General features: G+C 43.0%; 1 protein-coding gene across 1 annotated transcript; it reads left to right on the plus strand.

The window, feature by feature from the left end:
- Positions 1-14,464: 14,464 nt before the first annotated feature.
- zfpm1 (zinc finger protein, FOG family member 1) lies at positions 14,465-99,560 on the plus strand. The gene is made up of 9 exons (XM_014124275.3): positions 14,465-14,916; positions 53,465-53,602; positions 58,466-58,603; positions 77,557-77,690; positions 88,755-88,857; positions 89,124-89,348; positions 90,822-91,052; positions 92,235-92,477; positions 93,548-99,560. The coding sequence occupies exons 1-9, from the start codon at positions 14,877-14,879 to the stop codon at positions 95,926-95,928; spliced, it is 3,633 nt and encodes a 1,210-aa protein (XP_013979750.3). The 5' UTR covers positions 14,465-14,876; the 3' UTR covers positions 95,929-99,560.
- Positions 99,561-144,179: the final 44,619 nt, after the last annotated feature.

The following is a 144,179-nucleotide window of genomic DNA, read 5'->3' on the forward strand; positions in this document are numbered from 1 at the left end:
GTCTGATGAAACAAAAATAGAACTAAGGCCATAATAACCATCGTTATGCTTGGAGGAAAAAGGGGGAGGCTTGCAAGCCAAAGAATACCATCCCAACCATGAAGCACGGGGGTGGCAGCATCATGTTGTGGGGGTGCTTTACTGCAGGAGGGACTGGTGTACTTCACAAAATAGATGGCATCATGAGGGAGGAAAATTATGTGGATATATTGAAGCAACATCTCAAGACATCAGTCAGGAAGTTAAAGCTTGGTCGCAAATGAGTCTTCCAAATGGACAATGACCCCAATCATACTTCCAAAGTTGTGGCAAAATGGCCTAAGGACAACAAAGTCAAGGTACTGGAGTGGCTGTCACAAAGCCCTGACCTCAATCCTATAGACAATTTGTGGGCAGAACTGAAAAAGCGTGTGCGAGCAAGGAGGCCTACAAACCTGACTCAGTTACACCAGCTCTGTCAGGAGGAATGGGCCAAAATTCACCCAACTTATTGTGGGGAGATTGTGGAAGGCTACCCAAAACGTTTGACCCAAGTTAAACAATTTAAAGGCAATGCTACCAAATACTAATTGAGTGCATGTAAACTTCTGACCCACTGGGAATGTGATGAAATAAATAAAAGCTGAAATCAATCATTCTCTCTACTATTATTCTGACATTTCACATTCTTAAAATAAAGTGGTGATCCTAACTGACCTAAGACAGGGAGTTATTACTAGGATTGAATGTCAGGAATTGTGATAAACAGTTTAAATGTATTTGGCTAAGGTGTATGTAAACTTCTGACTTCAACTGTATATGCTGACTCGGTGAGCGAGTTTATAAGGAAGTGTATAGGAGATGTTGTACCCACTGTGACTATTAAAACTTGACCTAACTTTCCCTGACTATTAAAACTTTACAAAACTGAAAGGACATACAACCGGATTTAATCATGGCAAGTTGTCTGTAAACATGACCGAATACAAACAGTGTAGTTATTCCCTCCGTAAGGCAATCAAACAAGCAAAGCGTCAGTATAGAGACAAAGTGGAGTCATATTTCAATGGCTCAAACACGAGCCGTATGTGGCAGGGTCTACAGACAATCACGGATTACAAAAAGAATACCAGCCCCATTGCGGACATCGACGTCTTGGTCCCAGAGAAATTAAACAACTTCTTTGCGCGCTTTGAGAACAATACAGTGCCACCGACACGGCCCGCTACCAAAGACTGTGGGCTCTCCTTCTCCGTGGCCGACGTGAGTAAAACATTTAAACGTGTTAACCCTCGCAAGGCTGCCTGCCCAGGCGGCATCCCTAGCTGCGTCCTCAGAGCATGCGTAGACCAGCTGGCTGGTGTGTTTACGGACATATTCAATCAATCCCTATCCCAGTCTGCTGTCCCCACATGCTTCAAGATGGCCACCATTGTTTCTTTTCCCAACAAAGCTAAGGTAACTGAACTAAATGACTATCGCCCTGTAGCACTCACTTCTGTCATCATGAAGTGCTTTGAGAGACTAGTCAAGGATTACATCTACCTGTTACCCTTGTCATGACGTTGGCCTGTTGGGGGAGTTTTATGACCCCCATAAATAACTTTCCCCTTTTTCCTCTCTACTCAACCAATGTGACTATTGAAAATCCCTTTGTTAACATGGAGAGTCTGGTAACATCAAAAGGTGGGAAACAACCATATTTCGGTAATCCAACCAGTTGAAAATATGTGCTGGTACTTAATGAATATGATGTCAGATCAGTTGGCGTCTGAGACATTATTACTGATAGGACGGCAAACTATATCTTGGAAAGTATACACATTCTAGATATCAGATTCACATGGAATTGTTGAGCAATTTAAATGTTTAAATATGAAACTATTTGTGAAAAGATTAAATGTAATTTTAGCTTCGAAATTAGAGAATTGGTTTTCATGAGTGAACTATGCTCAACTCAGTGGCCCCGCCCATGTGAACAGACACTGGTTGTAAACTATGAAACACGGCCTCTCTCCCAACCCTATTTAAGCCACTTTACGAAAATGTAACTTCCTGTTCCGAGGACGTGAGGACGACGGTCCTACTTTAAAAAGGCTCAGATAATAACCTAACGAAATTAGCATCGTGTTCAATGTGAAGGTGACTATCGACATGCCGAAAGGATGAATTTCGATTATACCAGCCAGAATATAGCATGAGCATATATCATGGCAACTTTCTATGAACTTTGAACTCTTATTCACTAAAGAAGTGATACCCTCTCTGCCCGCTAAACGTGGGCTAGGAGAGAATGGACAGAGTATCCATTCGACCACGCTCCAGTTCACCATTAGACATTCTTCAGAGGACCAGAGATCCATGCTGGAAAACACCGCCTTCTATGACCAATCTACCGAAGCGCAGCTCAGAGAATATATTTATTGCATTTTCCTTTTTCAAATGGGCTGTTAATTAGAATGCATAAGATACTGTATTTACGATAGCATAGCTGCCTACAGCCCGATAGAGACAAAACCTTTTCTCCTCAGTCTTCCCGCTGTTTCACTCAAACCAAACCTCCTTTCTTTGTGTAACCAGCCATCATATCTGTTCCGTCCGCTAGGGACGTTTTCCTTTATGACATAAATTGTAATCAATGTATGATCCATTCTGTGATTTTAGGTATTTAGTAAATAAATAATTAAACCAAATGTTGTATTGCTGATTCAACTTGTTAGCCAGGGTTCGTGAAGATTTTACAACTTTCAGATGAGACTAAATAAGGTGACGATTAAATATTGACTGCTATTGAGGAAAAAGATTACCAGGTCTTTAAGAGTTTATTTGGAAGATAACAGCTCTATAAACATTATTTCGTGGTGCCCGACTTTATAGTTAATTACATTTACCTGATTAGCTTAATCAGGTAATATTAATTACAGAGAAATGATTTTATAGAATAGCATGTCATATCACTTAATCCGGCATAGCCAAAGACACGACACCCTAGACCCACTCCAATTTGCTTACCTCCCCAATAGGTCCACAGACAATGCAATAGCCATCACACTGCCCTATCCCATCTGGACAAGAGGAATACCTACGTAAGAATGCTGTTCATTGACTACAGCTCAGCATTGAACTCCACAGTACCCTTCAAACTCATCATTAAGCTTGAGACCCTAGGTCTCGACCACAGCCTGTGCAACTGGGTCCTGGACTTCCTGACGGGCCGCCCTCTGGTGGTGAAGGTAGGAAACAACATCTCTACACCGCTGATCCTCAACACTGGGGCCCCACAAGGGTGCATTCTCAGCCATCTCCTGTACTCCCACGACTGTGTGGCCATGCACGCCTCCAACTCAATCATCAAGATTGCAGACGACACTACAGTGGTAGGCTTGATTATCAACAACGACGAGATAGCCTACAGGGAGGAGGTGAGGGCCCTCGGATTGTGGCGTCAGGAAAATAACCTCTCACTCAATGTCAGCAAAACAAAAGAGATGATCTTGGACTTCAGGAAACAGCAGAGGGAGCAACCCCTATCCACATCGACGGCACAGCAGTGGAGATGGTGGAAAGTTTTCATTTCCTCACATATCACCGACAAACTGAAATGGTCCACGCACAGACGGTGTGGTGAAGAAGGTGCAACAGCGCCTCTTCAACCTCAGGAGGCTGAAAAAAATGTGGCTTGTCAACGAAAACCCTCTAACTTTTACAGGTGTACAATTGAGAGCATCCTGTCAGGCTGTATCACCGCCTGGTACGGCAACTGCACCGCCCACAATTGCAGGGCTCTCCAGAGGGTGGTGTGGTCTGCACAACGCATAATCGGGGGCAAACTACCTGCCCTCTAGGACACCTACAATACCAGATGTCACAGGAAGGCAAAAAGATCATCAAGGACAATAACCACCCGAGCCACTACCTGTTCACCCCGCTTCCATCTAGAAGGCGAGGTCAGTACAAGTGTAATGGAGTTGGGACAGAGAGATAGAAGCTGTTTTTCAATCTCAAGGCCATCAGATTGTTAAACAGCCACCACTAGCACAGAGAGGCAGCTGCCTACCTAAAGACTTGATATCATTGGCAACTTTAATAAATGGATAACGAATCACTTTAAGAAATTTTACATATCTCGCATTACTCATCTCATATGTACGTATATACTGTATCCTTCACTATTTATTCTTTATCTGTTGCATCTTAGCTGCTCTTTCACTGCGCATCCATATATTTTATACTTATATATTCTCATCCCATTCCTTACTAGATTGTGTGTATTAGGTTTTATTGTGGAATTGTTAGATATTAGGTTGTGGATTTGTTAGATATTACCTATTAGATACTGCTGCACTGTCGGTGTCACGGTCGTCGTATGAATGAGACCAAGGCGCAGTGTGTGTATCGTTCCACATCTTTATTTATCTGTGAAACTATGCAAGACATACAATAAACTAAAAACAACAAACCGTGACGAAGCGGTGCAACATTAACTAACTCAAAATAATCTCCCACAAACACTAGTGGGAAAAACAACAACTTAAATATGATCCCCAATTAGAGACAACGATGACCAGCTGCCTCTAATTGGAATCATACAAAAACACCAACCTAGAAAAAAGAACCTAGAACACAACATAGAAAATGTAAACTAGACAAAAAACCCAACATAGAAAAAATGTCACATCCTGACCAGTAAAGGGGTTATTTGTTCTTATTAGTTTGGTCAGGACGTGGCAGGGGGTATTTGTTTTATGTGGTTCAGGGTGTGTTTGAGTATGTGTTCATGTAGAGGGGTATTTTTTGGTTAGTTCTATGTTGTTAGTTCTATGTCTGTGCTAGGGTATTGTATTTCTATGTTTAGGTATGGGGATTGGGGCCTTCAATTGGAGGCAGCTGTCTATCGTTACCTCTGATTGAAGGTCCTATATTTAGGAGTGTGTTTGTTTTGGGTATTGTGGGAGATTGTTTCTTGTTTTGGTGTATGCCTGACGAGACTGTCTAGTTTGTTTGTTTTTTGTATATGTTGTTTGTGTTTTTCCTTCTTCACAAATAAAAAGAAGATGAGTATACATTTTCCCGCTGCGTTTTGGTCTACACCCTATGACACCCGTGACAAAAAACCTATAACACAACATAGAAAATTTAAACTAGACAAAAACCCAACATAGAAAAAAGAAACTAGAACCAAACATAGAAATAAACTAGACAAAACCCCCCAGTCACGCCCTGGCCTACTCTACCATAGAAAAATACGAGCTCTCTATGGTCAGGACGTGACAGTCGGATCTAGAAGCATACACATTTCTCTAGACTTGCAACAACATCTACTAACCATGAGTATGTGACCAATAACATTTTATTTTATTTTATTTGATACAGGGGGTACTGGTATAGCGTCAATGCGCAGGGCCATAGGTTAGTCAAGGTAATTTAGGTAATATGTACCGAACCAGTAATAGTTTGGACACACCTACTCATTTCAGTTGTTTGTTTTTTTTTTACTATTTTCTACATGGTAGAATAATAGTTAAGACATCAAAACTATGAAATAACACATATAGAAGAATCATGTTGTAACCAAAAAAAAGTGTTATAGTTTTGATGTCTTCAATAATATTCTACAATGTAGAAAATAGTAAAAATAAAGAAAAACCCTTGAATGAGTAGGTGTGTCGAAACCTTTGACTGGTACTGTATATATTTATAAAAAATATATAAAAAATTGGAAAAGGCCCTCCATGAGCTAGATGTAGATTAACCGTGTTCAGCCACAACTGTGTCTGAGCCATTTAGGGATTGCAGCCAGTTACCCACCTAGCTCTGCCCTCTTCAAGCTTTCCATGCCCATAGTCACAATCGCTGTCACTACTCTGCTGTCATTCACAGGGACCTGGCACCCCCTGCTAAAGATGATGAACACCTCTTTAAGGGGAATAAAGGCAAATGTAGAAAAAATGCGATGTTCCTAAACCCCTGTGACTCATTGTTGAACTGTCTGTGAAAGTGTACCTCTCTCTCACTCTTGGTTCTTTCAAGTCAACTGGGAACTCAGGGAAAAAATTAGGTCAAATCATGATATCAGTGATCTTCAGGTTGGAAAGTTAGAGCATATACACATTTTATGTGATAAATGTGTCACGGGTTCACAATTGAACTTTTTCTGAGATCTCTGCCAAACAGCGAAGAAAGGAGCCGACCTAATCCCGCCTCCCACTTTTAACTTGCAACCCCATTGAAAATAATTTTATTTGCCATTCAACATTGTCAATCTTCCCTCACTGACTGTGTAGGCTCATTGCATGGTTTGATCAGATCATTATGGCAACATATATCTACTAAAATGAGAGGGAAAAGTGAGTGTACAACATAACATCCATTTCATAGGATAACACATATGGGCTAAAAGGCAATTTTATGTAACAAATTTTTCATTAGATTGTAACTTTTCTACTGTAGTCAGCTGACGGCAAGCATATCCTTGTAAATGAATTGCTGTTGTAGATATAATAGATAGATCCATGTATCGGTAACCAGGCTATCAAAATGTATACAATGGGTGGGTCTAATCCTGAGTGCTTACTGGCCTCATTCCAGCCGGTGTCTATTTCACAAGTTACCACCGGCTGAATCTAAGATGTTAAAAAGCCTATTTACCTTGTTCCATCTGACTGGCAATCCACTGTCTCATCAGCCCAGCCAGGCAATTTATACATTTGATTTCCACTATAAAAAACATCTAGACATTATCTCAACAGCGGAGATTTGTAATAAACCTTGCTGTCTGTCTTTCCGACATTTCCAACATTGTTTCAATATTCAAATTCGATCTCCAGCTATAATGTATTGGGAGTCGGGATGAGACAAACAGGCAGGCAGCTTTTCTCATCAAGTCAAAATCATGAATCAGCATAATTGTTATGGATATACAAAGCAATATCAATAGAAACAGATCAAATGAAACAAAGTGCAGCTAGTTTGCAGTCTTTCCAGCTTCAGTTTGAAGTGATTGTGCTAACTCTGTTGTTGGCTATAAAATGGGAAAGTATTCTTATAACGTGTGTTTGTATCAAATACCCTACTCATTGAAATTTGTGTATTGATTATATATAGCATGATGAATGCTGATCATTTCAATCAACAGCTGCAGTGTTGCTGATTGGATTACCCCATACCATAGAATAGGTGTCACGCCCTGACCATAGAGAGCCCTTGGTTCTCTATGGTGTTGTAGGTCAGGTGACTAGGGGGTGTTCTAGTCAATTATTTCTATGTTTAGGTTTTAGTATGGTTCCCAACTAGAGGCAGCTGATTATCGTTGTCTCTAATTGGGGATCATACTTAAGGTCTCCCTGTACCCACCTGCATTTGTGGGATATTGTTTGTGTTTGTGCTTGTTGCACCACGTAAGTCACGGTTCATTGCTTGTTTATTGTTTTGTTTTCACTTAATAAAAGGATGTGGAACTCAAATCACGCTGCGCCTTGGTCCGTCCATTATCACGAGCATGACAATAGGCTATGTGAAAGGTTATGAAGGCAGACACATGGAATTATTTGATTTGGATGGCTCATGGATGGTTGGCCTGACAGAAAAGTAGGCAGATGTTTTCTTATCTAAAATGTGGGTGAATCTTTGCTTCAGTATAGGCTACATTTCTCGAGCTCGTTATTGTGTTTCACGCACGGGACTCGAGCCTGGATGGACTCATGCTTGGTAAAAACTTTAAAGCATATTGCACACTATATTCCAAAATCCTAACAAAATACACCAGCGACATCATTTAGGAGATAAAGGTTGTGAGCACAGTGTTTCTGATCAGATTGACAATTATCTTCTAATATATTTGTGTGGCAATATGGTGCTATCTTTAGAGCACAGCATTTTCAGCTTGGTTTCCAGAGCGAAAGAGAAATGAAATAGGCTACTATCGGTAAAAACCAAAATAAGATTTATTTATTTTATTTTATTTTTATTTCACCTTTATTTAACCAGGTAGGCAAGTTGAGAACAAGTTCTCATTTACAATTGCGACCTGGCCAAGATAAAGCAAAGCAGTTCGACAACATACAAAAACACAGAGTTACACATGGAGTAAAACAACATACAATCAATGATGCAGTAGAAGAAAAAAAAATAAAAAAATAAAAAATAAAAGATTATATACAATGTGAGCAAATGATGTGAGATAAGGGAGGTAAAGGCAAAAAAATGCCATGGTGGCAAAGTAAATAAAGTATAGCAAGAAAAACACTGGAATGGTAGATTTGTAGTTTGAAGAAAGTTCAGAGATAAAATATAAATAATATGGTGCAAAGGAGCAAAATAAATAAAATAAATAAATACAGTAGGGGAAGAGGTAGTAGTTTGGGCTAAATTATAGATTATGTACAGGTGCAGTGATCTGTGAGCTGCTCTGACAGCTGGTGCTTAAAGCTAGTGAGGGAGATAAGTGTTTCCAGTTTCAGAGATTTTTGTAGTTCGTTCCAGTCATTGGCAGCAGAGAACTGGAAGGAGAGACGACCAAAGGAGGAGTTGGCTTTAGGGGTGACCAGAGAGATATACCTGCTGGAGCGCGTGCTACAGGTGGGTGCTGCTATGGTGACCAGTGAGCGGAGATAAGGGGGGACTTTACCTAGCAGGGTCTTGTAGATGACCTGGAGCCAATGTGTTTGGCGACGATTATGAAGCGAAGGCCAGCCAACGAGAGCGTACAGGTCGCAGTGGTGGGTAGTATATGGGGCTTTGGTGACAAAACGGATGGCACTGTGATAGACTGCATCCAGCTTGTTGAGTAGGGTATTGGAAGCTATTTTGTAAATGACATCGCCGAAGTCGAGGATTGGTAGGATGGTCAGTTTTACGAGGGTATGTTTGGCAGCATGAGTGAAGGATGCTTTGTTGCGAAATAGGAAGCCAATTCGAGATTTCACTTTGGATAGGAGATGATTGATGTGAGTCTGGAAGGAGAGTTTACAGTCTAACCAGACACCTAGGTATTTGTAGTTGTCCACAAATTCTAAGTTAGAACCGTCCAGAGAAGTGATGCTGGACAGGCGGGCAGGTGCAGGCAGCGATCGGTTGAAGAGCATGCATTTAGTTTTACTTGTGTTTAGGAGCAGTTGGAGACCACGGAAGGAGAGTTGAATGGCATTGAAGCTCGTCTGGAGGGTTGTTAACACAGTGTCCAAAGAAGGGCCAGAAGTGTACAGAATGGTGTCGTCTGCGTAGAGGTGGATCAGAGATTCACCAGCAGCAAGAGCGACATCATTTATGTATACAGAGAAAAGAGTTGGCCCAATAATTGAACCCTGTGGTACCCCCATAGAGACTGCCAGAGGTCCAGACAGTAGGCCCTCCGATTTGACACACTGAACTCTGTCAGAGAAGTAGTTGGTGAACCAGGCGACGCAATCGTTTGAGAAACCAAGGCTACTGAGTCTGCCGATGAGGATGTGGTGATTAACAGAGTCAAAAGCTTTGGCCAGGTCAATGAATACGGCAGCACAATATTGTTTCTTATCGATGGCGGTTACGATGTCGTTTAGGACCTTGAGCGTGGCTGAGGTGCACCCATGACCAGCTCTGAAACCAGATTGCATAGCGGAGAGGGTGCGGTGGGAATCGAAATGGTCGGTAATCTGTTTGTTAACTTGGCTTTCGAAGACCTTAGAAAGGCAGGGTAAGATGGGTCTGTAGCAATTTGGGTCAAGAGTGTCACCTCCTTTGAAGAGGGGGATGACAGCAGCTGCTTTCCAATCTATGGGAATCTCAGACGACACGAAAGAGAGGTTGAACAGGCTAGTAATAGGGGTTGCAATAATTTCGGCAGATAATTTTAGAAAGAAAGGGTCCAGATTGTCAAGCCCAGCTGATTTGTAGGGGTCCAGATTTTGCAGCTCTTTCAGAACATCAGCTGAATGGATTTGGGAGAAGGAGAAATGGGGGAGGCTTGGGCGAGTAGCTGTGGGGGGTGCAGTGCTGTTGAATGCAGTAGGGGTAGTTAGGTGGAAAGCATGGCCAGCCGTAGAAAAATGCTTGTTGAAATTCTCAATTATAGTGGGCTTATCGGTGGTGACAGAGTTTCCTATCCTCAGTGCAGTGGGCAGTTGGGAGGAGGTGTTCTTATTCTCCATGGACTTTACAATGTCCCAGAACTTTTTAGAGTTGGAGTTGCACGAAGCGAATTTCTGTTTGAAAAAGCTAGCCTTGGCGTTTCTAACTGCCTGTGTGTATTGGTTTCTAACTTCCCTAAAAAGTTGCATATCGCGGGGGCAGTTCGATGCTAATGCAGAACGCCACAGGATATTTTTGTGTTGGTTAAGGGCAGTCAGGTCTGGGGAGAACCAAGGGCTATATCTGTTCCTGGTTCAAAATTTCTTGAAAGGGGCATGCTTATTTAAGATGGAGAGGAAGGCATTTAAAAAAAATAACCAGGCATCCTCTACTGACGGGATGAGGTCAATATCCTTCCAGGATACCAGGGCCAGGTCGATTAGAAAGGCTTGCTCGTTGAAATGTTTCAGGGAGCGTTTGACAGTGATGAGTGGAGGTCGTTTGACCGCTGACCCATTACGGGTGCAGGCAATGAGGCAGTGATCGCTGAGATCTTGGTTGAAAACAGCAGAGGTGTATTTAGAGGGCACGTTGGTTAGGATGATATCTATGAGGGTGCCAGTGTTTGCGGCATACCATGGTCATACCATGTAACCCAATTGGTTGGACGCTACAGACAAAAGTTTGCACATCAGCGTTACCAATTTCACATGAGTCCACCATCAAACGGAGAAGACCATTGTGTTCGTGAGAGTCCCCCCTTTCCATAAAGTAGTCATATCGTTTTTAGGCCACACCGTTCGGACGGTACAGACGTTTTCGTGAGAACGGTTTTCTTTCGAGATGCCTCCTGGTGCAGATGTGGAAGGCTGACGTAGGCGAATGTGGTGGATTGAGATGCGGCCCATGCAAAAAAAAGTTCTCTAGTTTAATTTGACGGATTTTGATGGGGATTTTTTATTTGTTAGATTTACGCATGGGTGCGTCAATAGACTCTTTAAAGTGTTTAATCCTTATAAGTATTAAACACATACTATCATTAGCAAAGCTGATGCCACGCCCACCTGTGTATTTCTATTATACTCACACACACTCATACACACACACAAAATAGGAGTAACGTTATTACACAGTAATTACCATATGATATGACAAGATAATATTGTTTCAATAACAGCATTACTACACAAGTAGAAGAGCAACGTAATGTGAAATATTACCGACCGGTCTTGCCAGTATCATAAGGAATCAACAGATTCTCATGACTGTGTTAAATCCAAAAGGTAATGTTTGATCTTATGTGTTCTGTATCTGTGAAAAAAATTGTAAGATCTTTAAAGATTAGCATGATTAGTGAGTATCAGAGTATGTGATGTAACACTAGTCTCAATTTCTGTACATCATCAAGACAAACTCATATGTTGATACAACATAACAGCTATCATGCTGTTAGACACCAGCCTTTTTCTACTTGACAAGATTTTCACATTGTCACTAGATGGCAGCAGTGAATATGGCTTAAAAACTTGTCTCGTAAGCTATTGTTTTGGTTGTTGATTTGTACCCTCAATTGATGCCTTCTGGAGATGTATTTTGTTACATATTCCTGAATGGTTTGTAAAATGTAAAACTGTACAAAAACAGATAAACAGATAAAATCCATACAAACTGCTTTTTTAAGTATTGAGAATACTTATTGCACACTTGAGACTTTATGTTGCTAACAATCTATCACTTGGTTTTACTTTGGTAGCATAAGCAGCGATGGGACTACTAAAGCCACACTCCTTAATTTGTGCATACCCTCAAAGAGTATGCAACAAAAATGTAAACAATGGAGAAAATGCATCCCATGACCTTTTCACATACAAATAGTACTTGATACGTCTGTAGTTCTCAGTGAATGACTTTTCAGGATAGAGCAACATACATTATTTGTAGCTACATTTTCCAATGACAACAACAAATGATCAATGGAGTTCTAGGTCCTTTGTTTGTGGTTACTGATAAGGTAAGACGTGTCAAAATCAAAGGATATAATTCATTATTTGAAATTATACAGTGGCTTTATTCAGATATTTCCATGTAAAAAACATTTTTTTTTTTCCTCTAAGAATTACATGAAAACTACAGCATGCTTGGCACCCATCAGTTACCTAAAGACTAATCAATTAATTTGTCTTGAATTGCTTAAGTTTGTAGTAAAAATGCAGTGTTGCACATCACCTATGACATTGCATTTACATTGCACCAAAGAGGGTCACATAAATACAAATCAAATCAAATGTTATTGGTCACATACACATGGTTAGCAGATGTTAATGCGAGTGTAGCGAAATGCTTGTGCTTCTAGTTCCGACAGTGCAGTAATATCTAGCAAGTAATCTAACAATTCCACAACAACTACCTAATACACACAAATCTTGAGGGGTGAAATAAATATGTACATATAAATATATGGATGAGTGATGAACGAGCGGCATAGGCAAGACGCAATAGATGGTATAAAATACAGTATATACATATGAGATGAGTAATGTAAGATATGTAAACATTATTAAAGTGTCATTATTTAAAGTGACGAGTGGTCCATTCATTAAAGTGGCCAATGATTCGAGTCTGTATGTAGGCAGCAGCCTCTCTGTGTTAGTGAAGGCTGTTTAACAGTCTGATGGCCTTGAGATAGATGTTTTTCAGTCTCTCTGTCCCAGCTTTGATGCACCTGTACTGACCTCGCCTTCTGGATGGTAATGGGGTGAACAGGCAGTGGCTCGGGTGGTTGTTGTCCTTGATGATCTTTTTGGCCTTCCTGTGAAATCGGGTGCTGTAGGTGTCCTGGAGGGCAGGTAGTTTTCCCCCAGTTATGCGTTGTGCAGACCGCACCACCCTCTGGTGAGCCTTGCAGTTGAGGGCGGTGCAGTTGCCATACCAGGCGGTGATACAGCCCGACAGGATGCTCTCAATTGTGCATCTGTAAAAGTTTGTGAGTGTTTCAGGTGACAAGCTAAAATTCCTCAGCCTCCTGAGGTTGAAGAGGTGTGTACATTCGTGATGTGTACGCAGAGGAACTTAAAACGTTCCACCTTCTCCACTACTGTCCCGTCGATGTGGATAGGGGGGTGCTCCCTCTGCTGTTTCCTGAAGTCCACGATCATCTCCTTTGTTTTGCTGACATTGAGTGAGATGTTGTTTTCCTGACCACACTCCGAGTGCCCTCACCTCCTCCCTGTAGGCTATCTTGTCGTTGTTGGTAATCAAGCCCACTACTGATGTGTCACCTGCAAACTTGATGATTGAGTTGGAGGCATGCATGGCCACGCAGTCATGGATGAACAGGGAGTACAGGAGGGGGCTGAGCACACACCCTTGTGGGGCCCCAGTGTTGAGGATCAGCGACGTGGAGATGTTGTTTCCTATCTCCACCACCTGGAGGTGGCCCGATCAGAAAGTCCAGGACCCAATTGCACAGGGTGGGGTTGAGACCCAGGGCCTCAAGCTTAACGATGAGCTTGGAGGGTACTATGGTGTAGAATGCTGAGCTGTAGTCAATGAACAGCATTCTTACATAGGTATTCCTCTTGTCCAGATGGGATAGGGCAGTGTGCAGTGTGATGGCGATTGCATCGTCTGTGTACATGTTGGGGTGGTATGCAAACTGAAGTAGATCTAGGGTGGCAGGTAAGGTGGAGGTGATATGATCCTTGACTCGTCTCTCAAAGCACTTTATGATGACAGAAGTGAGCGTTACGGGGTGATAGTCATTTAGTTCAGTTATCTTTGCCTTCTTGGGTACAGGAACAATGGTGGCCATCTTGAAGCACGTGGGGACAGCAGACTGGGATAGGTAGCGATTGAATATGCTCGTAAACACACCAGCCAGCTGGTCTGCGCATGCTCTGAGTACGTGGTTAGGGACGCCGTCTAGGCCAGCAGCCTTGCGAGGGTTAACACGTTCAGATGTCTTACTCAGGTCGGCCACGGAGAAGGAGAGGGGGGGCCGCAGTCCTTGGTAGCGGGCCGTGTCGGTGGCACTGTATTATCCTAAAATACTTTCCAATGTCTTCATTTCTCATCAACTTCAATTTTATCATAACTGTCTGTCGTCTTGTAGGCAAATTACAAGGGATGGACTATTAGGCTTATAGTTTGTACATTATAAAGATACAGATTTGCAGTGAATTATAGGCTACTATTACCAGATTATGCAATTATAAATGCCATAATCTTTTCCGTTTTTGATAAACCTTCCAGATAAACCTAGACAAGTTAAGATAAACAGTCAAAATAAACGTAATAAATGGATAAAATCAAAGTAGGTATACAATCAAGGATCTGGGGGCCTACTATTGACATAAAAAAATATACGCCCATCATCGAGACGCTATAACTACGTCAGACGCAGGTGGCGTTAGAGGGGCGTGTCATGTCTCCATATCAGCTGTACTGTTTAGTGTCATGCTCGCGCTCCATTGATACTGGCTGCTAGTTCTAGAGCGTGGAGCGGACTAGGGAAAAACATAAAGGAAAAACGAAAACAATCAAGCGGCAACATTTAATACAATAATGATAGCGACACAACTGCAGGCACTGGCATCCCTTCGGTGACAGTCAAGACATCACAAGGAAGAGGAGGAAGAGCTAGGAGAAGACCGCACATCTGGGAAGACTTAAAAGATTTAAAAGTAGCTGAAGCTTACTTGACCACAGGTAGTTATCGCGCGTCAAAGAATATCAAAGTGCAGGTCATGCGGATATCTCCGGGTGGAGATCGAGCTGTGTTTCATTGCTAGTAGAGTTCTTCTTGGGAAGAAGATCACTTCTTTTCAGCTGAACAAGAACAGGGGAAAGCCATGTCCCGAAGAAAGCAGAGCAAACCCCGGCAGATCAAACGTAAGAACAAATAAGTTCACATTTATCTTTAAAGCGGCAATCAGCTGTTAAAACAATAACAAAGCGAGATCCCCGCTACTGTTTCGCTAAAAAACTGAGGGATTGGGCTGGGTAAATGTAACCACTCTCAAAGAGCTATGGATGCAAGGAGGGATCATTATAGTTGTAACCATGTTTTGAGTCTATATAGCATTTGTTTACAAGTACTTTGTTTACAAACATTGGAATAGCCCAAAACAAGCTTATATTTTGGGTTCTGATGGGGTACAGGAGTTGAACTAATCTCATGAGGCATGTATAAGTTATATTCTTAAAGAATCAATGGGTAAATATTAATTTATAACTCAACAAAATGTATGTATCTACTGCAGATTTCCCCTTTAAGTGTCATTGTGCAGTTGGGAGTGTGAAATATATACTTTGACAGGTTTGTGAAATTCAGCAGTGACCAACATAATATTTCCAGCATTTCCCTCAAACCTAATTAAAAAATGTTATTATGTAACAATATATTTTTTAAGAATGTTGTGAAAATGTGCATTGTTTCTTCATTTTGTGTAGGGTAGCCAACATTTTTAATGATAGCCTAGGTTACTGACACAAACCAATTTAAAATATAGTCAGCTAGCATAATATTGAGCACGTAGGCTAGCCTTCTATTATAAATGTTAAATAGGCCCTACTATAGCATATATATTCAAAATTAATTTCAAAATAATGTCATGTTTTATTTTAAATGTGATAAAGCACATCTCACTCAGTGGCAAGCAACATCTGCAGGCTCTCCAGCTCAACTCTCCACAGTGAGAGTGTGCAATAAATGATTAAATGTGTGAAACATCATAGAGTGAAAGCTATTATTCTTTTAGATCTAGGCTAGGTTACATTTGAAAAATGCTTAATGCGGTCTATCGCAGTAGATTTAAACATTTTGTTACCTAATTAGTTAGGGCCATTTAGCCTAACTTGCAGTTTATCTTTACTTTATTTACAGTTGCTGTAGGCTTAATAAAAAGTTGAATTTGCTCTTTTAAAAACGTTTTGTCCATTGGCAACTGAACTGAAACAGTGGCTTCCTGTTTAATTCTGTTGTGGAAACGTCACTGTTCTCTGAAAAAGGTGATGTGAACGCAGATATACAGCGATCCGATCTCAGCCGAGATAAAGATTAAAATGTGATCTTTTTTTATTTGTTTTCTGTCTGAGGCTGCACTGAGGCTGACGTTGCATTTTCCCCCGGCTTTACTGTTCTTTTTCCAGAGATGGGGCGTCAGATAGCGCGCCTAGCTGATCTTGCCTGCTGATAGTGGGTTACAATAGGATATTTTTTCATCTATCCTTTTAACTCCATAATGCATAGGCTTCCATTTAAAATTGTTTTTATTTTGGTCTGGTGCTTGGTCTCCTTGCTTGACAAGTTCTTCCTGTTTACAAAATGTGTGAAGGTTTGCATGATTATGCAGTTAATGAAAATATAAATAATATTTACTCTCTCTCTCACACACACCCTCACTTACTGACTACTGCTGAGAAGTTGTTTTGCTCTGGTGCCAGGCGCTGTTTCAGTTCTTCATCCAGAAGAGATGCCTTCGTCTGATAAACACAGTAGCAATATCTTGGAGGTTGAGTTTAAAAGGGCTGCTCAAAAATAAAGCAGAAAGCAACTCTTGAAAAGGATAGAGAAATCACATAAGGTAACAGTAGTATACATTAAGCACTGTGTGTAAAGTGCACATAACAAAGCTTCTAGTAAAAGGCACACCATTGGGCGTTCATGCCAATGGCCCAAATCTACTCCAAATAGGATCTGCAACATGCCATCATCAAAGCAGCCACTGGAAAAGGCTACATGAGAGTGAGAGGTTTTAAAGTCTTTGACTATAAGTCAAATCCTTTCATGTTATGTTGTTGATGTTCTGTAGGCTAGCTAGTTGTAATTTAAATAATACAAAAAAACTATTTGTTATTTCCTTTTCATAGTGGTCTATCAATAGTGGTCTATCAACTGATCACACATCAGTCTAGCGTGGAATGTGGATATAGTCCAGACCCTGGAAAGGATGTATGCGTCTCAGGGTTGTCATAGCCTTTGTCTTTATCAGTTCTTACACCATCATGCTTCCCCGGCCTCTTGACGGTGCACAGAGAAACAAGTCTCATGATTCTCTTGTGCCTTGGCAGACATTTTAATGGAGGAGGAGTGGTGATAAAGACTTGGGGTTGGATTACGTCCACAATATTGTTCCATAAGCATCACAAGCTTGCTTCTTCGTACCAGCCTGTATTTTATGTTATGGTTATAGCACACTTGCTGGAATGATGGTGGCAGCATTTGGAATGATGGTCCAACAACAAATGTTGTGTCCAGCATTACAGAAGCTGAAAGCCTAAATTCAGGGTAGATATTTGTCTGCTTCTTTTGTGCGTCATTTTCCCAACGGTGAAGATCTCTCAAACTGATTATCCATCCCTCCTTGATGGAAAGATATGCATGCAGCCCACTGCATCCGGATCCCAGGGCTTTTATTTTGGCGGTTGAGATGGGAGACAGGATAAGCAGGGCGGCGATCGCTCTCCGATATTATGAGCATGAGACAGATGGAGGCGATTGGGATGGAGCTTGCATTATAATTACATTCGGCTGCTGCATTCTCATCTTTGTCGTGTTTGTGTTGTTGTTTGGGACTAGCTGGGTGTATCTCTAGATACTTTAAAAAGTGGGAGAAGAGGATAAGACCAGAAACAGGGATGGCAGGTCTGATAAGGCAACAACAAAAAGAGCCAGGAATACAGACATGGTAGATGGATGTATTGTAGGTTTAAAGCAGGCAGCTTCCCCTCTGAGATGTGCAGGGCTGATAAGGCCGCCTGCTGATCACTGGTAGATAAGCTCAGGCAGATCCACAGATACAGCTGTAGCTCTCTCTGCAGCTCTGCCCTCATGACTTCATGGGTAAAGCTCAGAGGTCACCGTGAATAATGCATGGCCTCTTATAGAAACCATGATGTCATGTCTATAGGTTCAGCCACCTCTGAATTACCCAATGACCTTATCTCTTCAGACCATGGAAGTTTATTTATGCATCAACTTTTTAATTGAGATTTTATATTTGTAACATTTGTATGGATGATTGTAACCCTTTTCTATATTATCTGACATATACTTTTATCTTTATGGGTCACATGACAGTTTCATAGTTATACAATTGAAACATTGATCCAATCTTCCCAAGCCAGTACCAAAAAAAACCCCACCGTGTTAGACAAACACACACACTCATAAACCCATATGCCCATATATACACACAGCGCCTTGGTGGCTTTCTCTTGTGTGTTTTTCCGTATTTGTTCTGCTTTTAGCTCGATGTGAACTTTTGATAAGCCCTGGGGGCCGATCTCCGGTGCAGATAGAGATTGCCAAGTATGATTAAAGTTGTTATCAGCACAGAGCAGGCAGGAGCTAAGACTCCACTGCAATAGCAAAGCGACACGTAGGAGCAGCAAGGCCTGGACCCTGGCAATCAGTTCCACCGTTAATGTGATTAATGTTGTTGTATGATTAGATGATAGGTGTGAATGCATTTCTCTCCCTCCTCTCTTTTTCAACCTCGTCTTTTTCCCCGCCCCATTTTTTTCCCCTAGCAAGCATTGTAGTTGACTAATTTAATTAAAACTAATACCACATATTACTCAGTGTAGATTCCATGTAAGATACCATTTGAGATGCAGGGAAATTTGTGTTCATTGATGATTATCTTGAATGTGCTTTTTTTGGCTAAAAATGAAGAGCATAACTTGATACTGCTAAAAGGGGGGAAAAAAGGAGAGAAAAGTACAGCATCAGCATAATGCTAAAAGTGGTTGATTTTTCTACCTATTAGAGGATGACAGATTAAGTTGGAATTGAGAGGGTTTTAAATAGTCTGTTTGCTCATTTTGTTGGTGGAGTGTTGTGTGTATCAGTTTCTTTTGCTCTTACGTTATGGTCTATAGAGCTGATGACTGTGAACAGTGTTAATGGAATCGGTGAGTGGCCTGTTAGTGGAGGGAAGTTGGCAGGGTTACAGAGGAAATGTTGCCTGTTTGGTGTGTGGATGAGTTATTACACCTTCCTGCTATTTACTCTGGGGACAGTGTAGCGTGAATTGTGACGCTCTGCTCTTTGGCCCCCCTGGAGCCATTGTAAACGGTTTCACCTCTGACCTCTGAGGCAAGAACCGCCTCTAAAGAGAGAATACTTACATGAAGGCCCAGTGCAGTCAAAAACTAGATTTTTCTGTGTTTTTTATAATATATATAAAAAACACAGCAAAATCTATTTATATATATTACATACAGTACCAGTCAAAAGTTTGGACACACCTACTCATTCAAGGGTTTTTCTTTATTTTTACTATTTTCTACATTGTAAAATAATAGTAAAGACATCAAACCTATGAAATAACACATATGCAATGATGTAGTAACCAAAAAAGTGTTAAATGAATCAAAATATATTTTAGATTCTTCAAGGTACCCACCCTTTGCCTTGATGACAGCTTTGCACACTCTTGGCATTCTTTCAACCAGCTTCATGAGGTAGTCATCTGGAATACATTTTAATTAACAGGTGCGTGCTTTCTTGAAAAGTTAATTTGGGGAATTTCTTTCCTCCTTAATGCGATTGAGCCAATCAATTGTGTTCTGACAAGGTAGAGGTGGTATACAGAAGATAGCCTTATCTGGTAAAAGACCAAGTCCATATTATGGCTAGAACAGCTCAAAAAAGCAAAGAGAAATGACAGTCCTTCATTACTTTAAGACATGAAGATCAGTCAATCAGGAAAACTCATCCCAAACCATCTCAATTGGGTTGAGCTCGGCCAGGTCATCTGATGCAGCACTCCATCACTCTCCTTCTTGGTCAAATTGCCCTTACACAGCCTGGAGGTGTGTTGTGTCATTGTCCTGTTGAAAAACAAATGATACTCCCGCTAAGCGCAAACCAAATGGGATGGCGTATCGCTGCAGAATGCTGTGGTTGTGATTAGGGATGCACGATATATCGGTGAACATATGGGAATCGGACGATTATTAGCTAAAAATGCCAACATCAGTATCGGCCTGATGTCTAGTTTAACGCCGATGTGCAAAACCGATGTCAAAGCTGACGTGCATACCTATATAACGTAGGTACATGACGTAATGACGCCACATAAAATTTTGCGCTACACGTGCAACACAGCATTCCTAACCTAGCCCACAATGTCTTCTGTGTGGATCGAGCAGTCAACAAGTCGAGCAGTCATTTTAAAGAGTAAGAACATTTCAGTGAGACAACTCAAAGGCTAAATCCATTAACGCCAAGATAATAGAATTCATTGCCCTTGACAAACAACTGTTCTCTGTCGTGGGTGATGTTGGCTTTCGCCGACTGGTTGAGCACCGGTACAGACTACCAAGTGAGCTATTTTTCAGATGTTGCCCTACCTGAGTTACTGCTATTAGCTTCACGACATACATACTATGGAACGCCGTTTGGGTCTTTGCGTTTCAATTAATATACAGTAGCACTGTCAAAGCTGTACAAAAAAGTCTGCAAACACCGGCCATGAACGATGTGTTTACAATACCATGTTGGTAATAAAGCATAATTTGTTCGACCGCAACTTCTGGGGTAGCTAGCTTTAGCTTCGTACCTAGCTAGCACCAATACAACCAGCCTGAAAACAGTAGAAACTGCAGTCATTTTCATTAATCTTAGCAATGATTTAGGAATCCTTATGAGTAAGTATTAGCTAGGTTGCCACTGGTTGTTCGCCTATTGAAATTAAACTTCAGTTCATGAAAATAAATAGCTAGCCAGCTACTTAACCCTGTTTCCCAAAGTTAACGTTATAAGCAGCCAGCTAGCGTCATCTGGCTAGTGAGGCTCGGCCAGACCGGGTTATGTGTTGTGAAGCTAGCCACAATAAGGATTAGGCACAGTAGTGGAATTTGCAGTTTGCCTTCAAAATAAAAGTATAAACATCGGTTATCGGTATCAGGTTTTTTTTGGCAAGGAAAATATCGGATATCGGGCAAAAATGTCATATCGGTGCATCACTAGTTGTGATGTCGAGATGTGTCTGTTACCAGGGGCGAAAATCTGATATCAACTTTGGAGGGGACAATTACATTACATTTTCTCGAGCAATTCCTGAGGGGGACACCAAAAGTAGTGCTGTAAAACACAGCCTACATTGTAACATGGTAAATGTATATTGAGGAACCAAAGAAATAAGGTGTTTGCCATACTCCTAACTACCGGTACCCAAAACTACACAACTAATCACAACAGCAATACTATTGCCTTTAACAAATCTTAGTTCAATCACCAGTTTAAGTTGAGAGTGGGGGTATCCATGGCATTTTCCAATTATGTTCCTATTTTACAAGTCCAAAAAATGGAGAACCTTTCATAATGTTGCCAAACAAAGACTCAACAAACTTACCTGAGACTCCCTGTCTCTGCCAGTTTGTCCCTGCATATCTGTCTCCAACTCTGCTGTCTGTGTGCCATCTGTTGCGTGGTCTGCCTAATGACATCATTGTGAAACATGACCATTAGAATTTCATTTCTTTCTTATGAACATTTTATCAACTAGTCTTTGAGATATTAGGCTACTAGGGTTCTTACTTTGCGTTTTGGTGTACTGAAAAATACTCTGATGTCCGTCTTTTTTATTTTTCTGCCATTTTTCTACCTGGCTGGCTGGCTGGCTGGCTGGCTACACACACACAGTGTGTAGGTTATTTACAGTAGGAGATGGGCTTCTATCATCTTATCTTCTATCATTCAATTTGGGCTTCGATCTAAAAGGTAGCTAGCAAATGTGAAACGGATTGCAGTGACAAGAGTTGACAGCTGTATGAGTTCACCATTTACACAACATATGCTGCAACCTTTTGTAATTTTAATAGTTTGTTTCATATTGGCTGGCTTCCAACAATAGCTGAATTTGCAAAGCTAGCGAGCACCAATTCCGTTTCAGTGGTGTTTGCTATAATCTTTGCTACCCGGGTTAAATAAAGGTGAAATAAAATAAATAAATAAAAGTTCCCTTGCGACAATTTAGCTTTTGCAACGAGACCATTAAATATATTTAAGACAATGGTAGAAGACAGTGTTATTCTGTTCAGTTTGGACTTCAGTTTATCGCTAACCTTATCACAGGGACTTTGAAGCACTAACTTACATCATCTGCATGCTGATCTTGGAATAAATTGACGATAGCAAAGATTCCATCTTTGACGACGCCACATAAATGGAATAGGTACTAGCTAGCTTAATAGTTAATATTTGCGCGCTAGCTCTGCATATTCAGCTAGTGTGTGTGTGAACCCTGCCAACATAAAACAAAACATTGCATTGGCACGATTGACTGGATGAACCTCACGTCAGTTACGTGCATTGAGTGCCTTTCAGACAGTAGACATGACCCCTCTGTTACCTTGCCAACTAAGGAACTGGCAGTGGATCAAACCATTGTGAGGCAAAGGGTGGGGAGGTCGCAATCTTTTGAAACTTAAAAACACGCTATTAAGTGTCTATAATCAGCACAATTGCTTTCATTGCGTATTATTAATATTATTTAAATTACATAGTTATGTTTACAGTGATATATTGGGGGGGACAAATCATATTTTTCCCAGGATGGGGGAGTCGTGTCCCCCCCGGGATTTCCGCCCCTGTCTGTTACATGAACTCTGTGAAGCATTTATTTGGGCTGCATTTTCTGAGGCTGGTAACACTAATGAACTTATCTTCTGCAGCAGAGTTAACTCTGTCTTCCTTTCCTGTGGCGGTCCTCATGAGAGCCAGTTTCGTCATAGCGCTTGATGGTTTTTGCAACTGCACTTTAAGAAACTTTGAAAGTTCTTGAAATGTTCCTGATTGACTGACCTTCATGTGTTAAAGTAATGATGGACTGTTGTTTCGGTTTGCTTATTTGAGCTGTTCTTGCCATAATATGGTCTTGGTCTTTTACCATTTATTTTTTGTTTACCACCCCTACCTTGTCACAACACAATCGATTGGCTCAAATGCATTAAGAAGGAAAGAAATTCCACAAATTTACTTTTTTATCTCACAAAGCTGGTTGAGAGAATGCCAAGAGTGTGCAAAGCTGTCGTTAATACAAAGGGTGGCTACTTTGAAGAATCTCAAACATATTTTGATTTGTTTAACACTTTTTTTTGGTTACTACATGATTCCGTATGTGTCAGTTTTGATGTCTTCAGTATTATCCTACAATGTAGTAAATGGTAAAAATAAAGATGTGTCCGAACGACTAACTGGTACTGTGTTATATGTGTGTGTGTGTGTGTGTGTGTGTGTTTAAAGTTTTGAACAATTACATTTCTTACAAATTTGAGAGACAACTTTACTCAGAGAGGAATGCTATTTATGTTACACTGCAGCTCTTCCAAGTCAAAGTAAGCTTCCGGTTTTATTAAATTATTGCCGCCGGTGCTCACCGGTGTAACTGCTAAACTTGTTGCTGTACATTACTGTGTGATTATACACATGGATTGTCGGCTTACTTACGCCCTTTAATTCTAGTAGCTATCTTGACTATGACATTGGCTAATAGGGTGTCAAAGATGTAGGCTGTGTAGTGGTTAATGTTAGCAGTTATGGTATGAAGGTTTGTCTTGGAGAGGTTATCAGGGGTGTATTAATTCCGCTGATTCTGTTGCAAAACTTTTTTTTAAACGGGATGGACCTACCTGAATTTGTCCTATAGAAACTGTAGTTGGTGTTCCTTTTTTGCAACTGTTTGGACTAATAACTACACCCGAGATCACCTTGATGCAGCAAGAGTGTGCAAGCCAGCAGCATACCACCCTGCATCCCACTGCTGGCTTGTTTCTGAAGCTAAGCATGGTTGGTCCTGGTCAGTCCCTGGATGGGAGGCCAGATGCTGCTGGAAGTGGTGTTGGAGGGCCAGTAGGAGGCACCCTTTCCTCTAGTCTAAAAAAATATATCCCAATGCTTCAGGGCAGTGATTGGGGACATTGCCCTTTGTAGGGTGGCATCTTTCAGGATATATTGAAGCAACATCTCAAGACATCAGTCAGGAAGTTAAAGCTTGGTCGCAAATGGGTCTTCCAAATTGACAATGACCCCAAGCATACATACAAAGTTGTGGAAAATGGCTTAAGGACAACAAAGTCAAGGTATTGGAGTGGCCGTCACAAAACCCTGACCTCATCCTATAGACAATTTGTGGGCAGAACTGAAAAAGCGTGTGTGAGCAAGGAGGCCTAGAAACCTGACTCAGTTACACCAGCCCTGTCAGGAGGAATGGGCCAAAATTCACCCAACTTATTGTGGGATGCTTGTCAACTTCTGACCCACTGTGAATGTGATAACATAAATAAATAATTCTCTACTATTATTCTGACATTTCACATTCTTAAAATAGTGGTGATCCTAACTGACCTAAGACGGGGAATTTTTACTAGGATTAAATGTCAGGAATTGTGAAAAACTGAGTTTTTAAATGTATTTGGCTTATGTGTATGTAAACTTCCGACTTCAACTGTATATGCTTTCTCGGGGAGCGAGTTTATAAGGAAGTGTATAGGATGATGTTTTACCCACTATGACTATTAAAACCTTCCCTAACCAGAAACCGTGGATTGATGACAGCATTCGTGAATTGTGAAAAACTGACTTTAAATGTATTTGGCTAATGTGTATGTAAACTTCCGACTTCAACTGTACGTACGGTCACGGTGGGGACTACGTCATCAATGCTCTTATTAATGAAGCCATTGACTGAAGTGGTAAACTCCAAAAATGCCATCGGATGAATACCAGAACATACAGTGTATTCGGGCCCCTTGACTTTTTTCACATTTTGTTACAGCCTTATTCTAAAATTGATAAAAAATATATCTCTCATCAATCTACACACAATTCCCCATAATGACAAAGCAAGAAGCAGGTTTTAGACCTTTTTGCTAATTTATAATTAATAAAATGAAATCACATTTACTTAAGTATTCAGACCATGTACTCAGTACTTTGTTGAAGCATCATTGGCAGTGGTTACAGACTCTAGTCTGCATGGGTATGACGCTACAAGCTTGGCACACTTGTATTTGGGGAGTTTCTCCCATTCTCTGCAGAACCTCTGAAGCTCTGTCAGGTTGGATGGGGAGCGTCGCTGCACAGCTATTTTCAGGCCTCCAGAGATGTTCGATTGGGTTCAAGTCCAGGCTCTGGCTGGGCCACTCAAGGATATTCAGAGACTTTTTCCAAAGACACTCCTGCGTTGTCTTGGCTGTGTGTTTAGGGTCATTTGTTCTGTTGGAAAGTGAACTTTCGCCCCAGTCTAAGGTCTGCTTAGCATCCACTTCATCGCACCACATCCGTATTGCGTGCATCACCCGTACGTCCTGTTGGAGTTTTTCTTGTAAGCAGGAATTAAGAGGATGGAGTTATGGTCAGATTTGCTAAATAGAGGTCGAGGGAGAGCTTTGTATGTGTCTCTGTGTGTAGAGGTGATCTAGAGTTTTTTGTTGTTGTTTTTTTGCCTCGTTGCACAGGAGACATGCTGGTAGAAATTAGGTTTCCCTGCATTAAAATCCTCAGCCATTAGGAGCGCCGCATCTGGGTGAGCATTTTCTTGTTTGCTTATGGCCTTTTACAGCTCGTTGAGTGTGGTGTTAGTGCCAGCATCGGTTTGTGGTGGTAAATAGACGGCTACAAAAAAAGTTGATGGAAACTCTCTTGGTAGATAGTGTGGTCTACACCAGGCCATTCTAACTCCGGTGAGCAGATCCTTGAGGCTTCCTTAATATTAGAGATTGTGCACCAATTGTTGTCGACAAAGTGACACACCCCCTCTCTCCTGAGCTTACCGGACGCAGCTGTTCTGTCCTGCCGATTTATAGAAAAAACAGCTAGATTTATATTGTATTTTCCATATCATTGTTCAGCCACAACTCAGTGAAACATAGTATATTGCAGTTCTTCAGATCACGTTGATAGGATAGTCTTGAACGGAGCTCATCCAGTTTATTTTCCAGTGCTTGCATGTTTGTCAATACAACGGAGGGTAATGGCAACTTATGCACTCGCCGTCGCAGTCTCGTTACATATCTCTCACGCCGACCCCTATAGCTCCGCCTAGTCCGAATGACAGGGATTTGGGCCTGGTCTGGGATGAGCATTATGTCCTTAGCCTTCAATTTGTTGAAGTAGAAGTCCTCATCCAAATCAAGGTCAGTAATTGCTGTTTTGATGTCCAGTAGCTCTTTTCGGTCATATGAAACGATGGCCAAAACATTATGTACAGCATTGGTTTTGGATCAGAGCACAAAAAAAACACACAATATAGCACAATTGGTCAGGAGGCCGTAAAACGGCGGCCATCCCCTCCGGCGCCACTATTTCCAATTATATCCATAATAGTCTCATGTAGGTAGCCTACCCGCACTGTATCTGTGAGCTGTTGGCTAGATTGCCAATGCCTAGGCCAGAGTGGGAACATTTGATGTATACCGCAACAGTTTTTGTGACAAAACCATCAGTAGGGTTGAAAATGCAATGGAAACCCATTTAACCTGTATTTTTCATTCTGTACATGGGAATTCAATGGCAAAATATATTTTTATGTGCACTACGTCATCACGCACAGCGTTTTATCTGCAAAAAGTCAGTTTGATGTAGACACATTTCTGGTGGGAAAAAGTCATAATGTTTTATGCAGATTTTAGAATATTCACATGAAAATCTGTTGCAAATTGGATGGAAACCTAGCTACTGTCTGTCACCTTGATTACACCAATTAGCAACCTCATGATGGGTATAAAGCAAATATGTGTATCATGTAGTAGCCTAAACCTATTTATGTTACATTGAGCTGAGTGAATTGAATATGAATGACAGTCATCCAATATGCTGTAATGGAAATAAAGCCATGCCCTAAACGGCACCGACCACCACTGATTACCACACTATGAGGTTGGAATAATACTGTGAAATTGTGAAAATTATGATAATGCGGTTTGAAAATACCAGCTGAAATGTTATTCTTTTTCATTGGGATGGAGTTTTGGCCTGCCTGGTGACATTACTAAGCGGTAAATTAGTTAATAGACCAATAAGAAAGAGTTCCAAACTTCTCTGCTAAAACATAGTGTCTTAATAGGGTGTTGGGCCACCATGAGCCAGGACAGCTTCAATGCATCTTGGCATAGATTCTACAAGGGTCTGGAACTCTATCGGAGGGATGCAACACCATTCTTCTAAGAGAAATTCCATCATTTGGTGTTTTGTTGAAGGTGGTGGGAAACGCTGTCTCAGACACCGCTCCCAAAAGTGTTCAATTGAGTTGAGATCTGGTGACTGAGACTGCTATGGAATATGGTTTATCATTTTCACGCTCATCAAAGCATTCAGTGACCACTCGTGCCCTGTGGATGGGGGCATTGCCATCCTAAGGAGGAATAGCCAAGGTAGCCAAAATAAAGGCCTGCACAGAATTTTTATACATGACCCTAATCATAATATCATGTAAATTGCTTAATTAACTCAGGAACCACACCTGTGTGGAAGCACCTGCTTTCAATATACTTTGTATCCCTCATTTAGTAAAGTGTTTCCATTATTTTGGCAGTTACCTGTACTTGCAGTAGCCTAATCTTTGTCAAACTATTTACTTTTGCAGTAACTGCTGCAATGTTTTGTCTTCGGTGTGCCTTCCTGTAGTACAGGTGGACTTTTACCTCCACAGCATTAAAGCAAAGAGCCCTTTCCTCAAGTACATAACAGCTTTGTCCCACCTTCCATTCTAAACACTGCTGGTGCTGCTGTCTGTTGTAAGGACTTTTTAATAATGTGTACCTAAACTGTAATTACACTGTACCTGCCAATGTAACAACCAAATGAATACATAGACCAACAATTCTTTAGTTTTGTGTCCGTTATCCAGTTGATGAGTGATATTTATGTAGGGTATGGTTTGATGCGATGATACTTTTTATTCAGGATATGATTGAATGAGTAAGGTTGTATGTTAGATCTTTACATTGATATATAGTCTTGATGCAGAGGTCTGGATAGAGATGGTGTTTCTGTGTGTCCTGGGTAGCCGTTGGCCACATGGCCATGCTCAGGCTGAGTCGGCAGGCAGGCAGGCCGCTGGCTTGGGGGGTAGTGTGTGACGCTGTTATGACAAGTTCCCCCTAGCGAAGACGATAAGAGAGGCCATTTACTCCTACTGTGTTCAGCGCTCTGTTCGGTTCCGGGGTATAAAAATGCTTGGGCAAACAATCCAGCCTGACCTGCTTTTTATAGCTGGCAGGCAGGTGGAGGGAGCGGAGTACACGGGAACACTGCGGTTCTGCCCCCAACCGTTACTGTGAAACAGGATGTACACAGAAGTGTCTTCTTGACCTGTAGAATATGATATATCTACAGTATGTCACATGGACTTATGACTCTGCACCCCCACTCAGATCACCCATAACGATCTATATTACACACACACACACACACACAGTGTGTGTGTATGAGGAGGAAAATAGACGATAAGAACTGCAGGGCTTCAGGGACAAAGGCCCAGAAAGAGGAGATGCTAGACTGCCCCAGGGACCCACCTTAACAGAGGTGGTCTAGACCAGTGGCTCCTCTCACTGTCTCCTCTCATACACTAGACTCTGGCCAGATAGGATGTATCCCATATGGCACCCTTTCCCTGTGTAGTGCTCTAGCGGTCAAAAGTAGTGCATTATGTAGGGAAATGGATGCTGTTTGGGACGCAGAGATACACTACACTCCCTGGCCAGTAACTCTCCCTGTCCAGTTGAACTGAGGCAGAAACCAGGGATCACTAACCCCTCTCTCTCTCATGTGTACAGTATGACTCATTCAGGCCAGCCCTGTTATTTGTGAGTGGTCTTAGTCTGGTTTGCTTTGCTCTTGTGTAAACCATGTGTGTTCTTCCTCTGTGGCTGATAAGTAACCTGTCAGTCAAAGACAGTTCTCTCGGCGGAGGGGAGGGATTTAGATAGTTGCGGGGCCATAGGTAGTATATCACACGTTATGAAATGAGGATGGTTAAGTGAGCTAAGATATGCTCTGGAGTACTCAGTAAAACCATAGGGGAATAGGGATCCAATCAGACCCATATATGGGTTAGGTGGTGTCTTTGTCCATCCCACTTACTACTAGCCCTCTCCAAGTCCAGTGTCTCTTCACCCCTTCACATTTAGTAGTCTGTCTGTTGTGAGGAGAGAGCTGATGTAGTCCAGACATCATGTTACTAACCACTCCCTTTGTTTTCTTCCAATGCCATGCCAAACTATAGCTTATATTTTCCCTGTCTTAGTATCTTATTGATACGTGCACGTAAAGAAATAGCTTATTGTGCTCAGACAAATGGATGACGGAATAACATGGCAGATTGAGTCAGACAGTATGACCACAGCTGAAACGCATTTGCTTTATATAGTGTGTAAATGAAGAAGTTGCCTTCTTGACAATCAATGAACAACAAGAGAGTAAAAATGGGGAAGAGGAAGAGCGGGGAGGGCAATCGGGTGGTTTAACGACTTCCGTTGGCAATCAGATTTCGAACATAATTTTCATCCTTTTAGTACGTGAACCCACCTACAGTGTCTGTTCGTAGCCAGTGCAACCTGTGTAGACTATATTGATAAACTAGGGGATTAGGAATGTGCACTTTATCTCATGGTTATGTTTCTACTTGTTTTTCCTGGTATTTACAAGGACATTTTGTAATGTCAATGGGTACTTTCTAAAATAATTTAAAGCAATTGAAAAAGGTGCCAAGTGCTTCTTTGTTTTATTGAAACCCAAATTAACAAACACAATTAATAGATTATTGTTGTGGAATTACCATGTAAAATACTAAGTAAATACCTGGTTGCTACTGTAAATTTATGATAATTATTATAATTCCTGTAGTTAGTGTGACCTTGGGCTCCCGAGTGGCGCAGCGGTCTAAGTCATTGCATCGCAGCGCTAGAGGTGTCACTACAGACCCTGGTTCGATTCCAGGCTGTATCACAACATGCCATGATTGGGAGTTTCATAGGGCGGCACAAAATTGGCCAAGTGTTGTCTGGGTTAGGGTTTGGCCGGGGGTAGGCCGTCATTGTAAATAATAATGTGTTCTTAAATGACTTGCCTAGTTAATTAAATAAAGGTTAAATAAAAATGATCTATCTGTTTTCCAAAACCCTTTATTCTCCTCATTGCTCTCTTTTTCTTCTCTATCTACCAGTCCCACTTTTTTTATTCACTCTATCTTTATCCTTCATTCTCTTGCAGCAGTCTCTCTCTCTCTCTCTCTTTCTCTCTCTCTAGTCAGACCTCTAGCCTCACTGAACCAGGTCTTGGCGGTATGATAATGTGGAAAGTTGAACTGGCCCCATTACAGCTTGGCTGATGGCAGTGCCGATAAGGCTGTTGATAATGGGTGCAGATAGGGCTGACACAGCGGTCCAATAGCCAGCGCTCTCTCCCCCATTATCATTCCTGCCCACCGATGGGCTCCCAGAGCGCTATCTGCTCTCCATTTCCACTCCTGCGACAGATAAGAATGGAAATACTGACTTCATAGCTGACTGATTAAAGTGTCTGCCTTTCTTGATAATACACAGATAAATTATGATTTTTTTCTCTTTCTCTTCCTCCCTATCACTCTCTCTCTTTCTCCCTCTATCCAGAAAGGATGGGGTGCGTCAGGGTGAAAAACTTCCCTTTTTAATTTCTCTTTCTTTGTAGGCCTTTTTGAGAGGGAGCAGGGTCGGAGGGAGAGGGGAGGGATAGGGATAGAGTGTATGATGGTAGTATAATTGGGAAAGTTTGAGGGTAGTGTAGTGTGGAGGTCTATTATACATCTAGGTTGCATATGTATACATAATAGGGTCGTGCTGTTTTGGTTGTCCGAGCCATCTATTAGCAGCGAGGCCAGAGGAAACGGTACAGAGCGTGGGCAGCAGCCATATCTACAGCCCAATGAACTCCCATCGGAGTTACAGGCTTTTCCAGGTTGAGTTTTTATCACTGATTGCACCAGTGAGATACCAGGGTGATCAGTGATGGATAGACTCCAGCATCCAAATCCTGTAACCCATTTGCTTTTTATCCACATTCCCTATCTTTCCTCTTATTTTTCTCTCCCCTTACTCTCTTTCCATCGTTACTCCTGTTGTCTCTCCTCCACTCACCCCTCTCTCCTCTCCTCTGCTCTCCTTCCCTCTCATTAATAGTGTTCCATTAGGAGTGAAATTCCTCCATGCCTCCTCATCCCATATTGTAATATGAAGTCACTCTTCCTGTCTACTGTCTCTTTGTTGTATGTGTCATAGTTTTGAGTCAGATGAGCTGTTCACGTAGCCCGTAGCACACATAGACACGAGCTAGACAAGAGCTGATTGCACATGGCAACAACTCACTGGCCTATCCCAGTAGTAAAATGTCCCACCCCTCTCTCTGTCACAGTGGAATCTGTCCCCACAAGCTTGGGCCCTGTTAGAGCCTCGGAACAGGAAGTGAGTGATTGTCCCCTTTAGAGGTGCAGAGGAACACCTCCCCAAAAGGCCCCCTCCTGACAGAGAGACAGACCTGTAGCCATTGGGAGAACAGCGGCCTATAACAACGTGCTGTTTGTTCGGGGCACAGTAACTGACCTTGATAGACGACAGATGTTTTTTTTCTGTGAGTGAGATAAATGATAAATCTGTCTGGAATATATTTTCACTCTTCTTTGAAACATGACTTTAGGATAGGTTGAGTCTGTGTCTGCTTCTCTCCCACTGCTTCAAATGAACTGTCTTTGACTTTTTCCCCATACTCCCCTGTGACCATTTCACCATAGCTAACCCTGCTGCTGAATTATACACATTAACAGGCCTGTTAAAATGTGTACATAAGGTCAATTTGATACCAAAACCTGACTTCATTTTTAAGGGTAATAGTCCTTTTTTTAGGCCATAAAGAATAGAGGGTGGAAGCGGGGGAAAAAAATATACTGCGATAAAAAGCCTAGATAAGGGAATGACTGTGTTGTGTAGGAGTTGATATCAATGTTATCTATCTCTCTTTTTCACTCTCCTAGCCCTTCTGTTGTTTTTTTACCCCTTATCTCGCTCCACCAAAATGCCAGGAACAAAAAAGGAGAAAGAAAGAAATTACCGCATGGATTATTCATGGGGAGGCTGATAAAATGTTGACGCAAAAATTAAGAATATATGTTTTTCTTCCTCTCAGTAATTTTGGTTTTTAAAATGTTTTAAAATAAAGGGTTAGTGTTGTGTGATAGCTTAGTTGGTGTGATCGTTTTTGTGTTAGGAGATTGGACCTTGTTTAACCCTTTTCCCCCGCTATGTATTTCTGCTCAGACCAAAGCCCCCGTCCTCATGATCCACACAGACACATAGAGCGCTGCTTGGCTTAGATAAGGCAGACCTCAATCTGACACTAATAGAGAGGCAGGAACACAGTGGACAGGCCTGTGTTGTCGTAGATGACAGCAGGTCTGGTTATTGTTAGGTTTCTGCTGAGGAGCTCTCCCCTCACAACGAAGAGGGGTAGGCCGTCCCTCTGACCCTGCTTTACATCCTAATCATTAATTGCACCTGTTCTAATACAATAGCTTTAAATCTCAGTACTGATTTTCTGGTATTTAATTCGTCTACTCTGGTTTCCCTTCTGGTCTCAAAATGGCCACCATGTAATGCTCCCCTCTGGTACTGATGCAAACCTGAAAATTTGAGTAAGATGCATCCAGAAGGGGATTAAATAAATATACTGCACAAAAATATAAACACAACATGTAAAGTGTTGGTTCCATGTTTCATGAGCTGCAAAAAAGTTCCCAGAAATCTTCGATAGGCACAAAAAGCTTATTTCTCTCAAATGTTGTGCACAAATTTGTTTACATCCCTGTTAGTGAGCATTTTTCCTTTGCCAAGATAATCCATCCACCTGACAGGTGTGGGACATCAAGAAGCTGATTAAACAGCATGATCATTACACAGGTGCACCTTGTGCTGGGGACAATAAGAGGCCTCTCTGAAATGTGCTGTTTTGTCACACAACACAATTTTGAGGAACCGTGCAATTGACATGCTGACTGCAGGAATGTCCACCAGAGCTGTTGCCAAAGAATTGAATGTTAATTTCTCTACCAACGTCGTTTTGGAGAATTTGGTAGTATGTCCAACCGGCCTCACAACCGCAGACCACGTGTAATGACGGCAGCCCGTGACCTCCACATCCAGCTTCTTCACCTGCGGCTCGTCTGAGACCAGCCTCCCGGACAGATGATGAAACTGTGGGTTTGCACAACCGACGAATTTCTGCGCAAAATGTCAGAAACTGTCCCAAGGAAACTCATCTGCTTGCTTGTCGTCCTCACCAGGGTCTTGACCTAACTGCAGTTTGGCGTCGTAACTGATTTCAGTGGGCAAATGCTCACCTTCGATGAGCACTGGCACGCTGGAGAAGTTTGCTCTTCACGGATTCCCAGTTTCAACTGTACGGGGTGGATGGCAGACAGCATGTCTTGTGTGGGCAAGCGATTTGCTGAAGTCAATGTTGAGAACAGAATCCCCCATGGTGACAGCGAGGTTATGGTATGGGCAGGCATAAGCTACGGACAACGAACACAATTGCATTTTATCGATGGCAATTTGAATGCACAGAGATACCATGACGAGATCCTGAGGCTCATTGTCTTACCATTCATCTGTTGTCATCACCTCATGTTTCAGCATGATAATGCACGGCCCCATGTCACAAGGATCTCTACACAACTCCTGGAAGCTGAAAATGTCCCAGTTCTTCCATGGGCTGCATACTGACTAGACATGCCATCAATTGAGCACGTTTGGGATGCTCTGGATCAACGTGTATGACGGTGTGTTCCAGTTCCCACCCTTATCCAGCCACTTCTCACAGCCATTGAAGAGGAGTGGGACAACATTCCACAGGCCACAATCAGCAGCCTGATCAACTCTATGCGAAGCAGATGTGTCGCGCTGCATGAGGCAAATGGTGGTCACACCAGATACTGACTGGTTTTCTGATCCACGCCTGTACTTTTTTTTTTTTTTTTTTTTTAAGGTATCTGTGACCGACCAATGCTTACCTGTCATGTGAAATCCATAGATTAGGGCCAAATGAATTTATTTCAATTGACTGATTTCCTTACATGAACTCTAACTCAGTATTATTGCACGTTGCATTTTAGATTTTTGTTCAGTGTAGATTAATTTGAAATGAATTTCAACAGATTACGAAATGGAAGAGCGCTGTCTCTATCTTGGTTTATCTCTCGCTGTTCTCTGGTTTGTTATAGATTGCTACAGTAGCGAGTCTTTGTGTGGTGTCCTTGTGCATCACACTTGACCCTGTTTTAAACCGTAGGTCACCTGGTTGGCCATCCCCTGCCCCCACGGCAGGGTCAGGTTTCCGCTGCTCTTTGTGCCTCTGGTCCCTGTGTGTGTGTGTCTGTGCATCAGTGTGAGTCCTGGGGTAGACGGGCTCTGTTTCAGGCCTAGTCGGGGAGGCAGGAGGTGGGGTGGAGGTGCCCTCTGTCCCTGGCTCCTGATGCATGCTAGAGATTAGCTGCAATGGACCAGGAGAACAAGGTAACAGTGGATGGATGGTTGTCGCCATCCCAGCAATGAGATCTAGCTAATGTCCTCTAGTCAACCATCCGCTCTCTACTTTCTCCTCATCCTTTCTCGTCTATTACCTCTTGTACCTATTCTTTCATGGAATGAGATATTTCTGGGTAAGATATACTTCCTTATTCCTTGCCTTTTTATTTCTTTCTGCATCATCAATACAAAGAACATCACACGGACGGACAGACACACACTTTCCCTTTCTCCAACTCATTTAATTTCTTTTCCCTTTCATCTTTGTGCTCTTGCCCCTCCTCCCCTCACCAGTGAGTCTTGTCAAATTATTAGTATTAGCAGCAGCAGTGTCCCCTGAAGTAAAACAATCAGCTGTAATCTATCAGTGTGTTATCAGGCCTATCTGAGAGCCGAGAAAGCCGGGGCCGTGTCCGTGGCGCCGAGCTCTGGAGCTGATAAAGTTTCAGAGTTCAGTGATGATGAATGTTAAGAAACTACGCCCTCGTTAGAGAGGATGTGGACTTGGCAGAGGGAGTAAGGGGCCTGGGCTGAAAAACAAAAAGCCTCGGCACCAGCCACGGGTCGTGGGTCAAGCCCTTGTTTTTACAGACACACTCTCTGTCCTGACCCTCTCCTCATTTACTCTGTTTTTTTTACACAGGGTTCACTTTCCCCTCCCTCACTCCCTCCTTAAATCTCTCCTTTGACCTTTGGGCCTATTGCCTAGTTTTCTTATTCGGTTGTATCTGTATCAAAGTTCTCATCTCATGAGTCTCAGACATGTTTTTACCCTCTATCCCCTGATCCCTTTGTCCTCTCCGTCCACCTGAGCTCATCAGCAGCTTCTATCTATCACCTGAGCCATCACGTCATGCATCAAAGTCCCCCGATTACGATGCAATTGATAAGGAGGCTGGAGACTCAAAAGTGCACAGTACAAATTTCCGATAAAGCATTAGTTCCTTTATAGATATTAGCTTCTGGGTATTCAAATGGTTCCTATTCTTTAACTTTGAATTCCAAGAGCTGTGATATTTGATAAGGATATGTGTGGAACCAGCACAATTGGTGTCCCCTCAGTCTTCTGACATATTGTTCTCTGATGGTTCGAAGACATCTTTTTACCTTCATCTGCCTGTAACAAGTGGCACAAAAAGAGAAATGGTTGGAGTTGTTAAGAGCATAAAAGAGGGAACCATTATGATTGTGACAAAGTTCATGAGCGTATAATAGCAGTTAATGCAACGCAAGGCGCAGGCTGCTTTGTTCGCCAAAGTGTTGAGCGTTTAATAGAATCTGATAGACACGAGTCCTCGGGCCCAGAGGACGAAGGGGGGACTATGTGCTCATCAAGGAACTCTGTGCTCATCAAGGGAGCCGGGTGCGCTCTAAAGGAATCATTTGTCAATAATTGGCCGTGTCAGTCTCGTTAGACGTTTGATAATGCTGCGGTTCTTTGGGGCCGGCCTGTGAATATCTCAAATGAAACCGCCAGGCAGCGTGTGGCAGCAGATCTGGGCTCTCGATAGCACCATTAAGTGCTTTAGAAGTATTTTTGCTGAATTCACACAAAGCAAAAATAGATAAATAAATAATGAAAAAGAAAGTGGAACATCAACTGTCAGGGAAGTGATACAGACTATAAGAAATCATTTGTGAGGGTCTCCTCAGCCATCACTGTGGTTAATTCGCTTACTCAAGCAATCGTGTGTGTGTGTGTGTGTGTGTGTGTGTGTGTGTGTGTGTGTGTGTGTGTGTGTGTGTGTGTGTGTGTGTGTGTGTGTGTGTGTGTGTGTGTGTGTGTGTGTGTGTCCAACAGCCCCTTGGCCTTGTAAGTGCTACTGTAAGTGCTTATCCCAGCACTGTGTTATCCGAAAAATGGTTTTGAAAATGGTGTGTGTAGACTGTTCAGTAGGTGTGTGTCTGATCCCCTCTGTGAGCACATCACTCAGCACTATGGGATTCATTATCTCTTCCACTGAAAGGCCTGGAATGTTTCTAGAGATATTGTGGAATGGTTTATCTCAGAAATATCTCAGAATGGCTGACGTTTATCTGATTGGCTAAATCCTTCATGGCACCACATTCCACTGACCCTCCTTCTCAATTTCCCAATAGCTGCAAAATGGAGACTACACGAAATGTGCATATTCTCAAACACTACTGTATGTCAAAGTACACTGTGGTGTGGACCAAGGTTACAGCACCAAGCTTACTGCTCTTGAGTTGTGCCTTACCTACGTTCTGAGTAATAAGGGCGCAATATAAAACCCCAGTAGAGATGCATGGAGATCTCCCCTTAGTTAGGGAAAGAGTCTCTCCTTGTATCAGTGCAGCGATCTAACCGATTAACACTGTCATGGCACAGGCTTGTTTGTCCTCATGCTGTACAAAGCCACTGTGACCTTTCAGTCAACTGGTCAGACTTTGCATGTATTTCTGCTATTTCCTTTTTATGCAAATGCAGACTGATCGGTTCCAGGGAGTTGGATTTTGGGCCTCACTGGTATTAATAAAGGGAGATTTTGGGGCCCAGGTGAAGATTATGGGAGTTTGGTCTGGTTAGTGATATTAGAGGATGGGACTGGTTAATAGTTCAAATGTAATGGGCTGGCTGTGGAGGGATCATTATATTACATCTTTGGGTTACTTTTAACCTTCAGTCCCGTTTAGATTAAATTCTTCTCGGCTATATGGCACGTGCAGGAAGGTTCATGTATGAGAAGACTCTCCATGACTATACTCTTGGTGCTGTATCCTGGTTAAAACAGTGTAATGGCAGTATGAATGTATACATTTTATAAGCAAGCTTCACCATCTGAATTTCCAGCAGCTTCTCTGAGTAAGGTATTTTCCCGCACTCTAAAACCACACTGTTTAAGTGAGTGTAATACTGGAATCCAGCATTTATTATTAATCTAAAGATAACACTTCCAGTGCTGAACCTCCAAGAGTGGTGGGCAATGGGCTAGGAGGAGGGGGAGGTAACGTTCATATTCCCTTTCCTCTGAGAGTGCCTCTCAAAAAGAAGACATCTATCGCTCTCATCCCCCTGCTTTTATTTCCCTTTCAGCTCATCTTAAATTTCCATTATTCACCACAAAAAGCCAAGCCTAGCCTATTCATATGGCTCTGTAACACTGATGGCCCTCCTACACACTCACACACACACTTCAACCAACACTGTTATTAATCATCCCTATCAGTTTCTCACATCTCCCTGCTATTTGCTGTTTAATCACTAAAATAATATAGGGGGTAGAGTGCCTGTTGCCATGGCGACCAAAATTGAAAAGGTCAGGGTGAGTTTATCTTATCAGTGATAGAGAATGGTTACTAATTACAGATAGGTACTACCAGCTTTCAGTCCACTGGGCCCTGCCTTAAAACACTATCAGCAATCCACACCGGCCTGATATTAAAATTATCTACAGTCATCCACACAGACACACCTCGCCCTGGCACTGCACACCACGGCAGACCAGACAAGACAGGACCAGACTTTATCAGAGCTAACTAATACTCCAAACTAATGAAACAACCCTGTTTTAATGAGAGCTCTGGTATGTACTCCGCTCAGCTAGTGACTGATGAATTGTGCCTTTTATCTAGGTTATTCCCTCAGCTAAGGGTGATGTATATCCTACTAAAATGTATAAGTATATTTATGACTAATTGCAACTATAGAGGAACCATAGTGCCGCCATAGTGCTCATAGTTAATGATGAGACCTAGCTTTCGTGAAAGATCACCAATCATATGGCTTTATTAGGAAGTGATTTATATAGACAACAGAACACTAATAATATTTTTTGTTACAGCTATAAACTAATAATAACCTGTCGTATTATTTTTAAATATGTAGGGCAATTCCACGTTAACGGAATTACGCTTTGACTTAAGCATTTCACAATGTATGCCAAACAAAAACATTGATTTCAAAGTTTAACACACAATACAACTCTATGCACAACAACTACTTTTAACAATTTCTGCTGAAAATTTAACCAAAACATTTTTTTGTTGAAGAACTGTCCAGATGCAAACTGTGGTAACGTCGTTTGCAACCTTGTTTTCCCAAAAAATATCTGTTCCGAATGAAGGTTGGAATATGTCTGCATAAAGAATGGAGTCAGCTATGGCACCTTGAGATTATAAACATCTCTTGGTTATTGAACTTCAGTAAATTAAGTGGATTTACACCCGCAAACGAAATTACGGTAACGGAATTACATCATGGGTCCCTGATCTGTACTACACAGAAATGCATAATTATGGATATATATCATTTTCCTCATGTTTCACAGGTTTTGGACATCACAGCGCAGCGCAGTAGAGCACAGTGCATGAACATCCGGTGTCGGTCGGTGCTCAGTGGGTGAGGATTCTGGTTAAAGTAAATGGAAAGAGAAGGGGCTCATGGGTAGGTGTCAGTAAGAGATTGACATTAACTGGAGAGCGGGAGAGAAAGGCAGAGAGGGATAGAGCGGGGATAGAGCGAGGGAGGGGTTGTCCAGATTGACTTTTTTGGTTGGTTTGACCACCAGATGACAGAAAGGGAAAGAGAACAGTTATGAGCTGAACATAATAGTATGTCAGTGGAAGGGAGGACAGTACAGGTTACCCAACTGTGGTTTGTGATTATTATGAGTTCTCAAGGTAGCCCATTCATTTGTAGTCATTTATTTTATTGGTAATGTCGTTACCAGTTACGAGTTTTAATCACTTAATAATTCATAAACTAAATTGATATCAGTGAAATCACTATAGCTAATTGGTAGGTCTACCATACTTGTTACTTAGAGGGAGAGATTACAAAATACATGAATTTTTGGTAACGGAATTACAAGGCAATATTTCTTAAACTTACAGAAGGTAATCAATTTCACCAAAATGAAATGTACGTTAACATTTATTGTGTTCTGATGTATTTCTGATACCTTTTAAGAATTTTTCTGGTAGATGTTTTTCGAAGACACTGTTTATCCAGAAATCAAAGCCATTACTTATGCCCAATTTTTAAGATGGAATATGGTTGAAAAATGTATCTAGGCCTTAATTTCCCCAAAATATAGGCTCTTAGCTTTCATTTGACACCCAATTTGATATGCTCACATGTTGGTGCTCATTTTATTTTATTTTTCAATAGAAATACCCAGCATTTAGCTTTATTGCATTTTGTACCAGTAATAACTATGTTTGTAATCAAGATGTTTTTGTTTTAATGAATGTGTGTGGGAACTGCAAGGTGTGAACCTAATTATACAGCTACGTTTTACAGCTAGTTATCCATTGTGGTTATTTTAGTAAATCATATACCATATATTCAAATGGTATGTGTTTATGTATATGCATTCAATTGTGTGTGTGTGTGTGTGTGTGTGTGTGGTGTGTGTGTGTGTGTGTGTGTGTGTTCACTTGTTTCTCTACACTCTTAGTTATCATCTTTGACATTTGGCTGTACTCCCCCGTATCTTCCCATCATCTGAGAAGAACACATTTTTCCCATCAGAAATCCCGTTGTGACTTTTTGCGTTCGAGGGGTGCTGATACTTCCTTTTGCAACCAGGGAAGATGCATAGATGTGAGTGCATCTTTTCTGGGCTGTGTTCCCTCTCCCCCTTCTGGATGTTATCAGAGCAGTGAGGGCTACAGTGATGCCCTGCCTCTTGAAAATACCCCCTTTCTTAGCTGCTGCCAGCCATGCAGTGGGTTATATTTAACAAGCTAACCCCATGCTATCTCCTCTACATCCCCTCTACATGCTCCACAGAGTTATCACACTCACACTCCCAGGATCTTTATTTTTATTTTTTTAAGCCATGTGACAGGAGGGATAGATAACATTTCAACTGCCATCCGCTCCTCTGCCCCTTTTTTTAACTTTCCGTGTCCCTTTTTTTCCGCTCTCTGCCCTTCTTTTTTTGGGCCTTTCAATTTATTTTTGTTGATCTCTAAATCTGAAATTTGTTGTTAGACCGATATAAACTGACATGGTCCTATGGGTCATATGATCATGCAATGCCTCGGTAAGTTACAGTTTGATGTAGTGATGTGGAAGACTAGTGTTATTGTACATCCTGTCTCTATGCAGCTCCTCTATTTCCAGGGTTTCTCTTCAGGGGTAGTAGCAGTAACCACTGTGTTGAGTGTTTTTATGTTCTTTTAGGATGTATAATTAAGTCATAACAATTACTGGAGAGCCATAAAAGAGAATTGTGGTTTAACAGGTTATGTGTAGATATTACACATCTTAGAAATACACAGTTGTGACTTCCACAGGGCAGCCGGTATACTGAGTGGGTTAAAGAGCAGGTGCGTACTCACTAAGCAATGCTCAGAGAACAGTAGGCTATGATACTGCCGTTCTTAGTAAGCAAATACATTGTGTAGTTAACACCATTTTAAAGGTACTCAAACACTGTAGATACAAGCCAGAACAATTTGGATATCAAAGCATAGATAGATCACAGTGATCCAATAGCTTGCGTAAAGCAGCGTTAAGTGGATAAAAGCAGCTAGGCCATGAGTCGAGGCCTCTAATCGTCTCCTATCAGGGCTATATCAGTCTAGTCTAAACCCTAACCCCCAACACGTTCACTGGGGGTCACTTTCGCTCCAGCTTCCCAGCAGCCTCTGCACTTTGAGCACTGTTTTGGTGATCCAAATCTGGGCAGTTTTTTTCTTCTTCTCTGGCTCGGGATGTGTTTAGTCTCTCGCGCTAGCAGAAACATCTGTGTAAGTGTTTGTCTGTTGGAGCAGTGGCAACGGTTGTAGGCCCCTCTGGTTGGAGAGTTAAGCTAAGGCATCAGGGTCAACACTCGGATAAGACGGCCAACCGAAGGCCGCGGCACTTCAGACAAAAAGAGAGGAGGAGATAGAACGAGGCTCAGGAGGAGGAGGTGCTTAGATCTTCTGCTGGTTTCTGTCAGAGCTTCGAGAGCGTTAGTGGAGGACAAATGGCAGTGGGTTGAGGCTTCTCTCCTCTTCTCCTCTCCTCTGCATACCATCATAATCATTCCCCCTCCCATCTTCATTCAGGGTTAAGATCAAGGAGGAGAGCGGTGGAGGGATTGCAATCATCCTCCTCTTATGAGATCTCTCACATATTCCCTCCCACATAAGTAATTACTAAGGGGATGATTCTAACTTGACTCACTCAGATGTCTTTCTTTGTTTGGACGTTCAGTTCCATTCTTGTAGTGGTGTTGCTCAGAAATTGGATGGCACAGAGAAAAACTGGCACCAAACTAAAAGTTCGGATATGAACTACTCAGACCTGTGTAGATTTACTTAAGCGTGCGTGTAATTGGCGTAAAAGGCCATGTTAGGATCCAAGCCAAGTTATGAGTTTGGCCCTAAGGTCTTACGGACAGTTGACACAAAATTACCTATATTCTATGAGAATGAGTGTGGAAATTCTCATCGGTGCTCAAGGACACTTCCTATATAGCATGTGAGAGTCTGATAAAGAATATGCAACAATATCACTGATATTTAGCCTTCCAGACTAGAGTGTAGAGAGATTGTTCTACCGTGGTTTCTGTTTTGGAAAATAACAGTCACACTTAAGATCTATTGACCTTGTGTGTGTGAGCGAGGGAGGCTATAGTGACCCCTTTACGACCCCCTAGTGACGCCTATAATAATGCCCATTTTGATTCTAATAGGTGCATCTCTTTTCAATTGGCTCAGCAAGCTATTCGCTTGGTTTCAACGTACAGACCCACAGCTGGACGCTATAGTCCCCAGAATCACTACCTATTTATGGCTCCTATTTTCAAACCTCTTGTACCTTATTTGTGTATGTTGGAAGTCCAGAGCATTAGATTTCTGTGAAATAGGGTATGTAATTATGATCAAAAGATGGAGGAAGATGTTATTGCAAAAGGTCCCTCTATCCAGTTTCCATACACACACACACACACACACACACACACACACACACACACACACACACACACACACACACACACACACACACACACACTAGTCAAAAATTTGAATTGGAGGGGTGTGTGTGTCTGAGTGCGTCAGTATACCCACTCAGTGGCCTTGCTGGTTGTTCAGGATAGATAGGGAGCAGTGCAATAAGTAGTTGATTTCCCCCCCCCCCCCTCTCCCCATGGATCTTGGGAACGGTGGGAAAGTGAAAATCTGCTGCTATTTTCAATCTTTTATCAGGGCGCTTATCGCCTGGCTCTTGTCTGCATGCCTGGCTTCAATAGTCCAGGGTCTCGGCTCAAGCCGCCTGGCAACTCAACTCCCCCTGGTTCTCCCCTCGTGCTCTGCTCTGGCTGTACTCTCTGCCCAAGAGCAAATATGACCATGGAGAGGGGATCGAGCAGGACAGTGTCCTTTTTTCTTATTTAGGGAAAATTGTTGTCAATGTTTTTCATGATGGTTGTTTTTGTGTCTGTGTGCGTCTTGTTTTTGGAGGTTATGTCTGTGTGTGAGTGAGAAATGTATTCATAATAACCCTCCTTCGTACAGGCAGCGTGACGCAAAACCTTCTCTTAAAATGAAATGACATTTTAAACACAAGAAAACAGGTGCACATACAGTACACAATTTTCCCTTTAGACAACACAACACACATTCTTACATACAGTACATCCTATAATGAGTGGATCATAGGACCTGCCCTCCTATATAACCTCTATGGGATAGTATCATGGCCTTGATAATAATGACCATCTTTCACCGGGAGAGTGTTTGATGAGGTGCCAAGTAGGAACTGTTGTGATGTGTGTCTAGGGAGGGAGGGGACATCATTCCACATACTGTATCCTAGAGAGGGAACATACACTGGTCATATAAGAACCTCATTATGATTATGAAGTGTCATATATAGGTGTCATATATAGATCTCCCCTTTTAAACCTGTTGCACATTACTGTTAGATGTTACTATTTTGCTAACTGTTAATGCTTTAACAGTTACTGTAATTACAAGTAGATGAACAAGGACAGTGAGGTTTACAGTCAAATAACTAAAATGGTTGAGAGGTCGCCAGGGCATAGCTAGGTCACACAGTTAGATGTTGCTGTGCTCTTGAATGTTCCATACCAGAAACCTGTTGAATTTTAAGCCGTGTGAAATGTATTGACATGCAAATTCAATGATAATAATCTGTATTCTGCACCCAAACAAAGGTGATGAAATCTTGTAAAATGTCCTTGCAATTACAGATATTGTTTTATACCTCACCATGTACCTTGGTGCACACAATGCTGTTTTGATGCCATTGATGTGGGGAATATACTGTATCTCAAGGTGTAAGGCGTGGTTGGTATAACGAGTGTCTTAAACAACCTCCTTTCCCACCCCGCTGCCCATGAAGTGTCACACAATCTGGACTCATCTGAAAATTCTGTGTTAGTAGGTACTGTAGCTAGTGGAGCTTGATGAAAAGTGAGAATGCCTTTTGTGAATGTAATGCTGTTAGTGTGTATGAGGCTCAAAGACGCTTGGACCCTATCAGGGCTAAAAACACCATGTTCCAACATGGAAAACAAGAGGACGATTTATTTTAGCCCAGCAGAAATGTCCTCTTGAGAGGTGGCGCTATCTGATAGATTGGTGTGAAGAGGTTTGTTGATCTCCCCTTGCAGGGGTAGTTTTTCTCTCATGGGGGCATGAAGTATACCCCTGTACTGGACAATCCATCACTGGCGATGCTGGGCAGTAGGTAACCTTGGTGCTATCTACCATCACACCTGCCCTCTCAGGGCCCACAGAGTGATATCCAGGCAGAAGGAAGCTGGTTTCCCTCCATGTTACTGACTCCTTCCTGTTTTCCTTCTCTAGTCCCGTTCTCTTTCTGTGGATTCATTCACCCCGTTGTCTCCCCTGGACCATTATCAGGGAGAGAGCTCCTGCTCATTAAGGAGTTAATTTTCTCCTTCCTATCTCTGATTTGTATAGTGAACCTAAAGCACTGTGAATTCTTTAAATGTATTTCATGTTATCAAAAGGAGAAAAAGGGGAAATGGGGGATATTTAATCGTTTAAGTAGTCTTCCTGGGGAACTATGCTTTTTTTTTCTCTCTTCCCAGCAATGTAAAGAAATCCTGCTGAAGCCGCCCAGCTCAGTAATTCAGTTTTTAAAGCAATGAAGAAAAAAAAAATAGAACGACTTGATGAAATTCCACTATCAGCTCCGAACCAATATGCAAAATATCTCGCTGGAAATCAAATAGCTATTATGTTTTCATTTCCACGTCGGCGTATTTGCTTAATGAAGAGGAGACAGATCAGACCAGCAGAGAGAGTCTGCAGGAGCCGATAACCGAGAACGGCTCCCAGCTATCCGCACAGAGTGACGCTCCCAGTCACAGTGTTTTTTTCTGAGAGCGAGGGAGGGGTGGTGGGGGGGTAGAGAGAGGGAGGGAGAGGAAGAAAGCGGGAGAGCAAGAATATAAAAGAGAGATGGCAGGGTGGAAAGGGAAGAAATGGGGGGGATGATTATATACTGTAGGATGGAGTGAGGGATGTAGTAAAGGGAAAAGAGATTTCATTTGGGGAGATGTAAAGGAAAGGGGGGGGGGGGTGTTTGTCAAAGCTTCTGTACCTCAGTGCTCTGTCCGGGGATTTAACTGTTTGATGTTTGACGTCCTGCTGTCACGTGGTCCACGTTTGGGATCAGGCGGGCCCTGTTTGAAGTGCTCCAATGCCCTGTGCACATGAATATCATTGCCACGCATTATCATCATATTATAATCACACTCATTATCATAAGTATTATAATCAGTCATTCATATGAATTCACTGATGGCGTTGACAGACATTTTATGCAGATATATTTTTCTATTTAGTTGCAGGCTATAGCTCTCATATCTTTTCTGACTGTGTTTAGTCTGGCTGTGGTTTGACAGACAGTTCAGCTCACAGGAATGCTACTTATTTATAAAGTGATGGAATGACATGAGATGCAGCCAATAAAATATGGAAGACTTATTTTCTCTTCCACAACCCCAACATTCTTCATACAACCTGTGTTTTATGGGAAGAAAAGTAAGTAGTGTACCAACCATACTCATTTCCCATTCATCCCCATATACAGGCATTATAGAGTGTGTGACTGCCCACTGGGCTGTGGATCCTCTCTATAGCCTCTATGTGGGTCTGGGTCTTCACTGAGGGCTGGTGAGACAGCTAGGGAGTGGTATGGTAATTCTAAACCCAGATAGAGGGGTGTGCCGGGCCCCAGCCTGTTTCAGAGCCTCCATCTCCCTGACTCTCTACACCTGTCTGTCTGCAGTCGGTCCAGAGTGAGTCCCTGCCACTCGTCTGCTGTCAGGGCAGTGAGAGCGCAGAGCAGTGTAGCCCAGAGGCCCTCGGGCTTATCTGCGACGTCAGGGATTGTGGTCACCTGTGGCGCACATCACCCTACTGCACTCTGGTCCTTCATCTGTCTGCAGAGTACTCAATCATCATCGCAGGAGATTTGGAGATCTTCAGAACGATCAATGTCACCAGGATTTCATATCAAATCAAATGTTTTTAGTCACATGCGCCGAATACAACAGGTGTAGACCTTACAGTGAAATGCTTACTTATGAGCCCTTAACCAACAATGCAGTTTAAAAAATAAATAATAAATAAAAAGTAACAAGTAATTAAAAAGCTGCAGTAAAATAACAATAGCGAGACTATACAGGGGGTTACTGGTATAGAGTCAATGTGCGGGGGCACTGGTTAGTCAGTAATTGAGGTAATATGTACATGTACACTACCGTTCAAAAGTTTGGGGTCACTTAGACATTTCCTTGTTTTTGAAAGAAAAGCACATTTATTTTGTCCATTAAAATAACATCAAATTTATCAGAAATACAGTGTAGACATTGTTAATGTTGTAAATTACTATTGTAGCTAGAAACGTCTGTTTTAAATAAAAAAACATGTTTTATGGAATATCTACATAGGCGTACAGAGGCCCATTATCAGCAAAACACCAGTCTCAACGTCAACAGTGAAGAGGCGACTTCGGGATGCTGGCCTTCTAGGCAGAAAAAGCCATATCTCAGACTGGCCAATAAAAAGAAAAGATTAAGATGGGCAAAAGAACACAGTCACTGGACAGAGGAACTCTGCCTAGAAGGCCAGCATCCCGGAGTCGCTTCTTCACTGTTAACGTTGAGACTGGTGTTTTGCGGGTACTATTTAATGAAGCTGCCAGTTGAGAACTTGTGAGGCATCTGTTTCTCAAACTAGACACTCTAATGTACTTGTCCTCTTGCTCAGTTGTGCACCGGGGCCTCCCACTCCTCTTTCTATTCTGGTTCGAGCCAGTTTGCGCTGTTCTGTGAAGGGAGTAGTACAGAGTGTTGTACCAGATCTTCACTTTCTTGATATTTATCGCATGGAATAGCCTTCATTTCTCAGAACAAGAATAGACTGATGAGTTTCAGAAGGAAGTTCTTTGTTTCTGGATATTTTGAGCCTGTAATCGAACCCACAAATGCTGATGCTCCAGATACTCAACTAGTCAAAAGAAGGCCAGTTTTATTGCTTCTTTAATCAGAACAACAGTTTTCAACTGTGCTATCATCATTGCAAAAGGGTTTTCTAATGATCAATTAGCCTTTTAAAATGATAAACTTGGATTAGCTAACACAAAGTGCCATTGGAACACATGAGTGATGGTTGCTGATAATGGGCCTCTGTACGCCTATGTAGATATTCCATTAAAAGTCAGACGTTTCCAGCTACAATAGTCATTTACAACATTAACAATTTCTACACTGTTTTTCTGATCAATTTAATGTTATTTTAGTGGCCCAAAAATTTGCTTTTCTTTCAAAAACAAGTACATTTCTATGTGACCCCAAACGTTTGAACAGTTGTGTAGGTAGAGTTATTAAAGTGACTTTGCATAGATGATAACAACAGAGAGTAGCAGCAGTGTAAAAGAAGGGTGGGTCGGGGCAATGCAAATAGTCTGGGTAGCCATTACATGTTCAGGAGTCTTACGGCTTGGGGGTAGAAGCTGTTTAGAAGCCTCTTGGACCTAGACTTGGCGCTCCGGTACTGCTTGCCGTGCGGTAGCAGAGAGAACAATCTATGACTAGGATGGCTGGAGTCTTTGACAATTTTTAGGGCCTTCCTCTGACACCGCCTGGTATAGAGGTCCTGGATGGCAGGAAGCTTGGCCCCAGTGATGTACTGGGCCGTACGCACTACCCTCTGTAGTGCCTTGTGGTCGGAGGCCGAGCAGTTGCCATACCAGGAAGTGATGCAACCAGTCAGGATACTCTCGATGGTGCAGCTGTAGAACCTTTTGAGGATCTGAGGACCCATGCCAAATCTTTTCAGTCTCCTGAGGGGGAATAGGTTTTGTCGTGCCCTCTTCATGACTGTCTTGGTGTGCTTGGACCATGTTAGTTTGTTGGTCATGTGGACAGCAAGGAACTTGAAACTCACAACTTGCTCCACTACAGCCCTGTCGATGAGAATGGGGGCGTGCTCGGTCCTTTTTTTCCTGTAGACCACAATCATCTCCTTTGTCTTGATCACGTTGAGGGAGGTTGTTGTCCTGGCACCACACGGCCAGGCCTCTGAACTCCTCCCTCTAGGCTGTTGTCGGTAATCAGGCCTACCACTGTTGTCATCGGCAAACGTAATGATTGTATTGTAGTCGTGCCTGACCGTGCAGTCATGAGTGAACAGGGAGTACAGGAGGGGACTGAGCATGCATCCCTGAGGGGCCCCTGTGTTGAGGATCAGCGTGGCGGATGTGTTGTTACCTACCCTTACCACCTGGGGGCGGCCCGTCAGGAAGTCCAGGTTCCAGTTGCAGAGGGAGGTGTTTAGTCCCAGGGTCCTTAGCTTAGTGATGAGCTTTGAGGGAACTATGGTGTTGAACGCTGAGCTGTAGTCAATGAATAGCATTCTCACATAGGTGTTCCTTTTGTCCAGGTGGGAAAGGGTAGTGTGGACTGCAATAGAGATTGCATCATCTGTGGATCTGTCAGGGCGGTATGCAAATTGGGGTTGATCTAGGGTTTCTGGGATAATGGTGTTGATGTGAGCCATGACCAGCATTTCAAAGTACTTCATGGTTATAGACATGAGTGCTACGGGTCGGTAGTCATTTAGGCAGGTTACCTTAGTGTTCTTGGGCACAGGCACTATGGTGGTCTGTTTAAAACATGCTGGTATTACAGACTCGGACAGGGAGAGGTTGAAAATGTCAATGAAGACACTTGCCAGTTGGTCAGCACATGCCCGCAGTACACGTCCTGGTAATCCGTCTGGCCCTGCGGCCTTGTGAATTTTGACCTGTTTAAGGTCTTACTCACACGGGCTGCGGAAAGCGTGATAACACAGTCTTCCGGAACAGCTGGTGCTCTCATGCATGTTTCAGTGTTATTGCCTCGAAGCTAGCATAGAAGTAGTTTAGCTCATCTGGTAGGCTTGTGTCAATGGGCAGCTTGTGGCTGTGCTTCCCTTTAGTCTGTAATGGTTTGCAAACCCTGCCACATCCGACTAGCGTCAGAGCCGGTGTAGTAAGATTCAATCTTAGTCCTGTATTGATGCTTTGCCTGTTTGATGGTTCATCGGAGAGCATAGCAGGATTTCTTTTAAGCTTCCGGGTTAGAGTCCTGCTCCCTGAAAGCTGCAGCTCTAGCATTTAGCTCAGTGAGGATGTTGTCTGTAATCCATGGCTTCTGGTTGGGGAATGTACGTTCGGTCACTGTGGGGATGACGTCATCGATGCACTTATTGATGAAGCCAATGACTGTGGTGTACTCCTCAATGCCATTGGAAGAATCCTGGAACATATTCCAGTCTGTGCTAGCAAAACAGTCCTGTAGCTTAGCATCTGCTTCATCTGACCACTTTTTTATTGACCGACTCACTGGTGCTTCCTGCTTTAATTTTTGCTTGTAAGCAGGAATCAGGATAGAATTATGGTCAGATTTGCCAAATGGGGGGCGAGGGAGAGTTTTGTATGTATCTCTGTGTTTGGAGTAAATGTGGTCCAGAGTTTTTTTTTTTTTTTTTTCTCCGGTTGCACATTTAATATGCTGATAGAAATTTGGTTAGACGGATTTAAGTTTCCCTGTATTAAAGTCCCCGGCCACTAGGAGCGCTGCCTCTGGCTGAGCGTTTTCCTGTTTGCTTATGGCGGAATACAGCTCATTGAGTGACAGCATTTGCCTATGGTGGTATGTAGACTGCTATGAAAAATACAGGTGAAAACTCTCTAGGTGTGTAGTGTGGTCTACAGCTTATCATGAGATACTCTACCTCAGGCGAGCAAAACCTTGAGACTTCCTTAGATATCGTGCACCAGCTGTTATTTACAAAAATACATAGTTCGCCACCCCTTGTCTTACCAGACGCCGCTGTTCTATCCCACCGATACAGCGTATAACCAGCCAGCTGTCGTCGTTCAGCCACGACTCCGTGAAGCATAAGATATTACAGTTTTTAATGTCCCGTTGGTAGTTTAGTCTTCCCTGTAGGTCATCGATTTCCAAAGATTGTACGTTTGCAAGCAGAACGGAAGGCAGTGGGGGTTTATTCGATCGCCTACGAATTCTCAGAAGGCAGCCTGACTCCGGACCCTTTTTCTCCGCCTTCTCTTCACGCAAATGACGGGGATCTTGACCTGTTCCCGGGAAAGCAGTATGCCATTCACGTCGGGCTTGTCAGACTCGTTAAAAGAGAAATTGTATTCTGCCAGTTCGTGGTGAGCAATCGCTGTTCTGATGTCCACAGGTTATTTCCGGCCATAAGAGACGGTAGCAGCAATATTATGTACAAAATAAGTTTAAAAAAAATTGTTACAAAGAAAAAAACACAATTGGTTAGGAACACGTAAAACATCAGCGTTCTTCTCCGGCACCATCTTGGTCCTTTAAATACGGTACAGGCGCTGTTACTTGGTATCACCGTCAATTTCTATACATTTTGCTAGATTTTTTACATTTACGGTGTAATCAATGAAGTCATTCATCATTACTTGCCTCGGATCAAAGGAAATCTATTTTTTATTTCACTTAGATATCAAATTAGAGAAATCAATCCGATCGCAATGACTACATTTTTTGCAAAGTATAACAAAAGCTGAATTCTGATAATTGAAGTGGGCTTTAAACCCTCTTGGGGGTTCAAGCTTGAAAGACCTGATAGAACTGAAGTTAAAATAATATTTACTCAACCCTTTGCCATTCCCTTTACTCTAATCAATAAGAGGCTCCTCTTCAGCATGTGACTCTATGTCAGGTAGCCTAGTTCCCACTTCAAGAGTACATACTAAGGGGGCTCTCTCACTCACTCTAAATATCCTCCTTTAAGGTTTTCTTCTTTCTCACAAGTGTCTGATTGTCTGATACAAGTAGCGCTTCTCTTCTTGTTCTGCTGTTTTGTAAGATGATTATTAGTGTAAGAGCTGGCGCGGCGACTGTTTAATCAGGCTTGTTGAGCATGCAGGTTTGATGTGTTGTCTCTGTGTTTAATCACCGCTGCTGAGCACACAGGTTTGATGTGTTGTCTCTGTGTTTAATCACCGCTGCTGAGCACACAGGTTTGATGTGGACGGCAAGTTAATAAAGCAGTATCTCCTCTGCCTTCATCAGCTCAACACTTTGTTCTGTGCTGTATTAGAGTGGCAGATGGAGTTTGCTGGCTGCTCTGAGTTCCCCCCCCCCACCCCTCCCCGCTCTCTCTTTCTTTTTCACTGTCTTTATGATGAAAATTCTGTGTCACAGATGCATGCAGGTTAGTGTGCGTGTGAGTGCACGCACATGAATGACTTGAGACTTATCTCAGAATTTGGCTAATGGTATCAGTTCAGGTTATATACTACATGTTTCAATACTTGATTGACAGTCCAGACATTTGCTCCTGAAATTATACTAGGCTACATCTCTCCATTGTGTGACATATTTCTGTGTTGTTTTCAGTTACTTAATATACCTAATATGATTGGTTAACAAATTCATTAATTTTTTATTTGTTAAGTCTAATTCTGAATTGTTTAACAGTCCATTTATTCTGTGAGTTTTAAACAATTTGTGGTTATAACTTTTGAGAAGTTCAGATGATGTAGGATGGTACAATGCTTATCAAGTAACCTGTACTGTCCTTTCTTCCAACTATCCTGAAGAGGGATAAATATTATATTTTTTTGTTGATAAATGAGGCAAAAGTTTAAACTTATTCCCCACAATGTGATGCGGCGATTGGTTCATTAAACCAGAACAGTAATGAGGAAAGAAATCATAATTCAAACTTACATCTTTAACAAGAAATATAATTGGAATTTTATACAGAGAAGTCCCTTTGTACAATTATTATTAAAGGAAAATTAATTGTATGAAAATGTCCTCACAGATACTGAAAATTTGATCTACCAAAGCTCAAGCCACATAATTCTAAAATATTGTGTTCGGGATCGATCTTTTTTCTTTCATCTTTTTTTTATTTAGTATTAAGGTCCAAATCTAACTGTTCAATTTATCTGAAACAGTGAACCATGCAGGCGTGGAAGTCAAAATTAGCCTAAAGATGTTTCATTTACAAAGACAGAAACACTTTGTCAGGCAGCGATTGTTTCCAAGCATTATCTCTGCCTCGTTTTAATTGCTTGGAAGTGAAATTAACAGAATTAGAAAAATTGCCTTTCTCTTTTTCTACAAGACTCTTTATTCACGGGTATTGTTGTGTGCTTTGTCTAGATTATAGGCCTTTTTGTTCTAGGAGTGTAAATATATACGCCCCCAGTCATGGCTTTAGCTTGGAACAATCCCACTTCGCTCATCACAACCTCATGGGAATTAATTGACAAACTATGGGGTAAAATCCCATTTTAATATCCAGTATTAATTTGACAAAAATGTACTTGTTAAAAATTGTGTTGTGCCCCAAGACTTAATTGCAATGCCTTTGTTTGCATTTGTTGTTTATTTTCTCCCATGGTAATCAGTAGAATAACCATTTACACCGATTTGACGGTTCCTAATCGTCTTTATGGAATAGGGCCGGAGATGAATTAATAATCTCTGTGCTCTCCTGGGAATAGGCTGTAACGTTATGTCTACAGAGAGTTGTGGCATCCAATCCGATTTGAAATACTGGTGGGCTTTCATAATTAGAGTGGTCTCATGTAGAACCTTTTCTGTGTGTGACAGTAGAGTGAAAGCATGTGAGGAGAGAGCTGTTCCCGACCTGCACCAATAGAATGAGACTATGAAGAGCAGCACAGTGATGATGGGGATTGGGTCTGATGAAAACAAGGAGAGGTTTTGTGTTCTCATCCTTGGTTTTACTTAGTCTGGATTATAATTATTAGAAGAATGCATATCAATTCATTTTATTATTTTAAAGCATTATTAGCATTATTATTAAAGCATGATATTATTATGCTTTAATTTAGGCTATCCTCACTGGTCTAAAAGAGCTCAGCAACATAATCGGCAGGTAGTCAGCAGGGATTATAGAAATACAATATCAGGTGTGAGTTAATTATCTTATGACATTAGTAAAACCGCTTTAGTGTACCAAATATAAAATGTATTAAAAATGTTGCATTCAGGGAATAGCACTTATTTTTTTCACACATTACTGAATCTGTTGTGCAGAATTTGATATCCTTAATTTTTTGGGGCACTCCTAATTCCATGAGATCAATTTTACAAGGGACATGAAATGAAAAATGTAATCACTTCAGAGCTTTCTGTTCAGTAATCTCTACTGAGGTTGTGACAGCACAATATTCTAGTTTCACTGTATTCAATTCAAATGGCTAAATATATAGTCATGAATTGGGGTATGGATTCCTTCACCTGATGTTATTGTGCTGTGGGTTAGTGGTTAATGCCTTCATATAAATGAGTAAAGATTTTCAATTCAATTAAATGTTCCCTCTTGTTTCTTCTGTAAGGTTCTATTGGTGACCTGGAGGGTGGTGAGGACAACACACCTGACGACGTCAGCCTATCGGACGATGAGGGCGGAGCCTCAGACTCAGCAGAATGTGACAGCACCAGTACACCACCATATACCCCCCTGTGCAATGAAGGTGAGCTCTCTCAGCCCGGGGCAGCACTGAGAAACATACAGCTATCCTCTTATAACCATGCAACACAACTCAGTGAATACCTGGTGGCATCTGAGCAGATCCACTGCTTCTCACAATGTCTTAGCTCATGGCTGGTACTGTAGCTTGCTGAGATGCTGTGAATGACCTGGCTCTCTGCCACTATTGCCAAACGGCTCATATGCCACTCAAATACTACTGCCAGCGGCAGTCCCCTGGATTTTCTCACTGAACCATTGCTTTTGATTCTGCCCCAGGGTATGACCACTTCTTGGCAAGTGCCCTGTTTCATTCTGTGGAACTATCTGTGGTGAGCTCATCATTTCAGTTGATTTATACAACAGTTGTCTTCTGTGATGGCACCAGGATCTTGGAGATATATTGATAGCATCGTCTCAGTCCTCAGTCTTCTGTCTCGGTCTCAGTCATATTTTTTGTAGTAATTATTTATCTATTCGGCTGTCTTCACTACTGTAGGTATGACTGCGGCTGTTATGTTGACACTCTTATGTAGTATTTGCATTGATGATTTGATTGATTCCCCCTACTCATTCTGATTTCTTTATTAGTTGTACGTTAAAATATACGTTATGTGGTTCCTGGGTAATAAGTTCTATACTCTCTCAAATCTACTGCCAGTGCTATGTAACCACTAATACCCATAAACTCATCATATCCCAATATCCCACTACTTGTTAATTCTTAACCAAAACTATACAGAATAGGGGCACACCATCAATGAATGTTGAAAAGATACTTTTACATGTACATACAGTACCAGCCAAAAGTTTGGACACCTACTCATTCAAGGGTTTTTCTTTCTTCTACTATTTTCTGCATTGTAGAATAATAGTGGAGACAAACTATGAAATAACACATATGGAATCATGTAATAACCAATGAAGTGTTAAACAAATCAAAATATATTTTAGATTCTTCAAAGTATCCACCCTTTGCTTTGATGACAGCTTTGCACACTCTCAAGCAGCTTCCCTTGAAATGCTTTTCCAACAGTCTTGAAGGAGTTCCCAGATATGCCTAGCACTTGTTGGCTACTTTTCCTTCACTCTGCGGTCCAACTCATCCAAAACCATCTCAATTGGCTTGAGGTCAGGTGATTGTGGAGGCCAGGTCATCTGATGCAGCACTCCATCACTCTCCTTCTTGGTCAAATAGCCCTTATACAGCCTGGAGGTGTGTTGGGTCGTTATCATTTGTTTTTCAACAGGACAGTCGCACTAAGCGCAAACCAGATGGGATCGCATATCGCACAGAATGCTGTAGCCATGCTGGTTAAGTGTGCCTTGAATTCAAAATAAATCACAGACATTGTCACCAGCAAAGCACCATCAAACCACCTCCGCCATACTTCACGGTGGGACCACACATGCGGAGATCATTTGTTCAACTTATTTGCCTTCTCACAAAGACACAGCGGTTGGAACCAAAAATCTAAAATCTGAACACATCAGACAGACCAAAGGACAGATTTCCACCAGTCTAATGTCCATTGCTCATGTTTCTTGGCCCAAGCCAGTCTCTTCTTATTATTGGTGTCCTTTAATAGTGGTTTCTTTGCAGCAATTTGACCATGAAGGCCTGATTTACACCGTCTCCTCTGAACAGTTGATGTTGAGATGTGTCTGTTACTTGAACTCTGTGAAGCATTTTTTTGGGCTGTAATTTCTGAGGTTGGTAACTTTTAATAAACTTGAATAAACTCTGCAGCAGAGGTATCTCTGGGTCTTCCTTTCCTGTGGCGGTCCTCATGAGAGCCAGTTTCATCATGGTTTTTGCAACTGCACTTGAAGAAACTTTCAAAGTTTTTGAAATGTTCCGAATTGACTGAGCTTCATGTCTTAAATGATGGACTGTTGTTTCTCTTTGCTTATTTGAGCTGTTCTTGCCATAATATGGACTTTGTCTTTTACCAAATAGGGCTATCTTCGAATCATATTCTTTTGAGTTATTACAGAGTTCTGTATTTCTTTTTTAAAAAGACAAATTCCTGCTCTTGTGAAATTTTAGGCTGGAGTGATAAGCGTCTGCTGGTTGGCTTGGTTTGATAAACCCATGGAAATTCTGTCAGGTGTTAATCGAGACTAGATTAAAGATTACCCAGGGTTGTTTGTTGGTTTCAGCTTGTGTGCTGCAGGTGAGGATGAGAGAATGAAGTGTGTGTGTGTGCGTGCGTGCGTGCGTGTGATGGAGAAGAATAGAACGTCGATTACATTTCAGAGACAAATAAAGCTTGTATTTTTGTGTTTTCTCTTGTGTCTTTGTCCCCCCCCCCCCCCCCAAACTGAATGGAGAAAAGCGACACGTCACCTTGTTGATTTAGCTCTCTCTCTGGTTCCTCGGTTGCCCGGTCCTGCCATTATCAGCTCTCTGTAAATCAGCCGTGTTTGACGGACCTGCTCTTTCAACCTGGGATCAATACCAGGTCTTTATCGGGCCAGCGCTGGCTAATAAAGGCAAGGTCCCTTATCCACCATCTGGGAGAGAGAGACACAGGCGATAAGCTCCTGATAACTTAGAGAGAAAAACACATTCTACCAGTAACAGGACCCGCTCTGTGTTCATCTTCTAGACAGAAAAACAAATATATTAATTTGCAATGAACAAAGAAGGCACCTTTGCACATGCACACACACATACGCTACTCATCTGCTCAATCCATCTGTCTCTGTCGTGGTATGACTGCTTCCTTTCAATGTTCCTTTATTCTCAGTGTTTGATGAGATCTATGGTCTACAGGTGATACAGGAACTCTTACTGAAACAAGGACCCTTGTCTGAGACCTTATTAGGATAATAAAAAATATGGTAGTGAGTAAGAGAGCCCACTGCTGGTCCAAATAACTCTTTCTCTTCACAGGGCGTTTGTGCTCAAGTAGCATCCCTATTTTTGTTTCTGTGGGAACCAGTGGAGTTCACCAGTGACTTAACATGAGTTAAGAGCAGAGGTCAACAATGCAGTAGGGGGGAGGACACACAGTGAGTTGGGGATGAGAAAGAGGGTTTAGAAGTTCTGGTTGTTGGGTGACTTTGCCCTGCAGGTGTGACAGGGGAAGCTCTGCTTATCAGATTGATAGAGGCTGTCTCGGTTTGGGGGGGGGGGGGGGGGGCAGAGAAGGAGGGGAGGAGGTAGAGAGGGGGGAGGAGGGGGCGGCAGAAAAGTCTCTGTCGTCGACTCCTGATACCTGCCTCCTCGGCTCAGATGATATGGGAGATAATATTGATAATATTAAACGCAATAACTGTGGTTCCAGCTCCACTCCCCCAGCTGAGCGCTGCATGATAAAATCAATATGCCATTCAATGTGATTTATAGCTGAAAATAATGGGACTGTTTAGGCAGGGAGGGAGGGTTAGTAGTGTCGGGCTGATGTGCTGGGACAGGCTGAGTGTGTGTGTGGGGTGGGATTGAGAGTTGGACGGGGTGGGTGGGTTTTAGGGAGGAGGGGGCGGGCAATGTTTTTTTTTTTTTTTGTTAACGATACAGATCTAATCTTCAACTGTTACATTAATAACAGCACCTCTCTGAGGGCGTCACGTGGGCAGACGTTTATGGCTGGGTATCGATCGAGAGCTATCGCTGTTTATCTGAGCAAGAATGCAATGGTAAACATGCCCTTTGTGCACAAGGCCGAGGTGTTATCGGGGTGGGTTGATGGGGAGGGATTTGGGGAAGGGGAGAAGGTGAGGGGGGCAGGGGCGGGAGAGTCCCTCTGATTAAGCTAATGGCTAATAATCAGCCCATTCTGCTAGGTAGGAACACAGTTGAGGTAAAGTGTATGATACCAAAGTCAAAAAGGAGGTTCAGAGTTCTCCCTACACAGTGAACACTGATCAGAGAGAGAGATTCAGTAATCACCTTCATCAAAGACAGACAGGGATATTGATGACAGTGATTAGTGTGTATACTCCGTCTGTGTCTTTGTTGGAGGTGGTTTGCCTTTATGCGACAGAGGCAGAGAGGGAGAGATCACTAGACATCGTCTCTAATGAGGTTTTCTGTCTGTGGTGTCGCTTGGAGAATCAAAGGGTCCATCTCCGTGCTGAGGTGTTGTGTTACACAGCTATGGAGGCTTTATTCTGAGGGCTTTGATCAACAGACAGGAACCGCCAATGATGAGGAAAGTATGTGTGGAGTAGACTCATTGTACACACACATACACACTCAAGTGTGACGAATTGCGAGCGCCCCACACACACCACACCACACACACACACACACACACACACACACACACACACACACACACACACACACACACACACACACACAGTACAGGTACACACACACACACCACAGGTACGCACACACACACCACAGGAACACACACACCACAGGTACACACACACCACAGATACACACACACACACACACACCACAGGTACAGGTACACACACACACCACAGGTGCGCTCATCCACCGCTGGCCTGCTGGCCCCCCTACCTCTGAGGAAGCACAGCTCCCGCTCAGCCCAGTCAAAACTGTTCGCTGCTCTGGCACCCCTATGGTGGAACAAGCTCCCTCACGACGCCAGGACAGCGGAGTCAATCACCACCTTCCGTAGACACCTGAAACCCCACCTCTTTAAGGAATACCTGGGATAGGATAAAGTAATCCTTCTAATCCCCCCCCCCCCCCCCCCCAAAAGATTTAGATGCACTATTGTAAAGTGGTTGTTCCACTGGATATCATAAGGTGAATGCACCAATTTGTAAGTCGCTCTGGATAAGAGCGTCTGCTAAATGACTTAAATGTAAATATATAATGTATAATGCACCAACCCTGATATAGATGTCTCATTGTTCTGATGCCCTCTTCTTTCAACAGAGCCAAGGACACATGAATCCCTTTGTGCACCTGATGATGATGATGATGATGATGATGATGAGGAGGAGGGGAAAGGTCCAACACACACTAAGGAGGAGATGGAAGAGGAGGAAGACTGTCTACATTGGAGGGGACCAGGTGAGTCAGTTTGTCTGTCTGTCCGATTAGTCAGAGACTGTGAATCCATGTCTTGTTTATTGTGTGGTGCGTGTGTAATGTGTTTGTTTTTGTGTCATAGCAGTCTTGACTGAGGGCTGTGTATTTGTTTTGTAAAGTAAGTGTGAGTGTGTTTAAGTTGCTGTCCTTTGTGTAGATGGTGTGACGTTCCCAGGCTGTTGTTTGGGAGAGGCGACCATTAATGTGACCAATGGGAATTTATTCAACTTGTAACAAAAACCCGTCTGAGAGCACAAACATGGCACAGAGGATTTAACAAGCGATTGCCATCATATTTTTTTCCCTCCCTCTTGTCATAGCTGTTTTATTTTTCTTCTGTTCAGTTAAATAATGTAAGGAGATTACTATAGGATCTATCTTTCATATTTATTTTCAAACTGTGTGCGTGAGTGTGTGTGTGCCCATCAGTGAGTATGTCAGTGTTTTTTTAATTATTTTAGTTGAGGATGTTTTCATTATCGTCATGTCCCAGCCTGTCCCTTTAACAGTAATTGGAGCGATATTAATTGCTGTGTGGTTGCTGGTTGATGGCAGCACAGTGATGTTAGTGTGATAGGCTTTTTTCCTCACAAACTAACTGCCGGGAGAGCAAGAGAGAGGGGGAACGAGCGAGAGATAGCCCTTCTATCAGTACTGGAGCAGGCGCTGTCTTTATCAGGAGCACGATTGGCAAAAGGGAAACTTTGACCGGTCTGAATTTTTCCCTTATCGTCAAGCCCCCCCCCCCCCCACAATCCCCCATCACCACTAACAACCCCCCAAACCCAGACATGCACTTCCCTCTTGTTTTTTCTTCTTCTGAATGTCAGGAATGGAGACATGGTGAACGTAGTCTTGTTCATACATTCGTTTAGTCTCCATCAGCGATTTCTCACAAGTCTCTGGGAGAAGAACATTTTCTCATATGGAAAAGGCTTTAATCTCATTCTTCTTTGTGTTAGCGTTCTGCTCATTTCTCACTGTCACTTAGTTTACCCCTGTTTTCGGATCAGACTGAAGATACAGAACTTTCTAGCAGCATATCTGTTTTTGTCTCTACCTCCTGGCTGGCCATCTGGCTGTCTGTCTGGGTACAGGGATTTGGGGTGGTTTACACTAGAGAGCAGGGTCTGGTCGGGTCCTCACCACAGACCTCTCCCTCTCCTTCTTACTCTCTCTTTCCCCCTCCCTCTCTCCGTCTCTCTCTGTCGCTCTCACAAGCTGTCCAACTTAACTATTTTCCTCCTCACAAATGCAGACTGTCATGCTCCTGTCTGCCAGAGATTGGTGCTTGCCCTCAATTTCTGTGCTTTCTAGATGTTCATGTCATGGCAGCCACGCTTCATGTGAGAAATTTGATATATTCTGTCTCCATGACTGATGTCTTCAGGCCCTCGCAGTCTTCTCGCTCTCTCTCTATGCCATAATGAGTCAATGATGAACACAATCATGAATATTTGTTGTTCATTTACAGTGTAGAAATATTTTTCATGTAATTTCCAATTCTGTCCAAAAATCCAATTTTTACAATATAATGGTAATGATCATTACGTTAGCAATTCTTTATAGAAAGGATTTAAATATTTTTTTAATCTATTTCATTCATGTAAATTATATTGCGTTGTGTCTGTGTCATTACCACTGCTCAGACATTACATTTCACACGAACAGAAGGAAGACTCATATTGTAATTGCTGAAAATAAGGATTTTAATTCTTCCCATGCCTATATTTGTCGACCACATTCGTTTCCTGTTATTAGAAAATAAAATGTGACACTTCCCATCAGAAAGCCATTATATTATCTTCCTGTTAAGTGTGATTAGTGTGTTATTTTCCCTGGTAGGACCATATGATAATTGGTTATCATATGGTTGTAGCCTACACTTTCATCCAACTGAGTGATATGACTATAGACGATAGTTATCAAGCAGTATAAAAAATAAAATGATCCTGTTTACTGTCAATAACTATCAATACATTGCCTTTGTGATATTAATTGATAGTGAAAACCATGAACATTAAACATGTGCTTTGATTATAAGCAATATTTAAAGAAGTTGGATGCTGTAGGAAAAGGCTTACTCTAGCTCAAATAATTATTTAACAAATGATATTCTTGCTATATTTTTCAGGCAACCTGGAAGAGGAGGTGTGTGTCTGGGGTTGTATGTCTCTGTAATGGAGTTGGTGTGTGTAATATAGAGTTTGATGAGGGTGTGGTGTTGTAGAATGGAAGGCGGTGGCTGGGACCAAGTGTCTGGCAGGGATAGTATGATACGGTAAAGCGGCTTTTTAATCTAGGATGTGTCCTGCTGCATGATATGCAAAATAAATTATGAAGAGAAAAAAATGTGTCTCTTGAATGACCTTGCTGGCTGGAGGGTTTGATATTTTCCTCTCTGCTTAAAATTCTTGATATGCAAATAGCCGTCATAGTAATCCCTCGTGGCTCACGGACTGTCGCTCCTGGCTCTCTCTCCTCCACATACAGAACAGAACAGACTGAGTGTCACTGAGCTGTGCAATCGGACCTGGAGAAACCCAGCAGACCTGCCTTGCTAGCATTTTCCTCTATCCTTATCCTCCTGAGTTATTCAAATGACCCGCAATAATAAATTATTATGGCAACGTAATAATAATAATTATTATTATTTACCAGTTGTGGTGGATTTTTTATAATATTTAATTATGAAGGACCATGGAGTGACATAGTAATATGCATATTATCAATGGCATATAAATTATGATAATTTATTTTGGGCAGCGGTGGTGGTGGGTGAGAGGCAGGGAGGGAGTGGTCCTGATATGAAGGTGTGTATAGTGGGTTAGGTTGTCTCTCTGTCAGCAGAGAATGACTGAATCTGCATGTCCCTCTATAGGAGAGCTCCGTAGAGGGAATTAGAGGGCGAGAAGGGAGCAGGGGGATGAGGGATGAGCAGAACTAAAGTGGAAAAGGCAGAGGTAGAACTGACATGGCTCCTTACAGGTATACCAAGATTAAAGTATTAAATACAAGTAGTTTTAATCATGACTATTAAAAATTATGATTATTATGAAGTCTGTTTCTAAATCTGCATATGATACATGGTTTTATGTGAATTTATAAAGCAAATTCATGTACCTAACAGCAAGGTTTTGAACATGCCTTATATTTAGCAGTTTTGGAGACCGTAATCTCCTGTGACATAATATTAAAGGCAGTAATGTTATCTGGAAAATGTTCTTTGTGTGCTTTGCTTTTTTATTATTTTGCAAGTTGCTTTATTTCTCTGTAAAGATATCCATCAAATTAGAAATTATTCAAGTTTAGTTGTGTGTATCAGGTTGCGATATAGCAGTTTTTACTTTTGAGGTTTTATTTCAGCTTATTCCTTGTGTCACGAAAGGCAGAAGGCAGTGGAGGTATCAAGTGCAGTAATAAGACATTTGCATAATGTTTTGTAGCTATTTTCTCTATTAGTATTAGAAATCAACAAAAATACCCATCACAAAATCTGTTATTTTTTTAGGACAATACTTTGTTACCGAAAGTATCAGTTTGTACTGACCTAGACGATGATTCTAAGGACAAGAACACTTGTTTGCTGTGACCACCAATTAGTGATTCTTTCATGGATGAAGTGTACTGATTGTTGTGGTACAGTTTGCATTTCTATGAATCTCTGCAAAGGTGTGGGTGTATATCTACAGCATGTCTTGGCGAAAGAAGAGACATTTTTCTATAATGGCAATGCTAAGGTAAAGCAGCTCATTTGTGATCCGGTTGGCAGCGACTGTGGTTGTGTGAAGACAGCCTGTTATCTGGGGGGGTGCGGTGTCCAGCGTTAAGGCTGGTTTACGGTTGGTCTATTGACATTTATGACATCAATTTTGAGGGATTGGGATTGAGGAGTAGGAGTGCGGGGATAGGATGAGTGAGTGTGTTTCGCCCTCTGGGGTGAGGCCGAGAATGTGTGTCTAAGGGAAATATTGGTCTCTTGATATGTTCTTATATTGAGCACACAGCAGACTGGTGTATAGAAAGCCAACCACTCATTACTAGACCTTTTACTCATGGCTTCTCCGTAACCTGTCTATTACCACAGATTATATTTATCATTCAGAAGCTATTTCTTACTCATTCCTGGAGGTTTGTTTGCCTTTTTGATACTCTATGCCCATTGGACATGTTGATTCGGGGCATTTCCATCGAAAAGGACCCATGAGCACCTACATGCAGTAGCGGTGCATGGGTAAAATCACTGAGCATGCCAAGCCAGTAAAAAAAAGCCACCTATGTTGTGATAATTGCGTTGTTTGCTCGATAACGCATTCGTTCATACCCCACTGTGATATACAATAAGGCCACGACAACAGAAAGACAACAGTCGCACAGTGGCAGAATAAATTCAACTACACATACGTTTGTTTCATTAAAAAAAAGGAAAGCAACATCTGTCCGGTGAAGTCCACAAAGCAAATGTTTCATACAAACAGTTATCACCTGCAGCATGGTCAAGCAAGTTAATGTTTTCGACAGTTTACTAAACAACTAGTGATTTAGAACCACAGAGTTACTGCACGTCAGCATAAAGACAACAAGAGCACTGCCTCTGCTATTCCAGCGCCATTTCAACTTAAACATTTCAACATCAAATCAACAAGGCTGTATATGCATAGTGTAATACACTGAAAACAAACTTAGATATACCAAAAACGATTTAGTCCAATCAATGTTGCTAAATATCATGTGGCTGTCCATGGTACTGATTTCTGTGTGTGTGTGTGTGTGTGTGTGTGCGCGCTTAAACAAAAATGTTGACTCACCCTACTTGTAGACTAGTTGAATGCCAATGGCATCCTCCTTTTTTTCATGTTGGCAAACCGGTCTATGGCTCTGTCATACAGTACACTTTTAGTTTTTTGTTGTCATAGGCTGCCTAGTTAACTTCTTGGGGCTATGTGGGACGCTAGCGTGCCACCCGTGGTGCACCCTATCAACAGCAGGTGCATTTCAAGAGCGGCAAATTTGAAACCAAATAAATGTCAAAATTCAAATTTTTCAAACATACAACTATCTTACACCCTTTGAAAGATAAACATCTCCTTAATCTAACCACGTTGTCCGATTTCAAAAAGGTTTTACGGCGAAAGCATAAAGTTAGATTATGTTAGGAGAGTACATTGACAATAGCTGTGTGTAATGTTTTGTCAATTCAAAGACAGGGTCACCAAAACCATAAAACCAGCTAAAATGATGCACTAACCTTTTACAATCTCCATCAGATGACACTCCTAGGACATTATGTTAGACAATGCATGCATTTTTAGTTCTATCAAGTTCATATTTATATCCAAAAACAGCGTTTTACTATGGCATTGATGTTGAGGAAATCGTTTCCCTCCAATAACCGGCAGTCAAGTCAGCACCACAAATTAAATAATTAAAATTAGAAAACATTGGTAAAATATTATATTGTCATTTAAAGAATTATAGATTTACATCTCTTGAACGCAATCAACTTGCCAGATTTAAAAATAACCTTACTGGGAAATCACACGTTTGCAATAATCTGAGCACTGCGCCCAGAAAAATATGCTTTGCTATACAGACAAACGGCCATGTTGGAGAGATCTAAAATCGAAAATACTATGTAAATAATCCATTACCTTTGATTCTCTTCATCAGATGTCACTTCCAGGAATCCCAGGTCCATAACGAATGTAGTTTTGTTCAAAAAAGCTCATCATTTATATCCAAAAAGCTCCGTGTTGTTAGCACATGATCTAAGCCAGCCGGACTTCTCATCATGAACGAGGGGAAAAAATATATTTACGTTCGTTCAAACATGTCAAACGTTGTATAGCATAAATCATTAGTGCCTTTTTTAACCAGAACATGAATAATATTCAAGGTGGACGAATGCATTCTCTTTTATAACGTATTGGAACGAGGGTACCCAACATGAACTCGCGCGCCAGAGTCTAATCGGCCATCACCGTTCCATGGCTCTTGTTCGGTCAGATCTCACAGTAAAAGACTCAAAACACTTTGTAAACGCTGGTGACATCTAGTGGAAGCAATAGGAAGTGCCAAAACATTAATCAACCCCTGTGTGTTTCAATGGCATAGGCTTAAAGGTCATTCAACACATCAGGTATCCACTTCCTGTCAGAAAATGTCTCAGGGTTTTGCCTGCCAAATGAGTTCTGTTATACTCACAGACACCATTCAAACAGTTTTAGAAACTTTAGGGTGTTTTCTATCCATATATAATAAGTATATGCATATTCTAGTTACTGGGTAGGATTAGTAACCAGATTAAATCGGGTAAGTTTTTTTATCCAGCCGTGAAAATACTGCCCCCTAGCCCCAACAGGTTAAAATGCTTGCTAGCCTGACTTTCTCGTATGGGCAACAATTAACCAGCTAAGCTAGCTAGTTATCTAGTTAATGTGAGCCTACTAAGCTACATCTAGGCTGCATATTGAACTTGTCTCAGGCCAGTGGCACAACATATTAATTTATGGTTAGATCAGAATCGCTGTCATAATCATTGGCCTGTACAGAGAATTACGTCAAAACCACAAGTCCAAATCCCCATCTCCATCCATGGCTTAGGAAAGGGCCGATTTAGAAGCTAGCTACTACAGGACAACAACACAAGCAGACCAGAAACAGATACGTGATTTGATTGGTCTGAAGCCAAATCCAAACTGGCCTCCCTTGGGGGGTGTTTTGCTGCACCGGAACATCCCACAGATGAGCTCAGCTCAATGCTGATTGGCAAAAAAAAATGTATCAAGGTAGGCCAAATTCTTGCTGGCATCAGTCAATCAATTAAATGCTACGTCGGCAACATGTTATACTCTTTTGGTCCAGAGAGAATCAGATACATGCACTAGACATGCGGAGACAGAGGGGTATTGTTTCCCTCGCTCGGATGATTTCTCCAGTGAGATTCAGCCACTTGCAAATTGACAGAAAATTATGAAAACACAGAGAGACGAAATATAAATTATTTTATTTATTGGTCAAATATTTGTTGAAGCCTGGCTTCCCTTGGCATCCATGAATACACGCCACTGCCTACATGTGAAGGTCATAGGAGAATATCAAATTGGGTGTCAAATGAAAGCTAAGAGCCTATATTTTTGGGAAATTAAGGCATAGATTCAATTTTCAACCATTTTCCAATTAAAAAATTTGCCATAAGTAAAGGCTTTGATTTCTGTATGAACAGATGGAAAAGGGGTCTTAGAAAACATCTGCCAGAAAAGGTATCAGAAATACATCAGAACATAATAATGTTGACGTAAAGACCCCTGCCAACTAATATCAATACGTATATTTCATTTTGGAGAAATTGTTTACCTTCTGTAAGTTTAAGAAATATTGCATTGTGCCTTGTAATTCTGTTACCAAAAACCCACATGTCTTTAAGATATTTTGAAATTTATCTCCCTCATGAGGAAGCAGGATAATGAAAGTTCACAAAAGTAACAGGTAGACCTACCAATTAGTTATAGTGATTTTACTAATATCATTTTTTAAAATGATTTATTAAGTGATTAAAACTTGTAATTCGTTGCCAACTGAATTGACATAATGTTATGTTCAGCTCATAACTGTTTTCTTTCTGTCGTCAGGTGGTCAAACCAAGAGTTATAGAACAGTCTGAGTGGACAACTCCTCTTTCTCTCTCACTCTCTCTCTCACTCTCTCTCTCACTCTCTCTCTCACTCACTCCAGTTAATGTGACCACTCCCAGCTCTTACTGACACCTACCCATTAGCCTCCTCTCTTTCCATTTACTGTAACCAGCATCCTCACACATTGAGCACCGGACGTCCATGGACATTGAAATGTATTTGAAATTTGGTCAGTCCACCTTGGCCTGACTGGACTGGACTGGACCAAATCTGAACCTATTGTAGATGTATGTTTCACAAGTTTGCATAGCACAGTAAAGTACTGAGTATAGTACAGTAAATAAAAGTAGTGTGCTGAACTCTACTGTACTGAACTCTACTCTACCCTACTCCGCTGTGCTATATTGTACTGCACTCTACTGTACTCTACTATGCTGCATTGGGATGTCCAAACTACTTGTGAAACATGAGGAGATTGACATTCATATCCATAATTATGCGTTTCTTGTGTAGTACATATCAGGGACCCATGTTGTAATTCCGTTGCTGTAATTCTGTTTAAATCAACTTCACTTACTTTAGTTCAATAACCAAAATATATATTTTGTAAACTCAAGGTGCCATGTCATAGCTGACACCCCGTTCTTTCTGCAGACATGTTTGAATCTTTTTTAGAGAAAGTGGTCGCATAAAAATCTAAGGGTGACTACACAGTTCTTCCACAAAAAAATGTTTTGTAAAATTTTCAGTAGAACAGGTCAAAAGTAGTTCATATGTATAGAGTTGTAAGGTTTTGTTTACCTTTGAAAGCAATGGTTTTTGTTTGGCATACATTTGAAAGTTGAAAAAAAAACGGTGTCAAAGCATCATTCTGTTACTGTGGAATTGCCCTATAGTAACTTTGATTGGTTAGTGGGCCTTCTAGAGGCCTGTGTTCAGTACATACAGTAGCGGTTCCACACCTGCTCTCGCTCTACTGTAACCTCAGGGTGGTGCGATGGGCTGTGGGACCGCTGTGGTTGAGAAGAAACTGCAACAGCAACCCAATGTGTGTCACATGAACAATTCTACTGTTTGTGTGTGGCTGACTGTCACTCTGCCATCATAAGCAAATCTGTTCCTGTGAATAAATATGGTAGCCATTACATGTCTGTTTCACTGTGGTAAAATAATAGGCTCACTATTTAATGATGGACCTGCTTGGTGTATTTATCTAGAATGAAGGAGCAACTGTAGTTCATCCTTAACTACCCCCTCTATCTCCGTTCCTCTTGAACCCCACCCCTGTTCTCTCACTCTCGCTCTCTCTCAACTGGCCCTGTCTCTGTGTCACTCTGCTCCCCTCGTGATGATTGATAGGCGAGGGGTATAATCTAAAGGAACATTTCTCAGTGCTGTCCAGGCCCTATCAGCCCAGCTGCTCCCATCGCCGATGTGTTAGCGCCTGCTGCCGGGACAGAGCCATGGTGATTACAACCCTATCAGATGCCTGGCTTCTCAGCAGTGCTAGCCCACATCCTGTCCTTCCTACCCTGCGTTTCAGTTCGTTCTTTCCCCCTCCTGTCCTCTATCTCTCCACTGCCAGACTCACACCAACTTCCCACTCCAGCTCACTGCTCCACTATACTGAATGTTTTTATATGGTTTAGATCTGATGTGTGTGATGAGATTTCATGCAGGGGAAAGAGCATTGTCACATGTACTGTACTGTGGTGAACTTGGAGAGGGTGATGCATTTTATGAAACGCATCATTGGCTTGGTGTGCCCAAATGGAAATATCTCTGGAATGATTGGATGTCAATACAGTAGTTACCTCCTCCAGCCTGATTCAATGAATTAACACCAGGAAATGGGAATTTCTGACACTTTTTCTGACACACTCCTCTAACAAAAGCTGCCGTTAATACTGTAGGAACAAAGTAGCCATTTTTGGAAGTGGAACAAGAGCAGACTCAATTGTCTCTCCTCCGTTAGCCCATTAATACTTCCCTTTTCTTACCCGTGATCAGTAATGTAGTGGTCAACAAATAGGTGGGTAACTCTGCTCACCGGTCGCAGTGACAAAAAGAACGCTTCCTATTGTTTTAATGCATTTTTCTGCAAAAGGTGGGTAAACGGCGTTTACTTGCATTTACCCTCCACTACACCACTGCCTGTGATTTCTGTCTAGATTTATTACAGGAAGCAGCATTATGTTTAAAAATTGTTTGCTCTTTTAAAGTACAGACACAAACCAGAGTGTAAGGAAAGGACTCGTATTTTATGGCATGTTGTTTCACATCCTTGTGCGCTATTATTATAGCGCCTTAGGCCTTCTAACTTCTAGCTAGTGAATCTGTGCATGGCCCTGACCGTTTACAGTAGCTTCATTCTAGAACACTCTACATCCTGATACAGCTATGATTGAAATGTCCTTCATGAAGCCAGAAGGAGTTGTTAAAGAAGACATGAATTAATGATTGAATTAATTATCGAAGTCACATACCGTACAATTAATTTTGTGGCTTTGCCCGAGTCTTTTTTTTTTCCCTCTCTATGCGGAGAGAATGTCAAGAAACATTTTCTAATTAATTTATGTGTGATTATCAGGGAGAGTTTCTGGAAGGTCTCTACTTTCAATTTCTAAAAGGGTAGCAGTGGAGGAAGGGGAGGCTGTAAGAGATTGAGGCAAAGAATGAATAGAGATTGAGCTCACGCGCACATATATACACACAAACGCACGCACACACACTCTGTCTCTCTCTCTGTGTGTGTGTGTGTGTGTGTGTGTGTGTGTGTGTGTGTGTGTGGGGGGGGGGGGGAGATCAGGGGTAGTATTGGTGTCTTGATCAGATCTAACCATTCTCCCCTGTCTGTGACCCTCCAGTCCTACTGCTGCTGCCCTTGACCCTAATAAAGCTGCTCTCTGTTTTACAGTGCCCTCTGTTGGTACAGCTTCCTGGAGACACAGGGAGTACATTGCACATAGCCACTATTAATGATGACATTCAGTGCTTGTCCTTTTTGTATGTTTCTTTTTTACATAACCTTGGACTCCCAGCTGGCTGTGTTTTTAGAGTGATAAAGTATACTTGAAGCATAAACTCAGACAAGGGTGTTACTAGTCATGTATCTCAATCACAGGCTCTTATTGCAGGTAAACACATTCAACCACTGGGCTTTGAACTCAAAATGAAGTTTTGCATGTGAATGTCAGCATTCTTCATTTCTGTCTGTATTCCCAGGAGTACATTTTGTCAACACTGTCTTGCCACCCTGGCTTACAGTAATGTTCCCCATTTTGTTTTAAGTTATTTTATCTTATTTCACATATTTGGAATTTGCATGTTTGGCATCTGCTCTTTCCTAGGGTATGTATTTTGCTGATAAAAGTTCAGCAGTGCAGTTAAAAGAAATTAGTTGGGTAAACAGTCGTAAATGTCAATGATAAAGTTCTGTTGAAGCTCATCTGATTAGCGTGGCGATGCAGGTGTCTTATCTTTGCTGTGCAACAGAGGGTAAAATGGAAATGATTGCGTCCTGAGCATGAGATGCATATCCCAAAAATGTGTATATTTTCAACTGAACCGCTACTGGACCCGAAGGGACTCTGGTTCTGCTTGGATGATCATGGAAATGTTTCTTGTTAGAGAGTGTAGGTGGAAAACCACGCCTTTTCTCTACCCAGACTGGAGGAGTGGGCTTTCTCTCTCTCGTCTCTCTCTCCTGTGTCTCCCGTCTCTTGTCTCTCTCTCTCTCCCCCCATCTCTCTCTCATCTCTCTCTCTCCCGTCTCTCTCTCTCTCTCTCCCCCCCCTCTCTCCCGTCTCTCTCTGTCTCTCTGTGTCTGTCTGTCTCATACACACAGGCAGGTATTGATACTATTAATTCTAGTGGTCTCTCCAAGCCTGCAACGTAGGCCTCCTGTGGCACTGCAGTGGATAGCAGCTGGCGAAAGTGCAATCACTGGAGAACAAACTGGATGAGCTCCGTTCGAGACTATCCTATCAACTGAAAAACTGTAATATATTATGTTTTTCAGAGTCGTGGCTGAACAAGGACATGGATATACATCGTCAAGACCGTCAAGATGTTATTAATGCAGGGAAACTAAAATCTGTTTTTTTTAAACATTTTTACCTGCGTGTCACCTGTGCAACTGGAGGTGGCAACTCTAGATCACCTTTATTTCACACACAGAAACACATACAATGCTCTTCCTCACCCTCCATTTGGCAAATCAGACCATAACTCTATCCTCCTGCTTCCTGCTTACAAGCAATAACTCAAACAGGAAGTACCAGTGACGCGCTCAATACGGAAATGATCCATTGAAGTGGATGCTAAACTACAGGACTAGCACAGATTGGAATATGTTCCGGGACACATCTGATTGAGGAGTTTACCACATCAGTCACTGGCTTCACTAAGTGCATCAATGACGTCGTCCCCACAATGACCGTATGTTTATACCCCAACCAGAAGTCATGGATTACAGGCAACATCTGCGCTGAGCTAAAGGCTAGTGCTGCCGCTTTCAAGGAGTGGGACACTAATCCGGACGCTTATAAGAAATCCCGCTTCGACCTTCGTGCTATCAAACAGGCAAAGCGTCAATACAGGACTTGCAAACTACCACGGATTACAAAGGGAAACCCAGCTGCGAGCTGCCCAGCGACACGAGCCTAACAGATGAGATAAATGCCTTCTATGCTCACTTCCAGATAAGAAACATAGAACCGTGCATGAGAGCAACAGCTGTTCCGGACACCTGTGTGATCTCGCTCTCCGTAGCCGATATGAGTAAGAGTTAACATTCACAAGGCCGCGGGGCTAGGACATGCGGCGTACTCAGAGCATGTGCTGACCAGCTGGCAAGTGTCTTCACTGACATTTTCACCCTATCCCTAACCCTTTATGGCTGCGCACAACTCCAACACCATCTTTAAGTTTGCTGATGGCCAGGCGGTGATAGGATTGATCACCGACAACGATGAGCCAGCCTGTAAGGAGGAGGTCAGTGACCTGGCTATGTGGTGTCAGGAAAACAGCCTCTCCCTCAACGTCGGCAAGACCAAGAAACTGTTTGTGGACTACAGGAAACGGAGCGGCGAGCATGTCCCCATCCACATCTATGAGGGCTGTATTGGAGCGGGTCGAGAACTTCAACTTCCTCTGTGTTCACATCACTAAGGAATTAACATGGTCCAGACACACCCACACAGTTATGAAGATGGCACAGCGCCTCTTCCCCCTCAGGAGGCTGAAATGATTTGGCATTCCTTTGTTCCTCAGTCTATTATCTATCGTGTTGCCTAGTCACTTTATACCTACCTATACAATTACCTCGTACCCCTGTACATCGACCCAGAACTGCTACTCCCTGTATATAGATAACCATGTTATTTTTTACTCCTTATTGTTATTTGTTATTCACTGTGTATTTATTCCTCATGTCACCATCTATTTTTATTTTATCTTTTAATTTTAATCTTTAACTCTGCATTGTTGGAAAAGAGCCCGTAAGTAAGCATTTCACTGTTAGTCTACACCTGTTGTTTGCAAAGCATGTGACAAATAACATTTGATTTGATTTACCGGGCAGAGCAGAGATGGAGTCCCCATGCTGAGTGAGTGGGGAAGAAAGCTCAGGGATTTGTCATTCAGCAGAGGTTAAACCTCACCTATTAGCGCGGGGTCGTAGTACGGCCCCGATTAAAGATTTCCTGTTGTACTGTGTCAAAAAAATCAATGGCTCCGCAGCGATGTGCTCATTTGATATCAACAATTGTTTTTTAAAATCAATTAGCCTTGATAGAGGAGACTATGGCGTTGGGGAATGGGGAGCACCTGTTACTTAGGGTTGTGTAACTGCTTTTTGTTAGTCATTGAGATCCAATCAGGTGAGTCCCTGTGAGCCTGCTCGACTCCCATTGGACGGTGCAGATGGTCATGCATTTTGTTTTGCATATGGGACAACCAACAGAACGCTAGGTTAGGTTGGCTGATGTAATGTTGGTCATTGTCGTTGAGTAATGCTGGTGATGTTGTCATTCATTGCTCAATAACTCAAAGTTCTTGTCCATTAGACCATGAATTGCTGTCCAAGAGTCCCATGAATTGTTGAGAATAACTACGTAAATGTACGCTATGTATTTGACCTGTACCAGGAAGTGCTACTGTATGTCTGTCTCAAAACATTGTTTGGGTAATCTAGTCTGAACTCCGGCCCCCCTACAGTACTATACCATAAACTACAGTCATAGGTAGTACGTTAACATGATATAATTTATAACCCATTTGGTGGTGTTGGGTTACTCATAGGGCCATGTAAAGGCAGAACATCAATGTTCACTGCGCTCATGACAATTTGACAGACTCGTCAAACTACTTTCAGGTGTCTGTTACCAAGTATGTTTTTTTTCTCAGCTTAGATGTGATGTTTCCTTTGTTCCTCTTGAAGGGTTCAGAGAGGAAGGGAATTTGCGTGAGTCTGTCTGTGGATACGTGCCACAACAGGTCACAAACGTACAAGGTCTCTATAAAATAAAACTGGTAATGTGATTGTTGGTTACATCCAGGTCAATGATGCATTTGAAATACTGTACATGTATATCACAAATTATTTTTGTTACTAATTTATGACCTCAATGTTGCATTATTCACCCTCCTGTCCTTCCTCTCCGTCCTACCCTACCTCTATCCCCATCTGTCTACTCATCGGGTAATTGCATTAGTCATTTCATTAATGATAGAGTGATTATTTGTTTTATTGTCTGCTGTTGTAAACGGACAGGGCGCCCCAGTGGCTGGTGAAGCAGCCGTATTGATGAGGCTTTGTGTGGACACTGCCAGACTGGAGCTATATTGATAAGGCTGGCCACTCGGTCTGCGTGGACTCTGTCGTAAAAGATCCCTATTGATAAGGCCTGTGTTTTTGTGGCCACTGGTCACGCAGCAGCGTAGATGATGTCTGTGGTCCAGGCCGGGGATATTGTTGAGGGCTGTGAGGGTATAGATATGGTGTAGAGGCGAGGAGAGGGGCCAGGGTATCAGGCGGAGTGGGCAAGTGGCAGGGCTTTGAACAGGGCTGTGTACCTCAGTATTGATAAGAGCCCCAGGTCATTATGAGGTTTTGTGGTGGGCGGTAGTGGTAATTAGCAGTGATTAGGATTGGAGGAGGCCCTGCGTAGAGTAGCGACATGCTAACCTGCAGAGATTACAGATGTGCAGTGATTAAAATGGGCCTCATGATCACTCCCTCCGCCTCAGTGGGAGGATGAAACTGATCTCTAATTTAAAGCCGCCGGTTGGATGGTGTGCCCGGGCGGCTGGCCGTGGGCACCTCAGAGCTGGACCCTGCCATCCAGGAGGTGACGCCGCCTTCCTGTGCTACAGATGATAGAGAGGGCGAAAACTGGGCAGCAGGATCAAATATTTGTACCTTCTAAATCAAATCAAATGTTATTTGTCACATGAGCCGAATACAGCAGGTGTAGACCTTAGAGTGAAATGCTTACTTACAAGCCCTTCACCAGCAATGCAGTTTTAAGAAAAATAAGTGTTAAGTATTTACTCAAACTGAAGTTAAAAAAAATACATAAACATCTTTTTTTTGAGAAATAACAAATAATTAAGAGCAACAATAAAATAACAGTAACGAGGTTCTATACAGGATGTACTGGTACAGAGTCAATGTGCGGGGGCACAGGTTAGTCGAGGTAATTAATATGTACATGTAGGAAGAGGTAAAGTGTCTATGCATAGATAATAAACAGAGAGTAGCAGCAGCGGAAAAATATGTGTGGGAGGGGGGAGTCAATGCAAATAGTCCAGGTAGCCATTTGATTAGCTGTTCAGGAGTCTAATGGCTTGGGGGTAGAAGCTGTTAAGAAGCCTTTTGGACCTAGACTTGGCCCTCCAGTACCGCTTGCCGTGCGGTAGCAGAGAGAACAGTCTATGACTAGGGTGGCTGGAGTCTTTGGCAAATTTTAGGGCCTTCTCCTAACACCGCCTGGTATAGAGTTCCTGGATAGCAGGAAGCTTGGCCCCAGTGATGTAGTGCCTTGCGGTCGGAGGCCGAGCAGTTGCCATACCAGGCGGTGATGCAACCAGTCTGGATGCTCTCGATGGTGCAGCTGTAGAACTTTTTGAATATCTGGCGACCCATGCCAAATCTCTTCAGTCTCCTGAGGGGGAATAGGCATTCTAAACACTGACTCTGTGTGCTCTCTTTGTATTTCCTCACAAAGGTAAAATCTCAGCAGACAATTTCACAATTAGGTTAATAGTGGTGCTCACGTTGATAAGGCGTCATGTGACCGAGGCCAGCCAGGGACAGGGCAGCAGACTGGACATTGATGGAGTGTTGAGATTAGGCGGTTACAGTGTGATCTGACCAGGGGTGATGGGTAATAGGCCAAGCCTGGACACTGGACTTCAGCCTCACTGATGTGGACAGAAGACTAACACGGACTAATAGCTAATAGAGACATGGGCATATTGCCTGTATAGTCTTCAACATTTCATGAGAATCAAATACATTTTAGCTTTAGAGATTTACAATGGAGTTTGTTTAATCATGAGTTTGTTAGCCCAGTGCAGTTTCATACAGTAGCTTACAGTGTGTTCACATATTGTGGTATGAGCTCCATTTATGACAACCAGAGTTAAACGGTGGTCACATTAACACAGTAACACACTCAAAAACACATTCACAAGCTTGATTCGTTCCCATCTCCTTCTCACTACTGCGTCTGAATCTTTTTCTTCCTTTCCTTCACTCTCTCTCCCTGCCACCCCCTCTTTCTCCATCCCTCTCTCTCCCACTCTAGGCTTGTGGGAAAGACATTTTATCAGCGTCTGTCTGTTGTTCTCTGGTGGGGATAGATACAGAGAAGATAGATGAGTGTTTTGACATGGAGAGTGTTAGACAAACACTCTTATCGCCTCGGCACTTTAGCCCGAGCCCCGAAAGTGAAGCTGAACCATGGGGGGGGGGGGGGGGGCACAGTGCAACAGAATCAACATGGAGGGAGAGGGACAGGCGGACGCTGTGTGTGGAGCACCACTGGTTGGTACACAGCAGGTTTCCAATGGGACTGCACTGTAGAGCACCATTTCTACGGGGGCTGTGTCATATGACGACTTACTGTATGTACTGGACTCAGTGAATTTCTACATGTCTTTCTCAATCATCCCTTTGTGAGAGATGTGTATTTTTGTTGAGATCCTACTTGGTTGATCCTCTGTGTTGTTGTAAGGGGTGTCAGTTTGTTAGTGAAGCGTTCTCCTCCTCAATGGCCTGTCTCCTCCTGTTCTAGTAGTCTAGTAACCCCCCCCCCCCGCACATTCCATATATCAACTTCCAGTAATTTATTGGGTGATTAACCCAATAGTGTGCGACTCTCTGTATTATGTATTTTTATAGTTTATATTCGTCGTTTGTCAGCATGTGCGCAGCTCATGTTTTTTTTATTGTACATAATGTCTCCGCCATAATTTCCTATGACTGAAAAACAGCTTCTGGACATCTTAACAGTGATCACTAACCTTGATTTGGAGGGAAATTTCTATTTCAACAAGTTGGCAGCTCTGGACATTCTGCTTACTCCGGACCAGGCCTTAAACACCCAGGTCTCGAAAGAGGAAGCGGCGGCAAAAGAGATGCAAGCAAGGGCGCATACTGACGCGACTACGTTGGTGAACCACCATTGCCCTCTGTTGTATTGGAGTGCACTCCCTGGAGAACAAACTGGATGAGCTCTGTACGAGCTCCGTTCGAGACTATCCTATCAACGGAACCTGAAAAACTTGAATGTTCTATTCTCAGAGTCGTGGCTGAACAAGGATATGGATAATATACATATCTGTTTTTTCTATACATTGTCAAGACCGACTCAAGTAAGACAAAGGTAGGGTGTGTCAGCTGGTGCGCAATCTGTAATGTTAATGAAGTCTCGAGTATTTGCTGAGTTAGAATACCTCGTGATAAGCTGCAGACCATACTATTTACTATTTTCATAGCTGTCTGTTTACCACCACAAACCAATGCTAGCAGTGATCATCGACGCGATGAGGCAGCTTATAGGGAGGAGGTGCAGTGTGGTGCCAGGACAACAACTTCTCCCTCAATGTCAGTAAGACAAAGGAGCTGATTGTGGACTCCAGGAAACGGAGGGGCGAGCATACTCCCATCCACGTCAAAGGAGAAATAGTGTAGCGGGTCGAGAGCTTCAAGTTCCTCATTGTCCACATAGCTAAGGAATTAACATGGTCCACACACACCCACACAGTTGTGAAGAGGGCACGACAGTGCCTCTTCCCCCTCAGGAGGCTGAATAGATTTGGCATGGGCCCTCAGATTCTCAGAGTTATACAGCTGCACCATTGAGAGCGTCTTGACTGGCTGCATAACCACTTGGTTCGGCAACCGCAAGGCCCCCGACCGTAAGTCGCTATAGAGGGTCCTGCTATCCAGGACCTCTATACCAGGCGGTGTCAGAGGAAGGCCCAAACAATTTTCAGACTCCAGCCACCCAAGCCATAGAATGTTCTTTCTCCTATTGCACGGCAAGCAGTACAAGTGCAGTAAGTCTAGAACCAACAAGACCCCGAAGAGCTTCTACCACCAAGCCATAATACCTCTAAACAAGACTGCTAAATAGCTAATCAAATGGCTACCTGGACTACCTGCATTGGCCTTTTTTTGCACTAACTCTCTTGCACTGACTCCATGCACACACACTGGACTCTACCCACACACTCACACATATTTACACGGACACCCCACGCATACACATGCATACTGACGACACACACTTTCACACTCATCACATACGCTGCTGCTACTGTTTTATCTATCCTGTTGCATAGTCTCTTTACCCCTACCTACAGTATATGTACATAGCTACCTCCATTACCCATCAACTCGGTACTGGTACTCCCTGTATATAGCCATGTTACTTTTACTCGTTATTGTTATTCACTGTGCATTTATTCCTCATTTCACTAATTACATTTTTGTTAGATGTTTTATATTTTTTAACTCTGCATTGTTGGAGAAGGACCTGTAAGTAAGCATTTCATTGTTAGTCTACACCGGTTGTTTACGAAAATCCTCGACTCCCATGTCTGTTCCTCAGTTATCTCCAGCGCTCTGGCCATTACATGACATAGATCATTGTAGTTGTGTTTTGTTTGAGACCGTATTTTTACCTGGATTTAGTTTGATTTTGTTTGGCTGTGTATCTTGTTTGCTTGTGGGACCTTAGTGACTTAATCTCTCTCTTCCCTTTCTCTTCTCTCCCTTTCTATCTATAGATGATCTGGAGCTGAGTGATGATGCTGCTTACCCCAAGGTCCTGGCCTGCAGAGACCTCACCACCGACACACTATGGGGGCCATACGCTGGGATCGTCCAAACAGAAGATGCAGGAGATGACCAGGAGTCAGAGGTGAAGGTTCAAAGTGCATGGATTGAGATATTAGAGGTCAAGTAGCGGGTTGGGTTCTGTCAATAGGACAGGATAATAAAAACAATTACTTATCACCCATTGATCTGTCAGTGGTGGGAAATGGAAATATCTTTGTGTGCATGTGCACACGCTCCTATTACCCCATGGCCAATCGCTATGTACATTTCCTTGGGAAATGTTAGAGACAGGATGTTCCTCTCGCTGGAGTTGTCTCTTATTCATCATGTGCTGAAAGTCCATCTAATCATGTGATTCTGAGCTGGAGTTTTCCTGGCACTGACCAGATACAGATACCAGAACATTGCACACTCTCATACACAAAAACACACACACACACATACACACACTTTCTCTGGACTGGATCAAATACTTTTTAAAGATTTGTAATCCATGCTCTATTTAAGCAATAAGGCTTGAGGGGGTGTGGTATATGGCCTTCGGAAAGTATTCAGACCCCTTGACTTTTTCCACATTTTGTTATGTTACAGTCTTATTCTAAAATTGGTTAAATTGGGTTTTTCCCTCATCAATCCACACACAATACCACATCCATGATGACAAAGAAAACACAGGCTTTAAGAAATTTTTGCTAATTTCTATTAAATTTCTTTGTTGTTGAAATAATACATTTACATAAGTATTCAGACCCTTTACTCAATACTTTGTTGAAGCACTTTTGGAAGCGATTACAGCATTGAGTCTTCTTGTGTATCACCATACAAGCTTGGCACATCTATATTTGGGGAGTTGCTCCCATTCTTCTTTGTAGATCCTCTCAAGCTCTGTCAGGTTGGATGGGGAGCATCGCTGCACAGCTATTTTCAGGTCTCTCTAGAGATGTTCGATCGGTTCAACTCCATGCTTAATACTGTCTCAGAGCTCTATGGACAATTCCTTCGACCTCATGGCTTGGTTTTTGCTCTGACATGCACTGTCAACTGTGGGACCTTATGTAGACAGGTGTATATTTTTCCAAATCATGTCCAATCAATTGAATTTACCACAGGTGGACTCCAATCAAGTTGTAGAAACATCTCAAGGATGTTCAATGGAAACAGGATGCACCTGAGCTCAATTTCGCATCTCATAGCAAAGGGTCTGAATACTTATAAGGTATTTTTTAAATATTTTTTTTAATACATTTTCAAACATTTCTAAAAACCTGTTTTCACTTCGTCATTATGGGATATTGTGTGTAGATTGCTGAGGGGAAAAAATCTGTAATACAATTTAGAGTAAGGCTGTAACGTTACAAAATGTGGAAAAAGTCAAAGGGTCTGAATACTTTCCGAAGGCACTATACCACGGCTAAGGGCTGTTCTTTGCACGACGCAACGCGAAGTGCCTGGATACAGCCATCAGCCATGGTATATTGGCCATATAACCCAAACCCCCGAGGTGCCTTATTGCTATTATAAACTGGTTACCAACGGAATTAGAACAGTAAAAAGTACTTTTTTGTCATACCTGTGGTATACGGTCTGATATACTTTACCACAGCTTTCAACCAATCAGCATTCAGCCAATCAGCATTCAGGGCTCAAACCACCCAGTTTATAATCCAAAATGTGTAGCGGCCCTTTGCGATGTTGTTATTACATGACGGTATATGCCGTATGTATTCCCCAAAGGGTTAATAAATATATGAAGACATTATACTTGAATGACCATGAATCTTTCTCTGAGAGACTGCTCCTCTACTTTTTGTCTCATGCTGATGCATCCATGAGCTTGACTGACTCACTGGTCCTGCAGCCTTTCCTCTCCCAGCTGCAGCCCAGCAAACCCAGACCAGCCCACCCCTCTCCTCTACCCTCTGCTCCCCAGACGTCCGCCTGTATTTTATCTCTGCGTGGCGCCATCCTCCTGGACAACAAATCCCAATGATTGATTTCTGGTTGATAGGCTCTCATTTCTAAGATTTAGTTTATTATCAGAATTTCTGAGTCCACACACCCATCACCCATCTTTCGTTTCCTCCCTTCCGCTGCTCATCTCCTTTTCTCACTCTTCCCTTTCTATCATGTTCAAGAAGACTACGTCTCAATGCAGTTTTTATTAGATTTTCGGAGTTGACCATCTCTTTTGAATTCTCACCTTCTCTCTAACCTCACCCTCTCCATCTCTCTCTCTCTGTCTCTCGCTCCCTCTCTCTCTCTATCTGCGGGCTGAAAGAGTGAAGACTGACCCTCAGTCAGGAGGAGATAGTGGGTTTAATCTCACATTCCTCCTGTGTCTCCCACTGTCACTCCGCATCCTCCTCCCACAGTTCCCCGCCCGCCAGGCCGCCAGCCCAGGGGACAGCAGGGGTCAGGGTTACCCTCAATAGAGTAGATCCACCACTACTCAGCCCTTCATCTCTATCTCTGCTTAGCCAAGATTGCTTTCTGCTGCGTTCTCTCCCACTATAAAGAGACCAATTATTATTAATAAACTACTGGTGCTTACAATGGATGTGCAATTTATTTGGCTTTGCGTGATTGTTGCCATCGTGTACTGTGTAAAGATTCAACATTGACAGCCTAAACAATTCCAAATGCCCAATTTACACAGCTAACTTTTGTTTATTTTGCTGTGATTGAGTTACACTTATTACCAACCTTTCTGCTTGATTGGCCTCAGTAGGGAATATTATGTGTAGGGGATTGGACAAAGGGTTACCTGATTCAGCTACAAGATTATGTTTTTGTAACAGAAAAGAGACATTCAGTGTTGATGTGTTGGTTTCATGGCAGTATGCCATTAGCTGTCCTGTTAGTGTGACCTCCTCCCTGTCCCTTTCCACCTCAGACCTGTCCCGCTGGTGGTGTCATGCAGCCTGCAGTGGCGTCTGGAGCCCTGGGGTTCTGCCCCTCATCACATCACATGGTGACTTGGCACCACCCGCCTGGCCTCGCTTGGCAGACCTGCAGATCCATGCCAAACCTGCCTGCTGTGCTCTGCCTTCTCTGAGCAAATGTGCTTCTTATTTGATCTTGCCAGATAAGCTATCAGTTTAATACGGGCCTACCCTGTAACACAACAAGACAAGCGTTCACTTTGAACACCCACACACACTGCACACTAGTGCACTCTCACACAACAAACAAAGATCCTAGCTAATATAAGACCTGTTCTTTTTTGATCTGATATACAGGTAACTGCCGAAATAAAGGAAACACCAACATAAAGTGTTTTACTAGGGCGTTAGGCCACCACAGGTCAGAACAGATTCAATGCACCTTTGCATAGAACCTACAAGTGTCTGGAACTCTATTGGAGGGATTGACACCATTCTTCTACGAGAAATGTGTGTGTTCGCTCGCGCATATGTTTGTTGCTTTGTGTGGGTGGGGATCATGAGCGACAGTCAGTTCTAAGGAAACGGGGTGGATAGTGAGTTGATATCCATGACAGGTCTCTCTTAAAGAGATCTCACTCATTAGATTATCAATGTCACTGGGCTGTGTGTGTGTGTGTCATATGGAAATCCTGTAATTTGCATCTCTTGAGAAAGAGGCATTAAAATCTATTTAAATAGATTCTGTCTGATATGGATGTTGGACTTTGGTACACAGCGTAATAATGTTTACTGATGAGCTGATCAGGTTTCCTTCGATTTCTGGGAGTTTGTCATTCAGTGAACATGTCCTCGTCTCATGGCAACTGAGGTGTGTATTTTCTGATTGGATCAGACACATCTGATATAGTTCCCCTCGTTTTGATTGTATCACAAATTGATCAAATGATGATGATTATATTTCTCAGTCAAGAGTCTTAAGATTAGTAGGTTACACCTGATATGTAGTGATGATTTGGTGGTAACAAACAAATTAGAATAATTTCATAATGACAATGCTTCAACAAATAAAAGAACATCATGCTTTACAGTTTCACCTTAGTTTGAGTGATACTCCTCCAAACCATCTTCTGCCGAGCACACACCACTGTAAAAGCAAATCAACTTCCGCATCACTTTTGTTCCCCTCTCTTCACCCTCCTGTCTTTCGCGGAAACAAAGCCTAGAGGCATGATCCTAGAAGGAGCGGAGTGTGGAGTTCAAAGCCTTATCACGTGCAAAACGTCTTTTCATCATGTTTTAGAAACAAGCGTTAGCGCTAATCCCCCAATAATCTCTCCAGGAGAACTCAAATGATAAGGCCCGCCACCCACGGCTTGCGAACACACTTTTGGGGAGTCTCTCCCCCTCACTGCTCTGTCGTTCCTTACGAAGGACGAGTGAAGGTGAGAACCTTCACTCTCTCTCATTCTCTATCTAGCAGTGTTTGTTTACCTCCTGGTAAATCTCTCCAGTTGATCTCAAATTATCAACAGAGACGGTCTTTGGCAGCCTTCTGCACCCTGCCCTCTCAAATTAGATCTTAATTTAAACAGTCGCTCCAGAAGACCCCAAATCTGTAATTTAGCACTTGTCACCCTCTTGATCGCTCCTGAATGTCTATGATAATAAAGTGCACTGAACTAGCTTAATCTTGATGGCAGATATGTTGAGAGCACGTCCATGTATACGTTCATTGGCAACAAGGACCTGAGTTTGTGCTACAGAGCTAGAGCTCACAGGACGACCAGAGGCCTGAATTCTTCCTCAGACACTTCCACTATGGCATCTCTCCCTCTTCCTGCCCCTGCCAGACACTGAGAAGGTGTTGAGTAGCGAAGGGAATGGACCAAAGAGGTGGACTATGGTAGGGGCAAGTAGAGAGGCAAAAGGGAGAAAAAGAGAAATTATAGGAAAGAGCAATGGCAAAAGCCAGCAAAAGGATGAAGGCAGTGCTAGAGAGGAAGGGAGATGGAATGGAAAGAGGTGGGAATGGAGAGATGGAGTTGATGGGGAGGGGGTGCTTATTCTCATCACTCAGTCCCTGTGACTGGGCTGGTATCTGCAGCTCGCTGTCATCTGCGCTGGCTTCTGCGGGGCGGAGAGTAAAGGAGAGAGGGAAAACCTATCTCCGAGGCTCATCTCCGGCAGTTCTGGAGCCCGCTTTCCAAGAGTGCCTCATTTTCAAATCTCTTATCTTGCCTGTTTTAAGTATCGCAGTTTTATATTTTTACATGTCATTTGCATGCAGCTCATCAAACCTGGATTATTTTTTCTTGGAGGCACACTACATGACCAAAAGTATGTGGACACCTGCTCGTCGAACATCTCATTTCAAAATCATGGGCATTAATATGGAGTTGGTCCCCCTTTGCTGCTATAACAGCCTCTACTCTTCTAGGAAGGCTTTCCACTAGATGTTGGAACATTGCTGCGTGGACTTGCTTCCATTCAGCCACGAGCATTAGTGAGGTCAGGTGCTGATGTTGGGCGATTAGGCCTGGCTCACAGTCAGCGTTCCAATTAATCCCAAAGGTGTTCGATGGGGTTGAGGTCAGGGCTCTGTGCAGGCCAGTCAAGTTCTTCCACACTGATCTCGACAAACCATTTCTGTCTGAACCTCGGTTTGTGCACGGATGCATTGTCATGCTGAAACAAGAAAAGGGCCTTTCCGAAACTGTTGCCAGAAAGTTGGAGGCACATAATCGTTTAGAATGTCATTTGTACAGTGCATTCTAAAAATATTCAGACCCTTTTACTTTTTCCACATTTTGTTACATTACAGCCTTATTCTAAAATGGATTCAATTGTTTTTTTCCACATCAATCTACACACAATACCCCATAATGAAAAAGTAAACAGTTTTTCTAAATGTTTGCACATTTATAAAAAATGTACTGAACTATAACATTTACATAAGTATTCAGACCCTTTACTCAGTACTTTGTTGAAGCACCTTTGGCATAGATTACAGCCTCAAGTCTTCTTGGGTATGACGCTACAAGCTTGGCACAGCTGTATTTGGGGAGTTTTTCACATTCCTCGCTGCAGATCCTCTCAAGCTCTTTTTCAGGTCTCTCCAGATATGTTTGATCGAGTTCAAGTCCGGGCTCTGGCTGGGCCACTCAAGGACATTCAGAGACTTGACCGAAGCCACTCCTGCGTTGTCTTGGCTGTGTGCTTAGAGTTGTTGACTTGTTGGAAGGTGAACCTTTGCCCCAGTCTGAGGTCCTGAGTGCTCTGGAGCAGGTTTTCATCAAGGATCTCTCTGTACTTTGCTCCGTTCATCTTTCCCTCAATCCTGACCGTCTCCCAGTCCCTGCCGTTGAAAAATATCCCCACAGCAGGATGCTGCCACCACCATGCTTCACCGTAGGGAGGGTGCCAGAGAATCATGTTTCTCATGGTCTGAGTGTCTTCAGGTGAATTTTGGCAAACTCCAAGCGGACTGTCATGTGCCTTTTACTGAGGAGTGGCTTCCATCTGGCCTGTTGTAGAAACATCTCAAGGATGATCAATGGAAACAGGATGTGCCTTAGCTCAATTTCAAATCTCATCACAAAGGGTCTGAATACTTATCTAAATGAGTTATTTCTGTTTATTTTCAATAAATGTGCAAAAACAAATTAAAAACCTGCTTTTGCTTTGTCGTTATGGGGTATTGTGTATATTCAGGATTTTTTTTTATTTAATCAAATTTAGAATAAGGCTGTAACGTAACAAAATGTGGAAAAAGTCAAGGGGTCTTAATACTTCCCGAATGCGCTGTATGCTGTAGCATTAAGATTTCCCTTCACTGGAACTAAGGGGCCTAGCCCGAACCATGAAAAACAGTCCCAGACCATTATTCATCCTCCACCAAACTTTGCAGTTGGCACTATGCATTCGGCAGGTAGCGTTCTCCTGACATCCCAGACAAACCCAGATTTGTCCTTTGGACTGCCATTTGGTGAAGAGTGATTCATCACTCCAGAGAACGCGTTTCCACTGATCCAGAGTCCAATGGCGGCGAGCTTTACACCACTCCAGCCAACGCTTGGCATTGCACATGGTGATCTTAGGCTTGTGTGTGGCTGCTCGGCCATGGAAACAGTTATTGTGTTGACGTTGCTTCCAGAGGAAGTTTGGAACTAGGTAGTGAGTGTTGCAACCGAAGACAGGCGATTTTTACGAGCTTCAGTACTCGGCAGTCCCGTTCTGTGAGCGTGTGTGGCCTACCACTTCACATCTGATCTTAGACGTTTCCACTTCACAATAACAGCACTTACAGTTGACCAGGACAGCTCTAGCAGGGCAGAAATTTGATGAACTGAGTTGTTGGAAAGGTGGCGTCCAATGATGGTGCCACGTTGAAAGTCACAGAGCTCTTCAGTAAGGCCATTCTACTGCCATGTTTGTCTATGGAGATTGCATGGCTGTGTACTTGATTGTATACACCTGTCAGCAACGGGGCTGAAGTAGCAAAATCCACTATTTTGAAGGAGTGTCTACATACTTTTGTATATATAGTGTATATGCAGATGTGTGGTTGTGCATGAGCAGACCAGTATAAGGGAATGTGATTCAGTGTGTTTGTACAGTAAGCACATGTGTTAGTGTATTAATGAGCGTGTTTATTTGTGTTAAAGAAATGTGTGTGTGTGTGTGTGTGTGTGTGTGTGTGTGTGTGTGTGTGTGTGTGTGTGTGTGTGTGTGTGTGTGTGTGTGTGTGTGTGTGTGTGTGTGTGTGTGTGTGTGTGTGTGTGTGTGTGAGAGAGAGAATGTGTGTGTGTGTGTGTGTGTGAGAGGCGGATGTTGAGTAGGTTTCTGATGTTTATCTTCCTTCCTTTTCTTCTCTGTATTTTTGGAGGATTCACACAGTGACCTCTTTGTTTGGGACAGTGAGTACCCCCTTCATTCCCCTTTTGGGAAAGAAACCATTTCCTGAAGGGGAGATAGAGGGGCAGACAGAGGGGTAGGAATGAGAGAGGGAGGTCGAGGAATGGGAAAGAGAGAGGGATGAGAGAGGCTGTGATTAGCCATACAGTACTGTAGAGTGGGAGGGATGGGAAGATTAAGCGAAGGGGAAGAGGTAAATGGTAGGAGGGGGTGAAAGAGAGAGCGAGAGGGATAACGAGTATGAGTAAAGACCAGGCCAGCCCCAATAGTCAGGAGGTCTATGGTGGAATTCAGTGGAAGTCAGCTGAACTGGCCAGGAAAGGAGAGACTATTCTACCTTCCTGTTCTTTTCTTCTCCGTCTGTCCAGCTGTGTCCGCTTCATAGAGTACATTCAAACACACTTGGATGATATCATTATCCAGGATGCACACATTGAAATAGAAGTTCATTATTGACCAATCATTCCATTGGGTTTCTCATGGTTCCACAGAGAACAGGATTCTATAATTGCTTTAATCACCAGGGAATATTCAGCAAATTATGGTAGCAATGATGTGTATGCAAATGAAAATCTATGTGGAGAGTTGACAGTGGTATGAAGGCTTAATCTTCTAATCTACTGGAGGATGGGGGAGGCGTTTTCTTATTTCCTCTGCTTTAATTGAACCGTATATTAAGCTGAATTGATCTGAGTCGAGGTTAGACTTGGAGTTAGTTCAGGGAAAGGTTTCTCCCTTCATTTCCAACCCCCAGACAAGAGCATCTGGGGAGAATTCTATATTCCTTTTTATACTCCGCAACTACAGTGCTACAGAATGAACGAATAGAGAAATGAAATCAGCCGAGCATCATTTGCATTCAAGTTTTATCGGTGTGAGAAGAGGGCGTTTTTGGGAGTGATAAGGAGAGGGCGTCGTGGGCTGCGGTGAGGTGCGTGCGACTGAGGCTGTGTGTGTGCGTGTTTGGGAGTTGAAGGTGGCTATGGTGAGCCTGTATGGTGTGGGGAGGGGGCTGGTGGTGGTTAATATCAGACCAAATAATTAGATTTGCTATCGTCACGGCGGCAGCAGTGCGGGGATCAGGCAGATTAAAGCCCGGCTGAGCTGATTAATATTCATGAGAGACGAGGGTCCGGAAGAGGGGGCTTAGACTGCACCTCAAAGACTCCCTCACTGAGGGACTTGAAGCGCTCTCAAAGTGCCTGGATCCTAGGGAGACCACCAGGGTGAACGCAGGCAGCGCTGAGCAACATTCTCTTCTCCTCTTAGTCTTTTAGTCCTCCTCTGGCTCCCCCTCCCTTGTTCTCTCCCTCCTCCTTAGAAAGTGTTTCAGTTAGGGATGTTGTACACTGCATTGTGGGATAGTTTACAGCACTAGTGGTGGAGTGTGCTTGTTAGCTGGTTGTGTGTGTGTGTGTGTGTTCAGTGGTAGGGACTTGCCATTTGATTATATGTTTAATTTGATACTGTGATTGTTGATTATGTCCTCCAGGCTAGGGAGATACTAGAGGCTTCTCTGCTCCTCTTAACTCAACCATCTTTGGCGGCCACAGCCTCTGTTGGCTTTGTTAATTACACATCCTATCAAACTGCAATCTTGCCCCATGTCTTTTTAGTTCATATTATCTCACTGTGTGTTGGTTCCAGCCATCATTCAAGCCCCAGTGCAGTCAGGGCCCGAAGCCAGATCAGAGCCAGCTAAACCACCATATCCACCTCATCTTCTCTCTGCTAGTCTCAGAGAGTCTCTCAGAGAGCATTTTGCATTTGTTCAAACTGTCCAAAACTCCCAACTGATTCTGTTGTAAGCTTTTATTTTTCTGTCCTATATACAGTGTGAAATGTTCCTGTGAAATTTCCTCAAGTTGGACCACACTGGCCTTTTCTTCAGTGAATACCAAAGCATTGTGATAGATTTATGATAAATTAGTCTGAAACAAATTAGCAGCACTTATAGCTCAGACGGCTCCAGCATTGGGTTACAAACTAAAACAAAAGAAGCCATATCTCTACATCAGCGCAAGTTCCCCATGAAATACAATACGCAGCGTCTTCAGGCTAGAACAGACCGATTCAGAAATAAATCCTTCCACTGTCCTCCCTTGCCTCCCAACTCACCCCATATACCCCCAGTCCTTGTACACACGTCAGTTTAAACTCATACCTCATATTCTCTCAAAAAGTTTCAGTCCATGTGGTGCCATGTTGGAATATGTGTACCAAGGTATCCTCTGTAGCAAGCAGACTGACTGACTGACTGACTGTGGTTCTCCTGAAGCGGCGTGTGTCAGGGCTGTTGCTGCTGAATGACTGCTGCCACCTAGTGGAGACAGTGTTCTAGAATCTATATGTCCTCAGGCCTCCATACAGGAGTAGGGCTGCTATAGGCATTGTGCAACTATACTATACGGTAGTTGTGGAGCTCAACCTAATGCTACTGTGTTTATGGTTTTACTACACACTCTCATGAATGTATCATTGAACCTCACAAAGAAGACAACATTTTACTGGGACTGCTATAAGATATTTGGTTACGAACACACTCTGCTTAACTGTGCCGTAACACACAGAGGTACGTAGATGAGTGTGTGTCTCATGCAGACACACGATAAGCCTGTGGGAGTGATTGTCAGGTGGAATGCTCTGTGAGCCTCCACTGAACAAAGACAAGATTGTGCTGAGGACGGCACAGGTGTGTGTTTCTCTCTGGTCTGCCCTACCCTGGCTTCAGCAGCACTCACACATGTGCTGACACTGACACACATTCTTCAACACACACAGCTAGATTATGACTCCCCTCCACTCACACACCTTTTGTCCCATCGTGTATTGAGAAAAGGAGCACTACAGGAGCACTACAACGTCATCGGATCTCCTTTCTTACCTTTTCTTCTCCTCTCTCCTGGGGTCTCTCTGTTCCTTCCCTCTCTTTCTCCATGCCCTGTCTATAGCTCTTTTCTGTGAGTCTTTGTTCAGCCCGTGCCCCCTTCCTCTCCCTCTATGCTTCTGATTGCCCATGTTACGGGCCTGCCCCTTACTGCTGGAAAAGATTAGTCCCTTTACTGTAGTGTATATTCGATGTGCTTTAATTATTGAACAGTTTATTCAGAGGACATTGTCAGGATTAATTCATTGTTAAACCTCACTTTTCAGTAGGTCTTTGTCTGTATAATGTTCTGTATCAAAATAGGTTTGTCAGAAAAGACTTGGAAAAGTGTGTGAGAATCAGAGGATACGTGATGATGGCTTAAGATAATTATTTGCCGTACCTCATTCTTTATTAAAACCGTGACACTGTGTTTCCAGAGCAAGTCTGACGGTCTCTGTTTGTTTATTTGTGTCTACAGATCTCCAAGTTGAGTCTGGTGTGTGAGGACACAGACTGCTGGCTCCGTAGAGTCCTGTTAACCTCTGATGCAACAGATACCAACTGTACCATCTACAGCCAAGGTTCTACAAACTGCCCAAACAATCAACACAGCACTCATGCAGATAATGCACCATTTGCATCGTTACATTTTTAGTTCTGGTTCTCTTATCCAAATTTACAATCAGAGATCTCTTATTAGAGTGAGACCAGAATGGAGATCTTTTGACCTACTATAGATTACTATACATTCCATAGATAATATACTGTACAATACCATCTGTGTTTCGGTACATGCCCCAGGTGTGACATGTGTTGTTGTGTGTATGACTCTATCTCTTCTCCCTAGGTGAGGAGCTGTATTGTAAGGTAACCCAGGACATCTCCACAGGGGACGGTCTGCTGGCTACGCTGTCTACACCCTCTATGGAGCAGCGGTCCCCCTCTAAGACCCAGGGTGTAGTGGTGAAGGAGGAGCCTACAGGTGTCTACCCAGCATCCCTCCACTCTGAGATACAGCTCCTCCCCCAGCAGGCTGGGATGGCAGCCATCTTGGCCACGGCAGTTGTCAACAGTGAGTTTCAGATTGCTCAGGATAATAATGTGTTCTTTTTATATGTGTGTCTTGTGTGTTTTCGTACATGTGTCTGTGTAAGCACCCAAGCCCCCAGTGTCCGGTCTGGAGCATGAAGTCACGAGCTCTGCTGGTCGGCTACTGCGTAGAAACCTAGTGGTGCCAAAAGGCCTGTTCTGCCCTAAAAAGTCTATGTCAATTACAATCGACAGAACGGCCAAACATTATTTGAAAGTTCGCTACAAATTGAGACATTTAATGAAATAGTGACCCATTCTGACTACTACATTTGTCCTGACACAGGACCACGTTCCCGACACAGACCAATCACGGGCCGGCATGCTACAAGGAGGCTCGCGCCCTCACACCATTGACATTAAGGTTGACTCTCTCAGGCAGGTTGACTCTCTCAGGCAGGATGAAAACAAGTACATTGTAACCTTTAATTAACTAGGCAAGTCAGTTAAGAACAAATTCTTATTTACATTGACCATGATCCTTTGCTAGTTACGGCCACTTTCATTATGATCCTTAGTTATTTTCTGGTGCTATTCAGCCCCATTCAGCAATATGGCGCCTCAAAATTCAAATACTTCATGCGCCATCGGGAGTTTTCCATAGGAATGTCAGCGCCAACACCATCTACTGGTTTTAATGTCTGCAGTGCTATTTAATCATTACATGCATAGCACAAAGCATTTGCAGTTACTGTACTGTGTATATACTGTCAATGTGAACAACAGATGCTGAGGGACTCAATGTTGGAACCTAGATAAATGCAAGTGCAACAGTTCACCATGCCATATTTTCTCATTCACCCAGTACACCACAAGGTGGCAGTGTAACTCCTCTATACTGCCTGGTCTCAGAGGTAGACTGCGTTGTAATTGCCTTCACGCTTTTTCATAAAGTCCCCTATTGGCAGTGTAGTCAGCAGCGGGAGCAGGAATGGACATGCTGTGATGAGTGCATGATTAATCACCACAAATCAAGCTAAAGGGTAAAACATGATCAGCCGTATCCCCGGTTCCTGCTGTAGAAGCTCTGTGCTGAGGACTGTGGGTAATTACGGACGTTATCAAAAATAGCCTGTTTAACATGAGCCCTGACACCAGATCAGTACGATTACCCCGCGCGGGCGGGCGGGCGCTCGCTCCCACAACCTCTGTGCTCTTGTTGCCTTGGAGACCCCGGAGCAATATCAAGTGTGTTTTCTCGCTCCGCAATTGAATCGATCATGTGACGCAGCTGAATGCGTGTGTGGTGATGTGTGTACACATCAATGAACATGATGTATACATGAAAGTGTTTATGTAACGTTTTAATGTGTAAGCAGATCACATGGAATCAGTTTATTTTTATTTTTATGATTGAACATGCACTGCACAAGTGCATTGTTTATGTACTACTCATTTGATAAGTGATTGGTTATTACAGGGATAGAGTTAACAGTTGTTTGTTTGCTTGGTCCAGAGGACATCTTTCCGTGTAAGGACTGTGGGATCTGGTACCGCAGTGAGAGGAACCTCCAGGCCCACCTCATGTACTACTGTGCCAGCCGGCAGAAGCAGCAGTCCTCCTGCTCCCCTCCCCAGGACAAGCCCAAGGACTCCTACCCCAATGAGCGTGTCTGCCCCTTCCCACAATGTAACAAGAGCTGCCCCAGCGCCAGCTCCCTGGAGATCCACATGCGGACGCACAGTGGTGAGAACTGTCACCTCTCTTACAAAACATTGCTTCAGCTCTCTCTCTCAAAGCAGATTCCATAAGTGTGAATATTTGTGTAAGTATTGCACTTTTAATAGCCAGTTATAACAGTAGGACCGTTTCTCTCTTTTTGTATTATTTGGGTAAGCAAGTCTACTGGTGGTCATTGTGTGTTAAAAGACCTACACTGAATGTTCAAAACATGCTCTTTCCATGGCATAGACTGATCAGGTGAATCCAGGTGAAAGCTATGATCCCATCAGACCGCTAAACAGGAATCACTAACTCAGAGAGGCTGCTGCCTACATTGACACCCAATCACAGGCCGCTTTAATAAATGGATCACTCGTCACTTTATACAATGCCACTCTAAATAATGCCACTTTAAGAATGTTTACATATCTTACATTATTCATATCACATGTATATACTGTATTTTCTACCATCTATTGCACCTTGTCTATGCCGCTCGGCCATCGCTCATCCATACACTTACATCTACATATTCTCATTCACCCCTTTAGATTTGTGTGTATTAGGTAGCTGTTGGGGAATTGTAAGATTACTTGTTAGACATTACTGCACTGTCGGAACTAGAAGCACAAGCATTTCGCTACACTCGCATTAACATCTGCTAACCATTTGTACGTGACAGAAAAATGTTATTTGATTTATTGATGTCACTTGTTAAATCCATTTCAGTCACTGTAGATGAAGGGGAGGAGACAAGTTAAAGAAGGATTTTTAAGCCTTGAGACAATTGAGACATGGATTGTGTATGTGTGGCATTCAGAGGGTGAATAGGCAAGACAAACTCTTTAAGCGCCTTTGAACAGGGTATGGTAGTAGGTGCCAGCCGCACAGGTTTGACTGTGCTGCTGGGTTTTTCACGCCTAACAGTTTCCCGTGTGTATCAAGAATGGTCCACCACCCAAAGGACATCCAGCCGACTTGACACAACTGTGGGAAGTATTGGAGTCAACACGGGCCAGCATCCCTGTGGAATGCTTTCGACACCTTGCAGAGCATGCCCTGACGAATTGAGGCTGTCCTGAGGGCAAAGGGGGGTTCAACTCCATATTAGGAAGGTGTTCCTAATGTTTTGTACACTCAGTGTATGTTAGCGTCAGACACTTTTGTTGATCTGTCTCTCTTGTGTTGTATCCTGTGTGTCTGTAGGTGAGCGTCCCTTTGTGTGTCTGATCTGCCTGTCGGCCTTCACCACTAAAGCCAACTGTGAGCGTCACCTGAAGGTGCACACGGACACGCAAAACGGAGTGTGTCACGGCTGTGGCTTCATCTCCACCACGAGGGACATCCTCTATAGCCACCTGGTTACCAGTCACATGGTTTGTCAGCCCGGCTCGCGCAGTGAAGTGTACTCCCCAGGTCCTGGCCTGCCCAAACTGCCTCTGTCCACAGGTAAATACATGAACAGACTGACATTTTTTGTTTACAATTGCAGTGAGAGGATAACATCACTGGTTCTACTTCAGAACAGCAACTATGCAGAGATACCATGTTTTCTATGGGTATATTAATATATGTTAACCCAGAACTGAAATATTGTGAAATTTGGTCTGATGCTTGATTAAGTTCTGGGGGAGACGTGTTAGAAATTGTGATCTTTTGATTTGTAAAGTCTCCACCCTCGCAAACTGAAACTAAAACGCTCAGCCAAAGCCCCCCCCCCCCCCCCCCCCCCCCTCCTTTCGTATTTAGCATCCATGTTGACATACAAAAGCAGTGTAAGACTCACCATGGATATGTGAGGCTGTTTTCAACACTATTTTGAATTAGCAGTGTCCATTTCATCCCTTCGTTTTAAGCCACTGCAACAGTTGTGCTTAAAAATGCTAACAGGGAAAAGAGACGTTTTTGCATACTTGCCATCTGGCTCCGGCAAAAATGTGATCTATCAAGCATGGCCAGGTTCTCGTAGTCTGCAATCGGAGGAATAACCTCGCAGCGTGTCCCCGCCCCAAGTTTAAGCACCGCTCTCACCCTGGTACACCCAAATAACCAGTGACGAGAAACTCAAGCCCCGGAACTACTGCTGCTGCTATTCGATGTTTCCCATTGTCTCGAGACAGATTCTACAGTACCCTTTATGTTTACATAGTGTAAGGGGGGCAGGTAGCCTTGCGGTTGGAGCGTTGGTCCAGCAACCGAAAGCTCGCTGGTTCCAAGAGCCGACAAGATGAAAAATCTGTCAATGTGCCATTGAGCAAGACACTTAACCATACTTTGCTCCAGGGGTGCTGTTCTACTATGGCTGAAACTGTAAAACAACACATTTCACTGCACTTATTCAGGGTATGTGACAATATAACGTGTGTTTTTTGGAGGGTCTGTCCATGAGAGATTATGGGTATATTGATGATGATGATTCGGTCCTATAGGCTATGAAGCATAACCACAGTGATCTAATGTTATGTTTAATAGTAAGAAACCAATTTCTAATAGCGTGTGTCTCTGTCTCTCTGTGGCAGGTCTAAGTCCAGGAGACTCTGGTGTTGTGTTGAAATGTCAGATATGTGGCCACATCACAGACTCACCCAGCCAGCTCCAGCAGCATGTTCGCACACACCTGGAGGTGAGGGTCCCGGCAGAGAGGAGCCCCTCACCCCGCCAGAGCACCCCCTCCTCAGCTGACCACCCTGAGCCCCCTGCCTGCGTACCCCACCCTGACTCCTCCAGCCCTGGGGCCAATGGGAGCTCAGCCACCCCGCGAGGCTGCAGCCCACCTGACCACCTCCCCACAGACATGAGGATCAAAGAGGAGCTGCGCTCGGACTCTGAGAATGAGGGGAAGGAGGAGGAGGACCGGGAGAGGAAGAGCCGTGGACACACAGGGGTAGGGTGCTCTCAGACCTCCACCTCCCCCAGGAGTCCCTTTGCTGTGGCCGTGAAGGCAGAGCCAACAAGCCCCACCCCTGGCTCCAGCCCTGCCCACTTGGGAGGAGCTGGCTCAGTGCTGCCTGGAGGAGCTGTGTTCCTGCCACAGTACATGTTCAGCCCAGAGGCAGCCATCCTGCCCCAGGCTTCAGAGATCCTGGCCAAGATGTCTGAGATGGTCCACAGCCGGCTGAAGCAGGGCCAGGGGTCCCCTGGGGCAGCACCAGCCTTCTATCCAGCAGGCACTACCGCCGCTGTCCACAAGGGGGCCACCTGCTTAGAGTGTGACATCACCTTCAACAACATCAACAACTTCTACGTTCACAAGAAGCTCTACTGCTCCAGCAGGCACCAGCAGGGAGACGCGGCTGGCCCAGTGAAGGAGGGGGCCTCGGGGGTCACCGTCCCCTCTGTCGGGCACGGTTCATCCCCTCAGGCTGCCACAGCCTCCCACAGTGACTCAGACCCTGTTCCAGGCAGCACCGGCACCGAGGGCAAGCTGGTGGAGGTGAAAAGTGAGAACCCTGGGGTGAAGGAGGCTGTGTCCTCCTCTTCCTCTGAGGGGGAAGGGGGTGGAGGAGGACGAGGCCTGGCCAGTGAGGGCAGCCAGAGCCCCAGCGGCTCAGCAGAGGACCAGGAAGAAGACCCCACCAGGACCTTCTGTCAGGCCTGCAACATTCACTTCAGTCGCCATGAGAACTACACGGTCCACAAGCGCTTCTATTGTGCCTCGCGCCACGATCCGTCCAACCAGCGATCAAGCGCTGGCAAAGCCACCTTCCTGCCTCAGCCCATTCGCACACGCAAGAGGAAGAAGATGTATGAGATCCACATGGCTCGGACTGAGGCCCTAGCCAACGCTGCTGCTATTGCCTTTCCCTCTGCTCCAGGGCTAGGCCTGGCTGTGAAGCAGGAGGCTGCTGCCTCAGTGGGGAAGGTCCTGGAGGCCCCTGTTCCAGCCATAGCCTTGGGCCTGTGTCCCGCCACTTCCAGTAGCACCAGCCCTGATGGAGACGGCCCAATCGACCTGAGTAAGAGGCCCCGTCTGAGGGACACCCCACGGGGCAGCAGCATCTCTGCTCTGCCCCTCACTGACTACCACAAGTGCACCGCCTGCAGCATCAGCTTCAACAGCATTGAAAACTACCTGGCCCACAAGACCTACTACTGCCCAGCCACCACCCTGCAGCCCCACACCCTGAAGACGCTCCACAGGCTGAAGAGACCAGCCTCCACTTCCCCCGAGGCCAATGGGCTCCCCACAGAGAAGGCTCCTCAGGGGGCCTCGCCCAGCCCTCACCCCTCAGCTTTGCCTGGCTCTGAGGCTACATCCCTTCACAGCGGCCCTGCAGCCAAATGCCCAGGCTCTCCTCCTGTGGTCTGCCCCTACTGCCCTCCCAATAGGGCGGTGACCTGTGACCTGGTGGAGCACTTCAGATCCATGCATGGCCTGGTCTTGAACCTGGAGGGCCAGCCAGCTGTCATCAGCCCCAGCCTGAGCCCCAGGGACGAGACCCCCGCCACCCCGCCCAAACTGGGCCTCCAGACCCGCAGGGACAGCATTAACATTCGGGTCAGAATGGACACTGTCTCCCCCTCCTCTCCCCTGGTGAACATTAGCCCCCTGGGTGCTGGGGGTGGCAGCTCCCCCAAAGCAGCCCCTCCTGCTGTGTCTCCCACAATGTCCCTCCCCCTGACTGTGTCCCCTGTGCCTGAGGTCCTGAGGGAGGTTGGTGTTATGAACCACCAGGCTGCTGTTGCTCTGCTTCCAGACAGGGCAGCCCTCACCCTGGGTCTCCCACTCCATGTTGCTGTCCCGGCACCTACCACACCCAAGACCCTCCTGGTCTCCCCTTTGCAAAACGGTAACATCCGCTTCTGCCGGCTGTGCAATATCAAGTTCAGCAGCCTGTCCACGTTCATAGCCCACAAAAAGTACTACTGTTCCTCCCACAGCGCTGAGCACGTCAAGTGAGCATGCCTGTCTCTGCACAGTGTCCCCTCACAGTGTCCCCTCAAAGCCCAGCCCCAGCTATTCACCTGTGTCAGTGCCACCATGGCATAGCACCACTTCTGGACTGTCTGAAGTAAATGTGACTGTTACTCGCCAGGCACTGGTTAGCTGCTCGGACGCTGACGCTCCCGGTATTGTTACTATGGTAACTTATTTCTTCTTATGGGTCAAAATTCGTATTACACTAAGAGCGGAGATACGCTACCTGCACACACAGTTGTGCCCACCTTCCCTTCCCCACCACCTCAATACCTGTCCCCTAGCCCTCTCCCTCCCCTCTCACCTCCAGGGTTCACAGGATGTTGATAATGGGACTTTTAGATCCAACATTTAATCTCCTGAGCAAGCTTAATTTAACTGTTTATATTACAGTTATCTTGATTTGATTGTGATTGTTTGAAGCATTTCTTGCTCATGACAACTTGCTTTTCCTGAGCCGTTGATGCTCATGACCTGTCAGTGAGTGACCTGTTGTCCCTCAGGGCCCTCTTATGGAGCTGACCATCTCCACCTTTTTATTTCTACCTACCTGTGCATAGTGTATAATGTTTTAAAATAATTATATGGTTTGTTTGAACACTGGCTCTTTTGTTAACTAGAAAGCATTTTAGCTGAATTACAGGAATGGGTGTCACAAGGTTATCAATTACAGATTAAATATTTGCAAATGGATAGATTCGTTTTTCCAAAACCACAATTGTATTTTCTCTTAATGCAAGGGGGAAAGCATGGGAAATATTTATCTCTGATTTCATGTCAACAGAAAACTACCTAGCGTCTGAAAATATTTGTATTTTTTATTTGTATTGTTTTCATATTGTTCGAAGGAACTGTTTCAATCTTGGTGTGTAAAGGTATTTTTGTAAGTGTAGATATATAATATCTTTCACAGTAATCACTGGGATGACACTGAATCTTATTTTCATTATTGTCAGCATTTTTCTTTACTGCTGGTGCTTTAAATTTGGGTAGAACGAAGATGACTGGACTTGAGTATCAGGATGAAGACACTTCACTTCCTGTTCCTATAATGCCCTTCACAACACCACCCATCTCCCCATTAAACCTGACCTTTAACCCACAAACCACCTACTGTATCACCATATTACATCCGCCAATCTGCAGCTGCTGATACACCACCATCTTGCTATGTGATGCTTGAATTAGACATGGGATCCGTTTAAATCGATGTTGATTAATTGACACCTGTTAGTGTGTGCTTGTTCTATTGTGTTTTTCCGGTAATGAAGTAAAAGAAGAAGAAAAAATGTGAGAAGGTGTAAGAGACAGGCAAGGACAGCAGATGTATTTCACAGATTGTAGAGACACACACGGTAGATACTGTAGCTCCTAAAACTGTCATGTTTAAAACACATACAGTTGAAGTCGGAAGTTCACATACACTTAGGTTGGAGTCATTAAAACTGTTTTTTCAACCACTCCACAAATTTCTTGTTAACAAACTATAGTTTTGGCAAGTCGGTTAGGACATCTAATTTGTGCATGACACTTGTAATTTTTCCAACAATTGTTTACAGACAGATTATTTCATGTATAATTCACTGTATCACAATCCCAGTGGGTCAGAAGTTTACATACACTAAGTTGACTGTGCCTTTAAACAGCTTGGAAAATTCCTGAAAATTATATAATGGCTTTAGAAGCTTCTGATAGGCTAATTGACATCATTTGAGTCAATTGGAGGTGTACCTGTGGATGTATTTCAAGGCCTACCTTCTAACTCAGTGCCTCTTTGATTGACATCATGGGAAAATCAAAAGAAGTCAGCCAAGACCTCAGAAAAACAATTGTAGACCTCCACAAGTCTGGTTCATCCTTGGGAGCAATTTCCAAATGCCTGAAGGTACCACGTTCATCTGTACAAACAATAGTACGCAAGTATAAACACCATGGGACCACGCAGCCGTCATACCGCTCAGGAAGGAGACGCGTTCTATCTCGTAGAGATGAACGTACTTTAGTGCAAATAAATGTGCAAATCAATCCCAGAACAACAGCAAAGGACCTTGTGAAGATGCTGGAGGAAACAGGTACAAAAGTATCTATATCCACAGTAAAACGAGTCCTATATCAACATAACCTGAAAGGCCGCTCAGCAAGGAAGAAGCCGCTGCAAAACCGCCATAAAAAAGCCAGACTACGGTTTGCAACTGCACATGGGGGCAAAGATTGTACATTTTGGAGAAATGTCCTCTGGTCTGATGAAACAAAAATGTTTGGAGGAAAAAGGGGGATGCTTGCAAGCCGAAGAACACCATCCCAACCGTGAAGCACGGGGGTGGCAGCATCATGTTGTGGGGGTGCTTTGCTGCAGGAGGGACTTCACAAAATAGATAGTTTTCCTTCCTCATGATGCCATGTAGATATATATTGAAGCAACATCTCAAGACATCAGTCAGGAAGTTAAAGCTTGGTCGCAAATGGGTCTTCCAAATGGACAATGACCCCAAGCATACTTCCAAAGTTGTGGCAAAAAAGACAACAAAGTCAAGGTATTGGAGTGGCCATCACAAAGCCCTGACCTCAATCCTATAGAACATTTGTGGGCAGAACTGAAAAAGCATGTGCGAGCAAGGAGGCCTACAAACCTGACTCAGTTACACCAGCTCTGTCAGGAGAAATGGGCCAGAATTCACCCAACTTATTGTGGGAAGCTTGTGGAAGGCTACCCAAAACGTTTGACCCAAGTTAAACAATTTAAAGGCAATGCTACCAAATACTAATTGAGTGCATGTAAACTTCTGACCCACTGGGAATGCGATGAAAGAAATAAAAGCTGAAATAAATAATTCTCTAGTATTATTCTGACATTTCACATTCTTAAAATAAAGTGGTGATCCTAACTGACCTACGACAGGGAGTTTAAATGTATTTGGCTAAGGTGTATGTAAACTTCCGACTTCAACTGTACATCCCTGGTTTACGGAGTGTTGTTGAATAGACCTGCGAAATGCAATCTTTCCTCAATCAGAACTGGCTATACTGGCACAGCCTTACCGTAGAGTTGAGTTAACTGGTCCTGTGCTCCACTATCCTTATCTCTCATGGTGATCTACATGGATTGGTTTGTTACTTGTGCTGTTCTCTTCTCTTCTCTGTGTTACACAGGCAGATGTTTCTCTGCTCTAAAAACTGGAAAACAAAATGGCAGTGAAAAGTTGAGGATTTTTGCTCCGTCGTGGTTTTGAACAGTGCTGTATCAGTCATATCTTACTCAATAATGTTTACAATTGCATTGCTTTCTCTTTTCTAAAAGAACCATTTTGAATTTCCCCTTTATATTGCACTGTGTTGTACAAATGTGCTGAATGTTTTAGTTTTAGAGGCTTTTTTGTAATGTATTTATGTTTTTACAGCACTTTTCCTCGTCCAAACTCATCCCTTGAAAGAGTTGCTGATCAATTTCAACCTTTTCACATTAATTGAAAACATTTTGTGAATGATTCCTAATGGAAAGTAATAATGAATGTCAGATCTTTTCTTTTTTTAATTTCAATCTCAAATTCCACTACACACTTGTCCAAACTATGCATGGGAAATAAACGTCCTGAGAGACATTAAAGAGTGTCAAACGTCTATCTTCTTTCACATTTGATTGACCTGGTCCACCCACACACTAGACCTGCTATTTTACCTCTTCTCCTAATTGTATCTCTCTTGGCTTTTATGATGCTTGCCTCAATAGATTTCAGGTCACACATCATTTCTCATTTCATATAACTTATTTCAGTGAATGTATGAGCCTCCATACGTAAGAGAACTGAAGGAGTCATCTCCACAGTGCCAACATGCTTTTTAAAAATATTTCCTGTTAAAGAAAAGCATTAACCCCAAAGTCTCAAGCCTATGCTGATTTAGTACTAACAGTACAGTCAGTCCTACACTTCTTATTTTATAACCAATATGATGGATGTTGTGGACATACTGAATTCTTTCATTTCAGTTACCTCATCATTTCCCATAATACAGCAAGTTTGAATTGTGTTGACCACTGCTTAGCATAGCTAATTAGGGAAAAAAATATATTAACATCCTGAGCGGCATCCATATAATTTTTCAGAGAGCCAGCTTGTCGATTCTTATGGTCAGGACTCGGGAGTACTAGTCAGTATTTTATAGCCAATCAACAAGCTCCAAAGCATCAAGATGGACTATTTTTTTCTAAACATAGTCAAATCAGATGTATAGATTATGCAATTCAATTGTTAGCAGCATGAATAAACCATTGTTATTAGATGAGTGGTACTCTTTGTATAAATTCAATGCTGTCTTAATGACTTTAAAGCCAAATTCTACATTCAGAGCCTGTGTTATCATGGAAACTCTTGTTTGACAGTTCCCAATAGCATGGAGTGAAGAAAAAAGTACTTATCACAGCACATCATATTGTTGACTGATTCAAAGCAATTGTATTGCTATCAAGCAGAGCATCAAGTGGTTCTATTTCTCTGAAATGGTCTATAACTATGGTCCCCAACTAGATTCAGCTTGTGGCTGATTTTGTTCTTGAGCGGATGGTCGGGGGCCGGAACATATACAGTAGTGCCAGTCAAAAGTTTGGACACAACTACTTATTACAGGGTTTTTCTTTATTTTTACTATTTTCTACATTGTAGAATAAGATTTTAGATTCTTCAAAGTAGCCACCCTTTGCCTTGATGACAGCTTTGCGCACTCTTGGCGTTCTCTCAACCAGCTTCACCTGGAATGCTTTTCCAACAGTCTTGAAGTAGTTCCCACATATGCTGAGCACTTGTTGGCTGCTTCTCCTTCACGTTGCAGTCCAACTCATCCCAAACCATCACAATTGGGTTGAGGTCGGGTGATTTTGGAGGCCAGGTCATCTAATGCAGCACTCCATCACTCTCCTTCTTGGTCAAATAGCCCTTACACAGCCTGGGTGTGTGTTGGGTCATTGTCCTGTTGAAAAACATGATAGTCCAACCAGATGCAAACCAGATGGGAATGCGTATCGCTGCAATGTAGTAGCCATGCTGGTTAAGTGTGCTTTGAATACTAAATAAATCACTGACAGTGTCACCAGCAAAGCACCATCACACCTCCTCCTCTATGCTTCACGGTGGGAACCACATGCAGAGATGATCCGTTCACCTACTCTGCGTCTCACAAAGACACGGTCATTGGAACCAAAAATCTCAAGTTTGGACTCATTAGACCAAAGGACAGATTTCCACCGGTCTATTGTCCATTGCTTGTATTTCTTGGCTCAAGCAAGTCTCTTCTTATTATTTGTGTCCTTTACTAGTGGTTTCTTTGCAGCAATTTGGCCATGAAGGCCTGATTTATACAGTTTCTTCTGAAAAGTTGATGTTGAGATGTGTCTGTTACTTGAACTCTTTGAAGCATTTATTTGGGCTGCAATCTGAGGTGCAGTTAACTCTAATGAACTTATCCTCTGCAGCAGAGGTAACTCTGGGTCTTACTTTCCTGTGGCGGTCCTCATGAGAGACAGTTTCATCATAGCGCTTGATGGTGTTGTGACTGCACTTGAAGAAGTTCTTGACATTTTCTGTATTGACTGACCTTCATGTCTTAAAGTAATGATGGACTGTCATTTTCTTTGCTTATTTGAGCTGTTTTTGCCATAATATGGATTTGGTCTTTTACCAAATAGGGCTATCTTCTGTATACCACCCCTACCTTGTCACAACACAATTGATTGGCTCAAAAGCATTAAGAAGGAAAGAAATTCCACAAATTAACTTTTAACAAGGCACACCTGTTAATTTGATTACTACATGATTCCATATGTGTTGTTTCACAGTTTTGATGTCTTATTCTACAATGTAGAAAATATTGTGTGTGTGTGTGTGTGTGTGTGTGTGTGTGTGTGTGTGTGTGTGTGTGTATACAGTGCCTTCGGAAAGTAATTCAGACCCCTTCACTTTTTCAAAATGTTGTTACGTTACAGCCTTATTCTAAAGTTGATAAAAAAACTATAATTTAATCCATCTACACACAATATCGGCCCTGGTCTATAATCAGGCTCTTAGACAAAGCAATGATGACAAAGAAAAACAGCTTTAGATTTTTTTGCAAAAAATATATCAGATTTACATAAGTATTCAGACCCTTTACTCTACTTTGTTGAAGCACCTTTGGCAGCGATTACAGCCTCGAGTCTTCTTGGGTATGACGCAACAAGCTTGGCACGCGTGTATTTGGGGAGTTTCTCCCATTTTTCTCTGCAGATCCTCTCGAGCTCTGTCAGGTTGGATGGGGAGCGTCGCTGCACAGCTACTTTCAGGTCTCTCCAGAGATGTTCGATTGTGTTCAAGTCCGGTCTCTGGCTGGGCCTCTCAAGGACATTGAGACTTGTCCCGAAGCCACTCCTGCGTTGTCTTGGCTGTGTGCTTAGGGTCGTTGTCCTGTTGGAAGGTGAACCTTCGCCCCATTCTTAGGTCCTGAGTGCTCTGGAGCAGGTTTTCATCAAGGATCTCTCTGTACTTTGCTCCGTTCATCTTTCCCTCTATCCTGACCAGTCTCCCAGTCCCTGCCGCTGAAAAACATCCCCACAGCATGATGCTTCACCACCATGCTTCACCGTAGGGATGGTGCCAGGTTTCCTCCAGACGTGACGCTTGGCATTCAGGCCAAAGAGTTCAATCTTGATTTCATAAAACCAGAGAATCTTGTTTCTCATGGTCTGAGAGTCCTTTAGGTGCCTTTTGGCAAACTCCAAGCGGACCGTCATGTGCGCTTGGAGTGGCTTCCATCTGGCCCCTGAACCATAAAGGCCTGATTGGTGGAGCACTGCGGAGATGGTTGTCCTTCTGGAAGGTTTTCCCATCTCCACATAGGAACTCTGGAGCTCTGTCAGAGTGACCATTGGGTCACCTCCCTGACCAAGTCACTTCTCTCCCGATTGCTGAGTTTGGCCGGGCGGCAGCTCTAGGAAGAGTCTTGGTTGTTCCAAACTTCTCCATTTAAGAATGATGGAGGCCACTATGTTCTTGGGGACCTTTAATGCTGTAGACATTTTTTGTTACCCTTCCCCAGATCTGTGCCTCGACGCAATCCTGTCTCGTAGCTCTACGGACAATTCCTTCAACCTCTTGACTTGGTTTTTGCTCTGACATGCACTGTCAAATGTGGGACCTTTATACAGACAGGTGTGTGCATTTCCAAATCATGTCCAATCAATTGAATTTACCACTGGTGGACTTCTATCAAGTTGTAGAAACATCTCAAGGATGATCAATGGAAACAGGATACACCTGAGCTCAATTTCAAGTCTCATAGCAACGGGTCTGAATACTTAAAGTACATAAGGTATTTCTGTTTTTTATAAATTAGCAAGCATTTCTAAAAACCTGTTTCTGCTTTGTCATTATAGGGTATTGTGTGTACATTGATGAGGAAATGTTTAAATGTAATCCATTTTAGAATAAAGCTGTAATGTAACAGAATGTGGGAAAAGTGAAGGGCTCTGAATACTTCCCGAATGCACTGTGTGTTATATATAAAAACGTTTTTGGGGTAGCCAAATAAAATCGGCCCTGGTCTATAATCAAGCACTTAGACTGAATGGTTACATTGTGCTCAATCCTTTGAAAGTTGTTAACACACTGTCATGACTATTGCCATGGTAATTTCTGCATTTGGACGACTTGTTCTATGTTTGTTTGCATGGTGATGATAGATGACATTGTTCATTATCAGGAACAAATGCTTTGTGTGTCTATACATGTGCATGTGCTTTTGTGAATACCTGTCCATTACTGTATGCGTGTTGTTGTTTGTGGAAGGTGATTGTGTGTGTGTCTGTGTTTTGGAACTCAATGGAGGACAATTGCCCTCTTCTCCTCCCCGTTGGCTTTTATCATCCTGGGTGAGTGGTTTGGTGATGGGGTTACTGACCTCTATTTCCCAGAACACCCCACAGTACACACCTCAATGCCCCTCAGCCAGTGTTTCAACCAGTGTTTACAGGTCACCTCCCCACAGCCCTGTTCTACATCCTCACCTCGCTGTCTGACTAGCTCCACATCAAGTTAGGACACATAAAAGAAAAACTGCTTGGTTGGGTCTGGTATGTGACTCACAAGTTCTATACTGCCCCCTTCTGGGGATAGATGACAGATATTAGACACCCATGGTGGAGGTTTCTGTCGATGGATAGTTCACCTCGTCTCTAGCCAGCTTTCTCTCTGTCGGTCCCCTCTCTCTGTCTATATGCGGTAGCAATTGAGCCTGGGGACAAAGTTATGTAGGCGTCAAAGTGGAGTCCAAGTGAAATTATTTGGTCAATATCTGCTTTTGCATGTTTGATAGACCCACAAGCTCAATCATGCTAAATCTGTTTTACATTTCATGACAGAATGTTGTGTTAATGTGGAGAAATGGTGTCATGACTCATGAGGAATGTACCTACTAGCTACCTCTGCTTTTGGCTCTTGCTGTAACTGAGGTTTCTCATCATTCAGCCTGTAGCTATAGTTCATCATTAAACACATAGAGAGATGGGCTGTATCTGGACTTTATCATTTCCCAAGGATGTTCCCACTGCGCTTTCAGTCCCAGGAAAGGATGGAGGGTGAATGAAAGCCCAGTGGAAAGACTGAGCTCTAGAGGAAAATTATGAACCTGTGTCTGATGGGAGGATTTGCACATTGACTCTATAAAGTCCTTTCTCTCATTGCTATGTTTGGCTCCTGTTATCTCCCATGTGACAAGCAGTGGACATAATGTTCTGTGTATATATCTCTAAAGTCAGGATGTAAAGAAAACCCTTTCTGAGGTCATGGCCATTGAACAACTCGTTATATAACTGAGCGTCTTGCAATCCAATCTGAGTGAAAGTATAAACACAGTGACCCTCTGGTGCCACCTCTGAACATCCCCAGTAATAACCAGACTAGATTACAGCATTTTCCTCGCTGCTGGAGGGGGCAGAGCAGACCCACTGGTAACAGACGTCAATTCAACGTTGTTCCACGTTGGTTCAATGTCATTTCATCAAAATTACATGGAAACAACGTTGTTTCAACCAGTGTGTGCCCAGTGGGGAGAGACTGAGAGACGGAGACATGAGAGCAGTGGAACGTTACATTAAAAGCCATGGAGAGATCATTTGGTTCACATATGGGGTCACTGAGAAGAAAACTCTAATTTAAAATCATGACTGCTGCTGTTAGGGTGAAGAGGTGGGGATGCAGAGGAGAGGAGGAGGCTGAAGGGGTTGAAACTTGCATTATTCAATATGCCTTCTCACTATGGGCCCGATCTCTATTTAGGAATGTATGCTATTGTGACACGCCTTTCCTATGCACTTCTCAAGATTTGGTATTCAGACATATCTTTTTCAATCGCGCAACGCACTCTGCAGGTATGGCTACCTTGCGCGCACTGAATAAATGTCATTCAACAGTTGAAAACCATTCTACCTGCTGGCCAATAGATTTTTTTCGTGGAGTTTTCATGCAATGGAGTTTAAAGTACATTTATCTTAAGCCTTCCCTTTAAATACGGTCTACTTATAATTTGTGTTGACAGACTCAACAGAACACATCAAGAGAATGGGTTCAGATTATATGAATCAATTAAAGAATGCTTCAGTATTTATTCATCTTCGTCTCTGTTTCAGCACCAACTGTTTGATTTACTATGCTCTTGTAAAGTATGTATGAATGATAAAAAAAACGGTTTGGACAGCCTTTATGCAGAAAATAGTGCTTTGATTCATCCTGAAAGTTGTCATATTCAAGTTCAATCGATAAAATATTAGAAGGTGGAAAAAAGATTACAATAGGGGTTGAACAATAATGCTATAAATCTACCCTAATTCTCACTAATCGTGGAACTGTATGACAACGTTCCAGTGGTCGTGAACCATGCGCCTTGCTCCAGGTTTAAGCTGCTACGCGTGGTCTGAGTTCCATAATGATTCAAATTGGGTATTTGTCCCAAAATATTGCACAAAATTTGCCTAATATGATCCAATAATGCTAGCTACCCTCAGGAACAACTTACATGAACGTGACAGAGGAAAGAAAGGTAAATGGAATGGAATGATGCAAAAATCAATGTATGTGGGTATTACTGACGGTGGCTCCTGATCATTGGCGTTCTATGCCTTTTAAGATGGAGGAGGACGATCATTTTTTTATGAGCATGGCCTTATTTCTATTACATCATATTGGATGACTGTCATTCATATTCCATTCACCCAGCTCAGTGTAACATCAATAGGTTTAGGCTACTACATGATAAAAAAATGTCCCCCATACCCATCATGAGGTTGCTACAACCTAGCCTGTGATTGAAAGTTTACAATGTAAACAGGTAATTGGTCGAGAGAAATTTGATTAATCAAGGTGACAGACATTGACACATTTAATATTGCCTTGCACAATCTTATCTGCATCGAGCTGATCTAGGGATTAATCAGTAGTCCCACAGTTGCAAAAAATTGTTTCTATTGGACAAATTCAGGTATGTTTATCCCCGTTTTGTTATTTTTTTCTTCTGTTTAAGAAACCTTTTCAATAGAATCGGCAGAATGCATACATCCCTAATCACAAACAAACACAGTTCACTTTCATAGCAGCCACAAACAAACAGCATGATCGCTTTGACCGCTGTATAATTCCTTCTCGCATCTACACACACTCCTCTCACCTTTTCCCTTCACTTCTGGACTTCAGTGCACAACACATTAGCTGTCTGTGATAAGGTGAAATAACCTTTCCAAGCCAAACCTTCATATCATAACCGTTAACCACTACACACAGCTTATATCGTTGTCACCATATTAGCTAATGTCAAGTCAACATATCTACCAGAACTAACGCATTAGTAAACTTAGCAGCACAGTGTACAGTTAGCAAGCAGTTTAGCAGACACACCCGCCGGCCTCGGTGGTAATAAATTAATAAAACCAAAAGCTTACCTTGACTTGGAAGAGTTCCAGTGTTGAATAGCCAGCTAGGTAACATAGTACCCCTCTATTTGAGCTGGGTGTTTGAGTAGGCTAAACTAGCTAGCTTCATTCCCGAGCTAAGTAAGTGAAAGTGGAAAAAATATGAAATATAGCTACCTCTCTCTCTCTCCTCTTTCATTTTTGAAGAAATGTATTTGTTCCAAACTGTTCAACTGATGTTTCTCTCTATTTGAGTCAACTACTCACCACATTTTATGCGCTGCAGTGCTAGCTAGCTGTAGCGTAGGTGGGCAAAATGTCAGTTCACGCTGCAAGAGTTCTGGTAGGTTGGAGGATGTCCTGCGGAAGTTGTCATAATTACTATGAGCCTCCTAGGTTTTGGATTGAAGTCAATGTACCCAGAGGAGGAGGGAAACTAGCTGTCCTCGGGCTACACAATGTTTCTACCCTAAAGAGTGCTATTGAGGCTACTGTAGACCTTTATTGCAAAACAGTGTGTTTTAATACATTTTTGTGTGACAATATATTTAGTATAGTTCTATCTAAAAATTATAACTTTTTTAATGTTTCGCAATTATTATTATTTATTTTTTTTCACTGAGGAGGATGGTCCTCCCCTTCCTCCTCTGAGGAGCCTCCACTACTCCTGATAGTTGTTAATATTTAATACTATACAAATTGTAAAATAAAACAGAAAAAAGCCTGGGCATATAATCAAAACATTTTAAAACGTATACATCAACTCGGCAGGTTTAGCCCGACAGAAGCCTATAGCTTGGGTCTCCAAATTTCGTTCATGCAAATTATGATGGCACACAATTGGCATTCTGAATAATGGCACAGCTATTTATATCCTATTTCACTGTGGAAAAGGGGCCACAATATATGTAATGTTGATATGATTTCAGTTTGCATCCATATGGTTGGTTTCACGTTCCTCTCCAGGGGTCAAAAGGAAAAATAATTTTAAACAATTGCTATGTGTATTTACAATCCCCTTCTCCAAACGGATTACTCATTTACCTAGCTCAATTGATCTTATCAATTTATAAAATTACAGTGCAATGTGAATGCTGCTGTGTATCAGGAAAAAATTAAGTAGATCCTTTTTCCATTTGAACGGGAAGGTTTGCTTGACCTTATACATGGTTTCCTCGCTGGTAAAGGTGGTGGAATTGTGAGAAAATTAAGTCAAGGTCATAATACGGCGTATCTGTAGACACACCTTCATTTTTTTCGAGCACCACCTCAAACGAATAGTGGGTGAATAGCATGCTATTCTCATGCCTAAGTTCAAGGTCAGAATATGCATAGAAAGAAAAGCGCAGTAAAAGGGAATTACAATTAATTTACACAAGCTTGCGTCAGAATCGGACCGATGTTATTTATAATGATGATGCTTTGCACTCCAGTAAGTGCTCCTCCTGTGTGGCTTAGCAAAGTTGATGGGTAGAGCCCTTTTTAGAACTGAAGTGAATAGTAACTATACTCAGAAAAAAAGAAACGTCCTCTCACTGTCAACTGCGTTTATTTTCAGCAAACTTAACATGTGTAAATATTTGTATGAACATAACAACATTCAACAACTGAGACATAAACTGAACAAGTTCCACAGACATGTAACTAACAGAAATTGATTGTGTCCCTGAACAAAGGGGGATGGGGTCAAAATCAAAAGTAACAGTCAGTATCTGGTGTGGCCACCAGCTGCATTAACCTCTCTAGGGTCGGCGGGACGAAATCGTCCCACCTACGTAACAGCCAGTGGAATCCTGTGGCGCGTTATTCAAATACCTTAGAAATGCTATTACTTCAATTTCTCAAACATATGACTATTTTACACCATTTTAAAGACAAGACTCTCGTTAATCTAACCACACTGTCCGATTTCAAAAAGGCTTTACAACGAAAGCAAAACATTCGATTATGTCAGCAGAGTACCCAGCCAGAAACAATCAGACACCCATTTTTCAAGCTAGCATATAATGTCACATAAACCCAGAAGACAGCTAAATGCAGCACTAACCTTTGATGATCTTCATCAGATGACAACCCTAGGACATTATGTTATACAATACATGCATGTTTTGTTCAATCAAGTTCATATTTATATCAAAAAACAGCTTTTTACATTAGCATGTGACATTCAGAACTAGCATACCCCCCGCAAACTTCCGGTGAATTTACAAAAAATTTACTAAATTACTCACGATAAACGTTCACAAAAAGCATAACAATTATTTTAAGAATTATAGATACAGAACTCCTCTATGCACTCGATATGTCCGATTTTAAAATAGCTTTTCGGTGAAAGCACATTTTGCAATATTCTCAGTAGATAGCCCGGCATCACAGGGCTAGCTATTTAGACACCCAGCAAGTTTAGCACTCACCAAAGTCCGATTTACTATAAGAAAAATTGTATTACCTTTGGTGTTCTTCGTCAGAATGCACTCCCAGGACTTCTACTTCAATAACAAATGTTGGTTTGGTTCAAAATAATCCATAGTTATATCCAAATAGCAGCGTTTTGTTCGTGCGTTCAAGACACTATCCGAATGGTAAAGAAGGGTGACGAGCACGACGCATTTCGTGACAAAAAAATTCTAAATATTCCATTACCGTACTTCGAAGCATGTCAACCGCTGTTTAAAATCAATTTTTATGCCATTTTTCTCATAAAAAAGCGATAATATTCCGACCGGGAATCTGCGTTTAATAAAAAGACTAAAGAAAATAAAGCATGGGGTCGACTCGTGCACGCGCCTAAGCCCATTGTCCTCTGATCGGCCACTTGCCAAAGGCGATAATGTGTTTCAGCCAGGGGCTGCCTCGATATCATTCAGCTTTTTCCCGGGTTCTGAGAGCCTATGGGAGCCGTAGGAAGTGTCACGTTACAGCAAAGATCCTCAGTCTTCAATAAACAGAGACAAGAAGCTCAAGGAATGGTCAGAGAGGGCACTTCCTGTAAGGAATCTTCTCAGGTTTTTGCCTGCCATATGAGTTCTGTTATACTCACAGACACCATTCAAACATTTTTAGAAACTTTAGGGTGTTTTCTATCCAAAGCCAATAATTATATGCATATTCTAGTTTCTGGGCAGTAGTAATAACCAGATTAAATCGGGTAAGTTTTTTATCCGGCCGTGTAAATACTGCCCCCTACCCCAACAGGTTAAGTACTGCAGTGCATCTCCTCCTCATGGACTGCACTGGATTTGCAAGTTCTTGCTGTGAGATGTTACCCCATTCTTCCACCAAGGCACCTGCAAGTTCCCAGACATTTCTGGGGGGAATGGCCCTAGCCCTCACCCTCCGATCCAACAGGTCCCAGACGTACTCAATGGGATTGAGATCCGGGCTCTTCGCTGGCCATGGCAGAACACTAACATTCCTGTCTTGCAGGAAATCACACACAGAATGAGCAGTATGGCTGGTGGCATTGTCATGCTGAAGGGTCATGTCAGGGTGAGCCTGCAGTAAGGGTACCACATGAGGGAGGAGGATGTCTTCCCTGTAACGCACAGCGTTGAGATTGCCTGCAATGACAACAAGCTCAGTCCGATGATTCTGTGACACACCGCCCCAGACCATGACGGACCCTCCACCTCCAAATCGATCCCACTCCAGACTACAGGCCTCGGTGTAACGCTCATTCCTTCGACGATAAACGTGAATCCGACCATCACCCGAGGTGAGACAAAACCGCGACTCGTCAGTGAAGAGCACTTTTTGCCAGTCCTGTCTGGTCCAGCAACGGTGGGTTTGTGCCCATAGGCGACGTTGTTGCCGGTGATATCTGGTGAGGACCTGCCTTACAACAGGCCTACAAGCCCTCAGTCCAGCCTCTCTCAGCCTATTGCGGACAGTCTGAGCACTGATAGAGGGATTGTGCATTCCTGGTGTAACTCGGGCAGTTGTTGCCATCCTGTACCTGTCCCCCTGGTGTGATGTTCAGATGTACTGATACTGTGCAGGTGTTGTTACACGTGGTCTGCCACTGCGAGGATGATCAGCTGTCCGTCCTGTCTCCCTATAGTGCTGTCTTAGGTGTCTCACAGTACTGACATCGCAATTTATGAGCAGGAACCCTGGGCATATTTATTTTGATGTTTTTCAGAGTCAGTAGAAAGGCCTCTTTAGTGTCCTAAGTTTTCATAACTGTGACCGTAATTGCCTACCGTCTGTAAGCTGTTCCTGTCTTAATGACTGTTCCACAGGTGCATGTTCATTAATTGTTTATGGTTCATTGAACGAGCATGGGAAACGGTGTTAAAACCCTTTACAATGAAGATCTGTGAAGTTATTTGGATTTTTACGAATTATATTTGAAAGACAGTGTCCTGAAAAAGGGATGTTTCTTTTTTTGCTGAGTTTAGGTTGATTCAGTAGATGGCCCTGAAACAGTAAGAGTGGGGTAACAGAATGAAATGCACTGAGAACACATTCACATATATCTGTAACCTTCACAGAACTCATCGCCCCCCTGTGTGAGTAACCCACTGTGACGCATTTATGGTTTGAATCATTTTCTCTGTCTCGACAGTGCTAGACATCTTCATTAGTCTCCAAGGACAAGAAGAAGAGACATTTCTATATATTGTAAAAACATTTTACTTTGTGCAGGTGAAGTTAGTCCATTTGCATGTGTGTACAGCTGTGATTCATAGTCTTCCTTGTTTGTGTCATAGTCGTTTTGGCCCTGAACAGAAAGTCATTAGAGCGTGAGTGAGAGAGAGATTCGAGAGATGAGGAGAGAGAGAAATCAGCACAAGAGAGAGAGAGAGTGATGAGGAGCGAGAGGGTTTTCTGCCAAATAAATGTGCTCTTCTACCTGTGTTCACTGACCTTTGACTTCCCCTCCAGGCAGCTGTGATTCATAGTCTTCCTTGTTTGTGTAGCCTTGTGCATCGTCATACTGTACTTTTGGCCCTGAACAGAAAGTCATTAGAGCTAGCGAATGAGAGAGAGATTTGAGCGATGAGGAGTGAGAGAAATCAGCAAGATCACAGGGCAGAGGAATAAAGAGTGTCTCCTGAAAAAATTATGAGCTCTTCTACCTGTGTTCACTGATCTTTGACCCCCCTTCCAGGCAGACAGAGAGGAAGGGCATGTCTGGACATGCTATGGCCCTCTTGGCCCATGTGACATGTGACACACCCCTAATGAATGATAGCATGGTATCCGAAAGGTTCTCCACACATGTAATGAAAGAGTGCTGGTGGAATGCAAAGGGAACATGCATGCATAATGAAACATAATTGCAGACTGATATAGCTCTAGCCCAGACCAACAGGGGAGGGGATGACTGAGGACTCACATTGTGTCTTGTGTGCTTTTATGAAGGTAAAATGTGTTGGTAGTGGAGTGTGTGTGTATTGTGAAAGCTCTTTAGGGAGTATGTAGCTCCTTAGAATAAAATACACCCAACTAGGGAATAGGAGTCTGTCTTTTCATCTGTGTGTGTGAGAGGAAGTGAGCATACATATTTGTGTGGCACATTGAAACATGAAAACAAGGCTTATTCTTATCGTGGGTTTGTGTTAGAAATTGGCATTCACAGCAGAGTACAGTTGTGAAGTAAGCAGAGTAATAGCAGTGAATCCTGTGGATTGCTGAGACTGGAGCAGAGAAGGGAGGTGAGCTCAGGGGATCAGTGCAACAGTGTACCCTACCCACCCAGAGATCAGACAATGATCACAGGGCAGGGGAATAAAGTGAACGGCTCATTTGGCAAGGCCTCGTTAAGCAAGACCTCATTATGCTCCATGGATGAGCCTCACAAATGATGGAGTAATTAAAAATGGGTCGTCGCCAGAGAATGGCTAACTGATCGTGGACTTCAGGAAACAGCAGAGGGTCCACCACCCTATCTACATCGACAGGACCACAGTGGAGAGGGTGGAAAGCTTCTAGTTACTTGGTGTACACATCACTGACAAACTGAAATGAACCACCCACACAGACAGTGTGTTGAAGAAGGCTCAACAGAGCCTCTTCAACCTCAGCAGAGCCTCTTCAACCTCAGGAGGCCAAAGAAATTTGGCTTGTCACCTATAACCCTCACAAACTTTTACAGAAGCACAATTGAAAGCATCCTGTCGGGCTGTATCATCGCCTGGTACGGCAACTGTACCGACTGCAACAAAGTTGCCCACAACCGCAAGGCTCTCCAGAGGGTGGTGCATCCTGTCGGGCTGTATCATCGCCTGGTACGGAAACTGTACCGCCCGCAACCAAGTTGCCCGGAACAGCAAGGCTCACCAGAGGGTGGTGCAGTCTGCCCAACGCATTACCGGGGTCAAACTACCCGCCCTCCAGGACACCTACAGCACCCGATATCACAGGAACGCCAAAAAGATCATCAAGGACATCAACCACCCGAGCCACTGCCTGTTCACCCTGCTATCATCCAGAAGGCGAGGTCGGTACAGGTGCATCAAAGCTGGGACCTAGAGACTGAAAAACATCTTCTATATCAAGACCATCACTGGCATATTACAGGCTGCTGCCTATAGACATACACTAAAAATCACTGGCCACTTTAAGGAATGGAACACTAGTCACTTTAATAATGTTTACATATCTGTCATTACTCATCTCATATGTACAGTTGAAGTCGGAAGTTTACATACACCTTAGCCAAATACGTTTAAAGTCAGTTTTTCACTATTCCTGACATTTAATCCTAGTAAAAATTCCCTGTCTTAAGTCAGTTAGGATCACCACTTTATTTTAACAATGTGAAATGTCACAATAATAGTAGAGTGATTTATTTCAGCATTTATTTCACATCACATTCCCAGTGGGTCAGAAGTCAGAAGTTTACATCCACTTAGGTTGGAGTCATTAAAACTGGTTTTTCAACCACTCCACAAATTTCTTGTTAATAATAAACTAAAGTTTTGGCAAGCCGGTTAGGACATCACTTTGTGCATAACACAAGTAATTTTTCCAACAATTGTTTACAGGCAGATTATTTCACTTATAATTCACTGTATCACAATTCCAGTGGGTCAGAAGTTTACATACACTAAGTTGACTGTGCCTTTAAACAGCTTGGAAAATTCCAGAAAATTATGTCATGGCTTTAGAAGCTTCTGATAGGCTAATTGACATAATGTGAGTCAATTGGAGGTGTACTTGTGAATGTATTTCAAGGCCTACCTTCAAACTCAGTGCCTCTTTGATTGACATCATGGGAAAATCGAAAGAAGTCAGCCAAGACCTCAGAAAAACAATTGTAGACCTCCACAAGTCTGGTTCATCCTTGGGAGCAATTTCCAAACGCCTGAAGGTACCACGTTCATCTGTACAAACAATAGTATAAACACCATGGGACCACGCAGCCATCATACCGCTCAGGAAGAAGACGCGTTCTGTCTCCAAGAGATGAACGTACTTTGGTGCGAAAAGTGCAAATCAATCCCAGAACAACAGCAAAGGACCTTGTGAAGATGCTGGAGGAAACAGGTACAAAAGTATCTATATCCACAGTAAAACGAGTCCTATATCGACACAACCTGAAAGGCCGCTCAGCAAGGAAGAAGCCACTGCTCCAAAACCGCCATAAAAAAGCCAGACTACGGTTTGCAACTGCACATGGGGGCAAAGATTGTACATTTTGGAGAAATGTCCTCTGGTCTGATGAAAAAAAACTGTTTGGAGGAAAAAGGGGGAGGCTTGCAAGCCGAAGAACACCATCCCAACCGTGAACCACGGGGGTGGCAGCATCATGTTGTGGGGGTGCTTTGCTGCAGGAGGGACTGGTGCACTTCACAAAATAGATGGTATCATAAGGAAGGAATATTATGTGGATAGAGAGAAGCAACATCTCAAGACATCAGTCAGGGAGTTAAAGCTTGGTCGCAAATGGGTCTTCCAAATGGACAATGACCACAAGCATACTTTCAAAGTTGTGGCAAAATGACAACAAAGTCAAGGTATTGGAGTGGCCATCACAAAGCCCTGACCTCAATCCTATAGAAAATGTGTGGGCAGAACTGAAAAAGCGTGTGTGAGCAAGGAGGCCTACAAACCTGACTCGGTTACACCAGCTCTGTCAGGAGGAATGGGCCAAAATTCACCCAACTTATTGTGGGAAGCTTGTGGAAGGCTAACCAAAACGTTAGACCCAAGTTAAACAATTTAAAGGCAATGCTACCAAATACTAATTGAGTGTATGTAAACTTCTGACCCGCTGGGAATGTGATGAAAGAAATAAAACCTGAAATAAATCATTATTTCAAAGAATTCACACATTTTAACTTTAAAATTATTACACAGCACTGTTTAGATTGGTAGTAATTAGCACTGTAACAAACTACCCGTGAGACAACCAACCCGGTCTCCCCTACTATGAACCCTTTGATTGGAAAATTATCGCTATTAACCATACTGCTAGGCTCTCTCTCTGGGCTCTGAGAGGTCTGGCTGGAACACAATTCCCAGTGTGCTCTCCAGCCTTCGCCATCATCAACCGACATCAATCTGTAGCCTACTGTAGCCTTCTCTAAGTGGAGATGGAGAGATGTTCCCCCATATTTTGTGTGCTGTTTGTTCTATACAAGACCAAGGTCATGTTGATTAGAAAGTCATTACTTAAGCATCACTCGGTAGCATGCATACAGCTCCATTCAGTGCATAGTAAGTAATGCTTAAATTGGCTCGCTAGTACTATATAGTATCGCACTCAGATACACATAACAGCAGCGCCGTCTATTGGCTTGGTGACGTCTCGTAACACCTCATATCCTTGATATTTTTTCTCATTTCTGTATTAACTATAGATTTCTTATGTATCTGCAATAAATGTCTCCTGTGTTTGTTCAGAAAATGATATATAAATCGAATGAAACAGTTAAGAAAATGAAGTGGGTGGCCTTCATGTTGAATCTGTGAGTCAATGAGAGGAGTCATTTCGAGACAAGATGTGCAGTAAAAAGCACATCCCAGAAGATTGGTTACATATGAGAACCAAGCTAGCTCGTTGTTCTGAATCACTGTCGTATTGGCAGCTGAATGCACTCTCCCATTCAATTTACCCCAGCAGTTAAAGAAGTGCTGCCAATTTCTTGGAAACTGACAAGTGGTGCTGAGGCTGGACAGTTTGTAAGAGAAGAGGTAATCTAAAAGTCAAATTACCAGCTTCTGTCTAACTCAGCACTGACTAACACTGCTGTAAAAAATGGTTGTTTGGTGGTTTGCTTGACCATATGGTGGTATAGTTGCCATAAAGGCCACTGTTCTGATACAGAGACGTGTTATGCCCGCTACAGTTGGCGCATGGGGAGGGGGGACACAGGTGTGGCCGTGGTGGTATTTCTTAAGTGGTGGAAGGAAAATGGGACAGTTTAACCGTTCAACAAGCAGCTTTTAAGCAGCCAAGTTTAATTTATTTGTATTTATTTATGTCACCTTTATATAACCAGGTAGGCCAGTTGAGAACAAGTTCTCATTTACAACTGCGACCTGGCCAAGATAAAGCATAGCAGTGCGACAAAAACAACAACACAGAGTTACACATGAACAAACATACAGTCAATAACACCAAAGAAAATAAAAATAGAAAGATCTATGTACAGTTTGTGCAAATGTAGAAGAGTATGGATGTAGGCAATAAATAGGCCATAGAGGCAAAAATAATTAAAATGTAGCATTAATACTGGAGTGATATGTGCGGATGATGTGCAAGTAGAGATTCCCGGGGTGCAAAAAAGAGCAAGAGGGCAAGTAATAATATGGGGATGAGGTAGTCGGGTGTGCTATTTACAGCTGACAGCTGTTAAAGTTAGAGAGGGAGATATAAGACTCCAGCTTCAGAGATTTTTGCAATTCGTTCCAGTCAATGGCAGCAGAGAACTGGAAGGAAAGGCGGCCAAAGGAAGTGTTGGCTTTGGGAATGACCAGTGCAATATACCTGCTGGAGCGCGTGCTACGGGTGAGTGTTGCTATGGTGACCAGTGAGCTGAGATAAGGCAGGGCTTTACCTAGCAAAGACTTGTAGATGACCTGGAGCCAGTGGGTTTGGCGACAAATATGAAGCAAGGGCCAGCCAACGAGAGCGTACAGGTCGCAGTGGTGGGTAGTATATGGGGCTTTGGTGACGAAACGGATGGTACTGTGATAGACTGCATCCAATTTGTTGAGTAGAGTGTTGGAGGCTATATTGTAAATGACATCGACGAAGTCGAGGATCGGTAGGATAGTCAGTTTTACGAGGGTATGTTTGGCAGCATGAGTGAAGGATGCTTTGTTGCGAAAAAGGAAGCCAATTCTAGATTTAAATTTGGATTGGAGATGTTTAATGTGAGTCTGGAATGAGAGTTTACAGTGTAACGAGACACCTAGGTACTTGTAGTTGTCCACATATTCTAGGTCCGAACCGTCCAGAGTAGTGATGCTGGACGGGCGGGCAGGTGCGGGCAGCGATTGGTTGAAGAGCATGCATTTAGTTTTACTTGCATTTAAGAGCAGTTGGAGGCCACAGGAGGAGAGTTGTATGGCATTGAAGCTCGTCTGGAGGTTAGTTAGCACAGTGTCCAAAGAAGGGGCAGAAGTGTCGTCTGCGTAGAGGTGGATAAGAGAATCACCAGCAGCAAGAGCGACATCATTGATGTATACAGGGAAGAGAGTTGGCCCGACTATTGAACCCTGTGGCACCCCCATAGAGACTGCCAGAGGTCCAGACAACAGGCCCTCCGATTTGACACACTGAACTCTATCAGAGAAGTAGTTGGTGAACCAGGCGAGGCAGTCATTTGAGAAACCAAGGCTGTTGAGTCTGCCGATAAGAATGTGGTGATTGACAGAGTCAAGCCTTGGCCAGGTTGATGAATACGGCTGCACAGTATTGCCTCTTATCAATGGCAGTTATGATATTGTTTAGGACCTTGAGCGTGGCTGAGGTGCACCCATGACCAGCTCGGAAGCCAGATTGCATAGCGGAGAAGGTACGGTGGGATTCGAAATGGTCAGTGATCTGTTTGTTAACTTGGCTTTTGAAGACCTTAGAAAGGCAGGGTAGGATAGATATAGGTCTGTAGCAGTTTGAGTCTAGAGTGTCTCCCCCTTTGAAGAGGGGGATGACCGCGGCAGCTTTCCAATCTTTGGGGATCTCAAACAATACAAAAGAGAGGTTGAACAGGCTAGTAATACAAAGACATGAAAATCATATTTCATGTGTTTGTGAGTTTTGGTGGGCGGCCCTCTCTTGGCAGGTTTGTTGTGGTGCCATATTCTTTAAATGTTTTAATCATGGATTTAATGGTGCTCCGTGGGATATTCAAAGTTACGGATCTTTTTTTATAGCCCAACCCTGATCTGTACTTCTCCACAACCATTCCCCTGACCTGTTTGGAGAGCTCCTTGGTCTTGCTTGGTGGTGCCCCTTGCTTAGTGGTGTTGCAGACTCTGGGGCCTTTCAGAACAGGTGTATATATACTGAGATCATGTGACAGATCATGTGACACTTAGATTGCACACAGGTGGACTTTATTTAACTAATTATGTGACTTCTGGAGGTAATTGGTTGCACCAGATCTTATTTAGGGGCTTCATAGTAAAGGGGGTGAATACATATGGACGCACCACTTTTCAGTTTTTTATTTTTTAGAATGTTTTTAAAGTTACTTTTTTAATTTCACTTCACCAATTTGGACTATTTTGTGTATGTCCATTACATGAAATCCAAATAAAAATCTATTTCAATTACAGGCTGTTAAGCAACAAAATAGAAAAAATGCCAAGGGGGATGAATACTTTTGCAAGGCACTGTAATCTATACTGTACAAATAATGATGATCCACACTTCCTCGAAAATATATATAATAATCTATCTAACTCACAAGTGAAATGTGTGTATTGGAGTGATGCTAAAAAATCGTGTGGCTGTTAAATTGGAAGGCTGAGCATCAGCAATTGTATGGCAGCAGAAATTGCTGAGGATCACCCGTTTTTTATCTCTCCTGCAGTGATCATGCTCTTAGGATGTGTGCGCAGCAGTCTATTGTGGTCAGTGGAGCGATCCATTCACAGGGAGTGTCCCTTTGAGTTGGATATCAGTTATTGACTTAGGTCTGCCAAGTCCTCGCAATACAGTCACACAACTTTCAATTGACTTTTTCCGAGGTGAAAAACTTGCATTACTCATACTTTATTCTTTGTTCCTTATTTCGTCATGATGAGACTAAAGCCTTTTCATTCAGTGCAAAAGGGGCAAGGACATCTTTCCAAGAATCAAGCCCACTTTTTCTCCCTGAAACCAGATAATGTGAAAAGCACTTTGGAACATTGCTGAGATTCTTATTGAATATATTTCTCATTACAAGGCCATATCAGACAGTGACGGAGATTATCTCGCTCTCCTTTTCATTCCATTCCACAAACTTTTAGTGAGGTTGTATTAATTAGGCCACAATCATGGGTAATATCTCACCCGCATTTTACACAGAAAATTAGGAAAGACATTGCGGCAGCAGCCTGTCTTCGGAATGTCTAATTAAGGTTGTAGAGGGGGAAAAAGAAGAATGAAGAGAGCCACATAGCAGATAAAACCCTTTTTCATTAACTGGTATGTGAGGGCTATTGAGGGAATGCAGGAGCGAAATACAGACGTTTACCTCAACTCTTCTAGCCATTCCTTTCTCAAATTCAAACCAACTGCCGTTCCCCAGAGATTTGTAAGTAAAATGCCTGATCCCTGTGAAATATAAGGGATTATGATGTTGCTCATAATTACAGGATGACACCCATGTGCTTCTTTTTCTCTCATTTATCCAGTCACTGAATAGCTTTAATCCACAGGAATATGGTACTAATGCAGGTATATCTCCCCATCCCTCTCCACCACTTGTTTTATGCGATGCAATACTTATCAAATGTTTGAGGTGGAAAACTATCTAACCTGCTTTTAGGTCAGACAACAGCTGCCTGTCACAATGTTCCTAAAATGTCCAAAACTAATCTGAAAGGTCCAATCTGTCAACTCAAGACTCCTCTGTGGATAACTGCTGTTTTTTGTAGCATGGAATTCGTTTTTTCCTCGGCTTCAAGCATTCAAGCCTGTTATGCCTCATAGCCTCTTTAGGCAGCGCCATTGGCAGGGAACCTTGTGTGTGCGTGCATTCACGTGTGAATGCATTTGTGTTTTTGTGTAAGAGTGTGTGTGAGTGAGTATTCTGTTCCTCTTGTGAGCCTCTGTCTGTTCTCTTACATATTGTTGCCTAGAGAGAATTCAGTCCCTGGGCTCTTGTCTTGCTCTGTCTACAGAAGGGTGAGTGTGTCAGAGGAGGCCAAGTTTTCGGTGGTTCACCCCCACCAGCCTCAAAGTTTTCCTGTCTTACAATAGTTTCTCTGCCTAAAGCAAGACAAGCTCGCACAGGCCAGAGATACTTTGAATGTCCCCTGGGATAGAGAGCATTAGTCTTGTCTGTTATGTGGCTTGTTTATTGGATAAATTCATACAGCTCTCAGTTAACATCATTAGACAAGACATTAATATATTTTTACAAGGACCACTTTTCAGTTAACGGAATTCGATATAGAAATATGTCATTTGAGGTCGAGGCTTCTAAACAAATCAAATGTTTCTTTAATTTAATATTGAATTCTTATAGCACTTGTGCACTGTCATGGGGACACATTTTAATTTGGATGTTTTTTTCCCTCTAGTTTAGTTTTTTTTTTTAAGGGTCCAATGCAGCCATTTTATCTCAATATCAAATCATTTCTGAGTAAGAATGAAGTACATTATTGTGATTGTTTTCAATTAAAATAGTCAAAAATAAACAAGAATAGCTTTTTAGCAAAGGGCAATTTCTCAAGCAAGAATTTTGCTAAGACTGTCTAGGAATGGTCTGAGTTGGGAAGGGAAAACTGAAAATGTTACTCTTATTGGCAGAGAGGTTTTAAACTCTCTTTCTTATTGGTCTAATTTACCGCATGGTGATGTCACCACGGAAAGCCAAAACTCCATCCCACAAAAACAGGCAGAAATTTCAAGCTGTCTTTTAAAACAACTCTTACACTAAAAGGGCATTATGATAATTTTCACAGTATTATTCCAACTTCATCATGTGGAAATATGTACATAACACTGGAAATCACATTTTTGACTGCACTGAGCCTTAATAAAAGGCTAATGAGACCAGCACATTATAACGTCTAATTGTGATATGACTGTCAGTTTAATTGCACAGCCAGCCAGGTTTGCTGATATCAGTATTCAGTCTTCATCTACAGCAGGGGTGGGCAAACTAAGGCCCTTCAATCCAGCCCGCTGGAGGTTTGACATTTTTTGGGTTAATTATTATTCGGACAAAAAAAAACTCAGACCACTCTTGAACATCTTAAACTAGATAAAATGTATGTAGAAATTATAATGGACATACAGTCACAACCCAAATTATTGGCACCCTTGATAAAGATGAGTAAAAAAGACATTCAAATAAATAATACAAATAATGACCTATATTGTATGCCAAAAAAAATAGGAAAGCAATATTATTTTATACTAATACAATTTCTCAGAGAAAGAATATTTAGTTTAACAATAATTTAAAAAATCTAAAAAAGATACGTGTCAAAATGATTGGCACTACTAACGATTCTTATAAATAAAATAAAGCAAAATTCAATCTGCATTGACATTCTACTTTTTTAAGTTACAGTTTTTCTCTATCGCATACCAGCATTTTTTGGAACTGTGGTTAAACTATAGTAGAACAACAATGGTAAAACGCTTAAATAAATGTTCAGAATGTCTGATCTTTTTCTTGCCACCTCCATGTCAATTAATTCTTAAAAGTCTAACCCGTTGGAGGGTGGAGGAAGCTGACATATGGAATTGTTTTATGAAGGTCACACAATGGATAATTTAGTTATTTGATTTGGAATTTTAGGACCCCTTAAGGTTTAAAAATATATATATACAAAAATTATTTGACAAAATAATGGGTTTTCCCTTTACTAATATAGTCTATAGAAACGAATAACATATTCATAAATGTCAAAACAAGACAGTCAAAAAAATAATCATAAGGAATACGGTTTTGAAGTATTTGTCCTATATCTAGGAGATACAGTGGGGCAAAAAAGTATTTAGTCAGCCACCAATTGTGCAAGTTCTCCCACTTAAAAAGATGAGAGAGGCCTGTAATTTTCATCATAGGTACACTTCAACTATGAGAGACAAAATTAGAAAAAAAATCCAGAAAATCACATTGTAGGATTTTTTATGAATTTATTTGCAAATTATGGTGGAAAATAAGTATTTGGTCAATAACAAAAGTTTATCTCAATACTTTGTTATATACCCTTTGTTGGCAATGACACAGGTCAAACATTTTCTGTAAGTCTTCACAAGGGTTTCACACACTGTTGCTGGTTTTTTGGCCCATTCCTCCATGCAGATTTCCTCTAGAGCAGTGATGTTTTGGGGCTGTCGCTGGGCAACACGGACTTTCAACTCCCTCCAAAGATTTTCTATGGGGTTGAGATCTGGAGACTGGCTAGGCCACTCCAGGACCTTGAAATGCTTCTTACGAAGCCACTCATTCGTTGCCCGGGCGGTGTGTTTGGGATCATTGTCATGCTGAAAGACCCAGCCATGTTTCATCTTCAATGCCCTTGCTGTTGGAAGGAGGTTTTCACTCAAAATCTCACGATACATGGCCCCATTCATTCTTTCCTTTACACGGATCAGTCGTCCTGGGCCCTTTGCAGAAAAACAGCCCCAAAGAATGATGTTTCCACCCCCATGCTTCACAGTAGGTATGGTGTTCTTTGGATGCAACTCAGCATTCTTTGTCCTCCAAACACGACGAGTTGAGTTTTTACCAAAAAGTTCTATTTTGGTTTCATCTGACCATATGACATTCTCCCAATCCTCTTCTGGATCATCCAAATGCTCTCTAGCAAACTTCAGACAGGCCTGGACATGTACTGGCTTAAGCAGGGGGACACGTCTGGCACTGCAGGATTAGAGTCCCTGGCGGCGTAGTGTGTTACTGATGGTAGGCTTTGTTACTTTGGTCCCAGGTCTCTGCAGGTCATTCACTAGGTCCCCCCGTGTGGTTCTGGGATTTTTGCTCACCGTTCTTGTGATCATTTTGACCCCACGGGGTGAGATCTTTTGTGGAGCCCCAGATCGAGGGAGATTATCAGTGGTCTTGTATGTCTTCCATTTCCTAATAATTGCTCCCACAGTTGATTTCTTCAAACCAAGCTGCTTACCTATTGCAGATTCAGTCTTCCCAGCCTGGTGCAGGTCTACAATTTTGTTTCTGGTGTCCTTTGACAGCTCTTTGGTCTTGGCCATAGTGAAGTTTGGAGTGTGACTGTTTGAGGTTGTGGACAGGTGTCTTTTATACTGATAACAAGTTCAAACAGGTGCCATTAATACAGGTAATGAGTGGAGGACAGAGGAGCCTCTTAAAGAAGAAATTACAGGTCTGTAAGAGCCAGAAATCTTGCTTGTTTGTAGGTGACCAAATACTTATTTTCCACCATAATTTGCAAATAAATTCATTAAAAATCCTACAATGTGATTTTCTGGATTTTTTTTCTAATTTTGTCTGTCATAGTTGACGTGTACCTATGATGAAAATTACAGGCCTCTCTCATCTTTTTAAGTGGGAGAACTTGCACAATTGGTGGCTGACTAAATACTTTTTTGCCCCACTGTATAAGAAAGCTCAGGAAATGTTTTAGTTTTTTTTACACATATTTAACCCTTTATTTTTGTTGGCACAAAACTACCGCCATACTTCTATTAATTTGTATGGGTTACCTTTAGACAAGTCCCATGACACTTCTGGGGGTTGTAGAGCAAAACGGAGAACATCATGTTCGTGAGAGTCTCCCCTTTCTACAGTGGGGTCATATCAGTGGTGATTTTAACATGTAAATCTTTGTGGGGCAAAGCCCCTGAAAAATGTTATAGATTCATGCCAGCAAAGCCAATACACAACACAACACTAAACAATACATGAACTGCACTATAATGGTGATACATGGTGCCCACAAACTGTTAGGGCCTACATAAAGCTGTCTCAACAGCAGAGTCCCAACAGCAGTCCCAACACCTTATCACTGATATACCTCAGCGGAGCCTTGTCTGGCAGCGAAACAGTTCATTCAGCCTCATTTTCTGCCTTTAAAAAACATTGCTTATATGGCTGACTTACTTAAACAAATGTTGAATCTAGTAACAATTGATATGTACAAACTAAGACATAAGGGGACGACGAGCAGATAAGAGGCAATCTGTATTTTGATTAAGAGTGAGCTAGGACGGACGTAGACAATATAACTATTTGTTCAGCACTTTTGAAATGTACAGCGACAGAATTCAGAACATGGGCCGTTCTGACAGTATTCTCCCAGTACCCCAAGTCAGAACCTTTGATAAATAATGGGGGCATATAAGCAGATAATGAAAGCTCTTACTATATTTGATGATGACATTTCTCTAAAACAGGCTATAGGCTAAATGTGCACCACCATGTCAGAACAGTAGGCTAAGTTATGGGGGGAAAGGGAGCAAATTATTAGGGTGAGGCACATGGGCTACTAACAACTTACTACACAACACACTTAGTATTACTTTCATAGCTACAGTATACATACAGTTGAAGTCGGAAGTTAACATACACCTTAGCCAAATACATTTAAACTCAGTTTTTCACAATTCCTGACATTTAATCCTAGTAAAAATTCCCTGTCTTAGGTCAGTTATGATCACCACTTTATTTTAAGAATGTGAAATGTCAGAATAATAGTAGAGAGAGGGATTTATTTCAGCTGTTATATCTTTCATCACATTCCCAGTGGTCAGAAGTTTACACACACTCAATTAGTATTTGGTAGCACTGCCTTTAAATTGTTTAACTTGGGTCAAACGTTTTGGGTAGCCTTCCACAAGCTTCCCACAATAAGTTGGGTGAATTCTGGCCCATTCCTTCTGACAGAGCTGCTGTAACTGAGTCAGGTTTGTAGGCCTCCTTGCTCACACATGCTTTTTCAGTTCTGCCCACACATTTTCTATGGGATTGAGGTCAGGGCTTTGTGATGGCCACCCCAATACCTTGACTTTGTTGTCCTTGAGCCGTTTTGCCACAACTTTGGAAGTATGCTTGGGGTCATTGTCCATTTGGAAGACCCATTTGCGAACAAGCTTTAACTTCCTGAATGATGTCTTGAGATGTTGCTTCAATATATTCACAGAATTTTCCTCCCTCATGAAGCCATCTATTTTGTGAAGTGCACCAGTCCTTCCTGCAGCAAAGCACCCCCACAACATGATGCTGCCACCCCCGTGCTTCATGGTTGGGATGGTGTTCTTCGGCTTGCAAGCCTCCCCCTTTTTCCTCCAAGCATAACGATGGTCATTATTGCCAAACAGTTCTATTTTTGTTTCATCAAACCAGAGGACATTTCTCCAAAAAGTACGATCTTTGTCCCCAAGTGCAGTTGCAAACCGTAGTCTGACTTTTTTATGGCGGTTTTGGAGCAGTGGCTTCTTCCTTGCTGAGCAGCCTTTCAGGTTATGTCAATATAGGACTCGTTTTACTGTGGATATAGAAACTTTTGCACCTGTTTCCTCCAGCATCTTCACTGAAGGTCCCTGCTGTTGTTCTGGGATTGATTTGCAATTTTCGTACCAAAGTATGTTCATCTATAGGAGATGCGTCTCCTTCCTGAGCGCTATGACGGCTGTGTGGTTCCTTGGTGTTTATACTTGCGTACTATTGTTTGTACAGATGAACGTGGTACCTTCAGGTGTTTGGAAATTGCTCCCAAGGATGAACCAGACTTGTGGAGGTCTACCATTTGTTTCTGAGGTCTTGGCTGATTTCTTTGGATTATCCCATGATGTCAAACAAAGAGGCACTGAGTTTGAAGGTAGGCCTTGAAATACATCCAGGTACACCTCCAATTGACTCAAATCATGTCAATAAGCCTATCAGAAGCTTCTAAAGCCATGACATCATTTCCCAAGCTGTTTAAAGGCACAGTCAATTGAGTGTATGTAAACGTCTGACCCACTGGAATTGTGATACAGTGAATTATAAGTGAAATCATCTATCTGTTAACAATTGTTGTAAACATTACTTGTGTCATGCACAAAGTAGATGTCCTAACCGACTTGCCAGAACTATAGTTTGTTAGCAAGAAATTTGTGGCGTGGTTGAAAAACGAGTTTTACAGACTTCAACCTAAGTGTATGTAAACTTCTGACTGTATGTCCCTGGCATATTACATCATATATGTGTCAGCATACAAGACAATTTTGGACTCACCTTGTTGTGCTGTGCTCACTTGAACAGGAAGGTGGCACGGCGGTCCTTCTTGTGGTCTCTAGAAAGAGGCCCGAAATCCCGACTTGTAAATCCGAGTTGGATGACCGTTCAAAATAATTTTCCGTAATTTCCCTAGTCGGAGATAGTTTTATCCGAACTCACTGAAGTCTGAGATTTCCCAGTTGTTTTGAACACGGCAGAAGTCATGCTGGATTGACAGCATGGCCAATGTATTCAAACTTTTCTGGCCCATGGCGTTACCCCCTTTTTTGTGAAATCCAATTGGTAGTTGCAATCTTGTCTCATCGCTGCATCTCCCTAATGGACTCGTAGAAGGTTGAGAGCCACGATAAGATAAGGACATTCCAGCCGGCCAAACCCACCCCTAAACCGGACGACGCTGGGCCAATGGTGCACCATCTCGTGGGTCTCCCGGTCACGGCCGGCTGTAACACCTGGGATCGAAACTGGGGCTGCTGTGGTTCCTTAGCCCTCATTGTTGAATTTGCGATTTCCAACTTGCTGTGTAATGTTTGTCCAATGGCCGATGAGCAAATCTATAATTTCTCTTCATATGACAAGGATTGAAAAGGATTTGCCAGTAGATCTGCCGACTTGATGCATGACGATGACTGCTTGTTTAGCTTGCTAACTAAGATTTTGAAAGTATGATGTTGACATGATCAGTCCAATCAAAGCTACTGTAGATATAAAGTGATTTGATGTCATTTTATCTGTGGCCTATGACCTTGAGCCTTCTTGGATGGACACTTCTAATGTAAGTATATGGCAGCATCCAAGGGGATTGAATTTTCGAGCTCTACCCGTTGATTTTGTGGTGACGTAACACTGAGCCAATCACTGTGTAACTAGAGAACATTACCAACCCCTATATTCTAATATTTTCCGCTGGCTGCCCCACCACCACAGAAAGCACTGAGCTAGGCTGAAACACTTGCCCTGAATGACACGTTGCCACTGGGTCAAATTAATTTGTAGCCCAAACGGTTCGGACTCTAAAGACAAAGTTGGTACATCAGGGTTATCGACTTCATATGCTGCTGCTACTGTTGTTCACGAGCACAGAAATATGGTATGGCTTTGATTTATCAATGAAAACTTGCAAATGGTGCGTGCAACAGTTTGATAAATCCAAATAATTTGTTGCACACCAAACTCCTAGAATCTCAACATATGGCAGAATTAAATAAGACATTTACGCATGGTTGATAAATGATGACCCAGTAGTTTGCTAAACGGCATTGGCACTTGATTGGAACTGGGTGCTATAGGCAGATTAGATTAAAATAGAGCTCTCTGGCCATGCACACCAATGGTAGGTTTGGCCTCAAAAGATGTCAATGGTATCATGAACTCTACCAAGTCTTAGGACATTTTAGCCAAAAATCTGGTTGCCTCTGCTAAGAGGCTGAAACTTGGCTCCAAGTGGATCATTCAGCTAGACAATGACCCCAAGTTCACAGAAATGGTTAATTGACCACAAACAACACATCCACCATTCTCAAAACGGGGGACCCTTAGGGATGTTGCTTAGTTCCCTCTTGGACTCCCTGTTCACCCACAACAAGGCGCTACAGAAGGTAGTGCGTACGGCCCAGTACAACACTGGGGCCGAGCTCCCTGCCATCCAAGACCTCTATACCAGGCAGTGTCAGAGGAAGGTGCAAAACATTGTCAAAGACTCCAGCCACCCAAGCCACAGACTGTTATTTCTGCTACCGCACTGCAAGTGGTACCAATGCACCAGGTCTGGAACCAACCGGACCCTGAAGAGCTTCTACCACCAAGCCATTTGACCTCTAAACAAGACTGCTAAATAGCTAATCAAATGGCTACCTGGACTACCCGCATTGACGCTTTTTTGCACTAACTCTCTTGCACTGACTCCATGTACACTCGGGTCTCCTGAGTGGCGCAGCAGTCTAAGGCACTGCATCTCAGTGCTAGAGGCGTCACTACAGACACCCTGGTTCGATTCCAGGCTGTATCACAACCGACCGTGATTGGGAGTCCCATAGGGTGGCGCACAATTGGCCCAGCATCGTTCGGGTTTGGCCGGGGTAGGCCGTCATTGTAAATAAGAATTGTTCTTAACTTGCCTAGTTAAATAAAGGTTATATAAAAACAATACCCACACACGCACACATATTTGCACTGACACTCCAACACCCCAACACACACACACACTGCATACGCCCACACACACATAACATGCACACACATGCATACTGAAGCCACACACTCACCACTTACTCTGCTGCTACTGTCTATTATCTATCCTGTTGTTTAGTCACTTTACACCTACCTATATATACAGACATACAGTAGCTACCTCAATTACATTGTACCCCTGCACATCAACTTGGTACTGGTACTCCTTGTATATAGCCATGTTATTTTCTACTCCCTATATATAGCCATGTTATTTTTACTTGTTATTATTATTCATTATCCACTGTGTATTTATTCCTCATGTCACTATTTCTATTTATAAATGTTTTTCTTATATTTAACTCTGCATTGCTGGAAATGGACCCGTGAGTAAGCATTTCACTGTTAGTCTACACCTGCTGTCTATAAAGCATGTGACAAATAACATTTGATTTGATAGCATATGAACACGTCATAAAAAACATTTTATTCTAGGAAATTCGCTGTAAAACTGGAACGTTTTCTCTTATGTAAAACAAAAATGTATGGAATAGCAGCAGATTGGCTTTAAAAATTCTAAATGATCTCACCCTCACTGCAAAATATGTGGAATAGCTATAACATGTTTGTCTTGCCATATGAAAATGTGTAGAATTGCAGGAAAGGTGCCAATCATTTTGGTCTTGACTGTATACAGTATATATTAAAATAAATGACATTTTTCCGGCCTGCAAATTGCTTTCCATAAACAAATCGGTGTGAAAAAAAAAACTTACGTGGCCCTCGAGCCAACATTATTGCCCACCCCTAATCTAAAGTAATGTTTTATCATTCTCACAGGCCTCTCTCAGGGACACAAACTACGTAACTTTCCAACTCTTGCAGTAGGCTTCCTTCACCCACTGAAGCCTTGCAGGCAAGCCAGGGACCATAAACTGGCACGTCAGACCTAGGGCCCTGACCACTGGTTGGTTGCTATGGCGGTTGCCAGGGCACTTACTGGGCTGGTTGTTAGGGCGCCGAACATCTGCCCATCCTCCTGACTCTGCAGGTCACACATTTTCACAGACTTCTCCAAGCAGTGACAGAGCAATCAGCAAGCTCACCTCTGTCCTGCACAGAAATATCTGGACATATCTATGGACTAGTGAAACAGTGTGTGTGTTAAAAAAAACACTACCATTCCATTACCTTTCCATGTCCATTTCATTCCTGTGTGTATCAATAAAGTTTCCTTGTGTGTAACTCTGAGGTTGCCTTATTCTACTCTAACTGGGGGAGGTGCTAGGGGGTCGCAGATCAGCCCAAATGAAGAATCCCTCTCTTTCAAGGGGTGTCATCTGAGGTGCTTAGGGGAGACTTTTTAACAATCCGTTCCATTTCTGGCCATCAAGTGTCTCGTATTCCTAATACTGTATAGAGCATGAATACTGTATGTCAAATGATCTGGGGATATTGGACAAACAATGGTTTACAAGTGAGTTGAGTACTGTGTATATATAGCAGGCTTAGGGTGGCAGACTTATTGATCCAGAGATCCTCTGTTGCGTGTAAGTTCAGGATGTGATGTATTTCGACCACATTGTAATGTCTCTAGCTGAAACAATCTTGGCAGGGACATGATCGATGAGAAGTGTAATTGAATGACTAAATATAAGAATGAAATGGGATGAAAATGATAGGTGTTTTGGAAACAATGTTGCATATTTTCTGATTCACTGGAATTCATGATTAGCCACATTAGCCCTGGCTGCTACACATGTTTATTGAGAATGATATGGAAGAGGTTGTCTCATGTAAATGAACAAGCCAGGAGGTGAGGAAGTGTTGTAGTTTCATTAATGTATCTGAGTCTGTATGTATTGTTCAGCTCCTATGGTAGGTATTACTTTGTTTCCCCACACACAAAAGGATTGAGTAGGAGGAAGGATTTCTCTGTTTCAGTTGGGTTTGGGAGTTTAATGAGGCACACATTTTAGTTTTTCTATACTCTTTGGGGCCGATTCAGACTTAATAAAGTTACACCTTTCCTATACCTGCTTTTTCTATGCACTTCTAAGTAGTTGGTATTCAGACTTACCTTATGGCGGTGCATAACAAGGTTTGCGAGTGTGGCTCCCTTGCATGCAGTGAATATATTTAATTAAATCCCAGAAAACAAACCTCGCCTACCAATTTGATCAGGGAGTTTTTATTCAATTTGTTTTTCTGTTCATTTATCTAAAGCAATGTAACGGCTGTCGTCGCAAGAAAACCAAGATGCAGCGGAGGTTGTGGATTCATTATAAATATTTAATAAAATGAACCACTAATAACAAAACATCAAACAGCAACGAAAGCTAACAGTCCTGTCTGGTCAAAACGAACGAGACAGAAAACAATCCCCCACAAAACCCAAAGGAAAAACCTGCTCCTTATGTGTGACTCCCAATCAACAACAACGCACTTCAGCTGTGCCTGACTGGGAGTCACACACGGCCCAAAACAAAGAAATACAAAAAAACCTAGAAAAAGAACATAGAACGCCCACCCAATGTAACACCCTGGCCTAACCAAAATAAAGAACAAAAACCCCTCTCTATGGCCAGGGCGTTACAGTACCCCCCCCCCCCCCCCCAAGGTGCGGACTCCGGCCGCAAAACCTGACACTGAAGGGGAGGGTCCGGGTGGGCCTTCTTACGGCGGCGGCTCAGGTGCGGGACGTGGCCTCTGCCCCACCCTTGGCATCGCCCTCTTAGGTGGCGCACCTGGCCGCGCCGGAGGTCTGGTGGGCGACCCTGACCTCGCCCGGCTGGCGGGCGACCCTTGTTGTGCCCGGCTGGCGGACGACCCTGGCTGCGCCCGGCTGGCAGGCGGCGATGGCTGCGCCCGGCTGGCGGGTGTCCCTTGCTGCGCCCGGCTGGCGGGCGGCAATGGCTGCGCCCGGCTGGCGGGTGGCGATGGCAGATCCGGACAGGCGGGCCACTCTGGCAGTTCCTGACAAGCGGACCACTCTGGCAGCTCCTGACAAGCGGGCCACTCTGGCAGCTCCTGACAAGCGGGCCACTCTGGCAGCTCCTGACAAGCGGGCCACTCTGGCAGCTCCTGACAAGCGGGCCACTCTGGAGGCCTAGTCCTGGGAGGAGGCACAGGACGGACCAGGATGGGAAGACCCACTGGAGGCCTGGTCCGAGGAGGAGGCACAGGATAAACCGGGCTGTGGGGGATCACTGGAGTTCTGGTACGGATGCTCAACATGCTTACTCCAGGCTGAATGCCCACTTTGGCCTGGCACGGGCGGAGAGCAGGCATTGGGCGAACTGTACCCTCCCAGCGCCCTGGAGACCCAGTGCGCCACGCCGGTGCAGGATAACCTGGACCGAGGAGGCACACTGGAGATCAGATGCGCTGAGCTGGCACAACCCGTCCTGGCTCGATGCCTGCTCTCGCATGGCACTTGCGGGGGGCTGGCATGTAGCGCTCCGGGCTATCAACGCGTACTGGGGACACCGTGCGCTTTACTGCATAACACGGTGCCTGACCAGTACTGCGCTGCCTCCTGTAAGCACGGGGAGTTGGCTCAGGTCTACCGCCTGACTCCGCCAATCTCCCCGTGTGCCCCCCCAAAAAAAAATGTTGGGAGCTGCCTCCCGTGTCCGTTGCGCTCCCTCTCTTCGTACCAGCGCCTCTCAGCTCTCGCCGCCTCGATCTCCCACTGCGGGCGGCGATAATCCCCAGCCTGAGCCCATGGTCCTTTACCGTCCAGGATTTCCTCCCAAGTCCACGACTCCAGATAGCTTCTCTCCACTTCTTTCAATGTCCATGAGTCCCGATAGCTCTTCTCCTTCCTCCGCTGCTTGGTCCGTTTCTTGGTGGGGGATTCTGTAACGGCTGTCGTCGCAAGAAAACCAAGATGCAGCGGAGGTTGTGGATTCATTATAAATATTTAATAAAATGAACCACTAATAACAAAACATCAAACAGCAACGAAAGCTAACAGTCCTGTCTGGTCAAAACGAACGAGACAGAAAACAATCCCCCACAAAACCCAAAGGAAAAACCTGCTCCTTATGTGTGACTCCCAATCAACAACAACGAACTTCAGCTGTGCCTGACTGGGAGTCACACACGGCCCAAAACAAAGAAATACAAAAAACCTAGAAAAAGAACATAGAACGCCCACCCAATGTAACACCCTGGCCTAATCAAAATAAAGAACAAAAACCCCTCTCTATGGCCAGGGCGTTACAAGCAATCCCTTTAAATACTGTGTACCTTAAATTTGATTAGTTCAAGACTAGAATGTAGACTATGGAGAATGCATTCAGAAAATGGAAAGATAGCCATGAAAACATATGCATATTTGTGATCGACTGGCTCGATTTGGTCTTATGCAGCAACATTTTTAAATTGTGTTTTTTACATTGGATCAAAATAGACTCAGAGCTTGGAAATGGTATATCATACACTACAGTTGAGGAACAATGGGAATGTAACGTGGTCACTGGGAGTTGGGAAGCAGCCGCAGTACGACGCCGGCCAGAGGTATGGCCCCGAGGACTAGGAGCGGGCTGGTCGGCAAAGATGGAAATCACGGATGATGTTGGGGTCCAGAATGTCCTCCCCCGGAACCCAAAACTGCTCCTCTGGGCCGTACCCCTCCCAGTCCACCAGGTACTGGAGCCAACCCCCACGACATCGGGAGTCCAGTAGGGATCTGACAGCATATGCGGGACCTCCCTCAACATCCAAGGGGGGGTGGAGGGGTGTCGGTGGGGGGCAGCATCAGCTACGGGACCAAAAACCACTGTCCTGAGAAGGGAGACATGAAACGAAGGTGAGATACGGTAGTCACTGGGAAGCTGTAACCTATACGTTACCGTTGTTGACCCTCCAGAGAACCTTGAATGGCCCCACAAACCCGGGGCTCAGCTTTTTGCTCTATGTTATCTATGTTAACTTCTGGCGACAGACGGCACACTGTAGCCTCACTTCAAACCTCCTCTGCGAGTCGGAATCATTCGTCCACCGCAGGGGCCTCGGCTCGGAGTCCACGGAGCCAGGGCCGGCTGATAACCCAGGACACACTGGAAGGAAGTAAGCCCAGTGGAGGAGTGACATAATAAATTCTAGGTGAATTCCGCCCATGGAAGCAATCGTGCCCACTCCCCTGCCGGTCCTGGCAGTAACTCCTCAGGAACCTGCCCGTTGGGGGGGTCACAGATCAGCCCAAATGAAGAATCCACCTGCCCGTTGGACTGAGGCCCATACCCGGAAGTGAGGCTGACTGTGATCCCCAGTTTCTCCATGAAAGCCCTCTTTACCCATGAAGTGAATTGGGGGCCACAGTCGGAGACGATGTTCTCCAGGAGTCCATAGTGCCGGAAGACCTGCCGGGACAGTGCCTCAGTGATCTGGAGAGAGGTAGGGAGACCAGAGAGAGGAATAAACCGGCATGATTTAGAAAATCTGTCCACAACCACTAGAGTGGTGATGAAACTGTCAGAGGAGGGGAGATCAGTAACAAAGTCAATGGACAGATTTACATTTACATTTTACATTTACGTCATTTAGCAGACGCTCTTATCCAGAGCGACTTACAAATTGGTGCATTCACCTTATGATATCCAGTGGAACAACCACTTTACAATAGTACATCTATATCTTTTTTTGGGGGGGGGGGGGGGGGGGGTTAGAAGGATTACTTTATCCTATCCCAGGTATTCCTTAAAGAGGTGGGGTTTCAGGTGTCTCCGGAAGGTGGTGATTGACTCCGCTGTCCTGGCGTCGTGAGGGAGCTTGTTCCATTGGATCAGATGAGACCAGGGACGCTGAGGCACGGGAAGGGGGAGGAGTTTCCCTATTGGAGCGTGCCGAGGAGACTTAGTTTGGGCACACACAGAACAGGAGTTGACCTAGCGTGTAACTTCCTGCGCTAAGGTGGGCCACCAATACTTTTTGGAGAGTGATTGTATAGTACGGGTGATCCCAGGATGTCCAGCGATGACAGCCGTGTGTGCCCAGGTCAACAGTTGCTCCTTTATCCTCGTGGGAACATAGATGCGCTAAGGAAACAGGTAGTAGGAGCAGGTTCCCTCTCCAGAGCCTGGCGAATGTCCACATCTACATCCAAGACCACAGGAGCTACGACACGAGGGAACAGGAAAACAGGTCCTCCGGCATAAATGGCTAGCTTGCTAGTTACTTCCAGACACAAATGAGAGAACGGCTCACTCTAACAATTTTACTTGCCCTAGCAGAGCTGGTTAGGCTGTTTCTATGTGATCCAGAGCGTCTGTGACGGCAACTGTGCTGCTGGCAACAATTTAATTACGTTTTTTTTGCCAACGTTTACTGACATCTGCCATATTCAATAGGTGTTGAGCGTTTGTAAATTTGTCAGTTATTCTGCACTCTGCCACACTCAGACAAGAGTGCTATGAAATCGGATTAGATAGCCAAAGCAAATTTACCAGCTACGTCTCTCGACATTTGTTGCAGTGACATCATAAACTATTCTCTTTTGTTTAGACATGTAGCTAGCTAGCTAAACAATGAACCATAATCCCAACTCATAACGTTACTACCCTGCATGAATCTGCATGTAGCTAACCAACCAGGTTCAATGTTAGCTAGCTAACATTAGTCTATAACTAGCAATGCAAATAGCTCTGAGATACAAATAATATTACTACACAGATCATACACGTAACGTTAGCTAGCTAGCCAGCCAGCTAACTTTAGCTAGCTAGCTAACAGTACACTTAACTTGAATTGAAAACGACTTTCTAACAAAATTAGAAATGTGTAATATCTGAAATATAGCTAGCTAGACTCTCTTACCCGTATACATGGATGGACGCTTCTCCCTCTCTGTCACGGATGCCATGGTTGCAGTTTTACTATTGGAGGAAGTTTAAAGAGGGTGAGTGTAACGGAGTTAAGAACATACCATAACCTCACTCCACAGCTAGCTTGAAATGTTGCCGATGGAGCTATCCAATTGGTAAGTTTTGTATTGCTCAAACGGTTCGCATGTTGTCAAGCGGTCGGTCTTGTGTGTTGGCGATGTAGAGGACCCTGGTTCAAGCCCACTCAGAGGCAGGTTCAGAGAGACAGCGCTATATGCTGTGGCGTAGTTGTGCCGACAGAGAACAGATAGAGAACAGAGACATTGTTCTATAATGCCTGAGTGTTCTGACAACCCTGGGATTTTCCAATAGGCATCGACAGAGCTGAAAGTAAAGTAACCTCTGATACATTGTAGTCTTTGTCTCTTGTCTTTTCAGTCCATAATCAATAATATAGGAACATCCCCCTCGAGCTACAGTGTTAACTAATGGGTTTTGGGTCGATGTATGATGTGGAGGGCGTGGAGAACAACCGTGTCTCAAGTATGTTTGCTGTTTTAGAAAAGAGGGCTCTGGGGTCAAAGGTCAATTGAAACAGTCCTGTGTCATGTTGCTTTGTTATGAGCTTGTTTAAGGACAGAGAGATGCACCACTTGATTGGCTTTAATAAAAAATGGTGATGCAAAAGTGTTGAAAAGAAGGACAAAGCATAGTTATTTTAGACTGACTTGCCATGCCTTATGATTTGTCGACATTTTCATATCCTCGTGTGAGTGTGTGTGTGTGTGTGTGTGTGTAGTGTGTGTGTGTGTGTGTGTGTGTGTGTGTGTGTGTGTGTGTGTGTGTGTGTGTGTGTGTGTGTGTGTGTGTGTGTGTGTGTGTGTGTGTGTGTGTTTTGACCAATCAGACTCATGGATATCACAGGTTGTGCAAAAAAATGCAAAGCACGCTCTCCGCTATCCAAGGTACAACCACAGAGCAGCCCCAACTTGCCCGGCTGCCATAAATGCCATACATTGCCCGTCTTTTACTTTAAAAAACGATGGGGATGAAGAAAAAAAATTGTTTTAGGCTAGGCCTACTGGAATTTCTTTACAGTTTTGTTGTTTTCAGTAAAAGACAAAATGGGGCAACTTTGGGGCACGCTCAACTATTCTGAGACAAAAGGACAATCCTTACAACTGCTATAACTAGGTTCCGGAGTTTTACCTGGTTAGGTCTATCATCAGAAGGAAAATAATCGGCCCGCCACTCTGGGACCAGTGGTGCCACCTCTGGAGAGACGTGCTCAAGAGGTCAGGTGACACTATAATTAAGAATTCAATCTTTCTTTGTCGTAACTGCTCTACACAGCACAGCCCTATTTGTACATTACAGTTCAACAGGGCTGGTCAGGATAAAAAGGGCTTAATAAATACATTTGATTGAAAGTTTGATTGAGGTAGACAGACAGACATGCAGACAGACAGACTCCTGTCAAGTTCATCCGTCCCCCAGACTGCCTGTAATACCTGAAGGGTATCTTTACCTCACTCTCTCTCTCCCTCTTCTCTGTGCTACTAGGCCTTTCACGAAGTCTCTTTCACGCCTCATTTGAACCTGCTCAGAGCATGACGACTCCATTAGAAAGAGGCAAGAATGTGAACCGCCGCATTTGCGTGAAGTGAGCAGTTATCATATTTATCCATCCTTCAATGCGTTCAGTGTCACGCCATATGCAATGAAAAGGGAAGAGCGAAAACGGTGTCTGGCCCAGATAATTCACACAGAGTTTTTTAGGGAGTAATGCAATTACAGGCCAATTAAACATTAATCTGTGAGTCAGCGCGAGTTTTGACCCTCCGCAGCGCAGACGACCTCCCCCTGCAATCTGGCTGCTGCCTGGCATGTGCCTGGTTGGTGGTGTGCCAACCTTATCATTACACTGAGTTGTGTTTTTTTTGAGAAAGTGGTACAGTACCAAGTTACCCTTTGAGTTCAATCACTTATCATTGTCCCACGGAATAGAAAAATGCTCACCAGGAAGCAGTTCTCTGGTAGACTGAAGGACTCACACACAGACACACACACACACACACACACACACACACACACACACACACACACACACACACACACACACACACACACACACACACACACACACACACACACACACACACACACACACACTAAGCCTACTGAATATAATGAAAGAAAATGACAGGTGATCATTGTTCCATGATTAGCAATGAGTTACTTTGGTCATCTCTTTGGCCTAAAGGCACACTTTCAGTCAGTCTCATATTTTAAAGCAGCATTTTCGGAGCCAGAAAAGCATTACCCACTCAATCAAAATGGAAATGGGTGACAGGCAGATCCCTACCCCCCTTGTGTAGCCATTAATTCCACAAATTCAACACCACTTCAGATTTGGAACAATTCACCTTAGTTTGTCCAAACAGCACAAAAGCCCCTGTTCTTGTGATTTCAAGTTACAGCCTAATAACACTTAAGGAGAATGATCCCATTGCTCCCACTACTCGCCTCTCAAAATAAACCTGAATAGCTACATTCAATTTAATGCAACCGAATCCAAGAACTTGAAAGTAGAATTGGTCAAGCCATTAATCTTAAGCACACTCAGACAGTCATGGTTCAGACTGGTGAATAGGCTGTGGTTTTACCCTATGATTACCTTAGTCATGTCTCTGTGTATCTTTGACTCTTGTTTGATGACAGGCCTTTGGCTATTGGAGCTATGCAATTGTGTGTGGGGCCGGGATTTGCCTTGATGTGCCGTACGTTTCTGGGGTGGGCTGCCCTATTGTGTTTCCAGAGGACAGATTGATAGATGGCTCTGTGTCTCCAGTGTGGCCATAAAGGTAGAGTCACAGGGTCTCCCTCTACCCCAGGCAGTAGGGCGGTTATCTATCTCCTCACAGCGGGTGTGAAGCTCTCTTTGTGCAGATACGGCACCTGTATATAATTCATGGAGGTGCCATGGTATGCCTGCCCATTACCATTGTTGCACGCAACAGTGGCCTACTTTATATGCCCAGAGCTCTGGAGGACTACACTCCATTCAATGTCACTGTCAAAACACAGTGTTTACTTCGATTGTAAACTCAGCAAAAAAAGAAACGTCCTCTCACTGTCAACTGCGTTTATTTTCAGCAAACTTAACATGTGTAAATATTTGTATGAACATAACAAGACTCAAAAACTGAGACATAAACTGAACAAGTTCCACAGACATGTGACTAACAGAAATTGAATAATGTGTCCTTGAACAAAGGGGGGTCAAAATCAAAAGTAACAGTCAGTATCTGGTGTGGCCACCAGCTGCATTAAGTACTCCTCCTCATGGACTGCACCAGATTTACCCCTTCTTGCTGTGAGATGTTACCCCACTCTTCCACCAAGGCACCTGCAAGTTCCCAGACATTTCTGGGGGGAATGGCCCTAGCCCTCACCCTCCGATCCAACAGGTCCCAGACGTACTCAATGGGATTGAGATCCGGGTTCTTCGCTGGCCATGGCAGAACACTGACATTCCTGTCTTGCAGGAAACCACGCACAGAACGAGCAGTATGGCTGGTGGCATTGTCATGCTAGAGGGTCATGTCAGGATGAGCCTGCAGGAAGGGTACCACATGAGGGAGGAGGATGTCTTCCCTGTAATGCACAGCGTTGAGATTGCCTGCAATGACAACAAGCTCAATCCGATGATACTGTGACACACCGCCCCAGACCATGACGGACCCTCCACCTCCAAATCGATCCCGCTCCAGAGCACAGCCCTCGGTGTAACGCTCATTCCTTCGACGATAAACGCAAATCTGACCATCACCCCTGGTGAGACAAAACCATGACTCGTCAGTGAAGAGCACTTTTTGCCAGTCCTGTCTGGTCCAGCAACGGTGGGTTTGTGCCCATAGGCGACGATGTTGCCGGTGATGTCTGGTAAGGACCTGCCTTACAACAGGCCTACAAGCCCTCAGTCCAGCCTCTCTCAACCTATTGCGGACAGTCTGAGCACTGATGGAGGGATTGTGTATTCCTGGTGTAACTCGGGCAATTGTTGTTGCCATCCTGTACCTGTCCCACAGGTGTGATGTTCGGATGTACTGATCCTGTGCAGGTGTTGTTACACGTGGTCTGCCACTGCGAGGACGATCAGCTGTCTCCCTGTAGCGCTGTCTTAGGCGTCTCACAGTATGAACATTGCAATTTATTGCCCTGGCCACATCTGCAGTCCTCATGCCTCCTTGCAGCATGCCTAAGGCACGTTCACGCAGATGAGCAGGAACCCTAAACATCTTTCTTTTGGTGTTTTTCAGAGTCAGTAAAAAGGCCTCTTTAGCGTCCTAAGTTTTCATAACTGTGACCTTAATTGCCTACCGTCTGTAAGCTGTTAGTGTCTTAACGTTCGTTCCACAGGTGCATGTTCATTAATTGTTTATGGTTCATTGAACAAACATGGGAAACAGTGTTTAAACCCTTTACAATGATGATCTGTTAAGTTAATTTGATTTTTACGAATGATCTTTGAAAGACAGGGTCCTGAAAAGGGGACGTTTCTTTTTTTGCTGAGTTTATTTACATTCTGGTGCCCAGTCCATTTATTCATGTAATTCCAGTTATTCAGTTCAGATCCAATCTCATATGGCAATCCAGATATGGTATGTTGATTCAAATTGTGATATAAGAGGTGGATGTATGCAAGATGATGAACTGTTTCCATGGTTATTACCATCAAGGCTGACAGTGTTGTATGGCAAAAGTGTTTGATTCTTTGCCCTTGTTTGTGTTGAGTACATGTTGAGCTGTGCCACAAATAGCACCTTGCATGTTCTCAAGAAACACAAGTCTGCTACATGTCAATGTTACATATTAGTGGTGCAATGGGCTCTTCACTGTTTGTTATATATGATCACTCCTGTAGGCTGTAGTCTGCTAATTAGACTGTAGACAGCTGGACTTTTGGTTAAGAAGAGAAGGAGGAGAAGGATGTCGGAGGAAGTAAAGGAAACCTGAAAAAGGACATTTCAAAAACCCAGATATTAAACACAGTGTGGCTTATGAACCCACCTTTCCCTCATTATCTCAACCCTAACCAGAATGTGATTAAGTCATTTGTCCAGCGTTGAGTTGTGCACTGAACATTTTAGATTATTTATTGTCCACTGGCCATTAAAACCAGCCAGGTCAGTGGCTGACGTGGAGGTGACTGTGGTTTCCATGACACAAGCGGCAACGTCAGTCAGCATGTCTGTAAATACATCTCCTCTGCTTAGACAGCTGCTGTCTCTGTCTCTATCCATTGCTTCAGTGCTGTGATTTGTGGTGGGCAGCAGCCAGCAGCGACTAAACTGCTGAAAACAATCTAATGAATTAATCATGAAAAAAAAACAGTAGGCTAGCTCCTCTAGCTCCTTTAGTCCCACTGTTCTGAGAGAGGAATTATAATTATTACATCTCAGAGCACCGTTTGGATTAGGATTACTGTACGTTATTAATCAAAGGGTTTCAGAATATCCCTCTGCAAATAGAATGTAAACTGATGTTAATTTAACAGTGTGCTGAATTTTGCACATTAGTAATTACGTTTATACACTTTCCTCTTTAGAAATGCAGAGTGGCCTGGTTTTAGAGAAACAGACACCTTTTCTCGCCTAGTCAACATGGTTTCAGCCTCTCTGAAATATTGATGCGAGAGGAAAAGAGGAGACTGATGTTTCCTTTTCTGAACACTCACATCAGCATAGGAACGCATCATCATCCCTTAAAAGATACAAATGTGGTCTCAAGGCAATTTATATTATTCTGTAAGTAAATCTGTGACAATACATTTAGTATGATATATTCCGGTTATGAATGGAATAGAGGTCGTACAATATCATGTGAATTATAGGACGTACAGTGCCTTCAGAAAGTATTCACACCACTTGATTTTTTACACATTTTGTTGTGTTAAAGCTTGAATTTGAAATATATTACATTTCGATTTAGTTTTAACTGGCCTACACACAATACAACATAGTGTCAAAGTGGAATTATGTTTGTAGATTTTTTTTTACAAATGAATAAAAAATGAAAAGCTGAAATGTCTTGAGTCAATAAATATTCAACCCCATTGGCAAGTCACATAATAAGTTGCATGGACTCACTCTTGTGTTCAATAAAAGTGTTTAACATACATTTTGAATTACTAACTCATCTCTGTAACCCACACATACAATTATCTGTAAGGTCTCTCAGTCGAGCAGTGAATTTCAAACACAGATTCAACCACAAAGACCATGGAGGTTTTCCAATGCTTCGCAATGAAGGGCACCTACTGGTAGATGGGTAAAAAATAAAGCAGGCATTCAATATTCGTTTGAGCTTGGTGAAGTTATTAATTACACTTTGGATAGTGTATCAATACAACCAGTCACTACAAAGATACAGGTAGCCTTCCTAACTTAGTTGCCGGAGAGGAAGGAAACAGTTCAAGGATTACACCATGAGGCAAATGGTGACTTTGGTGACTTTAAAACAGTTAACCTCTCTGGGCTAGGTGGCACCAAATCGTCCCACCTACGTAACAGCCAGTTGAATCCTGTGGCGCGATTTTCAAATACCTTAGAAATGCTATTACTTCAATTTCTCAAACATATGACTATTTTACAGCATTTTAAAGACAAGACTCTCGTTAATCTAACCACACTGTCCGATTTCAAAAAGGCTTTACAACGAAAGCAAAACATTCGATTATGTCAGCAGAGTACCCAGCCAGAAATAATCAGACACCCATTTTTCAAGCTAGCATATAATGTCACAAAAACCCAGAAGACAGCTAAATGCAGCACTAACCTTTGATGATCTTCATCAGATGACACACCTAGGACATTATGTTATACAATACATGCATGTTTTGTTCAATCAAGTTCATATTTATATCAAAAAACAGCTTTTTACATTAGCATGTGACGTTCAGAACTAGCATATCCCCCGCAAACTTCCGGGGAATTTACTAACAATTTACTAAATTACTCACGATAAACGTTCACAAAAAGCATAACAATTATTTTAAGAATTATAGATACAGAACTCCTCTATGCACTCGATATGTCCGATTTTAAAATAGCTTTTTGGTGAAAGCACATTTTGCAATATTCTAAGTACATAGCCCAGCCATCACGGGCTAGCTATTTAGACACCCGGCAAGTTTAGCCTTCACCAAAATCAGATTTACTATAAGAAAAATGTTATTACCTTTCCTGTTCTTCATCAGAATGCACTCCCAGGACTTCTACTTCAATAACAAATGTTGGTTTGGTCCCAAATAATCCATCGTTATATCCAAACAGCGGCGTTTTGTTCGTGCGTTCTAGACACTATCCGAAATGGTAAATCAGGGTCGTGCGCATGGCGCATTTCGTGACAAAAAATGTCTAAATATTTCATTACCGTACTTCGAAGCATGTCAACCGCTGTTTAAAATCAATTTTTATGCAATTTATCTCGTAAAAAAGCGATAATATTCTGACCGGGAATCTACGTTTCGGTAAATAGAGGGAAAAACAGAAAGACGGGGCGGCCAGTGCACGAGTCTAAGCCCTTTGTCCTCTGATAGACCACTTAGCAAAAGCGCTCGTGTGTTTCAGCCAGGGCTTTGAATTACGTCATTCAGGTTTTTCCCAGGCTCTGAGAGCCCATTGGAGCCGTGGGAAGTGTCAAGTTACCGCAGAGATCCTTTGTTTTGGGAAGAGATGTCAAAGAAAGCCAATAAATGGTCAGACAGGCCACTTCCTGTAAAGGAATATCTCAGGTTTTTGCCTGCCATATGAGTTCTGTTATACTCACAGACACCATTCAAACAGTTTTAGAAACTTTAGGGTGTTTTCTATCCATATTAATAAGTATATGCATATTCTAGTTACTGGGTAGGATTAGTAACCAGATTAAATCTGGTACGTTTTTTATCCGTCCGTGTAAATACTGCCCCCTAGCCCTAACAGGTTAATGTACAGTGTTTAATGGCTGTGATAGTAGAAAACTGAAGATGGGTCAACAATGTGCTTACTCCACAATGGGGTGGCAGGTAGCCTAGAGTGTTGGGCCAGTAACCGAAAGGTTGCTAGATCGAATACCCGAGCTGACAAGGTAAAGCATCTGTCGTTCTGTCCCTGAACAAGGCAGTTAACCCACTGTTCCTCAGCTGTCATTATAAATAAGAATTTGTTCTTTAACTGACTTGCCTAGTTAAATTTACAAAAAAAGACTAACCTAATTGACAGAGTGAAAAGAAGGAAGCCTGTACAGAATACATTTTTTCTAAAACATCCATCCTGTTTAAGGCACTAAAATAAAACTGAAAAAAATGTGGCAAAGCAATTAACTTTTTGTCCTGAATACAAAGTGTTATGTTTAGGGCAAATTCAATGCAACACATTACTGAGTACCACTCTACATATTTTCAAGCATTGTGGTGGCTGCATCATGTTATGGGTATGCTTGTAATTGTTAAGGACTGGTGAGTTAAGCACAGGCAAAATCCTAGAGGAAAGCTCTTAGAGACATTCCCAGAAAGACTCACAGCTGTAATCTCTGTCAAAGGTGCTTCTACAAAGTATTTACTCAGGGGTGTGAATGCTTATGCAAATTAGATATTTCTGTATTTCATTTTCATTTTCTGTATTTCATTTTCAATCAATTAGAACAAAAAATATTTAATCCATTTTGAATTCAGGCTGTAACAAAATGTGGAATTACTCAAGGGGTATGAATACTTTCTGAAGGCACTGTATAGTATCTTACGTCTAACCCAGATGAACAATATCATACAAACTGGAAAACATAACTTATTATACATCTTGGTGGAAGTATAGTATTATATGTCTTTCTCTGAGACCAGGTTGCTTGTTGCAGCGTAACAACAAAGAATAATTACGGGGAGAATTTACGTTGGCGGTTTGGGGAACTAACGACAAAGGTTAGGATAATTTATGTAAAAGG

Source organism: Salmo salar, chromosome 10, assembly GCF_965601325.2.
Source record: "Salmo salar chromosome 10, fSalSal1, whole genome shotgun sequence".
NCBI lineage: Eukaryota > Metazoa > Chordata > Actinopteri > Salmoniformes > Salmonidae > Salmo > Salmo salar.

Bases quoted from the DNA above. Each gene is read 5' to 3' on its own strand.
- zfpm1 (XM_014124275.3), top strand. From the start codon at position 14,877: ATGTCCCGAAGAAAGCAGAGCAAACCCCGGCAGATCAAAC. The intron at 91,053-92,234 runs GTGAGAACTGTC...GTGTGTCTGTAG, and splicing joins CCACATGCGGACGCACAGTG to GTGAGCGTCCCTTTGTGTGT. The intron at 92,478-93,547 runs GTAAATACATGA...TCTCTGTGGCAG, and splicing joins CAAACTGCCTCTGTCCACAG to GTCTAAGTCCAGGAGACTCT.